Raw genomic sequence first — 144,179 nt, forward strand, 5'->3', positions numbered from 1 at the left:
TTCACGTTTATTATCTCATATGGGATGATTTTGCAATCTAGTTACTTCATACATTTATCTCCCAACCAGACAGGCCGTATTTGCCAGATGAGTCTATTGCTCTTAACAAGGACTCAAGAACTATTTGTAATTATGTGTAAAGGCTCTGAGATTTAGAGACTTGAATTGTGTCAGAGATAAGCTGATTTGAAAAACTAGATCAGTTAGTCTGCAAGTTTTGTTTAAAAACATGGGTTTGGCTGTACCTAATGTGGAAGTAGTGTGCTGGTTCAAGCCCTGCCTTCCACTCATTCAAAACATGCGAGTGAGCACCTACTGTGTGTTAAGCTATGTTACAGGTAACTAGTATAATCTTCTAAAGTTAAGAAATGCAGGGGTCTGAAGGCAAATCCCAGTGGTAAAACATGTGCTTAGCATGTGTGAGGCCCAGGATACAACCTTCTGCACTCCCCTCTCGAATCATAAACGAGTAGAGAAGGAAATTATGACATTAACTTGTCAGCATTTCTGACACGTTTATAAACTATACTTTTGCAGTTTCGTCCTCCCAGGAGACAGGCTTCTTTGTTGGACTCTAAGTACTTAAAAGGACACACAGAACACGCAGCATGACGGACAGTAGGTTCTGGAGTCAGAAAACCTAGGTCTGAATGCCAGCTCTGGCCACTATTTGCTTTGAGCCCAGGGATCGTTGCAGAGGTAACAATAAGGCTCTTACCTCAGTTTCTTCAGCTGCAAACAAAACCACTCGTACCGAGCTTTAACGCTTATTTGGAGCATGAAATTGAGCAAAGAAAACACTCAGTACTGGCACGCTTTACTTTGTTAAGCGATGGAGACTGAACCTTGGGGCCTGGTGCATGCTAAGTAGTTGCTCTATCAACATCCCTAGCCCAGGATTTTCATAGTTTGAAAACCCCAAATATGAGCTAGAGAGATGTTGCAGCTACTAAGAGCATCTCCAGAGAACTCAGGTTTGGTTCCCAGCATTCACATGGCTGCTAACAACCTTCTTTGACCCCAGTTCCAAGAGGACCCGATACCGTCTTCTGGCTTCTGCAAACAACAGGCATGCTTCTGGCTCACAGACATACATGCAGCCCAAATACCCATATACCTAAAATAAATCTTACAAAGAAGCTCAAAATGTCAGCTATCCTTCCATCACTAGCTTATGTTTATTCTACAAAGTACAAACAACAAGGATAGGAAACAAAGAAAATGCAAACAAAACTCTTCCTCTGGGCATGGAAGGAGGAAACCAACTCACACTCCAGTTACAGTTTCTGTCAGACATCAGAACAGAAGCTCTCCATAAATTGAATCATTAAATTCAATTAGTGAATTGAGTTAATTCAATTCACCCGTCAAGAGGGTATCATCTTAAGGGCAAGGGTACCAGGGCTCAGAGCGGGACAGTATCTTGGACAAGTTCCCAGAATAATAAACCCATGGCCAGATTAGTCCCTATCTGGATCCTTTTCACCTAATGGAGAAAGAGCTGAGCAGTCTCGTGGTGTGAGTTTTACTTAATCAATGTCTCCAAGATACCATACACACAGCATAGATTCTACAGGGCCACAGTGCTCAAACTGGGGTCCTATATATGCGACACTCCTCTGGGGTGATTCAGTCTACAGCCCAAAGGTTTAAAATCCTAATTCATCATATTTGAGGTAGAGCCTAGGGATCCGTGTTTTGGGAAATGCTGTGAGTGATTCAGTTGCAGGTGGTGTCTGACCCCACCCTATGCATACAGTCATGAGCTGTCCAGAGAGCTCAGAAGTTAAAGGCCCCATTTGATAAGCCTGGAGACCCGAGGTCAGTCTCTGGGATCTGCATAGTAGGAAGAGAGGAGCAACTCCTGAAAATTGTCCTCTGACACCCGCATGCATATGGCGACACGTGTGCACTCATACACAAAAGACAACCAAAGATAATGAAATAGACTGGGCTGTCAAGGCGGCTCACTATCGCAGACATATTGGAGATTAACAACTGACACATTATGACCATGTGACGAGAAGATGTCTGCACAACGGTTGTATTTTAGGTTTTACACAACAGCTGCCTCATTTGCATTCACTCGACAGCTTCTCTGTACATAAACTGATGAGTTTTTCATTTTTCTTTCTTTTTCTGAAAGAAAGGTAAGGTCTTTACATGTTTCCTAAATAAAAAGTGGCAGAGTAGGTTGTTTTAAGGACTCAGACACCAAATCTAAATCCTACCTACATCGTCATCGGATTTCTCTGTCGCTTCCTTGGCTTTAGCCTTAGCTGGGGCCTCAGCAGCAGCAGCAGAGGCAGTAATGATGCCAGTTGCTACAGTGGTGGCAGCCACAAATGCCAATGGACATCTCTTGCGCTTTTCACTAAGTAGGAAGATGGACTCAGACTTCACAGACAAAGCCAGGACCCACCTGTACTCTTTGACGATGTAGTCTGGAATGTGGCATTTAGACAAAGGTCTGCAGACAAAACATAGGCAACATCGTGAGAACACACACGCACACACACACACACACACACACACACACACACACACACATCAAAGGAACTGAGAATGCACTTTTCTCTAGGATATCAAGCCCTCTGTTGTCAAACACCTGCTGGATGATCTGCCCAGAGAAGGATGCAGGCCGTTCAACATCTTTCATGATGAGGTTGTGCTGATTCCCTTATCTGCATACCATCAGAATGTCAGATGTGCCTCTGGAGAGTTCGGTGTCGAGGCTCAAAGCCTGGGAAAAAGGGGGTTTTCTTGGGCCCCAGTCCAGTGTTCTGGCTTGGCACAGTGACTTCATGCCTTAGCCCCAGATGCACCTGATTGGCCAGTAGCAAGCTCTTGATTTGGATGAGGTCCTTCTTAGTGAAGCCCACATGCCCTGCACATATGGCAATAGTTTCTCGAGAGTCAGCTTGCATCCCAGACGCCCTGGAATGGCCTTGCACATCCCAGTGTTCTTACCCGTTAACACCACAGCCTCCCTTCCAGGGGACATGCGGGTCTATTGTATTTACTTGGGGCCTACATTGCCTGTCCTCACAAAAAAACCATTTTGGATAATCCTCAGAAGTTGGATGATCTTATGAAAGTCCTTGGGTTTCCAAATCACCCCCATCTTCCCTGGGCATCAGAGTGGTGAGTGTACCAGGGATTGCCGCACAAGATTTAAATATGATGTCCCTCTTATGAGAATGCCTGATGTCTCTTTCTTTTTAAACCTATGGTTCTCAACCTTCCTAATGCTGTGACCCTTTCATAGAGTTCATGTTGTACTGATCTCCAACCATAAAATTAACTTTGTTGCCACTCTATATCTATAATTTTCCTATGGTTATGAGCCATAATGTAAATATCTGATACGTAGGATATTTGATATGTGACCCCTGTAAAAAGGTCATTTGACCCATAGGTTTGCATCATAGGCTGAGATACTGCTTTAAACATGATGCTGTTTATTCAAAATGTTTCCTGCAAGATGTGTGTGTGTGTGTGTGTGTGTGTATAAAAATAAAAATGAAAAACTTACCAATTTATGAACAGAGAAGCTGGCAAGCATATAATTACTTTAAATATATATAAGACAATTAACAGCACTAACCCAGGCACCTTCAATTGGACCACGTCACCCTCATGTTCTCTTCACACTCCCCTCCCCTTGACGACCAGAGGACTTTAAGAGCCTGTGGGTGGCCAGAGCAGCCCCCACACACAGCTTTCCACTTTTCTCCTGCTCCAAATGCACTTTCCTGGGAGGAGGAGAGGTTGTGGCCGGGCACAGGGCTGGACCTGACGACTCTTAAACTGAGTTCGTGTGAGTTCGTGTGTGCTATCTATGAACGGGCCTCTCAGTAGGTGATTTTTACTTGTAGCAGTTGTTTGCTGGCTTACTTAGTTGCTCGTGATGATTTTAATCCACCAGACAGTAAATACAAACACTTAAAAACAATAAGAAGATCTTGAGAGTGATAGCTCACTAAACCCCAGGGATTTATCAAGCCCGATTACTTAAACACTTGTCTGTCAGATATTAGCTAAGGTAGGTCATTTGAAATCAACCATATAGGTCACGTAGTGCTAATAAAATATGCCGAGGGATCCCTGAGTATTGTGCCCTGATTATGTCTCCTTGGGGGATAGAAAACTCATTAGCATGAACTCCTTGTCAGTCTTTCCTGCCTTGCTCCTCAGTTACTCTGCAGACAGGTTTGGCATCAAGAGGTGATTGGAATGTACGCAGTATGATCAAGTTGCAAGTGAATGGTTTTTTTACCCTCTGATTGCACACACGACATCACATTGTATGGGGAGGTTGCTATGCTTCATTAAGCTTACCTTTCTGTCCGAGTACTTCTTTAAAAAAGAGTAAATTTGAACGACTAGGCTGTGGAGAGATCTCTATACATGTTTAGTGCTTCATATTCAACTGCAGATCGTATTTCCCCACCCAGGGGAACATCCCCAAAGCCGAGAAATTGTTAAATTGGAAACAGCAGGGTTGTGTGTGCGCATGCGGGCATATGTGTGCATGTGTGTATGTTTGTGTGTGTGTGCGCATGTATATTCATGCTTGCATGTGTGTGCGTGCATGCATGTGTATGCATATATGTGTGTGTATGTTCCTGTGTATGTGTGCATATGTGTAAGTTCATGTGCGTGTGTGCATGTGTGTGTGTGCATGTGTGTGTGTATGTGTGTGTGCACATGTGCGCGTGGGTGTGTTTGAGAGTGCTATTTTCTTTCTGAACTAGTAAGTAGCAGAACTGGTCATCTAGGGAAAGTCTCTTGAACTAGATAATTGATTTAAAATGCATCTTCCTATAATAACATCTTATATTTTTATAGTGCTCTGAGAAGTTCAAAGCAGTTCCATATTTATATATTTCATTTGAACTTCACAACAAGCCTGTAAAGCAGTTAGCTGAGGACTTCAAGCCACCCCCACCACTTGGCTCACCTGAGGCCCAGGATATCAAGAAACTTGTTTGAGGTCGTATAACCAGTTGGTGTCACAAAACCAGAACACCAAGATTTGGAAACTTAGGCCCACGTTTTCTTGGCAGAAAGTGTCTCTGTCACAGCTTGATCTGCCCAGAGCTCATGTGGAGATTTGTGGCTACTTTTAATTGGAGAATACAAATCAGCCATGCTTAAAGCACTCTGTAGAAAGAAAGCTGTGTCTCTTAGATCATGACTGTGGCAGGAAAGGGTAACAGAGAATAGACTCAGTTCTTTCAGACAATGCAAATTAAAACACAAACAAAAACACTCTGTGATCAGTTCCAGGGCATTTGAGGGGCAATTCATTCACTAAATTGTGCATTCATTTTTTTTTTTTTTAAAGAGTCTATTAAGTACCTTTCTACAAGATACTGTGCTCATCGCTTGGAGAAGATAGAAAGAAAAGTATTTAATTTGGGGGTTTATGTATGCTTTGAATTATGTAGATAATCACTGTTTTATTCATTGTTCATTACCAACTGATGGATGAAAAGACTTCCAGGCAGAAAAGAAGTATAAACAAAAACAGACGATGGGAGAAACTGGGAAAACGAATTTCCTTCAATTTTGTCCTGGTAAGAAGAACGTTGTTGTTGTATCAATGTGATAGAAACTCTCTTGCTAGGTACACAGAGCGCCAAAGTTGTGGTGTCATCTAACATAAACTATATTGCAACACTAATGCTTCCTTGAAACATAAGGGGCTGGGCTTGGATTGGTGCCAGATTCTCCACCAGGAATACTGGTTCAAGATTGGAAGAATCTTGAACTAGTCTTCTGCCCATGGTTTTCGGTATCCCCAGAGCTTCTCCGAAGACCAGAAATACATTTATATAATGCTTTCATTTCCATGGCTCCAAAAAAACAAAACAAAACAACAACAAAAAAAAAAACCTTTCCCTCATGGCAGGCATGTTTGAGGATGTAGACCAAAGCAAAGGCACCAGCTTGCCCAAGGAAACAATAAGTACTGGAAGGTTCTATAAGATAAACAAGAGTTTGCTAATGGGAGATTGGGGTTTTTCCCCTTGTTGACTTTTTTATTTTTTAACATTCCTCTTGACAACTTTTTTCTGTTTCTGGTACAAACATGTTCAAACCTGAAGGGAAAATTTGTGTTAGATACTATGTTATAAGTACTGGTTCATATATTTCTTTAGGGTATCCTAGATACACACAGACAGTGATCTTGAGTGTAACTACTTTATTTTTGTTGACAAGTCTCGCTGAGCCCTCAAAGTGAGTGTATGAAAAGTGTCCGATTTCACGTGTATTACTTCTTTACCTTGCTCATGTATGAAGAACGGGCACTTAGCGCTAACTCCAGCTCTGTCTATAATGGATTTCTCTGCTTCCCGCCTCTGAAAACGACAGGTGAGCTCTACAATCTGTTCTAACTCACTGGACGATGCTCCAACTTTTCAATAAAAGCCAGGTACAGTTAGTGTGTCAGCTGGGTGAAGTAGTACTCACCTGTCAGTACAGCTCCCCTGGGTGCTGAGGCAGGGGGACAATCTAGCAAGACTCAGGGCCGAGTAGAGCTTTCAGTGGGAGCATATTCACCTAAAGTCAGTGCTCAGCATGCAAAAGAAGTTACTCATAATGATTCAGATCACACAGAAACACAGAGAACAACCAGCTGTAACATGTATGATAGTGTTCCATCCAGGTTCTGTAACAGAAGGACTGTGCTTCAGAAAAATGGGTCCCAGGTGGGCATACAATTCTAGTTCAGTTGAACCTGCTTATTCACGTTACAAAATGATTATGTGACTAGCAAAAATAATTTCGGGATAGCAAATCAACTCCAATCACATTATGAATGAGAACTTACTACCCATCCCTCCAGGCCTGGGGATCAAGCCCAGGATTTTGTGCCTGCGACTCAAGCCCTGTACTGGCAGCCTTGTCCCCAGCAGTCTCACCCTGAGCTCTCAAGCTTTAGCCCAGCTCACACTTCAAGGAGACATAATTTGAAGTAGACTCAGTACACTAAACAACAAAAACACAGGTGTGCCACAAAGCCGTCTTTATTCCAAATTGGGAATGGCTCTTTTAGCGTTCTCTTCATAGAAATTTCAGCCCAAACCCCACACTGTACAAAATGGGGACCTAAGGGGCCAAATGTTGTTAGCTACTTGTTCAGTACCGTACAGGTCATTAGCTAAAACCATGGCAAGAAAAGCCAACGGCAGAATATTTTCTACGTTTTTATCTACTCTTATTTGGAGACCATGCCCCCACACTCAGTGCAATGAGAAGGGTAATTGATGCTCAGTGCTTAAATGAAGGAATATTAACAACAAAATTTGAGGCTATAATACAGACTTCTGATGGGCAGGGCACATTCTAATAATCTATTTAGAAGCACTTAAAAAATGAAACCACCTGAATTTCCTAATTTTTCTAATTTGCAAATTTTCACTCAATAGACTAGTAGTATACCCTGTTATAATTTTCTAAAATTAATTGAGATACATTTTATGATGGATATAATAGATTTTATAACATAGACACAAACATTGAAATCTATCAATAATATATTTTCTGATACAAAGTGCCAGGATAAAAAAATATGTTAGAACTGGGTGTAGCGGTGCACATCTGTTGCACTCACAGAAGTTGGGAAGCAGAAGCAGGCAGATTTCTCTGAGTTCAATGTCAGCCTGCTCTACATAGCCAATTCTAGGCCTGCCAAGGCTACATGGCAAGACCCTGTCTCATATAAATATATATATACATACATATGTGTGTATATATATGTATATATACATGTGTGTATATATACATGTGTGTATATACATATGTGTATATATACATATACGCGTATATACACACACACACACACACATATATATATGTCCTGTGTAGTGGAGACACACACACACACACACACACATATATATATATATATCAGATCATATATAATATATAGTATGTAAATATATAAATGTAAATATAAACATATGTTAGAAGTTTCAGCTATATTTATAGGCGTTAGTACTCACGTGAGGTTTATGTAATTATTGTTTTCATACTTGTAGTAAATTCTAAATAGCCTCTCTTTCTATGGTTATTTAGTACAGTGGTTGGAAATTAAAGATTAGCACACATTGTTGATCCGTTTCAAGGCACACAGCTTTATTTTGGCAATTAACTACAATATTAGTAGAGAGGGCTCTTTAAAATGAGTGCTTCTAGCATCTCTCATTGACTCGCTCCCTTCACCCAGTTAATTTTAACCTTGACCTCCCACAGCTGTACTGCTTTGCTCAGTCTAAAAAAAAAAAAAAAAAAAAAAAAAAAAAAAAAAAATCCTGATTTCCCCCGTCCTCCCCCCTTTTACATCTGATGAAGCAACAGTAGAGAGGAAAAACCAAACCCATTCCTTTAAGAAAGATTCCGCCTCCTCTGTTCTAAGCCAGCGCCTCACGGCAACCGTGGAGTCTCTAACTCACACGCTTTACAACTCAGCATTTGGGAGAAACAGCCGCCGCCGCTGCTGCTACCGCCGCTGCTCGGCGGCTGCAGTGGGTTCCCGTGCAGCACTGCAGAATCCACACCTAGCCGGGGAAGACGGACACACGTCGGCTCCCCTGCTCGCCAAGCAGCTTTGGATAGCCTGCAGGTAAGCACATCTCTTTCCCATTTTGTTCAGAACGCGTGGGAAAGGCAATGGTCCCGGAATGCACTCCTCATCAGCCATGCTTAAAACGCTATGTGAATCTGTCGTCCTTTGGGTTGGGGTCTACAGTTCTGTCTGGCGCACACAGGTCCTGTGTAGTGGAGACTATTATATATGTGCTCCCACAGTACTTTTTTTTTAAAATTTGCTATGAGTAAAAAGGCTAACCATGATGCATGCACAGCATTTTCCTTTTTCTTTTTAAATGCAGAAAACACAGCCACTCCCAATCTCGTTCTCAAACACTGCAGATATTTTTAAATGGCAAATAAAATGACGGGCTGAGCGCTTCCTAGATACCGTTTTCTCCTACGGCTTTGCAAGACTTCCCCCACGATGGTGGAAGAGTGTTTAAAAATAAGAAGTCATGGTCTCTTTTTTTTTTTTCTCTAAAGCAAATGGGCGATAGTGGCAGACTAAAATTTCTATAGCTTTAGTCCAGTGGAGGGAGGAAAGGAGGATAAATGAATTGCAGTGTGTGCCAAGAACGCTATTCATTTGCCACACTTCATATGTGGGAAGAGGAAACTACATTTTAATTAGCACATTTTTAGGAAAAGGGGATGAAGATGAGGGGGCTGGCGCGAAGTGTTTGATGGAGGAGAGAGCCTGCAGATGAGGAAGGAAATGAAGTGGCCTGTCGCCAGTGCCTCGGAAAGGACGGGAGATAAGGGTGGGGAATGAAGTTTGCAGTGTGTGTTAGGGTGGGGTTAACCCCAGGGACCATGAATCACTAGAATGGCGCTGGGAGGAGTGTGCTTGAGGGTGAATTCGTGCAGTGGAGAGGGCTTGTGTACCGGAGCGGTGTGCAAGCCGTGGGTGCCGGAGGAGAGCAGCGTGTGCCTGGAGGTCTATTTCGAGAATAGGTTGGGGTGAGAAACACGTCTGGGAGGCGGGGGTGGGCAGCCCGGTGTCACCTGTGGAGGGATCCCCGACTCTGCAAATGAGTGTTGCAAAGTTTGCCTGGCCTTAGACTGATTTTGAAGGCTCCTAGCGGAGCCTAGACTTTTCATCTCCCAAGAGGTCAGCTCTCAGAAGGTTTAAGAGGCAATTAGCCAAAGTAGGAGTGCAGAGTTTAGGTTGTTCCAAATGAATGTAAAGGCCCCTGTCCCGTCCCTCTGTGGAAGTGAGTGAAGGCGGGAGGCTCCCCCAAATGCAAATGTGCTGAGAAGAAAATCAAGGCCCCCCTCCTGTGGGGGCCGTGCCGAAGTCCAACTGTTGTGTCCTCTCCCCCCAAAAGCCCAGCAGCCTCAGTGGGCCGCAGAAGCTCAATCTGAAAGCTACGACTCAGCTGAGATTCATTGGGTGGGGGAAGCTCGTTGGGACTGGGGAGGCAGATGTTTCCGTGGCGTCACCCTTCCACTTTCAATCGGATTTCTCTCGGGGTCGTTTCCTTCTCCGGCAGCAGATCGGAGCTGCACGGAGGGAGGAAGACCTTGCGGAGGCGCCAGGCAGGCGCCCTGCAACAGGCCCTCCGCCTGCGGAGCACGTAGGCCCCCACTGCCGCAGCTGCAGAGATACTGAGCTTGCAGCTCGAAGGGGGCCTCGAGGGGCGGGGCCAGAGATCGCAAGGGGCAGCAGGGGCGGGGCCTGGACGTGAGAGAGCCTGTTGGGGGCGTGGCCTATTGGGAGCGGAGCTCCGACGCTGGCCCGGCGAAGGGCGGAGCCAGGGCACGCTCTTGAGCTACGAGGGCCCCAGCCCGTACTGGGCGGAGTGAAGGGCGCTGGGGCGTGGCCTATAAGAGGCGGGACCAGAGCTCTCGGGCCATGTGGGGCGGGGCCTTGAAGCTGGGGTGCTACAAGGGTCAAGCCTGTAGGGGGCGGAATCAAGGGCTCTGGGCGTGGCCTGTGGTAGGCGGGGCCAAGGCGCTCGGGCCAGTGGGCCGGGGCCTTCGGGATGCTAAGAGGGACTAATCCTGTAGGGGCGGAGTCACGGGCCCTGTGGAGGCGGAGCCCAAGGGGGCGGGGCAGAGGACGTTCGTGGGTAGTTCGGGTAGTCCCGCCAGAGCGCGAGGCGCCCGCCGGTAACGGTCGTCCGGGCGAGGGGCTGGAGGGAGAGGAAAGGGCTTTAAATGCTGTTTTGAAGCAGCGAGAGCTAGACGCGTCGGCGACCAGGTGTCGCCGCTTCCTGCTGCACGGGGCTCGGCGTCCAGGTCCCTCGTCTCCACGCCTCCTCCTTTCCCGGCCCTCTCCCCAGGAGCTGAGCGACGTTAAGAGGCGGCTGCGGCGGACCCGGCGGCCGCTGCAGCCCCGCGGTGGCGAAGGAGGGGGCACAAAGCCGGCTGCGCTGCGAGGTAATCCTGCGGGAGCGGAGGGTCGGGGGTCCCGCCGCGCTTCCCACGCGAGGGGGCTTCTGACTGGCTGGCCGCGCGGCCTCAGGTGGACCGTGCCTGGGGCGGGAGCACGAGCCCCACGGGGCCGAGGGGTGCAGACCTGGGGGCGAGGAGTCAGGGTTCGGCGGCGCGAGGTCGGGTCTCGGGCGCCGCAGAGTGGGCGGCGACTCACCCGGGCGTCCCCGGCTCCCCCCGCGAGGGCGTGGGTTTGCAAAATCTTGTTCTGCCGGGAGCCTTGCTGACCCCCAAGGTGCGCGAGAGGACGGTGGGAGGTTCCCGCGCTTGGAGACGGTGGAAGAAGATCGTGTTGATTTGTTGGTTCCCTCCCCCCCCACCCCCCCGCCCCAATGGCTTAAGAAACTTCAGTCACAAGTTGAAATTGTTCGACCACTTTATCTAATCAGTGTGACCCTCCCCAGCACACACACTAAAAGCGCGCGCACGCGCGGACACACACACACACACACACACACTATCCTCCTTCAAACGTTTCTGTTACTTTATTCTTTTTTGCAGGGTGACAGCCGAGTTGGCAGCAGGTTTGGTTTGCTGGTGTTTGGGTCACTTCCAACCTCTTCGGAGGTATGTAATATAGCTGAGGCAAGGCCACTATTAAACCAGGCCTCTATTAAAATGACAAGAATGGCCTCAGGTGAACTTTTTTTGTTGCAGAGATTTAATTGCAAGTCGATGCCCGTTTAAAGTGGGAGTGTAAGGAAAACCACTAAATATCCTTGGCACATGTGCTCTTGGAATTGACTTTGCTGGAGTGGTGTGGGATTTAGTTCAGCCAAGAGGCTTTGAGTGAGGATTAGGAGCAAGGCTCAGGAAGGAATTGATAAGACTCTGGGGCTTGGGATGAGCTACATAAACATGTGTGAGTTCTTTACGATGAATTATCATAAAATTATAGACTTGTAAGAGTTAACAATATGAAATGATTGCCTTTCTTAAAATGGACTCCATCCTCAGTGTGCTGAATATGTACTGAGTTAGGTTTTAGCAGAGTCCTAGTAAGAGTTCATTGTAATATGTCCTTTTAAAATGAAGTTAGCTGGCCATAAAATGACCTGTGTATTTAAAGTACAAGGCTGACTCATAGATAGGATTGTTTCTCTTCGAGCACTTCTGGAAGATGTTATAGCTAAATCTCCCTTGCGTCATACTTAACTTGCAGGGTAACTTTTTTTTTCCCCTAAAATTGATCAGATTAACTTTACCGATGGGTGATGGCAGGACATTTTTATATAGTTCTCACACTTCATTAAAGATAGAATTTAATCTCTCCTAACTTAAAATTGGTTGACCCAGAAGTGTCAGCATGTTGTTAATAATTGCTTTAAAGGAAAAGAACCCCAGCAATTTATTACCTGTTTAGAATGCTAAATGTAATTTATGGAGCTTTTTAGATACTTGGTTAAGAGATTTTAATACAGTGCAGCAGTTCTGCATATGGGATATTAAGAAGTGTTTGATAGTTTTGGCATATGACAGATGATCACATGACCCCTGAGTATTTTGCATGACTTTCAGAATATAATACGTGGTCTGTGGTTAAAGATGAGTGAGAAGTTGTGTTGTGCACTTTACTCTTGCTTACCTTTTTATCAATTATATTTTTCTGGAATGAATGTGAAGTTTTTTTTTTCAGTGATGTGCACTGGTTTTTATAACTTGCTTCACCATTATATTATATGATAGCCTACAGATTAGTTATAAATTATGAGCTCCTCAAAGCTATGCTTAGAATTATAGAAAGTGACACGCCCCTTTCTGATAACTCAATGTAAAGTTAGGGAGAACTGCTATAATAAATACATTAAGTAAAGGAAGAGGTCCGTCTGAAAGACATGTACAAGTTGCTAAGCTGTTTCTCACCTTAAACATTTTTGCTAAGTGCTAGTGAGTTCACATTCCTTTAGAAAAATTAACCATGTAGAATAAAGTAGGAAAACTTAATATGTCTAATCAACAACGCAGTCTTTCCTTTTAAACATAAGCTTTTGTGAAGTTGTTGAAGTTCAATTTGACTGTTCATTGCTGAACAATGACAGATCAAGTCAAGTAACTGAGATTCAAAATTAATGCTTAAATACTTTATTTCATGTCTCTCATGTTAATATGCTCTCCTCTGAACTTGGGGTCCATGTCAAATATTTATAGCTGCAATTGTTAGGAGATCTTTGGGGTTTTGTCATTGGTTTAATTCCCTTGGCTGAAAGCCAAGACAGTTTCAGATTTACTGTAGTGGTTGCCTGTGTTAAATCATCTCTGAAGTACACAAGTTAGAACAATCAGACTGACTGTGATGTGGAAGGAGAAGGTTTGTTAACTACTAGATGCATATAGAATAGTCCTTGGCTATTTGCATAGAGAATAGTCTGGTTTATTGCAGTCTTGCTTTTCAGAATTTTAGTTGCTGCTGGTCAAATACAGTTTAAAAAAATTAAATGGAAAAATTCCAGAAATAAGTAATTCATAAGTTTTAAGTAACTTTATAACAATATATTATATGTTTTCTTGGTTGTTGTATTCCTGTTGTGCCTAATTTATAAATAAAATATTATAAAAAATAACCATAGAATACATATACTAGTGATTTCAGATTTTTACTGGAGTCTTGAAATGTATCCCTCTGGACTAGGAAAGATCCTAGTAACTATTTCTTTTAGAGATAGTGAATTATAGGGTATGTGTGTTTGTATGTGTACGTCTACTTGGGATTCTGTTATTTTCCAGTAAAATTAATGTATTTGCCTTGTTTTCATTCATTAAATGTTTATTGAGTAGCAAAAATGAAAAAGTATTAAGCAGAAAAGTCTTGTAGTTCATTTTGTTTATTTCAGGTATGAGACTCAGAGTTTTGTTTTCTTTAACTGTTTTGGTTAAGCAATCAAACAAATTCAAAATTAATCCAATTTCTCAATGAGAAAATTTCTCTGTGAGAAAACCCTTTTCAACTTTCTAGGACATTACTTACTGCACTTATAGAAGAACATCCTAGAAGCCTTAAAGAATGATTCTGGCTTTCAGAGTTGTCTGAGAGTTCCAAATAACCATAATCAACAAAAAATATAAAATGGCCTCAAATCCACTATGTAGCTGAGGATGACATTGTTGAACATCTGATTCTCCTGCCTCCACCTCTGGAGTCACAGGTGTGTACCATCACACCCAGTTTTGTGTGGTGCTGGGGTTCGTACCCAAGGGCTGTGCTTATTAGGCAAGCACTCCCCCAAGTGAGTCACATGTCTAGCCCTAATCTTTGACTTTAAAAACAGTGTTTGAAAGTTTGCATCTTGAAAGGGTAGCATAGATTAGTCTTAACTGCGCTAAAATAAAAATGAATAGACTCAGCATATAACCTTAGATGGAGGTGAGGTCTAAATTGAGCCATTCAAAAGGGCCCACAGTATTGCCTTATACTTTTACACCTTCTTCAAGGTCAGCTTTGGTTAAAGCTTAGCTGAAGTGTGAAAACTTACTGATAGAAGATGAACTTTGAAATCTGGGTTTCAGATTCTCTGAAACTGGTAGTGAAGATACTGATGTGTAAGAAACACATCGGCTAACATTTAGGAGTGATACTTCCTCATACAAGGCAATAGCTTGGATATCAGGTTATAAATCAGGATATCATTTGTTTTGAAGGGTAGTGGACGTACCTAATATTTCCTATAAACAGCTGAATGTAAAAATATACTTGAGAGATGTAAGGTGGTAACATATCCTTAAAATCAGTGTCTCAAGTGTGTGCATATGTGTGCTGTGTGTGTATAATATATGTATATACATGTATATATCATATACAACATATGTTTATATGTGTTGACAATTCATTTGACTTTTGTGTGCATGTATGTGTCCAAGTGTGTACACATGCTCTGACTCTGAGTTTGGGTGCACATACATGCATGTGGAGATCAGAGATCAACCTTGGATACCATTTCTCAGGAGCTATTCACCTTGTTTTATTTGTTTTTTTCTTTTTTTGCTTACTTGTTTGTTTTGAGACAAGTCTCACTGTGTAGCCCTGGCTAGAACTTCCTAAGTAGATTAGGCTGACCTCAGAATCAGAGATTAGGCCGTCCTTGTCTCTTAAGTGCTGACTGTATGTGCTACCATCCCTGGCCTCAGCTTGTTCTGTGACAGTCTCTGGCTGACTTGAGGCTGCTTGCCTTTAGGTTAAGCTGGTGGCCAACAAGCCAGGCCCATCTTTCACCACCTTGCCAGTGCTGGGATTTCAGGCACATGGCACCATTTTTGGCTTTTTCTTTTTTAATTTACTTTTTAGCTTTTAAAATTACACATTGTTGTTTGTATGCACGTGTGTAGTCATGTGCACTGTGCCGTGGAGTACTGTGGAAATCAGAGGACAGCTTGCTGTCGTTAGTTTTCTCCTTCCACCATGTGGGTTCCAGGGATCAATCTCCATTTGCCAGTCTTGGAGGCAGGTACCTTTACCCGCTGAATCATCTTGCTGGTTTGTTATTTGGGTGCTAAGGATCAAACTCAGGTTCTTATACTTGATGGCAAACACTTTACTCAGTGGTCTTCTTAGCCTGTGTATAATTGTTTTAATGCTCCCACTGTGTGTTAAGGCAGATAGATATTGAGCATTGAATTACAAACAGAACTTACCTCTGAGTAATATGCATGAGCTCATTGTTTACTGTTTTAGCCATCCCCTTTAAATTTAGCTTGTGGTATTTTACTCCCCATCTCTCACCAAGAAGAACTGTCCTTAGGTAAAAATGGAAAGGCCCACACAGATCTGAGTCAGCCCACTCAGCTCAGCTTCAAGGCTGCTCTTATGGTAGCTGGTCACCTGCTATTAAGCTGGGATTCGGAAGTTTCTGAGGTCTTGGGGATTTGGGTTATGTCTTTAATTCGTCATCATCGTCATCAGTATTAGTGTGACATTCTCCCACGGTGTGTCCACTCATTCTGTGCAAGTATAGCATTTTTTCCTGTCTCTTCCACACAGCATTCTCATCTTTTGTTCCGTAGGAATGAAGGGGGAACATAGTTTACTTGGTATGCCATAGGGTTCTCCACACTATGGAACTTTGAAAGCACTACTTTTAATTCTTTGGAAATAAGCCCAACGGCTGTTTAGCTGCACGACTCTTGTATTTTCAATTTCTAAGTGGGAAAAGACTCTGTAGGGTCAGTCTTGGAACAGCTGAGGAGGTGACTGCAAACAGGCATTTGTGGAGTTGTGATTGGGTGTTAGACCTTGGTGCCTGGGACTTCATTGCACTTATGGGTCTGGGATAGATGCTGGTGGAGAGGGAGAGAGATTGGCCGTGATGTCAGCCCACTGCTTTTCCGCCACACGCTTTCCTTTCCTAAGCATTAGACTACTGTGTTGCCCCTATCTTGTCATTTGCTTATGATTTTTATCATTAGGATAATCTCTCTTGTACGGAAAGGTGACTCTTTTTCCAGGTTAATTCCTGTGTCATTGTTAAAAATTAACTTTTGGGAGAAGCTGACACTGGAAGGAGTTTCTTCCATTTCCACTGTTGACTTGCTTTTTAAAGCTCACTGAACTCTGAAAACAGAACTGTGAAAACCTCACTCATCATCTAATGGTTGGAACCATTTTGTGTGTGCATGTGTACACACACCCACATGTGTGTACACAGCATGTTCATATACTTGTGATCCCCAAGGATCTTCCTGTCTCCATCTTCTGGGTCTGGGGTTAAGAATGCACCCCAGGGATGCTTTCCCTGTGGGTACTGGGGATTGAACTCAGACCCTCATGCTCTGTAACAGCTTGCTTACTGAGCCATCATCCTAGCCTCAGGAGCCACTTTTTTTTATTATTATTTTAATGGTCCTTAGATTTATTTTTAATATATATGAGTGACACATCTGTGCACCACATCTGGTGCCCTAGGAAGTGGTGAACCCTCATGTGGGTGCTGGGAATTAAACTCAGAGCCTTTACAAGTGCTCTTAGCCACTGAGCCAACTCTCTAGCGCCAGCCAGTCTTTATTTGAGTAAATTACATATCAACAGTGAATGAGAAATCCTCATTGCTTTAAACATGTCTTTTATTTATTTATTTATTTATTTATTTAGTTTTGCTTTTCAAGACAGGGTTTCTCTGTATAGCCCTGGCTGTCTTGGAACTCACTCTGTAGACCAGGCCTTAAACTCAGAAATCCACCTGTCTGCCTTCCAAGTTCTGGGATTAAAGGTGTGTGCCACCACTGCCCGGCGCGTCTTATTTTTATAAAGCTAGATCTGCAATGGTTTTGTATCAAACTGTTTGATCTGTTTAAGTGGTTATCAAAACTTATTTTCTTTCTTTAAAAAGAATGATGCATTTCTTTTATGTGCATTGGTGTTTTGCCTGCATGTGTATCTGTGGGAGAATGTCGGATCCCCTGGAAGTGGAGTTACAGACAGTTGTGAGTTGCCATGTAGGTGCTGAGAATTGAACCCAGGCCCTCTGGAAGAGCAACCGGTGCTCTTAAGAGTCATATTTCTCCAGCTCCCAAAGTCCCTCCAGCTTATTTTCAATTAGTGTTGAAACTAGTGTGTTCTTTGTCTTAATAAATGTTGATAACAAAGAAATTATAGTTCTCTAAATATTCTGCAACCATTAGTTACCCTCATGAAAAATGCATCATAGACAAGGACATAGTCACCAGCCATGTGAATACTGTCAGGGTTATCAATACATATCATGGGGGTAGGGAGGTCATTTTATGCCTGAATAAGAAAATTATTCTTGGTTACCATAGTAAAGGCTCTGAGAAACTGATTACTTGATGGTCAGTTGAGTTACTCGTTGCATGTTGCATTTGATGTATATAATAATCTCAACTTCTCTGGGCTGTTTTATAGGCAGGGATCCAAACGCCAGGTTTTTCACACGTTAGGAGAGTACCCTTGTGCTATTTTAAGGTTTCCGGTTTGAGCCATCTGCTTTGATGAACACACTCCTGGAGGAATTTGATTATCAGTTAAGTACTTTTAAGAAGGAATCCCTGCTCTGCATCTATCACACCTACATGTCACAGCAGTGCTTCCTAGAGCTTGTTTAATTTGGCCCCAAAGAGAAGAGTGCCATCTACTGAATGGCCAGCATCAAGTTGAGCAGTGTCTTAAGGTTTTCTTGCAAGACTCAGGCAGTTTCTGGAGAAACCAGGCCTTGACTCATTTGGAGGATTTGAAAGGCTCTTAGTACCAAGTGGAACTGCTGCTTCATTTTAAGTATGTTTCCCAGCAGGAGGCCTGACTGCACAATGAAGAACTAATTCAGCGCCTGTTGGAATGCATGGGAAAGAAGAAACCTTAAGAAGTTGTTGGATTGATATTAAAAGCAGTCTAGCCACGATGAAATTAATAAACTAGGTGGTAAACAAAACAGTTTTTGAGGTATTTTTATTCCTAGGTCGGGTTGTTGATGGCTTCAGCAAACAGGAGTGAAGTTTTTCCTCCTTGTGTTTCTTTCTTTGTCTCAGTGTCTAAGGCAGTGAGTCCTATTTGAGTGGACACACTGATTCACAGTGGTTTTAGTTTTGATGTATCCTAGCTATCTTGTAGGTTTTTGGTTTTGTTTTCCTGTCTTCCGAAACTATAGTAGCAGGAGTAGACAGAGCTGGAGTTGGTAAAGACTGTTAGAGGTCAGTAGAGGCCAAAGGAACAAGCCTGTCATAGCCAGATGAGAAAAAACTTCGGCAGTAAGAACTGGAAAGAAGCTTTGCAATTGTTGCTCTAAGGCTACCCTTGACTGGTCTACATTCATTACATAACTAATTGTTACTGTAAGAATGCCCTTGATTGTTCTACATTCGTTATGTAACTAATTAGGTAGCCATTCTTACTAGCCCTTAAAAACTGCCAGAATCATGTTAAAGTATTATATTTATCTGGTTTAGTGAAACTTTAAGATGAGCATACAGTCAAGTGTTTGTTTTAATGACTCAAAGCTATTTCTAAATACTGTGCTGGGGTGTTCATAGGTTTACACATGTCCTTGTTGGTGACTGCACAGAAGGTTTGAACCAAGATTAGAATATTTCTATCTTGCCTGGCGGTGGTGGCGCACACCTTTAATCCCAGCACTTGGGAGGCAGAGGTAGGCGGATTTCTGAGTTTGAGGCCAGCCTGGTCTACAGAGTGAGTTCCAGGACAGCCAGGGCTACACAGAGAAACCCTGTCTCGAAAAACCAAACAAAAGTATTTCTATGTTGGTTGGAAATGATGTTCTTTTCGATAGCTGAGCAGATGGGTAAGCAGGATTGAAATCTCACTAGAATAAGGAAGTGCTTGTTTATGACATAGACTTTTAAGTGTTCAATATTTGTTTTTTTCTGCATTGTTTGTTTGTTTGTTCCTTTTGTTTTTTTATTAGTTTAAGCCAACAGAGTTTATTTAGCCATAAAGTGAGTTGTTTCCCATGCTACAGTCATTGTTCCTAAAATATATGACTTCCTGGAAAGGATGGGTGAGTTAACTGTACAGATCTCTGCTGGACTCAGTTATGGTAGGGAATAGAAAGTAAGAGGTCTTTATTTTTATATATCATTCATTTTAATTGTTAGAGTTTGTTTGTGTGCATGTCTGTCTGTTCATCTATCTGTCTGTGTGAATACAGATGTCTGAGGAGGCCAGAGGCAGGTATCAGATCCCCCCAGAACTGGAGCTAAAGGCAGTTGTGATACAGTTAGTTGCCTGATGGAATTGAATTGGGATCCTCTACAACAACAATATGTTCTCTTAAATGCTGAACCATATCTCCAGCTCCTTTTTTTTTTTTTTTTTTTTTTTTTTTTTTTAACTCCTAAATATTTTTAAGTGGTAGGACTTGCTGTAGGGCCATAGCACAATAAAATTCAACTACGTGCCAATCTGAGATTCTGAGGGAAACCTCAACATCATGTGCACACCACGGAATATGATAACCATCATCTATAGTAATACTTGATTGAATTCATGGAGCCATTCAATTAAGTGATTTATAATTGTGTGTGTAGTGGCTCACACCTGGAAAACCAGCACTTGGGTAATTGAGATTTTGAAACAGGAGACTTGTGACCAGTTTGAGAATACCCTGGTCTACATCTAGAGTTCCTGGCTAGGCAGGGCTACAATATAGGACCCTGTCTCAAAAAAACAAACCAAAACAAAAAACCAAAACAAAATAAATGGATAAATGACTTGCTTACTCTTGTGTGCTGTTCTTGTTTATGTGATGTAATTTACCCTTAATAGATATCCCTATTAATTTAGATAGCTAGAGGTCACTGTTTTGATATAACTAAAAGCTTTTTTTAAAAAACAAAAACAAACAAACAAAAAACCAAAACCCATTATGTGTTTGTGTGTGGATTTGCGCATGTCCATGTAGTACCTACTGATGCCAGAAGGGGGTATCAGAGCCTCTGGAGCTGGAGTTATAGGCAGTTTTGAGCTGTCCTATGTGGGTGCTTAGAACTGAACCTGGGTCCTCTGCAAGATCAGTACACACTTTTAACCACTGAGCCATTTCCTCAGCTCCTAATGGAAAGCTTCTAACATTGTAGTTCAGCAATAGTCACCATTTGAGAGCTTCTGACTTTTTGCTTTCATAATAAGGAAATGACATTGTGTCATACAGTTTCCACAAGGCCCATAGATTATGAAGAGTGAATTCCTTGGGGTTCTCACTCTGCTGTTAGAGATAGGAAAAGTCAACAGCAACTATAGAAACAGTACAGAGACATTAGTTGCCAGTATGTATTAAATGCCAGATGAAAGTCTCAGAAAACAGATTCTATAAAAAGAACTGCTTAGAGTATTTAGAAAGAGGGATAAGAGTTAGGATTTTACTAGTTAGAAAAGACAGAAAGAATGTACGGAAGAGATTCTGTTCATGATTTTTTTTTCTGTAGCATGATAAAGGTTATTTTGGGGAGTGGCTCACAGTCTTCTTTTTCTTATTCATTCTAGAATGTCTCAGTTGTCTCACCCAGACTTGGCCATGCTTACAATTTACTCCTTGTAAAAGAGCGTGACTGTTGAAGGCATATTTGGTGTCCTTGTGTGTTAAAATATGAAGAGTTTTGGTACATTCTCTTAAGATTCTCTAGATGCTTGTCAATGCAAAGAACACAAATCTCACTCATTAGTGGTTTTGGTTGCAAGGTAGCTAAGACACCTCTGACGGTAGGTATTGTGTGGAGATCATGGGAGTGGGCCTCATAGAAGGCACATCCCATGCACGTCCTTGTCTTTGTATCTGTGTCAGCTAAGAGGGCAGATCGCATCCGTCTAGGAGCTTGTTACCTCTGGAGTTTGAATTCTTCAAAGGGCTTTGGCAGCAGCAGGTCCTTTCCAGTAACAATGAGACAAGCCAGGAGGGCAGCTTTCCTAAAGCAGACTGCACAAACATTGTGGTGTATTTTTCCAGAAATGGTGATTTCAGCTCTCATCCTAATTGTATTGTGCTTAGGACTGTTATTTCCTTGTAAATGTTTCTGTGGCCTCTGTTTAGATTTCTTTTTTTATTATTTTCTTTTCTTTTTTTCTTTTTTTTTCTTTTTTTGAGTAGCTTGATGCTTTTTTCCTTCCATTTGTTCCTTTATTCATTCAGCAAATGTTTATTATGCACTAAGTAGTGTGCTGGCTCTGTTGTAAGCAAAACACACAAACCCTTCTGATCTAATGGAGTTGATGTTTGAGAGAATAATAGAAATAAATAAGTGAATATATTATATGTCATGTTATACAGGAATCTAGAATAGGAAAGAAAATAAACAACTCTGGGGGATAGATATCAGTTTAAATAGAATGCCAGGACAAGACCTCACTGAGCAGGTGGCATGTGAACAGAGAGGTGAGACGGGAAAGGATTCTGTGTGAGTATATGAGGAAAAACATTGCAGCAGAAGAAACAGATCCATAGTCCTGCATGCTCACATAGCTGAGGATGAAACAGAACTGGGAAGAGGAAACAGGGAGCCCAGGATGTTGTCAAGCAGAGATGTGGCAGTCTGACATGTATTTCTTTTCTTTCTATTAATTCTTCTTTTATATATATTTCATCTAGATTGTAGTTTCCCCTCCTTCCCCTCCCCCTGTCTCTCCTCCCACCACCTCCCATCTCCTCTGGACCCACCCTCCCTCCCCTCCCCTCAGAAAAGAACAGGCCTTCCAGGGACTTCAACCAAATGCTGCATAGCGAGCAAGCAAGCAACAGTCAGATCTGGCATATGTTCTCACACCAAGGCTGGAGGAGGCAACTCAGGAGCAGGAACAGGGTCCCAGAGGCAGGCGGAAGAGTCAGGATTGGCCCCTGCTCCCACCACCTCCGCAGTTAGGGATTCTACAGAAATCCCAAGCGACACAACCATAGCATACACTGACATGCATTTTGTAAGGATGCTTTTGGCAAATGTGACTGTAGAGAGACTGCTTAAGAGGCTGATTCAGTGACCTCAGTGAGGAATAATAAATACAACAGGTACAAGAGATGAGACTGGGTTGGATTCTGGGTCAACAGGATTTTATAACTGGTCTGTGGGGTACAAGTGAGAGAGAACTAAGCTTGATCCTAAACTTTCAGTCCCGAGCAAAAGTCTGCACGCTTGGAAAAAGGGAGATGACAGGAGCCTAATCTGAGGCACGTTCTGTTTGGAAGCTGCTGTGGGTGGAGACCAGCGCGTAGGTGTAAGCTTGGGGGTTGTCACGGTTCTCTTCTTCCGGTTTTTTTTTTTTTTTTTTAAGGAACGCATACTCAATCCCTTTAATGACCAGAAGAAAAATTTTGCTATAAGGTCTTAAAATATTATACATTTCTAATGCTTTCAAGGCTTTTAATTTATCTTACTCAAACCATACATGTGTTATAACTTCTAATGACACTTAGTACCCAAAGAAATCTCTTTTGTAGAATAATTTACTTTTAATTAAAATGTAAAAACAGAAATTAAAGTTATTGTTGTTTAATAATGTGACTGTAAATGGAGTAGCTGTTTCTCAATTAACATGGTTAAAAATAGTAGCGGTTATCAGTATCACCCAGCTATATAATTCTGACAACTATATATTCAAGAGAACACAAACATTTTTCCACAAAAAGTCTTTCAGCAGTGTTCATAGAAGCATTATGCATAATAGCCAAAAAGTGGTAACTGAGCATTTCAAAGCAAACAGACGGACCTATACAAGTGAAGAAGCAGACAGACAGACCTATGCAAGTGAAGAAGCAGACAGACAGACCTGTGCAAGTGAAGAAGCAGACAGACAGACCTGTGCAAGTGAAGAAGCAGACAGACAGACCTGTGCAAGTGAAGAAGCAGGCTCTGAAGGATGCATGCTGTCCTTTCACTTTCCGGATGATTTAGCACAGACAAGTGTGTAGAGATGGGAAGAGATGAGCAATTGCTGCAGCTGGTGTAGAGGAAGGTTTCCTTTCAGAGCCATGAGAAGGTTTGGGAAGTATGGAGTGGTGAGGGCTGCGGTGTTGTGACTATTTAAAAAGCCACTGAAATAGTTTGAAAGAATAAACTTAATGCTACAGGGATTATACCTTAGGTTATAAGAAAGTATCTGGGAAATATGTATTGTGTGCATTTACGTAGTCATAAGAAACAAGCTATGTGTGTGACTTCTCTCTGGAACAGCACTGTTGTCCCAGGAACATGCTGAATGAAGCAAGTTACCACCCCCAGCCTGGTTCAGTTTGCTCTGCTTCAAGAGGTGAAGATGCTTCTCAGTCCATCCAGACAGTAACCAAGAGGTGTTCTTGGGAAGTCATAAGTGAGTCTCTAATACTTGAATAATTTCCTAGGATGGCTTAGGTAATCAAAAGACTGTATGATTATCAGTTCTTTGGGCTTCCGGGAGCAGAGCCAGCTTATAAGTAAGTTTGTGAGGTCTTAAGTCAATAAAGGTGAGCTGGTTTCCATACCTATAATTAAAGAATGAGGAGCACTCAATTCACAATGGTTTTTGGCAAGCTCAAGATGATATTTAACTATTGAAATATATTGCCATTGAAGATTACTTGTTTAGGAAGTACATGAAAGGGTGCTTTAATTTAATTGTCATATACCATCTACCTTAATATTTAATTTTTATTATTACTACTATTACTACTGCAACCACCACTACGAGTTTTGGTTCTTTTAGCATGTCATATAGCCCAGGTTGGCCTTCAACACATTATTTAGTTGAGGATGGCCGTGAATTTATTTTCCTGCCTCTAGATTAAAGGGGTGTGCCACCACACGTAGTTCTGTGTGGTGCTGGAGACTGAGCCTAGGGATTCATCATGCTTGGCAGGTACTCTCTCTACCAATGGAGTTCATCTCAGTGCTCCCCACTATCCAGTCTTAATACTGAGATTGCAGGTGTATGCCAGCTAATGTTCTTTATTTTTTTGCCAAGATGTAGCTTGTATAGCATAAAATTAACTCCCTAAATTTATTTTAGAAAAAAAAACTTTATTAGAATGAAATTTTCTAGAAAAGAGGAATAATTTATTTAATGGTTATGACTCCAACTCCATACCAAGTGTAAAGGAAGTACATCCTGGCATGATGTCTTACATTTCAGTACTTGGGATGCTGAGGCAGGGGGACTGCTACAAGTTACAGGGTACCTGGCTACATAGTGAGTTCCACACCAGCCTGAGTTGCAGTGTCATATCCAAGTAAAGGAAAGAAGGCAGAGGGATGGCAGGCAGAGGGGATATTTATCCAGGTGAGGAGAAACCAGTCAGGCAGGATATGGTACTGGTTTTGGACCTAATAGATCCATTAGGTTTTAGCTACTAAGGAGGAAGGTGAATTATCAGCCATGGTAATGGAATCCCAAAGCCATTGGGGAAGGTGGTAGGAGAGGAGCAGTAGGAACAGTAAGGTTGAGGGCACTTTTGTATGACCCTGGGTAGTATTTCAAGACATTTAGATTTTATTCTGTGGCACCTATTTTAGTTGATGAAAGCTATAATCGGATGTGTCAGAGACTTGGCATTAAAATGCCATGGTAGTGCAGGGCGTGAGTGCTGGCAGTCAGGCTTGGGCTTTTAGAGATAAGCAGGTGAGTCTTAAGCCATGACTTGGGACAGGAAAGGGAGTGCTAAATTATCTGGCTTTACCCCAGCTCATACTGAAAGTATCTTAAATGCGGGATTGTTTTGATGGGTTTTGGGGCGAGGTCCACAAGAATAGGATTTCTGCCTTACAAAAGGGACCTCAGGGAACTCCCTTACTCCTCCTGCTGGGATGGAACAGTTAATCAGCTATGAACAAAAAATTTGGCCTTCACCAAACACCAAATCTTTCAACTTCTGGATATATATTTCTTAAAGCCTCCAGAAGTATGAGAAATAAAAATGTATGAACATCTTTTCTGTGGTATAACAGAGGCCCTCATAGATGATGACACATTGGAACAGGAGATTTGAAGGAAAAATTCATGCAATTTGCTGAAGATCCCTGTAGATGGAAAGTTAATGATTTTATTCCATTTTTACTACTACCTCTTGATACCAGCTGTCCTCCTGGAAATTCAGAAGACTTAGCAAATCTTGACAATATTCTTCCTTCTAAGACATACTTTAGAAACATGACTATTAATCTGTTTGACTATTTGTCAGCTATTCTTACTGACAGTCTTTGAGATTGTTTTCATTTGTGTGTTTAGAAACAGATAAGTCATAATTTTGGCCAAAGACTAATCTTTTTGTTTCCAAGGAAAATTGCATCCCCTCGTTATGCTCTTGTGCTTTGCTTTAAACTTTTGTGAAGTGAAATAACAAAAAGGAAATAATCAAGGGCATTGGGTGTTGCAATACCATGTTTGTCATGTCTGAACTGTAGGAAATCGTTGTGCCATTTTAAAGATTTTCTTTGATTACAGTTAGTGGTTCCTCATGGAAGCCTAAGAGTAACCAAATGTGGGTTACTTGAGCAGCTAACAAATGGTGGATTATGTAAGAAACTAAGTAGGGACATCAGTAATCACCTGCAGGGTCACTGTTGTGTAAATTGAATGGAGGCTCCAATCCTGAAAAACCTCATAATCTGCACAGTGAAATAATTAGCATAAGATTTGGTTCCCCTGGTGTTTCTGATAGTTCTGTTATAGGTGTGGTTTGGCATTGGTATGTATCTTTAATAAGACTTGTAGAAAATATGTATAGTAGGACACTGATTTTACAACTCAGAAAAAAATACTGATTTCATAAAATTAACTTGTAAATTATTTTTAAAATTTGCTTTAGTGTTTGAAAGTTTTTTGGTTTCTCAAGAAAGGTTTCTCTGTGTGTAGCCCTGGCTGTTCTGAAACTTGCTCTGTAGACCAGACTGGCATCGAATTCACAGATACCTGCCTGACTCTGCTGGGTTTAAAGATGTACACTACCACAACCCACCTAAAAGTTTTAAATATTGAATAATGTTTGGGAGATGGGTGCTCAAGAAATGGCTCAGTGGTCAAGAGCACTTGCAGAAGACCTGAGTTAATTCCTGGTACCCACATGGTCCTCAAAACCATCTGTTAGTCCAGTTTCAAGGGGTCTGATGCCTTCTTGTGGCCTCCATAGGCATACATGTGATGCATAAATTTACTTGCAGGCAAAATACTCACATATATAAAATAAATATAAAAAAATGTTTGATATAACTTGTTTATCCAAAAACATTCTTCATAAAATGTAAGATGTTGTATGAGCATAAACTATAATGAAAATAAATCAGAAGTATAAAAGGTACCCCGAGTGTTTCCAAACTAAGATTTAAGTTTATGTTAGACAGTATTTTAACCAAATTTTTTAAAAATATTATTTTGAAGTATTTAAAATTATTTTTGAGTAAAAAATAGGACAAAGTCTATATATAAGGCTTAATTAAATATGGAAAATTGTTATTTCATCATTAACTGGCTCAAATATCCCGTGTATATTTTTCTAGAAGTGTTTATTTTAGGGTTTCCGAAACAAGACTTTTCCTGCCTACACCTGCCCAGTCTATTGCTACATAAGAAGTAAAGCAAAATGTGGTCTCAGAAGTACCTGGGGAGGTCACAGTGTGGCCCTCAGCCCTCCTCTGTCTCTGGTGACAGTCCCTGTCCCTCCTGCCTTCCCTTTCTCTCAAGGAAGCAAGAGTTTCCTGAAGCTACTTTGCACTCACTCTAAATACTAACTCGTATTCACTGATTCCAAAAAATGTTTTAAGACCATGGTCTATGGGCTGGAGAGATGGCTCAGCGGTTAAGAGCACTGACTGTTCTTCCAGAGGTCCTGAGTTCAATTCCCAGCAACCACATGGTGGCTCAACCATCTGTAATAGGATCCAGTGCCCTCTTCTGGTGTGTCTGAAGATAGCTACAAAGTACTCATATAAATAAAAAAATTAAATTTAAAAAAAAAAAAAACCCAAGGTCTATGTTTTGCAACAATAATTAAGTTTAAATCTTCAAGCTTCTGGAGTTAAGACCAGGGGCACAAACCTCTGGCCATTATTTTAAAGTGGAGTCATAACTTCACAATTGGAGGGGGCCCTGCACCCAAGTTGCGCAGATGCTTTGGTAGGGTCTGGGGATTTTCAGAGGTGCTGGCCAGTTGATGTCTGCCTCAAGGGTCTTTCTGAACTGCTGATGTTTGTACCTTTTACTTGGGTTTTATAGTGACAGGAACAGAAATTCTGAAACTTTCAAAGCTGGAGAAGGAAGAAAAGGCAAGTCTAGAATCCCAGGTCTACTTTTCTGTCTCTGACAGAGGACTCAGGTTATGAAGGGACACTTGAGATGGTGTGCCCTGCAGTGTGAACTCCACTTGGCCTTCCCTGCATCAGGCTTTGTCCAGGAGAGAGACCTCGGGTGCTTGGGATTAGTTTTTTTCTTTCTTTCAGGAAATAGTACTTAGGATTCTCTTCATTTTTTAAATCTTTCATTGAATTGGAGATTTTTATTTTTTAAAAAAATCTGAAACATGTCACGAACTTTCTTGTTTTCTTAACAAAAAGCCATGCTGCTCTTCTGTGTATTGTTTCAATTTAGTATGCTGACCACGGAACCAAGTCATGTCTATGGTAAGTGTTTCTGACATGTTTAGGAACATTATATTGAAAATTCAAACTGGATGATTTGGCTGCCTTGGCTTTTTTTTTTTTTCAAGGAACATATTTAAATGAGAAACACTTGCACTTCTCCAAAGCAAAGGGAAAGGTTTACATCATTTGTTTGAGTGAAATAGATTATAGAACTTTTGACCCCAATTTTCCATTATTTTCTGCTAAATGAGCTATTACATAAGGCACAGTAAAGAAAGAAATCTGTTGTATTAGAAATGTTAGTGTTTTTAAATCTAGTTCTGTAGTTAGGTTTATTTATTAGAAATAATTTTTAGTTATAAAAATCTATTTTAAGACTAGGAGACAGCTCAGACTGTGAAGTGCTTTCTCTGTAGGCATAATCACCTAACTGTAGACCCTGGCACCATGTTTTCAGAGAGGGTTTCACTGTGCAGCTCCGGCAGGGAGGAGCCTCCTTCAGCTTCCTGGGTGTTGGGATGCAGGTGTGAGCTGTCATGTCTGCTAAAAGATTGCTGTTGACATTAGACAGCTCTGATTTCCATTGCTGCTGGCCTTTGGCAAGATATCTGTGAGCCTCCCATCATCTTCAGATGGAGAACTGGGCTAAAGAAAATGTCTCACCTTGCTTTGAAGGTGACGTGACATGACATTAAATAAAGTATGCCATAAGTATAGTGTCAATACATAGTGGATCAATAAATATGAATTGACAAAATGTTTCCTACTTGCTTTGCATAATTCCTTGTGAGAAAGGAAGAACGAGGCAGCAAGCATGAAATGAGGGTAGGGTATTTACCAAGATTGGCCCACTCCTAAAGTGATTGCATGTCAGTGACCAGAACAAAGTAAGCCTTGTGGTTGATTGAGGTGGTTTTGTTTGTTTGTCTATTTGATACAGGGTCTCAATGAGTAGCTTTGGCTGGTCTGGAATTTACCATTATGAACTCACAGAGCTTTGCCTGCCACTGTCTCTGAGTGTTGGGGTTAATGATGTGTACCACCACACCTGGCTTAATTCTAGTCAGAACTATAAAAGGGCAGGTTTAGAAATAAATTATGTAAAATTGTTCATACTCTCCTTTGCATATAGTAAGAAACTGATTTTAACTTAATTTCAGTACATTTTTCCCATTAAGCAATGACATCTGTTTGTTCCTAAATTTGTTTCAAGTGTTGAAGACAAAAGCAGTTTTCAGAACTTTTCACTTTTTTCTTAGCTAAGATACAAGTGCATTGTATTTTGTTCCTTCAAATTAGTTCATAGACTACTGTTCATAGAGCACTAGATTGTTGTGATGGTTTTAAACTTGTGCAGTAATTTGAACAGAGGAAAACTCTAAAAGGAAGAAAAGGAGCCACTTGATGACTTCAGCTGACCTTATTACAGTGTTACGTTTTTATTCAACCTTTACCATCAGCTACATTCTTAGAATGCTGACTTTTTATGACATTAGCTATATGATGTGTTCTAAATCTATTTAGGAGGGTGTTTTCAACTACCTATATTTATGATTTGCTATGTGCTTTGAGAAATCTATTTAAAAATCCAAAATATTGAAATGTGGACAAGTGTAGAGAGTTCCAAATAGCTGATTGTTGAATTAACTGTGACCTCTTCAAACCTTTACATTCAGCAGTATGTAGATAAACCTCATCTCTGGCATTGTTATTAGTGATCAGTCATGTTTGAAAATCCAGTTGTTTGCCAACACCATCTGCTTATACTTTGTACACTTTGAACATATTCTTGAAGAAAAGCAAGCCATATAGACAGAGTTGTCCTTACTGATGCAAAGCTGTTTAAGGTTTGGTTGAATGTTAACAAACTTAGCTGAAGGCAGAACATCCAACTGTGTGAGGTACCACTGTACTTCATAAGTGAAGGTGTCTTACAGTGAGTTGTCCTTCATTTTCTAAACTTTATTTCAGTGAAGTCCCTTAAGGAGGGACATGTTTCTAAAAATGTTCTTTTAGATTTGTAGAATTTAGGGTCAACCTGATTGGAATATGTTCCACCAGTGAGCATTCAAGAATGGTGTTGATCGATGTGATTGGTCAACATCCCTTTATCAGTTTCTAAGTTCCAGAATCTGTTGTCAGTGCTCTCCTCCCCTCTCCCCTCTCTCCCCTCCCCCCTCTCCTCCCCTCTCCTCTCTCCCCTCTCTCCCCTCTCCTCCCCTCTCCCCTCTCCTCCCCCCTCTCCTCTCCCCTCTCCTCCCCTCTCCTCCCCTCTCCTTCCCTCTCCCCTCTCCTCCCCTCTCCTCCCCTCTCCTTCCCTCTCCCCTCTCCTCCCCTCTCCCCTCTCCTCTCCCCTCTCCCCTCTCCTCCCCTCTCCCCTCTCCCCTCTCCCTTCTCCCCCTCTCCTCCCCTCTCTCCCCTTTCCCCTCTCCTCCCCTCTCCTCCCCTCTCCTCCCCTCTCCTCCCCTCTCCTCCCCTCTCCTCCCCTCTCTCTCCTCTCTCCCCTCTCCTCCCCTCTCTCCCTTCTCCTCTCTCTCTCTCTCTCTGTGTATGTGTGTGGTGTTTGTGTGTGTTTGTCATTGCTGACTGTCAATTTTTTATATGTTGTTCCACTGCAGTACTCAAGGTAATAGAGTCTTTTGGTAACATAAAGAAGGCTGTGAAATGATTATAAATTGCTGGAAGCTGATCTAACCAAAACTTATTAGGTAGAGAGATTCCTTGGAGTAGGCCCTTGCTTGCTGCCAACTTACAGCACTCCACTAGCCACATACATGTGACTGTTGCCACCTGAAATGTTGTTTAAGTACACAGTAGACTTTAAAGACTAATTACAGAAAAAAGGATGTAAAAATCCTGTTTTAAATATTGATTATATATAGAAGTGAACTTTCAGTGTTTCCTTAAACAAAATATATTAAAATTAGACTGTGAGCTTGTAACCCCAGACCTAGGGGAGGGAGTGCAATGGTAGAGACAGACAGACAGACAGTTCCCAGGGTCTCATCAGCTAGCCAGTCTAAGCAAAGCAGTAAGATCTGGGTTCAGTGAGAGACTCTGCCTCAAAGATAATTAAGTAAGCCATTGAGGAAAGACATCCTCATATTAACCTCTGGCCCCCACATGCCTCACCTGCACATACATCACATATTGCACCCTGAACCACATGTAAATTAAGCAATTGGTTTTGCTTTTATTTTTTTTAAATGGGACTTTATATATCACAGATTAGCCTTGAATTTAGAATACTCTTATGTCAAGAGTGCCAGGGTTATAAGCACACGTCACCTTGCATAGCAGGTCTTCCTATTTCCTTTTGATATACCTACTAGAAAACTTAGAAGTGGATAGATGCCTCTGTGGCTCACATATTTCTGTTGAACAGTGCTATCATAAAGGAAAGGGTTCGTGCTGAGCTCCTTATAGGTGGGAGCTGGCAGACATCTGGGAAAGGCCTCCTCAGTTTCTCTAGCTGCAAGGACTACAGCTGACATGTTTGGCCCACTTGGGTAACAAGGTGGTTTCTGTTTTGGAGGAGTTTAATGTGCTGTTACTGCCTCTGTTCTGTAGCTTTCTCAGGGTAAGGGTAGAAACAGGAAGTGGTTATTCCACTGTAATGGGTGCTTGCTGACTCTTGACCAGCCTTCTTGAAGACAGTGACAAAAATAAATTTATAGCTACTGTCTTAATTCCTATTGCTGCAACAAACACCATCACCAAAAACCAAGTTGAGGAGGAAAGGGTTTCTTTGGCTTACACTTCCATATCCCATTTCATCATCAAAGGAAGTCAGGACAGGAACTCAAGCAGGGTAGGAACCTGGAGACTGGAGCCGATGCAGAGGCCATGGAGGGGTGCTGCTTACTGGCTTATTCTCCATGGTTTGCTCAGGTTACTTTTTTTTAGAACCCGGGATGACCAGCCAGGGATGGCAGCACCCACCTCTGGCTGGGTCCTCTGCCATCAGTCACTATTAAGAATATGTCTTGCAGGGGCTGGAGAGATGGCTCAGTAGTTAAGAACACTGACTGTTCTGCCAGAGGTACTGAGTTCAATTCCCAGCAACCACATCGTGGCTCACAACCATGTGTAATGTGATTCGATGCACTCTTCTAGTGTGTGTCTGAAGACAGCTGCAGTGTACTCATATAAATAAAAAATAAATAAATAGAAAGAGAGAGAGAGAGAGAGAGAGAGAGAGCGAGAGAGAGAGAAAGATAGATGTCTTGCAGCCAGATCTTATGGAGGTGTGTCTTAGCTGAGGTTCCCTCCTTTCAGATGACGCTAGCTTGTGTCAGGTTGACGTAAGACTAGCCAGCACAGCTAATGTTCTTTGGGTACCTATCACATACATTCATTACATAAAACCTACCTAATGTTGTCTGAGCTAGTGTTATGTTGTACACATTATATTTTAATTTTCTATGTGCTTTGCTATGAAGCACTGTGCAGTAGATAAAGGAGTCTACTGCCCAAAGACCCTTGCCACTTAGGATCCTCGAATTGTTTTCCTCCAGGCTACCTTCTACCCCACTGGGTACCTATTGAGTTGCTCTCAAGAGTAGTGAAGTTCTCTTTTTAAAAATTTAATTGAGGAAAATTATGTTACCATGTACAGCATGTCTTAAAGTGGTATTGCAGAGCAGCCAAATTAACGTAAGTGTTTACATGTGCCTTACCTATTTTACACACTTTTTTAAAATTATTTTTTATTTTTATTTTATTTCTTGAGATGGGGTCTCACTATATAACCCTGGCTAACCTAGAACTAACTCCGTAGACCAGGCTGGCCTCAAACTCACAGAGATTCTCTTGCCTCTGTCTCCCAAGTACTAGGACTAAAGGCGTGTGCCACTACCACCACCCAGCTATGTGTTTACTTTTTGTGGTGAGAACCCTACAGTCTGCTTCCTCAGATATTTTCAAGAGAGACTTTAGGTTACCACCAGCCTTTTGACCAGTGTAGAACATCAGAAGCTTGTGAAAGAATGGCCTTCTCATGTTGGAACCCATCACTGAAAGCTCTTCAGAAGCTTTCAGGAAAGGATGCAGGAAGAGTCTCTTCTAAATGCCAGGAATATCAAATCATAAGCTTCAGAGACCACCATATAAGAAAGCCTTTTTACAGACAGTGTTGAAGTAAAACGGAGGTAAAGTAAGTCTATTGAGCTGGATAAGCCTTGCATAATCCTAGGCCTTGTCTTAATGGGGATGTCCTTGACATTGCTGCATTAAGAACCAGCAAGCAGAAATGTCAGCATGCTGGCATGTTAGCTGCTAAATTAGACTGGCTCTAATTGTAATCTGAGTGCTGTGCAGGACTGGATGCTGCCTCTGCACACCACTGCTGCCCTCACTCAGGTTCAAGTATCTGTTACTGACTTTGGAAAGACGAAAGGAAGAACAGAAATATTTAAAAAGTAAAGCAAGACTGGAGAGGGGAGCAGTGATGATGTCTGAGCATGTTTAAAGAGCAGAGCACAGCCAGGCAGAGTGCTGTGCATCTGTAGTCTCAGCACTTGAGAGCTGAGGCAGGGGGATTTAGGAGTCATGGCCTGAATGGGTTTTAGAGTGAGTCTGAAGAGAGAAATGGGGCGGAGAGCACAAAGTGTGGGAAGCACAAAGCATAAACGTGCTTTCTGACTAGACAGTTTTCCTAAGTCTCAGATTACCTACCTGGGTAACTTTAGGGAATTGTAGAGTCTGAGATGATCAGGTTCTGTAATTGTCTTGCTTCCTCTGCCTTTCCTTCATAACTGAGATCATGGCAGGTTTAAATGCGTGTTGTTCATGCTCATATGCTACATATATTGTTGTTTTTATATTGTTCCTTATTTATCTGAAGTTTTATCTACCTGAAATTTCATCCAGAGGAAAGGAATATGCACCATGGAACATCTGTATTATGATTAAGAGAAGTGAGAGTTAACTGACCAGCCAAATTAACTAGGACTAATTTGCCTCTCATAGGCTTTATAAAGAGACAGTGGCCGCCTTGTGGGTGAGGGGAATGTGAACCTAATGACTTACCTAATTCAATCAATCATCCGTTTAACCCCTGAAAAATTGATTTGTTTTTGTAGGTCAGTTACATAATGTTTGTGTGCATGATGTTGTTTTGAGTGAAATGCTCTGTTGAATGGCTATTTTGGAAGAAAAGATTGGGATATATTCATAGTAATAAGCTTGGTTTGCATTTCCGGGTGACTCATGATCTTCAGCTTCTAACCATGTTAGTGAAGGGTTGCTATAACTACCAGATGGCAGACTTTCCTAATGCAGTGTTAGGTGCCAACAGGCTAATAACAGAATAGATGTATACAGAGTTAAAGCACAATGCACAAGATTGGAGTATTATCTAAACTGCTCATCTTGTTTTAACTGCACATTTAATGGCAATACAAATGCATTTGTGTATGATACAACTGTTTGGTTTCAGGACAGTCTTGGAATGCATTTGTAGTGTGTATTCTATGTAAAGTGCTGTGTGTCTAAAGGGTATTTTACCAAGAGCCAGTCTAAGATTGACTTAGGATAAATCCATGGCAGGGCAGATGTGCTCAGTTCTGGAGAATGGGGTTCACAGTGGAAACAGTGTTCATGCAATATAAGTACTTTAAAATTGCTTGGTTTATAATTTAAAAATTCTCAAGTAGTACATTAAGAGAGACACAGTACAGACGTTAAATATCTAGCAGAAACACTTCAGCTCATATTGTGTTCTTACTGTTAGAAGCTTACAGAAGAACACGGGAATAAATTCACGAGCTACCGTCAGTTGATTTTAATTTCTACTTTGAGTTCTTAGGATAATAGTTGGTTTCTACGACTCTGTGAACAGGACAAACAGCGAAGTGCAGACAGCTTAAACCTAGTTTCCAGGTTTCAGGGTTTGTTTTTGTGATTACTCTTTTTCTTGAAAATTCACACAAAAGATGTAGTTGTTATATCAGTATTTCTAAGGCCATTTTACATACAAATATTTTTTTCTGTGAAATGCAGATTCTACAGAGACTGCCTTTGAATTACTATGTATATTGTATAATATATATATATATATATATATACATATATATCTTCATTTGGATGTATTTTCATGCCTTTTATAAATATAGTTTTCCTTTTGCTTAAAAATAACATTTACTTCTGATCATGTAATTTTCTTAACAAGCTATTACACAAAATTATGTATATCATGGGATAAAATATAACTATTTTAAATTTAATGATTACATTAAGGTATGGTAATACTGTTTAAACTAGACTGATTTTTTTTATTGGTTATTTTATTTATTTACATTTCAAATGTTATCCCCCTTCCCAGTTTCCCCTCCAGAAACTCCCCATCCCATCCTCCTTTCCCCTGCTTCTATGAGGGTGTGAGTGTTCCCCCACCCACCCACCCATTCCCACCTCCTCGCCCTGGCATTCCCCTACATTGGAGCATCGAGCCTTCACAGGATCAAGGGCCTCTCCTCCCATTGATTCCCAACAAGGCCATCTTATCCTCTGTTACAGATGTGGCTGCAGCCATGGGTCCCTCCATTGTGTACTCTTTGATTGGTGGTTTAGTCCCTGGGGGATCTAGGTGGTCTGATTAGTTGAGATTGTTCTTTCTGTAGAGTTGCAATCCCCTTCAGCTTCTTCAGTCCTTCCCCTAACTCCTCCATTGGGGGTCCCATGCTCAGTCCAATGGTTGACTACGAGCATATGCATCTGTACTGGTCAGGATCTAGCAGAGCCTCTCAAGAGACAGCCATACCAGGCTCCTGTCATCGAGCACTTCTTGGCATCAGCAATAGTGTCTGGGTTTAGTGTCTGCAGATGGAATAGATCCCTCGGTGGGGCAGTTTCTGGATGGCCTTTCCTTCAGTCTCTACTCCACTCTTTGTTCCTGTATTTCCTTTAGACAGGAACAATTTTGTGTTAAGATTGTTTTATTTTGAATTGAAAGGAAAATTAAAGATTTCAGTCAATTACATTAAATGAGGTTTTGAGGTTCTTTCTAGACAAAACATCTAGAGGATTTTCAAATTACATATACATACCAAAGTTTATTATTTAGAGTCTCTAACCTGAGTATATACATCAAAGATTTTAAGCATTTTGCTTTCCGTTAATTCCTTAAGAGTGATATATGAAGGTTTTCTTGTTGGTCGGTTGGTTTTATTTTAACAGCTAAATTTGGATCCTGAATCATTTCAGGGTTGAAACTTGTGTCATTTTGTGAGCAGTAGAAAACCCTAAGTATAGATAAGCTAAGTGTAAACCAGTGTATAAAGTAAGGAGGTTAAATAAAAAAGCCTAACTTTCTGTCAGCTTTTGAGACGGGTGGTTTATAACCAACTTCCTACCAGAAAAGATTATCCACCACACCAAATACAGAGATGGTGTCTTATTTTCATTGTATTTAGGAAATTGTGTGTGTGGCTTTGGCTTACATTTGCTGAATAACTGAAACTGGTGTTTTAATGCAAGGCAGTATTTAGGACTAAGCCCTCAGACACTGAGTGGAACGTTGAGGGCAGGAACTGTTCTTACTGGGACATGAGGACTTTCTGTAGTTATGTGGTGTTCCTTAGGTGGTCATCCGCACTCTCTCATTTGTTTAATGTGTCCATCATTCCACTCCATACCCCAAGATACTGTATCTTCACTAAGATGCCTCCATCTAAATCTCTAACCCCACCCATCAGCTATCCATGCTTTGAGGGAATTGTAGGCTATAAGCGAGTTAGCTTTTGTTGGTCGTGTGTGTGTGTGTGTGTGTGTGTGTGTGTGTGTGTGTGTGTCTTGAGAACTGTCTGTTTAGGTCTGGTACTCACTCCCCCCCTTAAAGCCAAATTATTTGTCTTTAAGGATTCTGCCTATTCAAGTCCTGTCACACAAATTTCTCACTCCCTCACCCCCATGCTGGGAAATGACTGTTTGCTTTTTGTGCTAGAGCTTTTAGTGTGCTTGTTTTTGCTTTTGCTCCTTTGTTTTTAGGTCTTCCCCTCCCCCTCCTGTTTGTCTGTCACAAAGAAAAAAGTGATTTTCTTATGTTTTCTTATAGTAGTTTCATAGTTTCCAGTCTTAGAGTCTTTACTACAATTTTAGCTGATTGTTTTGTTTTTAAGACGTTAAAATGGAGTCTAGGTTTCATTCCTTCTGCTTCTCAAAGAGTCCTTAAGATGTGGCTTCTGTCTTTCCTTGGAGCGATTGAAGGGATGCAGAGTGGATGAGATCCATAGGGATTTTCTTTAATAACTCAGTCTTGCATACTTCCATCATGTGCTGTTCTTGATGGTGATGTGTGAAAAGACTACACAGACTGTGAATATAGAGCGAGTGGAACACTGGGGCCACCTTAGAACTCCCTGACTGATGCTGTCCGTGATGGCCAATCTTCACTGTCAACCCGATTTGGCTTAGAATCACCGTAGAAACATACTCTGAGTGTGTCTGTGAAGGTGTTTCTAGAAACATTTAGCTGAGGAGGGAATTTCCATGCTGGTCAGCATCGTCTTAGGGACATGGGTCTCAGACTAAGTAAACCAGGAAAGTGATCTGAGCAGCATTTTATCTTGATGACTGTGGACACAAGTGACCGGTTGGCTCATGTTCTGTTGCCTTGCCTTTCCCACACAACACCCCTCCAGCTGAGCCTGGATCGCCCTTTCACCCTTCAGTCACTTTGTTAAGTATTTAGTCACAGAAATAGGAACATGATCAGTATACTGCCTTTAAGCAAATCATTAGGGAAGTTCATTTTTTTCCTACAGATTTCTACATTCTCTCATATTTAAAAAAAAATGCATGTTAGATATGGCTACCATGAGCAAAGTGGGTGAAAATATATCAGTATTTAGTGGGAAATGTGAAGTGGTTTTCTTCCCAACCTTGTGAAGACAGATTGTGTAAACTTTTTTGTTTGTCTTAGAGTGCATCTCTGGCTGGCTTGGAGCTTGCTGTGTAGACCAGGTTAGCCTAGAAGTCACATAAATTTGTCTGCCTCTACTTCCTGAGTTCCTGGGGTTAAAGGGGTGTACCTCCACTTCCAGCTTGATGTAAAACTTGTCATGATAAAAAGGTCATTTAATGGGTTAGTTTACTTGGAACATCAGTGAACAAATGGACAGTGTCAGGATCACACAGCATACATATAGTAGAATCTGTTAATTTATGTGTAATTGTACAGTGAATTTTTATGATTATCTACTATAAGGACTACTTAATTCCATATTTAACCATGCATTGTCCTTTTATAATATAAAACAGATAATAAATTTATAACAAAGATTATGTCACTGAAACATTTATATGCTGTGTTCTTTGGACTATATTCTATGTGAAATGGGAAGGCATTGAAAGATTTATAGGAAGTAGAGTAATGTGGTCAGGTTTGTGATTTTAATATTTTATTTTGGCAGTGGTATTGAGAGTAGCTGGAGAGGTTTAAGGGTGAAGGTAAAAAGATCACTGTAGTATTCCAGAGAGAAAGAATTAAGGCATGAAATAAATCAAGAATGGGAAAGGGAAATGTAGCTTAGGAGGAAAAATGGTCAAGTCAGAAGAACGTGGGAGGGGAAGGGGAAGAGGAGAGGGAAGGGGAAGGCCGACTTAAAGAGGGCCTGGTTCAGGCATGGAGAAAGAACACGTGGGCAGATGTTCAGACTTGTCCTCTCTCCCATCCTTATCCCACTTCCCTCCCTGTCTCCCCTCCCACCTCCAGTCTGTGGGCAGCAGTAAGAGTTTGATTGTATAGCATGAAGGACAAGATACTGGGGCAGGTGTAGGAACTAAAACAGGCAGCTAGAAGTACAGATCTGTCAAACCTTGGCAGGAGAAGTGGTGGCAGAGGTTGTGGCTGACAAATATGACTGTCCAGGTGAGTGCAGAGTGACACCAAGGATGGAACTCTGACACATGACACTGCATAAAATCATCCTTTCTTAATAGCCACAGACTAAGCCCATTTCACCTTCAGTCCCAACCGAGTTGCAGAAATGAAGTCTGTCCCTAAGCCCATGTTTTCTATAGCATGGTGGTAGGGAGTTCAAGCGGGTGGTTTTGAAGCATTTTCTGCTGGTATAAGATATTGGTATAAGATATTCATGGTGCTTGGCACATTGCCACAGATGCCCTCATTAATTGAGGGCGGTTCCCGCTGTTGTGGTATCTGTCCTATAAGAACAGCAGCAAGTAAGGGTGTTGTTCTACCAAAGATAACCTCACACCTGTTTTATATACTTCAAAAAGCAGGTACTCACAAATAAGTACTCAGTCAGCAGCAAGTTACTTAGCCCTGATCCTGCCCATCTGGAAGGCACAGACTAGTGAAATCATCAGATGAGCATTTAAAAGTTTTTTGACATTTGGACATGGTGGTGTACACCTTTGATCCCAGCACTCCAGAATCAGAGACAAGTGTCAGTTAAGGCCAGCCTGGTTTACAAAGTGAGTCCAGGACAGCCAGGGCTCTGTTACACAGAGAAACCCTGTCTTGACACCTGCCCCCACACCAAACTTCTTTAACAGTTTTATGCATGTGTATAATATATTTAGTAATTTTCACACCATGTACCTCTCTCAGCCATCCCTCCAGATAAAACCCTTCCTCCCAAGTCTCCCTCCTTTTATGTCTTCTTTCTGTGTGTGACCCACTGAATCTACTTAGAATTGTTTGCACAAGGTTAGTGGGGGTCGGGGTTACTAGAACATGGACAACTTATCAGTGGCTACACCAGGAAGAAAATGACACCTCCTACTTTAGCAACCATTAACTGCAAATTAATGCAGTCCTTTGGGGAAGGGTGGATCCTAGTGGGCCCTTGCCCCATTCATGGTATTCAGTTTTGAGCATATTATCACACTTAGAGTGAGTTTATGAATGCAGTAGCTATCTCGTGTCTTCTAGAAGACTCTTCTCCCATCTTGTGGTTTTTCCATTCTTTGTGCCCCCTCTTCTACATTGTTCCCTGGCCTTGTGGTTGTATACATTGTCTGTCAGGGGCTAGCACTCCACAGTCACCATCCTACTGTGCTCAGTGTCCCCAGCTAGCTTCTTGAACTTGTGGGACCAAGAGAACTGATGAAAGCTATGAATACTCCCCAGAACAATTTATGGATAATTTTCTTCCTCTCTTTGAGAGAATTCAAATTGAATTTTCTGAAGCTTATCTGTGGAATTTTGGGGCTCCTGTGGACCCTATATGAAGAAATTTCTTATTCCCATGAGTAGTTGCAAACACCTTTACTTCTAGCACTTGAGAGACTAAGATAGAAGGATCATGAATTCAAAGATGCCCTGGCCTATATAGCAAGACCTTGTCTCAGAACATTGAAAACACAGCACTGGAGAGATGAGGATCAGAACTCTGGCTGCTTCTCCAGACGACGAGGCCTTGATTTCCATCACTCATGTGGTGGCTCACAACCACTTGTGACTCTAGTTCCAGGGCATCTAGTTCCTGCTTCTGACCTCTAAGGATAGCAGATATGCATGTAGAACATAGTCCTACATGCCGGCAAAATACACAAAATAATAATAAAATCTTTTTTTAAAAATCTTGAATATAGATAAATCCACTTCTTTAAAACTTTATGACTTTATTTGTTGCAAAATAAATTTTTGAAATAGACTATGTGATTTGATTGTTTAAAAAGTATAGTAAATATAAACCAGATGGCTGAGAGCATTAAGATCATAGCAGAAGAGGGAGAAATAACCTCGGCAATTTACCATAGCGATTCTTCTACAGTTTTTACATTTCAGTAATAAAAAGAGTGGTCTTGATACACTTTCTGGTTTCTGCTTGTTTGCAGCATTTACATTCCTTTTTGTGACAGATGGTAATGAAGTAGCATTGCACTTTTGCATATGATTATTACTATTAGAATAGTCTATCTGGATTCTACAAGGTCATTTAGGTTTTAAGTTAATTTTATATCTGCATTTCTAGAAACACTCCAGTAGACAATAGTACATATGTTCTCATACCCTACTGTTTTTATGTATAAAGCTAAAATAGTAAAATGTGTATTATACTGTTGCCCTGGTCAGTGTCCTGCTGTTGTGAAAAGATACTGTGACCATGGCAAATTTGATAAAAGGAAGATTTAATTGGAGCTTGCTTAGAGTTTCAGAGGTTTAGTCCATTTCCATTATCATTATGGCAAGGGAGCATGGTGGCAGGCAGCTTTGGTGCTGGACAAGGAGCTGAGAGTTCTGTATCCTGCTACTCAGGTGTCAGGAGAGAGAGAGAGAGAGAGAGAGAGAGAGAGAGAGAGAGAGAGAGAGAGAGCGCCCACTGGGTCTGGCTTGGGCTTTTGAGACCTCAAATACCACCCCCAGTGACACACTTTCTTGACAGGGCCACACCTATCCCAACAAGGTTACACCTCCTAATCCTTCCCAAGCAGGACCACTCCTGACGACTAAACATCATATATATGAGCCTATGGGAGCTGTTCTTATTCAGACACAACTATGCACTGAGATGATTGTTTTAATCAGTGTACCCAAAATAAGAATGAGTGACGTGACCTAGAAAAGATGTTAAAATGAAGCTGTAATTCTAATGTATCTGTTTTTACAAGTTTGACTGCCACATAAGGCAGTTTTTCAGTATTTATCAGAGTTAGTTAAATACTCCTAAAACCTGCTTCATCAATTACATTTATAGGAATTTGCTTTACATTTTATATATATTTAAAAAAAAACTGACCAAGTTGTATGTACTAAGATGTGTGTTATAGCCAAGTTGATAATGCTGTAATTAGCCATGCACTGTAAACAATGAAAAATGAACTCATTCTGCACAGACTGACTTACGATAAAATGTCCATTGAATATTACTGATTTTGAAATTTAAGTTGTAGACTTTACAATGTACTACCTGGTTGGTTTTTTTTTTTGGGGGGGGGGGATAGGGTAGGGTATTGTTTTTGAAATATGAATAAGAATGTTTTTGTTTGTATTTACTAAAAGAATACCAAACAAATGATTAAAATTTACTTTGGGGTGATGGTATATAAATAATAAGTGTTGTGTTTATGATTTACTAATACTTTCAGAAGTCAAAAACATTGCATAAAGCTTGAATTCTTAATCACATATATCTTACTGTAATTAGGTGAGGTTGCTCTTGCTTGTGTATACTAGATGGAGCTCGGCCATGGAGTTAGAACTCGAGTCATGTTGTTGGGCTGTTCCTTAGCTGGGTTGAGGGAAGGCTGACGTTCTGCTGAGGTCCATTATAGTACTTTGCACAGTGCTTAGCTCTAGTAGGCGCCTGATAACATTAGCTATTATTATGCTTCTGAAATCTTCTTTTGACTGACATGATGTCAGACTGGAAAATATCCCAGCATGAAAACTAGGAATAAGCTGTGCTGATAAAAGATCCAGGCAGATGTTTTCACAACATTTGATTGAACTGTTGAACTTTCTGTCCAGGTGTTCTGAATCATGCTGTGTAAACATAGAATATGGTGGGAAATTAAGGCCTTCCACGAACTGCCTGGCTGCTTATCACTCTTATACCTAATTTCAGGAATGCTGTATCATTTCCTATTAGCTGGTGTCAAAATACATAGATTTTGGACTAAGGATACAGTTCTGTATTTGGTAGAGTTGATAGAAAGATGAGCTGCCAAAGTTCACAGACTAAATTGTTAGAAGGATGGTATTTTCTCAGGTTGAAAACCATTCATGACCTTTAGAGTGTTAGTAACTTGTTTTCCCTTGAGTCTTCATATTCTATAAGGTAGAAATACTCAGATTAAAAAAAAAGATTGAAAGACTAAAGGTATATCTACCAAAAAGGCGGGCCTTGAGACTTGGATTTCTGGCATAACCAATTTGCTGACTTGATGTCCCCAACCCATAGATAATCTTAGTCCATGAAATTGTGCTATACATAAGGTGAAGTAATAGATATGAAAGACACTGGAGGCTCCATGCAGATAGAATGAGCCATATAATCCTTTGCATTTAGATTTTCTTTGCATTGTATGTTTTATCTCATTGGAAGACATAGAAGCCCATTATGTCAATTTTCTTAAATGAAAGAGATAGTAATGGTAAAAATGGAATTTATTGTAAATCCATTCTAGCCACCGTTTAATGTTTTGGCTTCACTAAGGCTGTGTACTGATATATGTTTGTGCTAGCATACATGAGTTTATAACCTAAAGGTTATTTAATTGCAGACTGGTTCCAGCCTGCCTTGGTTTTTGAGACAGGATCTTTTTATTTAGACTAGGCTAGGCTTAAACTCAAGAGATACACAAATATTGGGATTGAAGGTGTTGCATGTCACCAAAGACATCAATGCAAAAATCACCTCACAGTCGCAAGTGTTATTACTAATCAGATGATTGGCTGCTTCACTGCAGCCTGTTCCTCAGATCCAAAGTTCAGGGAACCCTTCATACTCAAGCCAGCACAATCCACAAAGGTTTTGATCATCCACAAGCACATGCAAAGCTTTGGGATCAACTTGTCTAGGAGAATGGAGAAACAATACACGCGCGCGCGCACACACACACACACACACATACACGGGGGGGGGGGGGGGGGAGGAAGAAGAGGAGGAGAGAAGCTGGGGTTGTGGGGGTTGGATCAAGGACAAAGTGTGGTTTAGCTAATCTCAGTAGGGGTCTCTATAGGGGAGCAGCCTCCGACTACTTTCAAATGCAGAAGTTGTGACTGATCCTTTGTACACTGTCACCATCTGTACTAGGACCATGGGAGGTCTTACTGTTCCCATGGGGTCCTTAACATGTGCTCTTGTCAGCAATACACATGACTTGGAACTTATCTACTCCCACAGAATAGCTTGTTTTCTAATCAGTCGATTACTTTATTGAATGATTTTGGATGTGACTAGTAATACTTACAAAAAGCCGTAAAGTGTGAGGACCAGCAAAGATGGGAAATGAACAGTATGGTGGAATAATAGTAGACATTAATGCTACAGCATTGAAGGGGTAAAATGGGCGTTAACACTACATCATTACGGAGTACTATAGTCATTAGTAGCATGTAGAGATGACTGCCCAGCTAAAACAAGCACTCCCATCCCAGGTGACAATGGATATACATTTTAGAAGCAAACAAATATCTATCTTTACTTATGCTTGAGGAGGAAATAGATTTCTTCACAAAATATTCAAAGAATTTGCAGTAGAATGTGAAAAGTCAGTTTTATTAATTCACTGTGACCAAGAGTTAACAAATAGACACAGGAAACATATAAATCAGGTATTTTGGAGCAACACAAGTGATTTTTGAGAATGTGAAGTTTGAAACCATTTACAGTTTTACATCCAAGATCCCAAAGACCAGCCCCTGTCAAATACAAGACAGGGTTCTCTGTAGCCTGCCTTCCTCAATGTCTTCACCATGCACCTAGAGCAGAAAGGGAACTTGGGCTCTTTTTTCAGGGCATATTTAGACAATGATCATTCTAGTGAAGAGATGGTGCTTTAACAATCTGATTCTTTCCAGCCTTGTGTCTTTACTATGGTTATTGGATTCTGGTGGTTAGTGGTGTAAGAAAATACTAGGCTATTAACAATTCCCAATTCTTTCCCCAAGAGCTCCTTTGGTTGTGTGCATCTTCTGATACCTTTGTTGATAGAGGTGAAGTGAGGGATAGCAAGTGCATTTCCTCAGGTTATGACATAAACTCCCTTTTCTGAGTCTCAGCTCTCTCTTCAGCCCCTTCTGTAGCCCACACCACACTCTGCTAGTTGGATATTCTGTAGAAGCTAACCTGTCTGCACATGCAGTGTATTATACTGTTGGAATAATTGCCAGTAACTTCCCTCAATGATGGCTCTAGAAAATTCTCCTTTTAAAATGATGGAAAAAAGCAGTTTTACTACTGAAGAGGTACTTTTATTTTTGCTACCAGAGCTTTTATCCCTGGGTTCATAGGTTAGATAAATATATTCATTAAACTTAAAAGGACTGTCTTTGTAACATGAGTCGAATATATATATAACATGCCTTAAGACTTGGAGTGTATTGTTTGGTTAGCAGTATACTATAATGAAGACTCTTAGCAATCTTAGAATTGGAGATTTTGTAGGTTATTTTTACATATAATGTTAGCCTTTCTATTTGGTTGGTTTTTCTTAAATTAAAAAATATTCCTATATGTGTTCTATATCTGTATCAGTCTCCCTCCCTCTAACTCATGTGTCCTGCCTCCCACCTCCTTTCTAAATTCATGGCTTCTTTTCTTTATTTTTTTTACATGTATATAAATAAATATGTAAATACATCCTACGGAGTCCATTTAGTGTTTCTTGTTGTTAAAGGTTGTTTTCTACAGTTACATTCTTTTTTAATTTATTTATTTTATGTATATGAGTACACTCTCTTCATGCATACCAGAAGAGGACATTGGATCCCATTATAGATGGTTGTGAGCCACCATGTAGTTGGACACAGGTGATCAAGCCAGAGAATGAGGAACCAGAAGATTAGAACAGATTACCAGAGTTCTTTTGAGGCCAAACAGAGCAAAAAGTCGGAGGCTAAGAGAGAAGCCATATTGAATCAGTCAGGTTGGAGAAGAGATTGAGCCTAACAGCTGAGTTGAACCAGTCACCCAAAGCTCAGAAAAAAATAGAAAGGGTGAGGTTATTCAGCAGTAAGTCTCAGAGTCTGAAAACATTGTAGGTCTAAATAAGATGGTACAGAGTCTAGAAGCTTCTAGGACTAAGGCTAGGTTAGCAAATGGAGATAGTAGGCCTTGGGGACAATTACATATGGGCAGATAAAAGTTACTATTACATGAAAAAGTAATTTTAATGAGCAAAATTTTAAAAATTTGCTATGTCCTATTTTTTTTATTATAAAAGTACCCTTATGTACTTCGTGTTTTCCAACACATTCCAAAATGAGTATTCTGTCATCCCTCTGAGTACACCAGATGTTGCACGTAGAATGTAGAAAGGGCAAACTTCCTGGCCTTCCACAGAGGATGTGCTGGAGCCACAGCGGGGAAGAAGAGTTGCTGTTGTGAATAGCAAGTGACTCACTAGCACACTCAGAACACTGTCCTGTATCAATGAACCTCTTTCCTTTTGTTTGGTGAGATCAGGAGAATGGAGAGGATGTTTTAATTATGTGTTTCCTAAAATTGGGCACTGTGCTCTGGGACTCAGCATGAGTTTTCTGTGGTATAGCCAGAAGCTTAAAATACTGACTGGCACATGCATTTAGTCCCAGAACTTGGGAGGCAGAGGTGGGTGAATCTATGAGTTTGAGGCCAGCCTGTTCTACAGAGTGAGTTCCAGGACAATCGGGGCTACAGATAGAAACCTTATCTTGAAGAAACAAGAAAATAAAAATAAGTTAAGAATGAAGCTGCAATCTGTGTTCACCCCAAGATTTTGATTTTAATGGTGGCTACAGCATCGGAATGTTTGCTTTTAAGATTGTTATCTGCATTTTCATTAAAGTTTGGAAGCTGCTCTGATGAGTCAAACAATGTGATCACATGAAAGAAAACAAGCTTGTTTCTGAGCCCTGTGAAGGCAGAGGGCTTATTCCCCCAATATTCCTCCAACACAAAATGATGTTACTGGCAGTCAATAGAAAATATAAGTATACTTGCTAAAATGAATAATTTAAATAGTTTTAAAATAATCTGAACTAAGTATTGATGAAATGTATGTGTGCATGTGTAGAAAACTTGAACCTATATAATCATTTTTAACAGGTCTAGATTGGAGTTGGAAAGACACCTCATCTAAGAGCATACTGGCCTCCTCTTCCAGATGATCTGGGCTCAATATCTAGCACCCACAGGGCAGCTTCAAACTGTTTGTAGAGTCCTCGTCTGGCCTGCATGGGCACCAGGCACATACATGGGACACAGCTATAAACATTAAATAAATGTACAAAACAGAGGGTTTCATGGTTAAAAAAATAGGTGAAGAAAAAAAATAGATGAAGGGAGTAGGAGGGAGGGAGTTAAGAGTAGAGTTGTGGATGATTAAAGGTATGTTATATGCATGGATGAAATTATCAAAGACTTTTTTTTAAATACATAAAAATTCTTGCATGATTATAATGTAGAATTAATGGTGTCATTCCCTTAAAGCATATTTGTATAGACAGCCCACTGAGATGAAATGATCCTCTCACTGAGGCAAACTGCAGTAGTTCTGTTACCTCCTGAAGAGACTGTTCCTGCTTGTTTGGAGTGTGTGTGTGTGTGTGTGTGTGTGTGTGTGTGTGTTGTTTCATTTAAAGTCTGTTAAAATCTGTGTTGTCTCCTCCTTCAGGAAACTTTTTATATACAATGTTTTTTTTTTTTTTTTTTGTCATTTCCACTTTGATATGAATTAAGAAGTTACTACTTTTTTATGAAAAGGAAATGTCCCAGCAGTTCCGGCACTTGCTGCGAGAGGGGAGGCTCTTGGAACAGTCCCTTTTCCCTGCCATGCACCATTTGAGCACATGACTGTTTCCTTTGCTTGGAGCTTGTCTTGTTTGTATGTGTGTAATCACACTCCTGCCCATGCACCCAGGGTCTTTCTGCATCCAAGCAGATTGTTTCTAGTATTCTAAATTCATTCTAAAGTGGGGCTGGGAAAGTACTCTTCCATATTACTGTGAGTTATCGCTGACCCAGAGTGGCCACTCTACACATATTGTCTGTGCCTAGAACACTGTGTCAGTGTTTCTTTGCTTGACTAACTTTTCTTTTTAATGTACTGTTTGTAGGACATATGAGTTATAAAGCATTTTAATTCCATATACTCCCTTTTGACCTCCATTGCCTGGGATCTGGATTAAGTGCCTTGTCTGTGAGTCACATCATGTTCTATGAATGGCAAGAGGAAAATTCGGATTTCTAAGTTATACTTGTTGCCACGGAAAGAGGCAGACTAAGTTATACTTTTTTCAGAAGAGGCAGACTCTGTATTGTGTGTACAAGTATGCATTCAGGAGCTAAAGCTACTTGATCATGCTTGCTACAGCCTGTTTATTCTAACAACAGACCCTTGGGGTTCTGTATTTGGGAACATGGTAACTAAAGGCTACCTGTGGACTCCCCAAAATATTGTCTTTCATGGGCTTGCTGAGACTTCATCAAAGAGGCTTGCGTGGCCGTACTGCACAGGCCCAGGTCAGAGGGTGAGTGTGTGCTGGAAGTGGGAAGAGAGGGCAGGAGTGCTGGAGCTTGGGAACAGTTGTATGTTCAGATTGCTGCTTCCTGTTCAGCTGAGGAGAAAGTCCTGTAACCTCGCTGTTAGCTAAAGAGAGGCCTGTAAGCTTGGCAGATCACAGCTGTATCCTGTGCCTGGTGTGAAATTGTATTTGCTTCCCCCTGTTCATTTAAGTTTTTCTGATTTCCTAATACATTAAAGTTTATTTCAGTGTTTGATGAAGCAAGAGGTTGGATAAGTGCCCAGACAGATGTTAATATAAACAACACCTAATACTAAATTGTAGGCACACAGAAAATTACAAATGGGGTTTGGGTGTTGTTAAACTTCAATGAAAAGGAGAAGGGCCCCAGAAATTTGTATGTATGTATTGGTTTTAGTTTTCTCTGTATATTCCTGGCTGTCCTGGAACTTAATATTTAAACCAGGCTGTCCTGGATCTCAGAAATCCACCTGCGTCTGCCTCCTGAGTGCTAGAATTAAAGATTAATTCCATGGCTGGCTTTTAAAATTAATTTATATAGCATATTTTAAGGCATATGTGTGTTTTTCTACATGTATATCACCTGCATGAGCACCACATAGATAAAGTTCCAGTGGAAGCCAAAGAGGGCATCAGAATCTCTGGAACTTGGAGCGTGAATAGTTAGTTATGAGCTACCAAGTGGATGCTGGGAACTAGATCTGGGTCTTCTATAAGAAAGAGCAGCCAATGTGCTCTTAACTTCTGAACCATCTCTACTGAATTTTCTGTTTTCTTTTTCAAGAAAAGGTTTCTCTGTGTAGCCCTGGCTATCTTGGAACTTGCTCTGTAGACTAGGTTAGCCTCAAATTCAGAGAGCCACCTGCCTCTGCCTCTGAAGTTTGAATCTCTCTCTCTCTCTCTCTCTCTCTCTCTCTCTCTCTCTCTGTCTGTCTGTCTGTCTCTCAGTACAGGGTCTGACTAACCCTTGAATTGATAGAGATCTGCCTATCTCTGTCTCCTAAATTCAGGGATTAAAGGTTTGTGCCACCACTTCAGTCCTAGAATAACATTTTAAAAGTAAGTCTCAGAAGTACATGGATGCTTTAGGTTAGGCTACTACATACATGGACCTCCATGCCTAGATTATTTTTATCACTTTTGTTTGTTTTGCATGTGTGTGTGTATGGATGTTTTCCCTCCATTGTATATCTGTATCACATTTGTGCCTGGTACCCAGAGAGGACAGAAGAGGGTCTTAGATTCCCTGGAACTGAAGCTACAGACAGTTGTGAGCTGCTGTGCGTGTACTGGGAAATGAACCCAGGTCCTCTAGAAGAGCAGCCAGTGGCCTTAACTGCTGAGCCACCATCTCTCCAGCCTTTTTATGTAGTATTTTTAATATTGCATATTTATTTTTAAATAAATGTCAGTTTATTTGCTCTTGATCTCAGCTCTTTCTCACTGTTACTTTCTTCTCCATTCACCAGATTGTTTTGTTGGATATAGTTCTAAACTGACAATTCTCACAGAAGTTGGAAATTTTTGTTATACCTCTTTAATCTTATTTTGAAGTCTGCTACAAGTGTGTCAGTCTCTTGTAGGTGAGACATGCCTCTGAGCTTCTAAGTTATTCCCAACCGTGTTTTCCTTGACTCTGGCTTCTCCCTCATCTCCTCTGTTAGTTCTTTTGGAGTTAACAGTCTCTATTTCATATTCTGTTTAATTCTTCCATTGTTTGCAGTTCTTGGAGAGGAGGAGGGTGTTTTGTTGTTTCTCCTGGGTTTTGTTTGAACTTGTGTGCTTTGTCATTCTGAGTTCTGTAGTTGACAGGGTTCAAGTTGTGGTCATTCTTAAGCCATCTATCTGTTATTAATTATCAGTTGTCATTACTGAAGATGGAACCCAAGGCCATCCATCTTCTAAGTAAATGGTCTGCCACTGATGGAGTTAGGACCAGTCTGTTTTGAGCACAGCCCTCTTCTAGAAAGGAGACTGCTTCCCTTTTGCAGGATGTGTCAGATTGCCATGGGCTATCTGAGACAATATATTCTTCTCTCGGCCAAGACTTTTGGACCACCTGGTCTATAAATTCCAGATAGAACACTGAAAACGTTCTTGTGAGAGAGAGAGAGACGACCTGTTCCAGGGTCTTAGGAGAGATCCTCCATTTTCCACTCACTGTTCTGGGGAAAATAGAAAGCAGAAGGCTTTTTCATTTGGGTTTGAATATTTACTGTTTCAACAGTTTTGCTATTCCAACCCAAGGTGGCCTCAATGTCTTTCTGCCTCCGCCATCCCTATCCACAGAGCAGACAGGTAGTTACTACCATGCCTGCCTCTGTTTCAAGTGTTTGCCTGTTTTGTTTTTTTTTTTTTTTTAACATCTCCTGTATCCCTGTGTTAGTGGACACACGACATTGTTGTCTAAGTTGTCAGACATGGTCTTACTTTGTAAATCAGGCCTAACTGGGACTTGAGATGCTCCTGCCTCAGCTTTCTTGGGGCTTTGTTCATTGTTAACTAGTGATGTAACTCTTCATAATTCCAACTTCCTGTCATTTTTTTCAACCCTTAATTATTAGTGAATTTTAAAAATCGGTTTTAGTTAACATAAAAATTTATCTGAAATACACATGAAGAAAGAATTTCTGCATCCCTGTCTCCATTTGTCAGTTAGAAGGCTTCCAGTTCCTCACTGTGCCTGAGTCATTATCCTTTCCTACGTTTTAGGCAGTTTATATTGGGATGCAATTAAATGTCTAGCATTTCTGGAAATGACTCTATAGTCAGACTCATTTTCAGAGCCTGGTTGAGTTTCAGTGGAGCACTTGCCTGGTTGGTTCCATTTCCAGCACTCCCCACCAAACCAAACCAAACCAAACCAGACAAAAAGCACTTCTGCCTGACCTGACACCAGAAGAGCTCAGAGTCTGCTCTTCAGTGTCAGCTACACTTTGTTTTAATCTGAGCAGAATGTTAGTGCAGGAGGCACCTGTGTTCTACGTTAAGAATGTTAGTCTAGGTGCACCAACTGCTTTCTACTTACCAGGTTCATCTTGACTTCTGTGTCACAGGAAAAGCAAACATTGGTGAATGGATGGTGCTCTTTCTCATCTCTGTAGACAATAGAAGTTAAGCTTACAAGAATGAACAGAGTTGATTAATGTAGTAAATCATCCACAAGAAATGCCTCACTAAAAGCTTGAAGTACCTCCTCACTGGGAAGGATTGCGCAACCTTTCAGTTACACAGAACCCAAAGTGTTCACTTTCATTAACTTTACTTTCTGAGAGTGTAGCAAAGGGAATAACTACTAAAGTTGAAACCGGAAAAAAAAATAATTTGCTTCCTACAGAGTCCTTTCTAAAGTCCGTCTTGTGGCTTCTAGCCACACAATTGAAAAAGTGTAGTGATAATCACTTTCCATTTAGAGGTTGGTGTGTGTGTGTGTGTGTGTGTGTGTGTGTGTGTGTTCATTGCTCTTCTTAAGCATATGACTTCAGACATATTAAGTAGAACCCTTTACCATGGAGCTTCAAGTTTAAAAGCAACTCCAAAGGTAGCTTGGGTTTTCTCTAGCCTCGCTCCATTTTGTCACGTGCTGTATTGGAGCTATGGGAATCAGTTTAAAGGAGTCAAGAGTTGGTGCAGATTAACAGCTTGGCGGCTTGGAACCCAGCAGAGGCAAGACCTGCTTATCTTGAAATATGTTTTAAATGCCTAGCCATTGAGACTTGTTGTTTCTATAAGCTGCCAAATCTAAAATCAGAACAACAAAAAGTTGTACTTATCTAGACACCCCCAAATTATTGTCAGTATAACTTATTTGGGCCTTGTTATTTTAAGAATGTCATAGTTAGTGGGAGTAAAATGTTTTATTTTTATAAAATAATAATGTCCTGAATTAACATGGACTTTTACTTTTCTCTGAGTTCTCAGTTTTTCATTGTCCTCTATGAGATATACTTACTGCCTTTCTGAAATACTAAAAATGCAGTTATATCTGCTTTGACTCCCTTTATCATAGTTCTGTGATTTAGTCATTCATTTTTAACATATTTTTAAAAAGAGAGCCGTTTATACATAAACTTGTCCTATGTTAAAAATTCCCCTTCTCTTTCCCTCTTCTACCTGTAGGATTGTACAACCTTTCAGCTAAACAAAACCAAAACTGTTGACTTGCTCAATGCCCCACCCCTTGAAGTCAGCCGCACAGCTCCCTGTGGGTGTGACCCACCACACTTGATCTTCTTATCTCCTGCCACCACCCTGGTGCTCACAGCCCTCGTGCTTTCCTTACACCACCCAGTTTGTGGACCGCCCCAGAAGCAGTTGTTTTTGTGGCCTGCTTTTCCTTCTTCTGTATATTCTGAGGAAGTTAACTTACACGATGTCTTAAAGATACATGTATCATTGAGAAATTTCTGCTCCAGGATTAAACTTTTCTGTGTGAACATTTCAAAAGACAAGATAGTTTTTCACCTTGCTAGAACTTACATATTACAGGTACGAACTCATAAATGTAAATCATTTATGAATGGCTTTTGCTTATGTAAACTATTTGTTCCCCAAGAGTTGGCTCTCCTCTCCCCCAGGATAATGTGATTAAATGCAGGAGAGGTTGTATTTAAAAGAACCTAGCAAAGACTCTAAAGAATTTACATAATATCAATAACTCTACCTTAATTTCTCTTTTGAAGAGACATTACTTAGCTATCTTAAATCATTTTGTCTCATGATGGTGTGCTGCAAGTGATCATGCTCTTTAAATGGGGAGCATGTATATACTTTGTGTGAACATAAATATTAAATTTTCATATCAAAAGTAACTTGATCAAAATATTTAATCATCAGTAATTTGACATAATTCCTTTCACTTTTATAAAAGAGTCCTTTTCATCCTTTTAGCCCTCACCCCTTTTATTTCCAGAGCTCAGTGTCAAACTGAAGGCTTTCCTAGGGCTGTGCCTGTCACTCAACTACATTCCCAGCCCACTCCAGATGTTCTTTTTCCCAATCCACAAAAGTTAATTGCTTAGGGTTTGGTTAAACAACTGTCTTCAGCATCTTTTCCCTTCTTCTCACCCCTTCCTATAAAATGTAGCCTTTTATGCTTGATACCTGTAAGGTCTTCAGCCTGTTGACTGTATCTGCTTTCCTACATTGAGTGTGCCTTAGTCTCCTGACCTTGGGATCACCGTGCAGCCTTCCTGTGCCTCTTTCTGAAGTAACAATGTGCAGACTACAGTTTGAGCAGCTTCACTTATTAATTAACTAATAATAAGTAATTCATTGGCTGAATTATTTGTATGTCATTGTTTAGCCCAGGGTAAAACCATGGATTGTTCCCAAAAAGCATGTGAATGGCTCTTGGATTTCTTTTCTTAGCATGCAGGTCAAAGGTTAAAGTAACAGTATAAGCGTATGACACAGAATTTTGTAAGTTGCCTAATAGAGTGTAGGCTCCTTGTAAGTGAAATTATACAAACCACTGTACACTGTAAACCAGTGACGATTTCTTTAACATCAATTGCAGTAGCTCATATTTCAGTGTAAAGTAATGCTGTATGTAAAGTACAACCTTAAGAAGTGTATTGTCTGCCTATCTCCCTCCCTCTCTTATAGCAGATATGCTTTTTAAATCAAGTTCCAACAAAGGCTTCCTGGAATTTTTCCCTTTGGGTCTTTTCTCTGAATCTCTAGTACATGATCGGTACCACAATACTACACTATTACTACTGTGTAAGAAGTCATCTCCTCGTATGCACTGAGTTGATGACATTTTTGGGTCAGAAGCACTCTTTTGGTTTTTTTTTTTTTTTTTGCAGTCTCTGCCATGAGACTGGAGCATAGTAGGTGTGCAATAAATTGTTGTTAGTAAAATAAATGAATCCAAGCAGAATGTAGAAAAAATATTTTATTGGTGAATTAATTGACCAAGTTGGACTTTAAACATAAGTTTTAAACATCTAAAGTCAGAGTGACCACTTGGTAAGTACACTGTAGATTTATCATAGAGCAAGTTGATGCTTTAGTCATACCTGGGGGAAAATTCACACAGAGCTGTATTTATAAAATAGTTTTGTTTTGTTTTCCTATCATGCTGCCAGTTTTCCAAGTAGCTGACAAATCTACTAGCTATAGAAGGGAAAACACCTCAGGATACTTTTAGCTGAAAACAGAATTATGCTGCAGAATGAGGGTGGAGATGAGAGAAAAGTGTCTAAACCTCTTTCTGGTCCTCACGGGAAGAGCAGCTAAGTGCAGCATCTAAAGGATGGTACGTCCTTATTGTGTTGTCAGTCTTTGAACTTGAGCAGTGGGCCTCACAGAAGGTTGAGAGATTTATGGCTGTGTGCATTTATTTTTACGTTTTTGTCTGTTATCTCACACTGGGGAGACTTAAGCAGAAGGATAAAGAATTCATTGCTAGCCTGGGTTCCATAGAGACTTGGACATCCGCCAGGACTACAGGGTGAGACCCAGCCTCAAAAAATTAAGAGTGTTGTTGTTTGTTTTGTTGTTTTATGGTGCTGGGAATCCCACTCAGAACCTGGGAAAGCCTGGGCAAGTACTCTCTCACATCCTAGGTTCTGTATTTGTATGGTTTACTTTATTCATAAATTCACTTATTTTGTGCAGTAGGGATTAATGTAGGACTTTGTACATGCCACGCAAGTCTCTTAATACGAAGCTGCACTCCTAACACGTTTTACACTTTCTAAAGTTTGAGACTGGGTCCATTAAGTTGCCTAGGCTGGCCTTGAACTCACTCTGTAGTGCAGACCAGGAACTTAAAAATACTTCTAACTCAGCCTCCCAATAAATAAACCACTAGACCCATAATCTTGGGGTATTTTTAATAGTACATAATTTATTTGCTCTTTTACTTTTTGTCTTTGTAAAATGTGTGTGTGTGTGTGTGTGTGTGTGTGTGTGTGTGTGTGTATGTGCGCGCGCATACACAGAGGTCAAAAGAGGGCCTTGGATTCTCTGGAGCTAGGGTTATAGGTACATGTGGCATGGGTATTGGGAACTGAACTTGAGGCTGCTGCTGGAAGAGAAGCTTAATTGCTGAGCCCCCTCCAGCCCCGCCTACCTGTCACCTTTCCTCTGTAGTCTTTGTCATCATCAGTGATGCATATTGGTTTCAAAGAACCGAAGCCTGCTTTGTTGTTGCACAACCTTGGCAATATAGTACAATCTTACTAGTTTAACTTTTGTTAAATGGGGATTATGGCTAATCTCTACAATTAATAATTTGCAAAATATCAGTTGTCTACCTTGGTAGGCTTGGTTTGTTATGGTCTAGGAAAATGAAGGCCTATTTTCAACATTGATCATCTTTCATTTGTCCTTAACTTCCTCTTTTAGAATTGCTACATTTTAAAGCCTCTGAGTAGTTTGTGTTTGTTTTGTTTTGAGACAGGATTTCACTATATAGCTCTGGCTGACCTGAAACGTGCTACATAGACCAGGCTCTAACTCACAGAATCCACCTGCCTCTGCCTCCTGAGTGCCAGATTAAAGGTGTTCATCGCCATTATGTCCAGCCTACGTTTGAATCCTGGGTTCTCTCATTTAACAATTAGTAGTCTACCAAAGCGTTACAGAGGCAAAGGGTATCATTAGCATCCATAGTATTTGTGCTGAGTGGCCCTGCCTTCCTTTAAGTTGCTCAGCATCAGATGTACCAGTGAGTGGACAGGCGTGAGTGGATGTAAGGAGTGCCGTGCTGGAGGGGAGCAGAGGCCTGGGAAGCTTGAGGACTTAAACTGTAGAGCGGCTGCTTTCCTTGCAACGAGTCTTCACGGGACGAGTAAGTAAAACCTTTGTCTTCCTCAGATGAGAAATTAGAGGACAGAGCAGAGGGATTGGCAGACAGGAGGAGGTAATTTATCTTCTAAGTTACCAAGGGTTGCCTTGTTATGTATCACCCCTCTAGAGAAACAGAAACCATGAGAAAAATAAAAGCTTCTCCTGGCCCTCTCATGTTCAGAAGTCTCACTGGAGCCGTTGGACAGCAGACTGCTCTCTGAAGCTGACCCCTACCTGGAACACACCGCTATCAGCTTTGGTTACCTTTTAAATTTTACTCCCTCAGCTAAATCTCTTGCACAATTTGCTTGTCCCCCAAATTGAGCTTTTTTTAAATCAAGAGTCTAAATATAAAATAAGACTATTGTAAAAATGGCCTATGATTAAGAAGACACTTAAAGGGTTGTGTTGTTTTTTTTTTTTTTTAATTACAGCTTTTATATGTGTGTGGTGGGGGTGGTTTCAAAGATCAGAGGGTAACTTGTAGAAATTGAGTCTTTTCTTCTGCCCTGGGGTCCTAGAAATCAAACCCAAGTCATAAGGCTGGACAGCAGGCCCTCCACCCGCAGACACTTCTCACCTACCGATATCCTTATTTTTTATCTCAATTCCACTGCTTGCACAACCTTACTTGCTTAACCTCTCTGGTTTCAATCTCCTCTGTAGGGTTGTATGTAAAGTATACGACAGTCTCCCTTGTTTCAGTGGCACTTCCCTGATGACATCTGTGTGCTCATTTCTGTGCCAGGCCTGTCACTACACCCTGCTATCTTCTTACTTCTCATCTTCTGGCACTTTGCCTTCTCACTGAGTGTTCCACCTTAGTTTTTACAATGAAACAGCAAAGGTGTAATTTAAATACCAGGGACTAGAGAGATGGCTCAGCAGTTAAGAGCATGTCCTGCTCTTCCAGAAGACCTGAGTTTGGTTCCCAGCAACCAAATTGGGCTGTTCCAGCCTGGGTACAGCAACCATCTAACTCCAGTTTAGGAGAGTTAGAGACCTGTCCTCCATAGGCACCTGCACACATATGTACATACACACATACAAACACGTATACATAAAAACAACATAATAGAAATAAAATGAAAACTTATAATAAGTTAATTACTGGAAACTCATTTTTAAATTTCCTATCAAAGGCCTTCATGAGGAGTCTTGTTAATGTTAGCTCAGCCCGTAGGCTGTGGTTAGTTTAGTCTAATAAACAGCGTCCACAGAACCAGGTTTCCTTAGCCATCTTGTAGGTGGGGAAGTTCCTTCCCCTTGGGTATTTTAAGCTAGACTGAGTGTCCCACAGAGCTAGATCTTGCCAGACAAAGGTTTAGTCGCTAATGGTTATGCCATACTTCTAGAGGTAATGTCACATGAGCAGAGATAATTCTCTTTCTCCCCTGTATGTTGTCAACTAGATGACATTTACTGGGAAGGAAAAAGGCCCATTTTTGGTAATGTAGGCCTATTTTCAGTCTACCACAAATTTAAAGTGCATTCATTTAACAAATGAAGCTCCAGGCTTCAGGACTTGAGTTGAGGCAATTTCTTTATTATGCTGGATTGAATTGTGTTACCAGAGCCTGGTGGGAGTGAAGGGGCAGAATGAACGGCCCTTCATTCGAATTATGTTGGAGAATAGCCAAGGATTGGGAGCACCTGAACTCTTGTGTAGCTGTCCTTGAGGTGAACAGAACGGAAAGGTGACTGTCCTGAGGAGTGAGAATCCAGTCATTGAGAGATAGCCAGTTCCTCATTTCATTAAAAAACAAAAAGCAAAGGCAACAGTAAAACTAAAATATATTTTAGGTTTTAAATACTATCTTTTTCTTTTAACTTTCATAATAACTACTCATAGCCATTTTATCTACTGAAAATTAATTTATTTTATACATAAAATATCGTATAACAATGGTATTTTACAAGATTTACATGACAAACATTTAAGATAAGATGGGAGTTGAAAGGCAGAGAGAGCGGGCTCCTTTTCTTTTTAATTTTTGTTTTATGTATGTTGATGATTTGCCTGCTCGTATGGCTATGTGATAGCATCAGATCTTGGAGTTACAGACAGTTGTGAGTTGCCATGTGAATCCTGGGAATTGAACTCAGGTCCTCTGGAAAGACCAGTCAGTCCTCTTACACACTGAGCCATCTCTCCAACCCTGAGGGTGGGCTCCCTTTTGAGTTATTTGATCCCACACTGTGGCTGTTAAGCCCTCTGGCATTCAAGATGCTTTCACCTAAAATCTACAAAGCTGATGAGTGGAAGGAAAGAAAGTTTCACTCCTTGACCATTACCCTAGAAGATTGGATCTGTAAATATGTTAATCTTTGAAATGACAGACATTTGTGTATGTCAAATAATGTCTGAACTAACTAGAAAAACTTGCTTTACTGCGTAATTGTGGTATAAGTACCTGAGAGCTTTTACATTGAAGGTTTGGGGTGTGCGTGTGTCTGTGTGTGTGTGTGTGTCTGTGTGTGTGTGTTCAAATAAGTATTAGCCTTATTTAACTATGGGCCATGTGGGTTCCTAAGAATGTCACACCTTGTCTATGCCAATAAATCAGTGTGTCCATTCTTGTTTTAAATCTGATGTCATTGGCAGATTTTCCTCTCTGTTGGAAGGGTAACACTCAGAAATGAGAAGTTTTAAAATGTATTTCTTCTCTCTGTGATTGGGGTATTTTTGAGTTTTTAAAACTATGAAATAATAATGACAAGTCCTAAGAAAACCGAATCTGGATTTCATTTTGTCTCCGGACTGTGTGATCTTAGGCACATTCCTGACATGTCACAAGCAGCTCATGTCTCTGGATGTGCAGTGTCAGTTTTCAGTAGTTGAAAGCCCCAAAAGGAAACAGACTGATTTTCCACGCACAAACAGCTGGGCAGCTGTGGATGGAATTAATTGCTGATATATATTGGCCGTGGTTTTCTTCTCCTGCTGTTTCCTGTGCAGCTGTGAAAGTGAATTTTGACTTGAAAACAGACATTTCCAGCAGCATGAAGCCAAAAGGTATTAAGTGAAGATTCTTCTAATACGTAATAAAAGCTGGCACCTTTGGGCTGTGCAGTACTGGGTGATGTGATGAGGGACAGAGGTTGGTAGCAGGTGATTCATAATTACACAAATGGTGGGAAGCAACTAACCAGGGTACTGCACTGTGAAAGGAGGTTTGGAATGGTTACTTTTTCATTTCAGGGGTGACCTCATAATCCTAGAAAGGCTAGATTAGTGAATATCCCCTTCATAAGGTCCTTAAAGAGGGTGTTTCAGGCCACCTCTCAGAATAGTAAGATGTCCAGTATTCCATAGTGATTTGTTCTTTCAATATGAGGTTATAACAGTTGTGGAGGGTAATAAGACACTTATCATTAAACATTTTCCTGGGTTTCTCGCAAAACCTTTTCTGTTGTTTGTTTTACATTATATATAAAATATTTATGACAACATTAAAAAAATATGCTTGGATATTTTAATCAGTGAAACCTATTTAATTGTATGATTATAGAATGAAAAATTAGCTTGCACCTCTGAGTGTATATGTGCAGAAGTGGTATTTGTTCAAAACTAATTAAATAATTATTATTTAATAATAAATTTATTACTGAAAATTATTTTAAAAGATTTTTATATAGTACTTGTCTTTGTATTCTATAAAATACCTTATTTGGAAAAAAGTCATACAATAAAATTTTAAACTAAAATTCTTATGAAATTTGCTAGTAGATCATTGTGAAAATTTTTGAAGTATGATTTATTTTAATGATCATCAACAAAATTATTTTTTCTTTTATGTACACATTTAATGACATACCAAAGGAAGTCCATAAATCACATCCTTTTTCCTTTATATATAGTACATGTGCGTGTGTGTGTCTGTGTGTGTGTCTGTGTGTTTGCAAACATGGGCTCATGTATGGAGGTCTGATGATAATTTGTAGAAGTCAGTAACCTCTCTTCACCATGTATGTCTTGGGAATTAAACTAAGGTCATCAGACTTTTAGCAGCAAGTGACCCTACCCAAGGAGCCATCTACTCACCGGCATCCTTGTTTTGTTTGCTAATTGGAAATGTAATGTTTTTATTGTTTTGGTGTTGCTAAAAGTAGAGGATTGGTAAGAAGGAAAACATGGATAGTTTGTATTATGTTTAAGTCCCCTAAAGTAATATTCTAGAGCAAGGGATGTTTCCGACACCTTGAGATATGTAAAAACTGCTGTTGCTAAACTTAGAAGCTGGCATGGCTAGACTTCCTTAACAGTAGTCCACTTCCACATGCCCGTGTATGCGCTGAGTAGCATGGGCTGCCTAATGAGTCTGTCTCTTCTCAAAAAGAAATGAGCCTGGAGTTTGTGTCATGGCAGGAAAGCTATCTACAAACATGGACTTTTCCTGTGTCTCTTTGAGAAGAATTAGCCAATGAATTTTGATTCTGGGGCCCTGGAAAATGCTGTGGCAATATTAATGTGCAGTTTGCTCTGACTGAAATCTGTCTGGGTGTGTTGTTTCCCCCAGAGTGGGCTCCACCCTTGCACTAACCACACTGTGTGGATATCTTGCTGCTTAAAACAAAGATCATTTTTAGGGCAGCATTGCATCAGAATTGCCACACGAAAACAAGTTTAAGAAATGTGCCGAGGCTTCTGGGGTTTTGTAAGTAGTGGCTTGTGTATTCTATTACCAATAGCTCCTAGCTTAGGTGGGAACGACGCTGAGAAGGTTGGCTAGTCCCGTGCCTGGCACTGGCAGCATGCAGTACTTGTCTTTGGAAGTAAGCTGTGGCTCTCACTCAACTGGTTATTTTATTTTAGGTCATTTGTCTGGTTTTTCTTTTCTTATGCTATTTATCTACTTGGTCTTACTCTTCTTTGTGGTTATCATTGACTATTTAAAGGAAGGAAAATACTATAGTCTACCAAGTGTGCAAATTTTCTAACGTTAAAGTGTTAAAAGAAGGGTTTTGTACAAAATTTATTACTCACTTTTACAGCATAATTGGGCAGTACTGCATTTCGAGACATCGTGGCATGAACTTTGTGTGTAAGAGTGGGTTCATTGAATTAAAAAAAGGCAGCCTCTAAAGGGCCTTTATTTCTGTCATAATGATGCTTTGTCCTATTGCTGTTGGGTATTTGTTGGAAGAGCTGGGGCAGGCTGCAGCCCAGAGTTCTGTTCCATGCCTAGGCAGTTCTGTCGGTTCCGTGCCTCTGTGTTCTCTCTAAAGTTTGTGACGTGAATGGTAAGTTGAACTGTAGAAGAATTATTGTTCAGTGCGGTCCGTGTTGAGCAATTTTTTTTCAACCTCTCTTCTCAGAAGTCTGGGTTTTGTTTGTAGCTGGGTTTTAAATGCCTATAAAGTGTTCAATTATGTACTGACCAAAGTAGGCATGTTGAGAGAGGCCAAGATTTGTGATTTGTTCTCTGTGTTATTTGTTCATTATGTACTCTTTCAGGGGTAGACACACCCATTCAGTGCAAGCAAGTTTAACAGCCTGCCCCCACCCCCAGTCGAAATTCTACTCAAATGTTGAAACTGACAGATTTCTGTAGGGCTTTTGGGGTGACATTTTGTCATCTTTTTTGTTCTTAAACTTCCTGTCAGCACCTTACTTCAGCTTCCTCTATCACTTGTTTATAAGTTAGCTGTCTTCTAACTTGGCCAGGAGGGAAGAATAAAGTAAGTCTGCTGTCATTGAAGAAGGCAATCAAGAGACAGGCTTACTTTGGACATTATGTTCTTCACATATGAAATTAGGAATCCCAGTTAGCCCTCCTAGATACTTTCCAGGTTAGAGGGCTCTAAATCTCTTTGTAACAAAATATACTTATCCAGAAACATCAATAGAGACTGTATTAGAACTGAGCAAAGATTATTTAGCTCACAATTCAGGTTCATTCTTATAAACAGCAAGAAACCTAAAGCCCTGCATTAGATGTAGCTGTCAGGAATTTAAGACATTTGTGTTCTAGTATCTGAGATGCTATGTATTGGCTCATCCAGAAAATGGATTCCAAGTGGAAATGTGGCCAGATTGTCTGGCCTGGCTGTTTACCTTCCTTGAATACCTTCTGCACTCAGCCTGCAGTTGTTATCTGTATAGACTTGACTAAGTAGCTTTTAAACTTTCCTCCAATATATTTTGCATCGAGACCCAACCCACACATGCATCACCTTATCTTGGTAATAAATTTCTCATGTAATACAGAAAACAATCTACTGTTTTCTGTTTCATTTTGAAAAATATTGACTTTAGTCTACTGAACCATTCTGCTTTACCTGTAGGAAAAGAGAATTAGACTTAAGCTTTCACAGTTGTGCCAAAGCAAAGCTTGACAGCCAGTTTGTTGTTAATTGTGAAATTAGACCATTTTAAAATTTGTTTTTATTTGAAACTTTTATTTAAAAAATCAATAGTTAATGTCTACTAATACTCTTATTTTTCTTAAAATTACATAATATAAAAGAAGATTAGTGACTATTTTTACCAGGCATGTAGATACCTATCCCCAGACCTTCAGACCTTTCCTGTTTGCTGTGGGAATGCTGGACACATTTCTCCTCATTCATGCCATACTTGTTCAGGAAAACTGGCACACACCATGACGTGGGAAGGCTGGAAGGTCTTCTCTAGAGAAGTAGCTGTGATGGGCAAGTATGACTACGCATGGGCTGGGACAGCCCTTCATCTTCCTCAACCAAGAAGTTGCTGCCCAGGGCTTTACAGTTCCCCTCTGCTCCAGTGCACCTTGTGGCTGATGGTGGGGGTGGTGGTGGTGGTGGTGGGGGGGGTGGTGGTGGTGCTGCTGCTGCTGCTGCTGCTGCTGCTGCTGCTGCTGCTGTTCTCTTGTCATTGCTGTACACGTTGGATTTGTTTATATTGATCAAACTTGTAAAAAGATGAAGGAATATAAAAGCATATTTGACAATCTCTTTATTACCCTAGTCCCCTGAACCTTACTCCCCAAAGAGTAATTTCTTTTCTATTTCTTCAGAAATTTCCAATGAATATGTGTATATGAATATGTCTGCAATTTAAAAAGTCATCAAATACTTAGATGACTTTTTAAATTGCATGTAAAATGGGCTATATATACATACATATTATGTATTTAGCTCCTCCTTGGTGAGAGGCTGTCTAGTGAATGCTGTGTTGTACTTCCTTAGCTCAGATGGGCTCTTGACTGATCAGTCTAGTTTTGATGCTATCTGGACTATTCTAGATTGCTTCCCATGGATTCCCTCTGTTGGGTGTGCTTTTGCTTCACTGCCTCCATTTTGAGACAGATTCTATGAGCTGTAGTGAAGAATGACAGTGCTTCGTGAAAGCAGATCCCTCATCCACCTTCTTCATCTGATTAGACAGCCAAGAGTAGGCCTCGTCCCCAGCCACACATGGGAGGATAAGAACTGCTCCATGGGGGAAGAGTTTTCAGTACAATAGTGAAAGAATGTTGGATTTGAAGCCTGGTAACTTGAATGTGAGATTATGGGATTAGAGATACCAGGTCACTTCTTTTTATCCTTTTTTTTTTTATCATTTGTAAATTGAGAGACTGGATAGATTAGTTTTAATCCTGTATGTAGTCTTTTGTTGTAATGTTGGTTTAACTTAAAGGACCCAAATTATATGATTTCTGTTATTGAAATTTAACATCTTTTATATATAGCATATGGTCTGTACTTTATCCGAATATGGCCTAAGCTATCTAAAAGTGTAAGACTGTAAGAGGGAGCAATAGGATATTATTCTGTATGTCACAGAAGCATCCTTTTCGGATGGTTCTTTTTCAGTAATGTAAAACCCATTTCAGAGTAATTTTGTTTGACCACAGCTTTTGGTCAAACATTGAGAGAAAAAAAAATGTGAAATGATATTTGCTTTTAAGTAGGTCTTGATAATTTTAATGAGTCCATCCTTTAGGAGATAATCCTAGGGCTTTTAAAAAAAAATGGCTCCGAGGGCCAGTAATGTGGCTTAGCAAAGCCTGATGGCCTGAGTTCAATTTCCAGGACCCACATAATATAAGAGAAAGCACCTTGTACAAGTTACCCTCTGACCTCTTCACTTGCACAGTAGTGAGTGCACTCGAAAATGAGCAAATGGGACTTGTAACTTTAAGAGTTAGCGTCAGGCATTGTGTTGAAAATCCTTTTATGTCTTAGCTCTCTCATTCTCCCTTGTTCTCTTGAATGCTGAAATCGGCACTACTTGACACAGACAGTTTTCTACTTTAGTGCTGAGGAAGCAGGCTGGGAAGTGACCTGTACAAGGTCATCCTGCCACTGGAGTTAAAAGGTAACACGGTCTGGGAGTTCTGCTGCATCACACATAAGGTAAGCAGTGGTGTCTGTTTCACTTTTGATCCCATACTTGAGTTGGACAGTAGCTATTCCAGAAGCAAACAGCAACAAGAACTGCATCTGTAGTCACAGCAGGATGGTAAGACATTGCTAAGGCCTGGAAGTTGGAGAGTCTCTGTATTTGTGTGCTTGTTACACTGGCTTCTTGGCTGAAGGCCTGGTATACCTTAAATAAGTATAATTTTAAATTCTGAGTCTGCTGTTTATCCAAGTAATGATAAGTAACTACTGCTATTTTTACTGACCAGTGTATAAGTACAGGTGTATTACTGTCCTACATGTGAGTGCCCTGGTGACTGAGATGACCTCACTGCAATCTCCTGACTATTCCTCTTTCTTCATTCTTGTTTTGAGACCGGGCCTCACTGCAGAGACCAGGCCTGCCAGAAACTCATAATCCTCCTGTTTAAGTGTCACAGATGCTGGGATCATAGGTGTGTGGCATCATGCCTGATTCCTGTTTCTCTGTTGTTTTCTATTGTCAACTGACTTGTGGACATTAGCAAAAAAACTTGTTAAAATTTGAATTTGTGGAAATAAAATAAAAACAGTTCATTTTGAGTGTTTTAAAAGAAGGCTGTTAGAGCAGTGTCAGTTACTGTCAGCACTCGTCTGTCCATGGATCTGCTAGGGGCTGTTTCTTATTAATCAAATTCTAGATGGATTAAACCATGTTGGAGTACTTGAACTAATAAGTTACAGTTCAGTGTTTCCTATTAAGATATTTGTAAGATAGGAAGGCTTGTTGTCATTATTGTGCTTCGTACATGATTTCTTTAAACAATCTCTTATATGAAATAGAGGCTTGGAAATGATGATGCTGTGTTTTGAGAACACATTCTGATAGCTTCTTTGTCAGTTCATCTCTTGTGGCATTTTCAGTAGAGGAAGTTCTCCATGGTTGGGAATATACAGGATGCTGCTGTCTACAGGATGTTAAACAAACTTTGCTTAAACATTTGAAGCCGTTTTAGGAAAACAATTCACTGACAGCAAAATGGACAAAAAGATAACGGCTTGAGCTGAAGCAGAAATCCATTTTAAAGGAAAGGGATAAAGAAGAGGAGGAGGAAGGAAAGGAGAGAGGGGGCTGGGGGAACAGAAACGGACATCACTGCTCAGGTCTGACGCAGTCCTCCCTGGGAGCCCAGTGTTTGCCTGGAGTCCTGTGACACACAGTGGGAATTCACTTCCTGTCAGGAAATGCTGATTTTCAATGTATTATCTTGTTGAGACAACCACAGTGAACAATAGGCTATTAACATTTTAGAACAACAAGTGTCATAAGTAAGCCAATATTTGCTTTGTTTTGAGTATTCTTCTAAAAAAAGCTTTGGCTGAGCTTCAGAGTACATCAGACCATCAGTAACTGCTGAACATAAGAAGAGTCATGACAGATACCAGGAGCAAAGCAGAGAAGGCTGGAAGTATCAGGAGGGACCTGCGCAGCTCAGTCAGTTCTTGCCTGTATGGAACATCAAGAGTACATTACTTCAAATCCATCTTTGTAGTGTGAAAACTGTTCACTCCAAAGCCTGTTTTGAATTTTCACACACACCATGAAAGCAGGGGAAAGCCTCATTCATATTCAGTTCTGTTTTGAAATGGCAGACCCTCATAGGTACTGTCGCTGACAGTTTCACACATTTACAATTATTCATCCCTGTGTGTGTTTGTGTGTGTGTTTGTGTGTGTGTTTGTGTGTTTGTGTGTAAATATATATGTAAGTACCTCATATATGTATATGTACCATGTGTGTGCCTGGTCCTCACAGGATTCTCACAAGGTATCAGATACCCTGAAACTGGAGTTATGGGTGGTTGTGAGCTCCCTGATGTGGATCCTGGAGAGAACCAGGATCCTGTGCAGGAGCAGCAAATGCTCCTAACCACTGAGCCATCCAGCTCTCTACCTAAAGGAAGGCTTGTGACTTTTGAGTTAGAAAGAAGCAAACCTTGCATTTGGGTGATCCGTTCATACCTAGTCACTACTATACTTAAGTGAAAGAGTAAAAGGTCATCTGGCCAAACCTCTGTGGTTTGTGTGTGAAGAAGTTTGGACCTTTACCTTTCCTTCAGATCTTCCTGTGCTGTCTTACTCCTAAACTTCTCAGATGTCTTCGGCTACTGAGTATCTAGTGCACCTCTTTCATTTGACAACTGATACCCTGGTGTTTACTATGACTTATCTGTTCTTATGGACATCTTTTATTCTCTCCATGCTTACACTAGGAAGTCCTGGGCTGGCATGGTGGCTTAGTGCATGCAGGTGCTTTCCCTGCAAACCTGGTAACCTGAGCTCCATCCCCAGAAGGCTCAAAAAGGTGGAAGGAGAGGACTTGATTCCCCAGAGCTGTCCTCAGACCCCCTCGTTCCCCCCACACACATGCCACAGCACACCCTCCCCCATGTGCACACACAATAATAAGTAAATTTTAAACTAGAAAGTTCTTTTAAAAAGGGACTAGGCTACTACCTCTATTTATTTATGCCCTTTCCCTGACACCTGAATTGGGAAGTAATTGTTTATGAATTAATGTTTGTTCTTTGGATCAGTAGTGTTTTCAGAATTGAGTTTTTGTTGTTGTTTTGTCTTGTGTGTGTGTGGTTATGTGTGTGTGTCTGTGTGTGCCCATGTCTGTGTGTGTGTCCGTGTGTGTATCTCTGTGTGAGCCTGTGTCTCTGTGTGTGGTCTGTGTGTGCCCATGTCTGTGTGCCTGTGTCTGTGTGTGTGTATATGTATGTACTCATGTCTGTGTGTGTGTCTGTGTATCTATATGTGTGCATCTGTGTGCCTGTGTCTATATGTGTGTGAGCCTGTGTCTCTGTGTGTGTGTGCCTGTATGTGTGTCTGTGTGTGCCCATGTCTGTGTGCCTGTGTCTGTGTGTCTATGTATGTGCTCATGTCTGTGTGTGTGTGTGTGTGTGTATCTATGTGTGTGCATCTGTGTGTCTGTGTCTGTGTGTGTGTATCTGTGTGTGAGCCTGTGTTTCTGTGTGTATGCCTCTGTGTGTGTGTGTGTATCTCTGTATGTGTGTGTGTGCCTGTATCTCTCTGTGTGTGTACCAGTGTGTCTGTATGTGTGTGTGTGCCTGTATCTCTCTGTGTGTGTACCTGTGTGTCTGTATGTGTGTGTGTGCCTGTATCTCTCTGTGTGTGTACCTGTGTGTCTGTATGTGTGTGTGTGCCTGTATCTCTCTGTGTGTGTACCAGTGTGTCTGTATGTGTGTGTGCCTGTATCTCTCTGTGTGTGTACCTGTGTGTCTGTGTGTGTGTGTGTGCCTGTATCTCTCTGTGTGTGTACCTGTGTGTCTGTATGTGTGTGTGTGTGCCTGTATCTCTCTGTGTGTGTACCTGTGTGTCTGTATGTGTGTGTGTGCCTGTATCTCTCTGTGTGTGTACCTGTGTGTCTGTATGTGAATGTAGGCGAGAGTTGAGCATCAAGTATCTTCCCCTGTCACTGTCCACCTTATTTTTTTATGTTTAATATATTTGTATTTTAATTTTGAATTTATTCAGTATCAATCTGAATCAAAGAAATTTAACTGCAGAATGATTAGGACAAAACACAAATTTACAAGTTCCCTTATTATTGTTAAGCATATAAAATATTTATAAATATATTTGCACAAAGGTATACTAATGTATGCACATACACATATACACTTTCACTTTTTAAAATATCAAACTATGTTCATAGTTTGAATACTTGCACGGATTCTTGCTCTTTTATTTTTTTCTTATTGGATGTATTCTTTATTCACATTTCAAATGTTTCCAGTTCTCCCCTCCGGAAACATCCCCCTCCCCCTGCTTCTGTGAGGGTGCTTCCACTCCTGCCTTCCCACCCGGACATTTCCCTACACTGAGGCATTGGACCCCCACAGGACCAAGGGCCTCTCCTTCCAGTGATGTCCAACTAGGCCATCCTCTCCTACATACCTGGCTGGAGCTATGGGTCCCTCCATGTGTACTCTTTGGTTTATGGTCCAGTCCTCGGGAGCTCCGGGAGTTCTGGCTGGTTGACACTGTTGCTCCCCCCACAGGACTGCAAACCCCCTCAGCTCCTTCAGTCCCTTCTCCAACTCCACCTTATTTTTTGAGACAGGGTCTCACACCGAACCTAGAGCTCACTGATGGGGGAGACTAGCTGACCACTGAATACAGTAATATGCCTGTCCATATACCCTTCTCCGTTGCAGTGTTTTAGTTACAGGTGTGTGTCTAATAGCTTCTGTGTGGGTGCTGGTGGTCCAAACTCAGGTCCTTGTGCTTGTACTGAAGCACTTTACCCATTCAGCCATCTTCCTCTTTAAAAGGTGATATTTTTATAGTATTGCTTGTTTCTGGCCTCAGTGTATGTAGTAAGTATAGCTTTTTAAAATTAAAAGTTGCTCTTTTTATAACCTCACACTTCTCTCTCTCTCTCTCTCTCTCTCTCTCTCTTTTTTTTTTTTTTCTTTTTTTACTTTGTAGTCAAATTAATACATTTCAAATGTAAGTCACAGTATTTATTATCTCAGCCAACATGGGCACATGGTCAATTTAATCAACCCTAAAGTTTGCTCTAGGTCTGTCTTGGTTTATTCTTAGGCAGGTAGAGTGCAATATTATGGGTCAGTGACCCATAATAGAGTAACTTTAAAGTGCATAATAAAGAAGTTGTTGGTCCAATTTCTCCACAGACAAGACAAAGTACTTGAGGAGCAATGGAGTGGAGTGGAGGACAGCTATTTCTGATGGAGAGGAATGAGTTGGCTTTGAATAAGATCTCAAGATAGAGACTGATACCCAGATAATAGAGATGAGAGGGGAGAACACTCTAAATGTGGAAAAAATATGGCAAGCCTTTGGGAGAAAACCCACTTCCCACTAAACCTAAGAGTGACAGGCCTTTGAAGTCTCTTAAACCCATTTTTCAGAGTCTGCACGTTATTTTAGATCGCACCTGCACTGCTACCATGATTCCTAAGGTTTTGTATGTTTGGTTTGGTTTGTTTGAAACAGTTTCATGCAGTCCAGGCTGGCCTGAACGCACAATGGAAAGAATGGCCTCAGACTTCTGATTCTATCTCTATTTCCCCAGTGCTGGGCTTCCAAGCATGTGTGCTGCACTACGGGTTTCTTATGCTGATGTCTGAGCCCTGGGGCGGCGGTAGGGGTTAGGGGTGGTGCACCAGGCTTGGGCTCTATGACTGAGCTACATCCCTAGCCTTCTGAGTTTGTTGTTTTTTTATGTTATGTTTTACAGATGGAACTCCAAGATGCCTTTCTACCTTAATGGGAGGGGCTAGGAAAATAGTATTATGGTGAAAACAATGTAATAAGTGGCTTGTGCTTCTCAGTCGCAGCTACTGAGAGCTGTAGTGTTCACACTGCCTTTGAGAGCTTTGCAGCCTTTTCACAAGCATATATAACACTATTTCTTGACATCTAAAGTAGACACAACATGTTTGCCAAACTCTAGAGAACTACTTAAATTACTAAGCCATGAAGATGGCTTTTTCTTTGAAAGTAACTTACTTGATGTGGGCTGTAAGTGCAGCTAAACAGACACTATAGAAGTACGCTGTGAGTCCAATCTTTGTGAGCCACAGAAAGATAAGAGTGCTGCTTCAAGCCTGAATTTAAAGATAGCTAGCAATAGAAGTGGATCCTTCAGTCATGGGAGTGGCACAAAACTGAGACTTAGAGTTTACTCTCTAGTGAATTACCATGAAAACAGGCTCAGTTTCAAAAATATAAGTTGCTTCAAATTATTATGAAAACAAAGCCTCCAGTTTTTCCTGCTTTTAACACTGAATGCATGCTTTTTAATCCCTTTGAACTGGAATGTAAGGTATTACATAACTTTTTCATAGAGTATTTATTGCCCACTAGTTTCAAAAATTAGTGTCTTAAGCAAAACCTGTATGGAATTTTAAAAAGTGTTATTCATATTTCAGAACTTATATTGATGGAATAGACATATATGCATGTCATCTGTAGTCTGTGTATCTTTATAATATAAAAATAGAAAATTAAGTAAAATTAAGTAGATTTGGGCAAGGTAGGCTCTATCTCTCCACACTTGTTTGTTAATGGAGAAATGATAGGCTAAAACAAAAGCAGTAATGCCTCATATCCTTTTAGACTTTAACACTGGCTCTAACTAGGGAGGATCAGGAAAGACAGCATTTCTCATAGGAGTTACTAGTATTCATAAATTAGTGTTTGTTTCTCAGGGTCTTTATAGATACCTCATTTCTAAAGTCAGCATTTCTGTTGCTGTTTTTAAAACAGACTTCCATGAATTAAATGATGAGTTGACGTAATGATACCTCTTCCCCATATGTTTGATATTGGAATTCTAAAATCCTCTTGGATTTTCCTATTTTTATTAAAAAATTAAGTTCTCAGTCAGCTTGGAAATTGGGCTGTTTCTGTCCTCTCACTGTCTCTTCACTATCTGTGTGTGCCAAGGAAGACAGTCATCTGGAAGGTGAATGGCACGGGTCAGAAAGCACCAAGAGACACACTGTTCATGTTTCCCACTCTTGTCAGCTAGCCTGCTCTCCAAACTAAATTCTATTTCTGTATCAGACAGAACCTAGATCTCTTTAAAAGAATCAGCAAATCTATACAGCAGTTCATATTGGACATTATTCTATGTAAAATAATGGAGCATGTGTAATCTAGACCTTTGTAATATTTGTAAATGTGTAATCTGGACCAAGATCTAGACCTTTCTTTTTAAAGTTAAATCTTATCATTGTTGTCTAGATTCCACTTTGTGGATCATTGAATTTTAAATAACCAGAGATATTTGTTTGTTACTGAACTGATGAAAATTCCCAAGTGCCAAACCCTTCATTTCATTCTTCTGGTGTTCAGATAAACTTCATTTGAAGATAGCCAGTCCATGAAAATACATATCTTACAAAAGAGTCATATTTAAGAGTAGGAACCTTGATTTGAGTCTGGGATAGGAAAGAAATTGAAAAGGTTTGCCAAAAAATATTAACAACTTAAAGTCTAAAATGACTCAAACATTGGAAATAGGAGTGGAGGTGAAGAGAATTCTGATTCTAGAGCCAAATACAAGAGTGTGACCTAAGTAATGTTTTGTCCCTGCTTCTTTCCTGTGGTAGTTTGAATAAGAATGATCCCGGGAGGCTCATAAATCTGAATGCTTAGTCATCATAGTTCCTGCCTGTCGTGTCTCACTGTCCCACAACCTTTGGTAGAACTGTTTGAGAAGGATTAAGAGGTGTAGCCTTGTTTGAGGAGGCGTGTCACCAGGGTGGGCCACCAGTGAGGTTCAATAAGTCATCACTATTCCAGTTGGCCGACTCTCTGCCTACTACTTACTGGATCCGATGTGAGCTCTCTGCTACTGCTCCAGCACCATGCTTGCTCACCTGCTGCCATGCCCCAGGTTGGTCACAGTGTTTACACACATGGCAATAGGTAGCTAAGACACTTCCTTATCAATAAGTTGAGGTAACAGTACTTATATCTCACATTTATTATGGGATTCAATGATTAAAGCATGCTCATTTCTTAAAGCAATTAAACAGTCATAGATAGCAGCATAGGAGCTCAAGAAAAGTTGGATAGTTTGAAAACATTCCCCTCTTACCATGTTTTTATTCCAGTGTGGTTTGGTGAAAACACAAGACTAAAATAGGGCAAAGTGACTGAAAAAAAGAAAGACTTCAGGTAAACAAACCCTTAGGAAGGGCAGCTTCTCAACAAAGGGCAATAGAAAGAGCCCAGTATATGACCAGTGAGAATGAGGGGTTTACCACGCAATGCCACAGGGACAAGGTACTTTTGGCAAAGGGTGGTAATTGGTAGAAGTCCACAGAGGGAAGCAGTGAGAGGTTCTGCATTTGAGTATTTGAAATTACCCAGTAGAAAAATAAAGGGATTTAGATCACCCAGGAATGATTAGAGGTCTTCAAAATTAATAACTCAGCAAGGTTTTTTGTCTGTTTCTTAACTATTAAGTAAAGTCAAGTATCAGTGTGGAATCCAGTAGCGACATGGACTTGACACTCAGCAGCACTAAGCCAGCTTCTTACAGGTTCTCATAACCTGGAGAGTCCAATCCCAGCATACTGCTAAAGCTGTAGATTTGCTTTAAGTAGTTTCTCCTGTAGAGAAAAGGGCAGAAATGCATGCATACAAAGCAAGAATGTCAACTAAACATGTGGCATTTGAAATCACCCTCACTTAAGTGAAAAGGACTTTTCATCAAACTACTGTTTTATGATTTGGTACCTGCTTTAACATCTCAGCTATCTTAGAAGAAGTAAGACCTGCTACAGCTTGTGCTTATGATTGGAATTCTTATGGAATCATTTTCATGGGGTTTTACAAAGACATTTTTGTTCACAATCTAACATGATAACATTTTCTTGCTTCATTTTTCCTCAGAAACTTTTCAGTCTACCATATATATCAAAGGTTACAGCATGGTGAAAGCACATTGTCCTTGTATCAGATGTTTTGTTTGAAGTACTGCTTTCATGGTTTTCATTAGTTTTGCAAAGCTTTGATTCTTCAGAAGTGTGTTCTCCACTCTGTTATGATAGTAAAATGTTTCCTCAGTATTAGCATGGAAATTCCATTGGAATAGTAGTGTTTACTAGTGCTGCCATAACACAGTCCACAACTAGATAGCAGGAAGCAACAGCAGTTTATTCTCTGGGAGTTCTGGAGGCTAGAAACTCAAAATGTCTCCAACGGGTTCCTTCTAGAGGTTGCCACCGATGCATACTTGGTGTTCCTCGGCTTGTAGCCCATGTCCCTCTCATCGTCTGCCCTTTGTTCAAGTGTGTCTTCTCTGTCCAAATCTTTCATCTTCCTCTCACTAGAAATAAGGTCATGTTCAGAGGTTCTCAAGATACAACAGAGCTTGGAGCAGTTGAGAATCCAACTCATTATAGATGCTCCTTAACTTGTGATGGGGTTGCTTCCTGTAAATCCTTCATAAGTTGAAATTTTATTTCATAAACCTAACCTAGCAAACACTATATTTGTATACTATAGAGTTTATAGTATATGGGTGGAGATATATATATATATATATATATATATTATACTGTATAGCAACTTAATATACTGTAGAGTACTGAGTGTGTTTGTGGTTGAGTGGGTGACTGAGAACAATGCCTTACTGCCTACCCAGTAGCAAGAGAAAATAATCCCAGGATAGAGAGATGGCTACGTGCTTAAGAACTCTTACTACTCTTGGTTCTAGCATCCTCCTGGCAACTTACAACTATTTATAATTTTGGTCTAAGGGGACCTGATGCCCTGTGCTGGCCTCAGGCATTTCTGAATACATATGGTGCACAGACATACATGCAAGCACTCATACACATGAAAATAAAAAATAAAGGAAGAAATATTTTAAGAAGAGAGCAAGAAATATTCCATATGATGACCAAAGTACCACTATTATATGTTTAAAGAATATTGTTTTACTTTTCTGATATCAGAAGTTAGTTAATAAAGATTTTAGTTAACTCGAGAAAACCAGAAACCATCCTACTGTATTAGGCCTATAAAAAAGATCAAAATTCAGAGTATTTTTGTTGCATATATAGTATTCTCGCAGTGTCATGTAGTTTTAAAAAATTGTGAGTCAAACCATTCTAAGCTAGAAATTATCTATTTCCTAAGGAATATCCAACTTTAGCTTTAGCGCTGGCAAGATGACTCAGCAAATAAGAGCACTTGCTATACCAACCTGTCAGCCTGAGTTTAATCCTAAAGCCCACCATAGAGGAGAGAACTCCTGAGGTTGTTCTCTGACTTCTGCAGGGGTGCCTGGGCACACACATTGCACACACATATGCACATACAAATAAACAATAAGGTATAAAGAAAAACTTGACATCTAAAAAATTATAATTTTGGCAAATAAAGATTTTGAAAGAATACTTTTGTGAAACAAATTTCTGGCACTAGTCAAGAATCTCTTTTTATGGACTTCCCTTAAAAGCCATCATCAGGTTTCTATCCTGACAGGTTATAACCAAATAATTCTTGGAAGTAATTTCTAGGCACTATTCTCTGGATTTAATATGTCACACATCTATGGCTCAGCACTAAATGTCCAAGAAGAAAGCAGATCGTGTTGTGATTATGTGGGCCTTCTTACCAGCCCAATTATAAAGGCTGGAAGATCTTGTTCAAATCAGACCCCTTTGTAGTAAAAATCTGTTGACTTTTACAACTGTATTTTATCAGCTATGGTAAAGAAGCCAAAGTCTCCAGCTGAAATCCCTGAAATAGATCAAAGTCTCTGGTAAATTTTTGTGTGTATTTTACTACACTTTTTTAAAAATTATTTTTAGTATTTTTGATTGTGTGTGCACATACGTGCATGTGCGTATGTGAGTATAAGTGCCTGCAGAGCTGGAATTACTAGGCAGTTGTGAGCTGCCCAGTGGGGGGCTGAGGCTGGAAGTCAGGTCTTCTGCAAAAGTAGTATGTGCTTCTAACTGCTGAGCCATCTCTCCAGCCCCTTCCTCCACTTTGAAGTAAGGCACTTTGTCTCATCTTCCTGCCTGCAGGCCTCTTCTATCCCCACTGATCACAGTGGACCACCCTATGAAGAAACTCAGAGTGCAGTGTATGGCAACAGCTCAGTTCTCTAGACTTTGGGGTAAAAGTCTCCTTTACAAACCCAACTCATTTTTAATAATGTGACTTGCATGATGTATTTCTTCAGATTGAAGAGAATTGGAAAATTTTTTTCAGTATACCTATAATACAAGAATTTGGGAGATAAAGGCAGGAAGCCTGAAAGTTCATGGCCAAAAAAAAACAAAAACAAAACAAAAAAGCAAACACACACACACACAAAACAAGTAATCAAAATATTTTTTAGCTTAAGAAATGATGTAAAATGGGAAATTGGGGAAGTTTTCTGTGTCACTTGTATTTTTAATATTCATTTAAATTTTTTTTCTGAGTAAGGGTAGTATGCCGTAATACTTAAGAATGAACTTGACTTCAAACATAACTGAAGAAAATGTCAAAAGCAAGGAGTTTTGATTTTTGTCTCTCAGTTCTGCACAAATAATTAAGTAGACTTAAGTTCATGATGTATATGGGAGTTAATCCTTATCCCCACAAGTACCAAATGGGAATGAGTCAAGGACTTGAGGAATCACTGGAAACTAAGCTGAGCAGTAAATCTTTCTCTGAAGCCTGAATCTCTAGTGACCCCTCACCTTACAAGCCCTCATCTCATTTGTCATGAGACGTCATGTTCTGGATTGTTTTCCTGGATCTCACTTTTTAAAGTTTCACTGACAGTAGGAGACTCAGTGACAGAAACTAACCTGTGAAAGACACTCTCTTGTCATCAGTCCTCTGGTCTCGCCTTGCTCATCTCATCTTTCTCATGGAAGGAAAAGTCTTGTTTTTCCCTCAGCCATTTCAAAATATTCCATGTTGAGAATAAATTATGACTGTAGACATATAGAGAATATTTATCAGAATAAGTGATATTATCTGTGTAGAACACAATATCTGGTTATGAGAAAATGAATTACTGATTAGATTTTCTGCATGTATGAGTGTACAAATTTATATCTTGTACCCATGTTTGTGGAGAGGGGAGATATCAGAAGACAACTCTAGGGAGTCTGTTCTCTTCTGACTCCTTGTAGGATCCTGGGATTATAATCAGGTTGTTGGGCCTATGGTCAAGCACGTCTACCTTTTGAGCCATGTAATCTCTCCCTTGACTTTCCTTATTTGACAGTCAGGCACTATAGATCAGGCTAGTCTGGAACTTATTTTGACCTAAGCTGACTTTGAACTCAAGTGCTGGAAATACAGGCAAGAGTCACCACCCCAGATTCCTTAGTTATCCAGTATATGCCAGATTTCCTCCATATCTTTTTTACTTTTTTTTTTTTTTAATTTTTGCTTGTTTGTTTGATTGGTTGGTTCTTCTTCTTCTTGAGTCCCGGTCTCACTGTAAACCAGGCTGGCTTTACGCTCCCCACTCTCCTCCCTCTGTCTCCTGAGCATTAGGAATGTCATCTACCTATCTTTCTCAGTGTCTGTCACATCCTTGTGCATTTGATGTATTATACTTGTCTTAACACTTTAGATACTAAGGTAGTCTTTCCCAAGCTTGTTTCATGGTAAATTTTCAAGCTCAAGCTTTCAAGCTAATGCTTACTTAGTTTTGAAGTTAAAATGAAATTTTTCACATCTTTCTGATAGCCTATAAATGATACACTGCAGCTATCTATACAATTAACACCTACAATTTCCAAAATACTAAGCAGCGTTTGTGTGGTCTTCTACATCTTTCCACTAAAGACCCCTCACCCCAAATACCTTTTTCCTTTTTCTTAGACTTCAGAATTGTGTGGCATATAGTGCAGTCCTTTATGGGACCATTTACAGTTGCTGGCATTCAACTCCTTAGTTACCCAGCTCCTAGTAGTGTCTGCACAGAGAAAGCTTATTCACATGTTTTATTCAACAGTAACAGATTAAAAAGAGCAAGTATATAAGGTGTGTGGACATGAGGAAGTGTAGGGTGTGGTGGGAGAGCCTGCTCCAGGAAGACTGAGCATGCTGAGCTGGGTGTGTACGTGTAAGCACATCTCATTATTAATACCACTTCATTTGTTATGCAATCTGGAAAAAACAAATTTGGGCTAATTCTCTAGTTGATTTTTGCTTCTAATTTTTTTAAGATGTTAAATGAAATGGCATAATAATAAAATGTTAATGGGTGGTACTTCCATATCTTTAATAACTCAACACTTAAGAAAAACATGTTTCTTCAACCATTACATAAATGCCTCACTTCTGCATCTATGTGTACATACTAAATTGATAGACCAATAAGGCCATTTATGAACTACTCAACTTTAGCCCACCCTTTTAACACTATTCATGTGCCAATAGTATTTATTCAGTATAAGCAAGCGTGATGTGCTAGCCCTGTTCGCTTACATTTCATTGAAGAAGTAAATTTAGACCATGGAATAATATGAAAGTGACATGTGGCACTCATAAATGTCATTGCTCTGATTTTGTACCACTATATGATACCTTGAACATTGCACTTTGAAAAAAAAATTACCGCCAGGCGGTGGTGGCGCACACCTTTAATCCCAGCACTTGGGAGGCAGAGGCAGGCGGGTTTCTGAGCTCGAGGCCAGCCTGGTCTACAGAGTGAGTCCCAGGACAGCCAGGGCTACACAGAGAAACCCTGTCTCAAAAAACAAAAAAAACAAAAAAAAAACAAAAAAACAAAAACAAAAAAACAAAAAAACAAAAAGAAGGAAAAAAGAAAAAAATTACCACCTTGAAGTATGGTTTGGTGTCATCTGCAAAATGTGATGTTTAGTTCAACAGAGTCCAAGAGAACTGGCATAGTATCAACAGCCACTGTAGCAGTAAGGTGTCATGTGTTGAAGGATAATTAAATTTTCCTCTTTGGGGATGTAGCAAATGCCCTCTGCACTATTTGATGCCAGGTTTACTTGTTTCTATTTTTCTTAACTACGTGTTCTGATCATTTTCTCAAATCTACTGACTGCTGTGTCGTTTGTATATCAAATTGTGTCTAGCAGTTGAAAGCAACTCAAACTTAAAATCTTAAGAATTAAGGATATGGTTTGTCACGGTTTGTGCAGGGTCTAAGTTGTTTTCTAGAACTTCAAATATCCTCGTGTTCCATAGGAACTGTCAGAAGACCTAACACAATAAACAGCGCTTGTTTCTTCACCAAGTGCTGCTTTGAAATCTTGACGTGTTTGATTATTATTCCAAGTGTGGGACAGTAGGCTGAGACTTGAAAGCACAGCGTCTCTCCTTATTGGAAAACAGTTAAAACTACCAAGAATTTGAAGTTTGGAAAGATGTTTTATCAGTAGTCATTTTGTTTAAATTGTTTATAGGATAGGTATACTCTGGGCAGGTTAATTAGGAGTTCTAACTGCAACCAGTGCCTACTATTGTGGGGACTGTAGCCACAGGCCCCACTCCAGATTTGCAAGACGGTCAGGAACTTCTCTAGTGAGATTTTATAGGGATATAAATTAGACATCAGATACTTTTCCTATTCAACATGTATGATTTGGTAGGTTCTTTGTTGCTGTTTTGAAGCAGGCTCTCAGGTAGCCCAGCCTAACTTGGAACTTGCTAGGTATCCAAAGATAACTTCGAACTTTTGATCCTCCTGCCTTCACCTCCCAAGTCCTAGGATTATAGGCTTCTACCACCACACTTGGTTTATATGATGCTGAATATCCAGGGTTTCATGCATTCTAGGCAAACACTGCCAGGTGAGCTATATCAGCGTGGTTCTGCATGTAGTCACAGAATTGTGTGGTTCTCATCATAGTTATTTTAACATTTCATCATTCTTTATAAAAAAAAAAAAATCTTACTAGAAGCTACCTCTTATTTTCTCCCAACCTTAAACAACCAATAATCTAGATTCTGCCTCTACAGGCATGCCTGTTCTAAATATTTCATGTAAATGTATAGTCTGCGGAAACTGGCTTCTTTTACCTTTCATAGTGTTTCAAGATTTAGGCTGTTGTAGGATGTCCATACTTCATTTATATGTTTGTTTTGTGGCTGGGGATTGTGTATGTGACATCTGTGGACCTATGTACATGTATATATGCACCTGTGTTCATGCAGAAGCCAGAGAAGTTTTTTCACTGTCTTACTATTGAGGCAGGGTCTCTTACTGAACCTGGAGCTAGGCTGGCAGCCAGCAAGCCCAGTGATGGACCATAGACTACATCTCATGTTAACCTCCGACCTCCATATACACACATGTATATGCAGCAGCACACACTTGTGCACACATGAACTTAACCACACACACATATACACAGGAAAAAAATGAAGAATTTGCATCTTTCTTTTCTATCTCACATACACTTCTTAGTCTTCTTTGCAACTTAACACACCATGCTATATAGATCTTTCTTTTCAGTTTTTCAACTGACTGTAACTTTAGAATTTCTAGAGCAGCACATTAAAACCTAGGTACAACCCACTACCAGATCAGTAATCAATGTCAGTATTTCTTTAAAAGGTGGGGAGAAAGACATTAACATAGAAAATATCAGAATAACCATCAAAGTATCAGGTCATTAACTTATTATATATCCTAATGTTTTAATGTGAATACAGCAGAAAATGTTTTTCTTACTGTGAATTGCTATTTTTCAAAGGATCTGAAAGCCACAGTTATAGAATACCACTTCTGTGCCATATGCTATTCTGTTAACATTCATGCTACATTGGTACTATGTGGATGCTTGGCATGAAACTTTCTAAAGTAGAGTTTTATTTATTCTCAGTGTCCTCTTCCCAGCCCCAGTCCCAGAGCCTTGTGCTGCTAGGCAAGTGCTCTACCACTAAGCTAAGTCTCCCTCCCCATAATAATACCTTCTTAAATCTTATTACACTCATGTGTTTGTGTATATGTATGGAGGTCAGAGGTCAAATCTCAGGAGTTCTTTCTTCAAGATGAGGTATCTTTGCCCATGGACTCATTTCACTGGCCTTACTCCTAGAGTCTTTATTTCTAATCTGAACAGCCAAAGACTGTACCAGAGGAAAACCCACAGGGCTGACAAGTTTGTAATGTTAACTGCCAGAAGTCTTTACATTTTATGTTAAAAATTATACTTTTTCAGCTGACAGAGCACTGTTCAATGATACTAGTTTGTACCGGTTTACACTAGTTTATACTATTTTAAAGTTCAGGTGTACATTCCTGGTAGGTACTAAAAACATGCCTGGATGGAAGGTGTGGTCAGTAACCATGGTGCTAAAATTATCAGTTATCATCTGGATTCAGAAATATTTGTGCTTTACGTGAATTGTTTGGGAATAAGAGTGGAGACTCCACCACTAAGTATTCCTTCCCTGGGAGGCCAGAGATGCCTGATGCACAGGTTCTTTTCAACCTAGAACAATGTCTTAGTTAGGGTTTTATTGCTGTGTAGAGACACCATAACCAAGGTAACTCTTATAAAAGAAAGCATTTACTTGGAGCAGACTTACTGGTTCAGAGGTTCAGTCCATTATCACCAAGACAGAAGCATGGCAGTGTCCAGGCAGGCATGGTGCTGGAAAAGCTGAGAGTTCTACATCTTGATCCAAAGGCAGCAGCAAGGAGACTGTCTTCTGCAGGCAGCCAGGAGGAGGGTCTCTTCTCCTGGGAAGGAGAGCATAGGAGGAGCACTGGGAGGAGTCTGAGCATAGGAGCTTAAAGCCCCACCCCCCCAGTGACACACTTCCTCTAACAAGGCCACGCCTCTTCCAATAATGCCATACCTCCTAATAGTGCCACTTCTCATGGGCCAAGCATTTAAAGCACCACAGACAGTGTTTGTTCCTTTGTTTGTTTTTGGATGGAGGCTCAAGACTTTGCAATATTGATAGTGAACGGACATTGGAAAAGAACCTACTAGCTGCCCACCTCACCGATTGGGATCATGGGCTACTGGCTTCAACAGACCTAGCGAGAAATCTCCATCAATCACTTGGTAGCTTTTTTACTTCATTTCCTCATCTGTAATGTGAACCTGATGTCTACAGTTAAGATTATGATTAGTAAACGAGACAGTCTGTGCATTCCTCAGCCCTGTGGCTGGCACAAACGGGAAGGTCTCTTTGTCTGTGGTCCAGTACTGTGTAGTAGGTGGGCTGCTTTTTGATTAGGAAGAACACATAGAAACTTTCAGAATTGATTTTAAAGTTTTGTAGGCTACTCATCAGCTGAAATTCCTAGACCATGTCTTTTCACGACACTTAGCTGTGTGAAAGGTCTCCTGGAGAACTGTCATATCTAAACTGCTCTGACTGAAGGATGAGCTCCCCCAAGCTCACACCTGAGGTTAGTATTTCCCCCTGCTGCATCTTTTAGTGTGTCTCTTGGCTGGTACTAAGATCTGAACAGTAGCTACTAAATGCCTATTTTCCCAAATACTGAATTTCATTTTGTGTCCCAGAGAGCTTTGTATTAACTTTGGTTAGCTTGGGAAAGCTGCTCTTGTAACCACATATTACATCCCATAACTCTCTGAATCACCATGAGAAGTATTTGTGGTACTGTATTCCAGGTATTATAATCCATGTGTTTTTATTCAGGTGCAATTTAGTTATATTGGTTAAACTGTTTCAAAATGTTTTCTGGTACTGAAAATGTCTGAAGATAGGGATAGTATAAACTTTACTGTCTGCAGAGTTGGTCATAAACTTACATCACTGGAAATGGGAACTATTAATTTTTTCTACTCTTACAGAATATTAATTTTATTAAGATTAAACTTTAAAAATAAAAATTCAGACAATTATAGCGGCACATGAAATTATAAGAACGAACAGGGTTGTTGTGTACCCTTCATATAGTGTCCCCCATTACATGAGTAACATCTTACAAAACTTAAATGGGACGGGGGATGGAAAGACAGGGTAAAAGAGGGAGTCTACAGAGAGAACACTAAAGATCTTTGAAAACAGCATATGGAAAAAGGCATATCTACTATTGTAGAAGCTTCATAAAAACATATACATCTACATATATAATTAACTTATAATAGGAAGTGAAGTACCCTGTAACAGTGGGTGGAAGGAAGTGCCTCTCCCAGGCACTGTAGGCTGATTTTTAGCCCGGTGCTAGGAATGGGTTACATCTCTTTGAGTCATTGGTTCAATAGATTATAAAAATATTAGGGACTGTTGACATTGCCTTGGTTACCCTACAAAACTTTATGGTAAGACCCTATTACTGAAAAACATAACATATTTGAGTCATAGAATTTGGAGAAATTAGACTGGTACCAACTTGGAAATGTCATACCTACCAGCTAGCTTTCTTAGTGCTTGGAAGATGCTATGTGCATGCTACCAGAGGAGGAAAGGCATCATCAATCATACCCAGATGTGAGCCCTTAGAGGTACAGTAATGTCTTACCTGTCAGCACATCTATTATGGGAATACTGGCCGCTTTCTGAGTGCATTTAAAACCTCGTCTCATGAACTCACACCTGGCATCATAGATAGGGTTAACAAACTGTGGCTGGGTTGGTCAGGGACCTATCTCTAAAGGAGGACCTATTGCTATTCTTCTGTTAAATGGATGTAGAAATAAACTTCCTTCTACATTTGTGTCTTTATTCTCATGGAATAATACATCTCACACCCCTCATCACAGAAACTAAGTTTTGTAGTAAGTACTGAAACCCACAATTGGTCGAGGGATAAGACGCTGTAGAGTGCTCAGCCCTCAGTGGTGCACTATAGCACATAGCCCTCCTGGGCCCTAGGGATCGTTGCTCAAGAGGGGAGGAAGAATTTAAGAGCCAGAAGCAGAGGCTGACTACAGTGAAGCAGTGATTTCTGGGCACATATGAGCTCGCATGGGTTCGCTTCCACCCCCACCGTAGATGGGGAGGAGGTAGTCACTAAGTCTCAGCCCTAGCTACTGAGAGGAAGAGAGTCAGTTTTCTACAGGGATATGGTCTGTGAGAGGGAACCCTTGCTCCAATAGATGGCCCTAAACACATGCAAACACTGGCATCATGAAGTAGATTCCATGGGCTTTTAAAAAAAAAAATGAAATTGGGAGGAAGTGATGGAGAAGAAGGAGTGATAGGGAAGGGACTGGAAAGGAGGGAAGGGTGTGGACTTGGTGGAGAAAATCATCTGCATTTCAATGCCGTTCTCAGTTAAGATACTTAGCTAAAGCTGGGTCAGCACCTACTCAGTAGCAGGGTTGACACTGACCCTCTTCAAGTTTTTCTCGTTTCGCTCATGTTCGCTTAATGCATATTTTGAATCCTAACTCAGTCCTGAGCATACTGCCCTCTCTCACACATCAACCCCTGCTGTTCTCCACTTCAACAATGTTGCCATTTGAGGAATTTTATGTAAATGAATCATGCACCAGGTAACCACTGCAATTAGCTTTTTTTTGAAGTGTTATATACTCTTTGATATTATACACAAACCACAGTAAGTGCCTTTCAGTGATAAAAGGCAGCAGTATCCTTGACATGGGGAATTCTAATTCAGTCAGCATTGTCTAGAATAGACAATTGCTTCCTGATGGTTAGCCACAAGCCAGTGAGCACAAACTGAAACACAGTGAGTCTTCTTGTTTCTGACACGGTGATTGATTGTTCCTAGTGTTTAAACATAGTGATGTGCCCAGTTAAGTGTTATCCTCAGTATCAGTAACAATCAAGATCAGTGAGTCAGTTGTTCGTGTAATTTCTGAGGCAGGCGGAGTCTCCTTGACTTCTGTGGAGATGAAGTTCCCTCTGCCTGAGTGATGGAGTTAGTCTCACAACTGTCACAATTCTGACATCCTCTTGGGAAGTTATTGAATCATTCAAAAAACCTAGTCCTGTGTCTTTCATACACCAGGAAATTATTCCTGCTAAGGAATGGAAAGATCCTTGAATGGGGCAGAAGTTTAGTCTGACATAAAGCATGCGTGAGGGTGGGGGAGGCACCCATGCACCTCACTGTCAGTACGCAGTGCTTTACTCTGGGATGATTTGATCATTGCTTCCTTTAAAAACTCAGTTTGACCAAGAAAACAAGCACAACAATAACAAGAGGAAGAGGAGGAAGCTGAAGAGGAAGGCAGGACAGTCTGTTATCCCCTAAGTTTCTAAATATCGTCAGCTTAGAAGGTCCCACAGATGACACAGGACAGATAGCAACTTTTCCCATGGTTGGTGCTGTACCACACAGAGGTGTAGGTGATGGAGTAGGAAGGATGCTTAGCTGTTTCCTCCTCCTGATAGGAAGACCTGTCCACTTCCCTGCTCTTAGCCTCCAGGTGCAGCGTAAGACGGTTTCCCTAGGGAGACAGTAGAACAAATTAAGATGCACACAGATAAGCTTAAAATCAAAATAGGAGAAAAAGGATGTTTCAACTATGTGACACTGGCTTTTTTTTTTTTTTTTTTTTTTGCCTGAATTTTACCAGGGTCTTGATCAAATTATAAAAATTTATGTTTTCCTCCTCAAATCCAAATGAGTTGGCCTTAGAGTATATTTTAAGTTAAATTAGTTTTATTTTTAAATGTTTATTTTTGTTTTTAATTATGTGTATGTGTGCACGCACGCGTATATGGGCATGTATACGCCAGTACTTGTGTTTTGTGGGGCTTTGGTTCCTCTGGAGCTTTGGTTAGAGATATTTGGGAGCTGTTTGATGTGGGTACTGGGAACCAAACCTGGGTCCTCTGCAAGAGCAATACCTGTTCTTAATCACTGAGCTATTTCTCCAGTCCCTTAAATTAATTTAAAATAAGTAACATCATTAAAAAAAAAAAAATTCAGGCCGGGCAGTGGTGGCGCACGCCTTTAATCCCAGCACTTAGGAGGCAGGCAGATTTCTGAGTTCGAGGCCAGCCTGGGCTACAGAGTGAGTTCCAGGACAGCCAGGGCTACACAGAGAAACCATGTCTTGAAAAAAAAAAAAAAATCAGTATTTAGACATGAATTTTCATTAGCTCTGAAAATAGTAATTACTAATTTAGCATTAAAATCTAAGATAAGTTTTCTTTTCTTTTGTGGTTGTTAAGAAATATTTTCCCACATAAAAGCTTTTCTAGTATTTTTGGAGAAGCTGTCTTCTTATATTATTTAAGTGCTGAGAATGAAGCCCAGGGCCATGTGTGCACTAGGGTAACTCTCCTAACTAGGGTGGGCCTCTGTCAAGCAACCTTTCTCCATGAAGCTACTTTTTCATTTCTTCTTCATTTTTTAGATTTTACTTTAATTTTATGTATATGGGTGTTTTGCCTGCATGTATGCACCACATCTGTGCCTGGTGCAGAGGCCAGAAGAGGGTGCTGGATCCTCTGGGACTGTGTAACAGACAGTTGTTAGCTTCCATGTGGGTTCTAAGAACTGAACCCAGCTTCTCTAGAGAGCACACAGTATTCTTAACCAGTGAACCATCTCTCTAGCCCCTGAAGTGAAGCTGCTTTTAAAAGAAAGTTTGTTTTCAGGAGTTTAAAAGTTCTACTTGGCTCCTGTAAAGTGAATTTACCAAGGAGTTTTAGTAAATGTCCTCCTGTCTGTGTTTATTCTGTAGAGAGGAAGACTTGAAACATGAGTTCAGACACCAGCCAAGCTGTGATCACCACTCCTCCTCCTCCCACCATGCCTCACAAAGAGAGGTATTTTGACCGAATCAATGAAAGTGATCCAGAATACCTTCGAGAGAGGAACATGTCTCCTGATCTACGACAGGACTTCAATATGATGGAGCAGAGGAAGCGAGTCACTCAGATTCTGCAGAGTCCTGTGAGTTGAAGTAACTATAAGCCTTTCTTCCTCTTTGGAGCCCTTGATATGATGTAAGGAAATGGTTGAAAGTCTTCCGTAACGAAGGGCTGGGAAAACAGTGAACTTGTGCTAAAGAGTGAGTGGGCTCATCATAAATGTATGTGTGAAATGTTAATAATAGCAAACAAGCATTTCAATAATGGACATTCTCTTTGTATGTTTTCTGGGTATAATTTCATCTAAAGAAAGACAGATGGTTCTACTGAGATACCCAATTGAGAATACCTAGTTAAGACATTATCTGAGCAGAGAGGCAAGTATACTCAAGTCATGCAAACAAGCTAGGTATATTTATGTGCATAGTTTTGTGTCCCCTTGGGACATTCAACATTCATAAGAGTATAGAAAGTCTTGAGGATATTGAGAAGTTCTGTGTTTTAGTAGCCTATTGTTAAATATATATATATATATATATATATATATATATATATATGAATTCACTCCACATTAACTAGGCTAAAAGTGGATTATAAATTTAGCTTAAGTCCAGATTACCTTACATGGATAGCTGGTTTTCAAAACATCAGAAATCCTTAGAATTGACATGACAAACATGTCAGTATTAATGTTCATTTTCATTAGAGACCTGTCTGCTCCAGACAGCTTCCTATGTTAAATTCTAAGAAGAAATTGAGCATCCTTGGAGTTACTCCAGTTGCGGTGAGACAGCCACTAGGCAAGAATTGCCACTTTCCTTCTACAGACAAATTACTGTCCAGAAAAGGACACACTTGCAGAATAGTCGACTGATTATATCTGCCTAGACAGAGTAATCAACCCTTAATAATTCTGCAGCACTAAGGTCTGTCAGATGATCCTGGGCCAGAAGGCAGAAGAACAGATGCTCCAACGTTTTGAAGTAGAGCGAGTGTCCAGGTGTTCAGAGGTCTCTATAAATTGGCTAAGTTTTAGAAGCTATGCTTTGCGCTTCCCACAATTATAGTCAACTCAGTCATTCTGGATTTCTGACGGGGTTGAAAACTTATAGCTATTTACCTTGAGAGAAAAGATCTGAGTGTATGATCGTCAGCTGACATTCATCCTAAAGCCAGGTTCAGAACTAAATGTTTTAGTTAGGAGAGATGACAGAGGTGCTGGTAGGTCAACAAAAGGATGGACTGGGTATTAGGACTATCTTGTACCTCACTGGTACAAATTGGCATAATTATGCTCTAATTGTATTTTAAGAGAAAAGTTTCCTTTTAACAGGAAGGGTGATGGGTAGGAGGAGCTAAGGTGGGAGGAGTACTGAGAGGAAGAAAAGGAATAAGAAGAGGAGAAGAAGAAGGAGAGGAGAAGCTAGGTGATGAAAGAGAGATAGAGGGGGGAGACAGGGAAGCAGATGTTCATGAATCTCCACCAGTCAAAGATAGTAGATATATCTAGGTTGGGTAGTGGATTACACCTCTGATTGAACAATTCCAAACTTATAAAGCCTATGATTAACATTTTTTTAAAAAATGTATAAATGCAAAAAGGAAAAGGGGGCATGGGATAGGGGTTTTCTAAGGGGGTAATGGGGAAAGGGGATGGCATCTGAAGTGTAAATGAAAGATCTAATAAAATATATATATATAATAAAAAATAATAATAATAATAATAAAAAAAATTTAGCTTAAGCTGAAAATTTTGTCCACACAGTAGTTGACTTAAATCATATTGAAGTAATTTGTTAAGTTTCTTCCAGTGGTTTAGTGCAGTGGTACCCAACCGTCCTTAATGCTGTGACCCTTTAATATAGTTCTTTATGTTGTGGTGACCCCTAATCATAAAATTAACTTTGTTGCTATTTCATAACTGTAATTTTGCTACTGTTATGAATTATAATGTAAATATCTGTTTTCCAGTAATCTTAGGCAATCCCTGTGAACCCAAAGAGGTCACGACCTACAGATTGAGAACCATTGCTTTAGTGGGATTTCACATATCGCATGAAGTGATGGGAAATGATAGAATCAATGGATTTGAAAAGCAAAATGGATTTATAAGTTTATGCATAATGAAGATCACAGGACTCCTAAGGCAGAGTTAGCACACTTAGGCATATGGTATCTAGGTTAGGATTATATTAGGTTTCCAGTTTAGTTGCTAAAATAAGCACAGGCCATCCAGGCTGCCTAATGTGGCCTGGTAAATCATTTTGTTATGTGCCCTTGTGAATTTAATCACAGGAGTTGAGTCCAAAGCCAAAGGGGAATTCCATTCTGAGTAATTTTCCCTTCCCAGTGGCCTTGATGAAAGCACTGAAAGACACATTACAAAGAGTGCAAGCTTTGACTGAGTCTCTGAGTGCAGTGCCAGTTTAAAAGAAACCTTTCACCAGAGCAGAGACAACCAGAGATATGGAGGTGGAGTGCAAGCACTGTCTGCACCTTGCTGTACTCAAGCCTAAAGCACCCACGGCTGTGAGCTGACTTACTCGCCAAATGATCACTGTGACCTGCACTGTAAAGTGATTGAAAAGATGAAATCAAGACCATGTTATGTTCAGGATTGTATTGACTTTTTTTTTTTTTTTTAGGATAAATGCCCCAGAGAACCAGTCAGTAAAAATGGAAAAAGTGCTAACTACATTTATATGCCAGATTTTTCTGTTTTCTAGTATTCTTCCATTAAAGATATCATAGCTTTGAGAATATTTTATTTTTATTATGTGTATATATATATGTATGTACACACACACACATATATGTGTGTGTATATGTATATATATGTGTGTGTGTGTGTATGTGTATATATATATATATATATATATATATATATATATAGAGAGAGAGAGAGAGAGAGAGAGAGAGAAAGAAAGAGAGAGAGAAGATTTCTCTGTGTAGCCCTGGCTGTCCTGGAACTTACTCTGTAGACCGGGGTGACCTTGAAATCACAGAGATCCACCTACCCCTGCCTCTTAAGTGCCAGAATTAAAGGTATGCACCACCACTGCCAGGCATATTTTTTCATTTTTAACAAATTAAAATAATTAATTTTATTTATGTCCTAAAGAACCTAAATAATGGTAAAGAACAGGCATTTATCTGCTCAAAAGAGTTAATTTTTATTAGGAAAAGAATGAAGAGGCTAAAATTTAAAAACAAATAAAAGACAAAATTTTTCCCCTTAGAGCTTTGCCTAATGAATTTTAAATTTTGTTCATGAAAATTTGGAAAAGCATATGTAAAGTTTGTATTCTGCGATGACTTGTGACAGCAGTTTACACCTTTCCTTTAAGGTAGCGGTTCTCAACCTATGGTCGCAACCTCTTTGGATGTCATATATCAGATACCCTGTATATAAATATTAACATTATGATTCATAACAGTAGACAAATTATAGTTATGAAACAGCAAAAGTAATTTTGTGGCTGGGAAGTCAGCAAGATGTGAGGAACTGTGGTAAAGGTAGACAACACCAGGAAGTGAGAAGCACTGCTTTAAAGTCAGAGACTTTCCACTGAAGGAAGAGACACACTGTGGCCAGAGAGCAAATCATTCCAAACAGCTCACACAGGTAGCATTCTTATTACCTCACTGTTTCTGAAAGTCAGGGATTGAGAAGCCGTTTAACTGAATGGTCAGGGCTGAGCTTCTGACTCTGAATGGCAGCTCCGACTCCTACCCAGGATGCTGTCATCTGGGGGTTTGACCTGGGCCAAAATGAGTCACTTCTGTAGTTCCTTGCAGAAGAGCATAGTTCCCCGTCGTCACATAAAGCTTTCGTAAGGCTGCTGGAGAGGGGTGTGTGCTCTTCCTCCTGCCTCCACCTCCAGCTGCTGCTGCTAACCTGCTCCTGTAAGTGCAGTGCTGCAGTGTGCTTTCTGCCTCTATGATTCTTTTACATTTTTCATTGGTCACCTACAAATATTGAATTCTACTTTATTAGACAAATTTATGATCAATAAAAGCCTAAAGCAAAACCATTACTAATTTGTTAATAAGTAACAGATTTTTAAAATTTAAAATCATGTCATTTGAGAAGAAAGCAAATCAGAGAAACTAATCAAAGCAAAATACAGTCTTAATTAAACTCATATTTTGCACCAGATACCTGTGACAAGTATATAGCAGTCTGTGATCCCCAAACAACTCAAAGAAACACTGATATCCCTACTTTACACATGAATACATTGAAAATGAGAGACATTAAATAACTGGCTGAATTTCTTCAGCTTGGGTAAGTGGTGGGCTTGGGGTTTTCACCCAGGTGTCATTGCATTACACTGTAATTACTGAAGCATTTCCAACAGGGCAGGGTCCACTCCCAAGTCCTCTTTGTTTTACATCTTCACATTTACTGCTTAAGTTAGTGCAGCCCAGCCCAGGGAGAGTGTCATAAAATGTCCCATAGACAGTGTCTCACAGACAAGACACTATGGGAGTATATACATGTGAATACTTGATTTTTGCATATGCAAATATGGAAATATGCAAAAAATAGCACTTTATATTTTCACTTGAAATAAAAGAACAAGGAATTTGTCTAAATGTTGCCGGTATAGGAAAAAAGAGAATTTGTCTTGTTTTGACTTTCAAGAAAAATATTAGTTCTTTTTAGGAATTTCATAGGGTTTTTTTCATACTTGAAGTATAGGTAGTATAGCTCAAACACCCAACATAGATAGTATTTGAAAATAACAGGGAAATTCTTTGTGCCAGGAGTTTGTTTCTAACACATAAGAAACTTAATGGTGTGCCTTTGTGACAGTAACTGGTCAGAATCACCACATTCTTTCTGGTCACTTAGGAAGACTAAGAGACAATACTCTTTATAAACTTTATTTGTATGCCAACTTGAAGAAAAGTTATTATTCTAACCTTACCTACATATAAAGACACTGCAGGAGGAAAACCATTCAGAAGAAAGTTTGGTTCTTATGTTTATTTTCCTTAACAAGACCAGTCCTGACCTCTTTTCAGGTTAATACATTTCTTAATGGAGGAATTCTAAGGAAGTTGGTGTGCTCCTGTCTTGCTTTAGGAGAAATCTAATCACGTAATTGTGGGGTACCTTGGAGGCAAGTCTGGGATTCACACACACACACACACACACACACACACACACACTTTTCCTCTCTAGTAATTATTATAAAGTATACTATCCAGAAGTAGATACTTAGAGTTCATCTAATGTCTTTTGCATGAATCAGTATTCTGTTACCTAAGCCTCCTAAGATAGACATTACTGGTAAATCTGCCTGTGTGTGTGTTTCATTGTTTGTTTATAGCATTAACTAAAATAATTCCATCAGGTCAGATTCTTTTCAAGTTGTTCTTTTAGTATATATGTGTTTGTGTGTGTGCAGGCGCCCTTGTGTGTGTGTGTTCATGTGCACGTGTACACAGAAGCCAAAGACAGCTACAGACAGTGCTCACTCCCCACTTAGTTTTGGCGGGTAGATTGTGGGGGGGGGGGGGGGGGTGCGGGGGGGAGTGACCTAGAACCAGCCAAGTAGGCTAATGTGGCTCGCCAGCTACTCCCAAAGATCCTCCTGCCTCCACATCCTTGCAGTAGGATTACAAGCATGTGCCACCTCACCATTTTTTGTTGTTGTTTTAATATTTTATTAATTCTTTGAGAATTTCACACATACCCACAAAATATCTTTATCATAATTATCCCACACACCTTAGCCTAACTCCTTTTACTCTACTACCCTTCTTGATTTTATACCCTCTCCATATATATTATATATATATACATATATATATATATACATACATGTATGCATATATACATATATATACACACATACATGCCCATATGTAATATAATCTGTGATATATATATATATATATATATATATATATATATATATATATATATTTATATATACATACACATCAAGTCCAATTTGTGCTGACCATATACACATGAGTGTGAGGCCCATCCACTGGAGTGCAGTCAATCTACCAAGGGCCACACTCCAAAGAAAGGAGCCTCTCCCCTCCTCTAGAAGCCATCAGCTGTCAGCTGCTCCTCAGCTAGTGATGGTGGCTTGGAGGCTGAGGTGCCCACAGCTGCTGTGTGTCCAGAAGACACTGCTGTACCCCAGTCCTCTCTGACCTCTGGCTCTTAATAATCTCCCACTCTCCTCTTCCTTGATGTTCCCTGGGTCTTAGGGAAAGGGGTGTGATAAAGATGTCCTGCTTATGGCTGAGCACTGGACAGATATTTATTCTCTGCACCTTGACCAGTTGTGAGTTTCTGCATTAACAGCCATCTACTGCACATAGAAATTTCTCTGATAAGGACTGAAAACTCTATTAATCTGTAGGTAGAGAGATACATATTTATAGCACGGTTTAATATTATATTCATTTAGCAAATAATAGTAGTAGATTCGTCCCTGGGACCTATGACTTCCCTGGTCATGGAATCATGATCAGATTTATAGTACTTGACATGCGTTTCCTTCCATGGAGCAGACCTCACATACAAAGTCACCCTCCTAACAGTTCATGCTACTGTAGCACCCGTGGCATGCACTAAGCTTCTACATAAGTTATGGATTGAACTCAGGGCTTCATGCTTGCACGGCAGACACTTTACAAACCAAGCTTTCTCTCTAACCTCTTGATTTATATGTATATTTTATGAAACTCAGTTTTATAGTCTTACTCAACAATAAAAGAAAATAAAAGGATGCAAGATTCAGATAAGCTCAACTCCTTCAGCATTTTTTATGTAAACATTATTGCTATATTACTTTAGACTTGTGTTTGATTAGGGAGCTGTTTACACTGTCAACTCTGGAGACAAACTAAGTTTTCAAGTAGGACTTTAAGTTGCAACATTAATTACTTCTTTAAAATGTATAACATGCAATGAAGTTGAAATCTTATTTTTTTAAAAAAAAATAAGTTATCCTAGTGGAGGATAGACAGATTTTATACAATTATTACACAGGAGAAATCAATCCTCCGTTTAAGTAACAGACTGACAATACTGCTTTCTAAGTAATAACCCAGTTAATGAATTTTGTAATCCTTTACTTAAGTCAATTCTTTATTTTCTACCTAAGAAAATGAAAAGTTAGTATTGTGGTAAGTGAGATAAACTAGACACAGAACATCTAGAAAATGAAAGGCACACCATCCTAGTCATAATCTCTCCTGGTATGGTAGCATCAGAAGGATAGGTGAGCAGTATAGCTGTAAGACAGGCACCCTGAACAGATGGAAGGAGAGCAAGTGCTGAGATCCCCCTAACTAGGCTGTTTAGGAGGGGACTCCACAAAGAAGGTTATATAAGACAAGTATCAGATAAAGGGAGAGATTCCTTAGAAAGAGGAGCGGTGGGAGCCAGCACTTCCATCTGACAAAGTAGAATGAGCAAGCAGACAGAAATGTACATTGTGATGAGCGGATGCTTAGGTAGGATGTGGGCGAGCAGATAAAACCAGGAGAATTACAAGGCAGTCCGTTGTGTACTTCCTGAAGTCCCAAAGAGCCAACTTTTGTTCATTACTTCTATTTAAATCTTTTCTTTAAAGTACAACATGATTCATTGGTGTGCAATGCTTGTTTTCTATCGGTGTTCAAGACTCACCTCATCCATCACTTAGTAGAAAACTCACTTAGCTTGCACTTCAGTTTCCTCATTGGTAAACAAGGAAACTGCTTTACACATCTGCTGTGAAAAGACAAGTAAGCAATGGAGGTGTGGGACAAAGTGCCAGCGTACAAACTGATAAATTAAGACACAGGATGTTTTTGTGTCAATCCTTTGAAGATTATAGTTATAATTTCTTGGATTTGAAGGCCTTAAAAACTGCCTCCCTGATAGCATTCTGGCTTGATTGCACTGTTTCTAGATTGTCACAGTCCCTTCTTTGTTATGCTCATGTGTAAGGAGGAAGACACAGTTTATGCTGTGGGTTTGTACGTTGTTACTGGAGACTTGACTTGTTCTCCCCTCTAGAAGCCAGGGAGTGCTGTAAGCTTACTGCCTGCTTATAAGCTAGTGTCTCACTGTTTTTGATTATCTTGCTGCATGAGGGCAGACACTTGGCCTACTCCAGGACCACCATAATCCACTAACAACCTTGTTTGCTTTATTCCCATTCAACCAAAGACTCCAGTGCCAGGGCTCACTCAACACTTCTGGTCCCAGCATGCATGTTGCCTTATATTTAGTTTCAGAAGTACATCCCAGGTCTGATAAAGTTAGGAAGAGATCCTCTGCCCAAGTGAAAATTCTACCTTTAGATTTTTATTCCCTTTAGTTATTAGCTGTACAATCTTGAGCAAGTCACTGCATATTTTAGGAATCTTTCATGTGTTCATGTCAATCAACTACAAAGAATTACTTTATTGACATTTGATTGTTATAAGAATGTAACTAATGACTCATCTTAAAGTGCTTTTAATATTTTGTTGATTGGTTTACTGGTTTTCATATTAGAAACCAATGTATCATTGGTTATAACTATAATGTTATATATTACATATAAATTTTATACATTATACATAATTAATATATTATATAACAATATAACTATGCAATGATCATATTATTTATTATCTATTAGAGTCTTGCTATGTTACCCTGGACAGCTTGCCTGGAATTTACTACATAGCCCAGGCTATCCTCAAGTTCATCATTTTAAGTACTAGGATTATAGATATAGATATAGATATAGATATAGATATATCACCTTGCCTGGCCCTTTTAATATTTGAAAGTTGAGAACATTTACTGACAATTTTCTAAATGAACTATAGCAGTTTGTATCATAGTAATTGCTATATTTGCTTCTGTTTTATGACATAAGTAGTTATCTGAATAACCTTCCAAAAACATATGAAATAAAAATTGACAGATAAATATATGTGACAAAAAATTAAATCCTTAGATTTAAAAGAATTATCATCTTTTGATGTTTTGTCAACTGTATGAAAAGCCTGGGGGTATGGTTATTTCCATTAAAAATAGCTTTCTTCCATCCAGAGACTCCCCCACTTGGGGATCCATCCCATATGCAGCCTCCAAACCCAGACACTATTACTGATGCTAAGAAGCAATTGCTGACAGGAGCCTGATATAGCTGTCTCCTAGAGGCTCTGCCAGAGCCTGACAAATACAGATGAAGATGCTCACAGCCAACCATCGAACTGAGCACAGAGACCCCAATGGAAAAGCTAGGAAAAGGACTAAAGGAGCTGAAGGGGTTTGCAACCCCATAGGAAGACCAACAAAACCGAGCAACCAGATCCCCAGAGCTCCCAGGGACTAACCACCAACCAAGGAGTACACATAGAGGGACCTATGGCTCCAGCTGCATATGTAGCAGAGGATGGCCTGGTCAAGCATCAATGGGAGGAGAGGCCCTTGGTCTTGTGGAGGCTTGATGCTCCAGTGTAGGGGAATGCCAGGGCAGTGAGGTGGGTGGGGGAGCACCCTCATAGAAGCAGGGGGATGGCGGATAGGATAAGAGGTTTGGTGGTGGGGAGGACCAGGAAAGGGGATAACATTTGAAATGTAAATAAAAAAATATCCAATTAAAAATAGCTTTCTTTGTTACCTATAGAAGCCATTTAGACTTAAAAGGGACAATCATCCTTGATGTCAGAGAGACTTTTACACCTTCCATGACATCATTGATAACTCAAAGCTTTAGGGTAGTACTTGCTATATTGTGGGTTATATAGAAATGAGAATATTTTTACCAACAAAAAGAACCTGTGTCTGTTCTTACCCCTGAGATTTATTACCTGTGTGACTTTAAATAACCTTGTGAAGATATATTGTCTCATTTAGCAGAAATTTCTGATCACTGAAGCCATTAAATCAGTGCGCTGAGTAGGTTTTCCTGATTCATGTGTGTTCCCTTGGGAGATTAGATAAACTTTAACCCATTTCTAGCAAGTATGCACAACTTTACCGTGTGCACATAACACTTTAACCTCCTTTCTGGTTCTTACTTGCCTCCTCGGGTTTAGTTTTCACATTAGCTTGACTTTCCTTACCTATGTTTAGATTATTTTATTTTTGTTGGAAACTATCTTCAAATCTTAGAAGACACTAAGTAACAGACTATTTCCCCCTCAGAGCTGATATATGAGTGGTGTACATCATAGGTAGGACAATTTTTTAACTGAATCAAAGAATATTCTACCTGCTTTAAACTGAGCATTTTTAATGGTTTTATTTTAAAGGGAAGATATGGTTTTATAAGAAGAGAGTGAAAGGTTACTATGTGTCCAAGTTTTTTCTATAATTACATAAAAAAAAATGAGGATATCCAGAGACTGTTTTCTTTTCAGCCTTTACTATGGTAAATATAACGCTGCCTGTCTACTGTAGACGCTATATCTTAATTTCTTTGAGATTAAGAACACTTAATGTTTTTTCTCCCTTAAGAGCTTCTTGCTACCTATTATTTTGTTTCATATTTTATTGCAAGTAGCATAGTTTAAACCCTCAGAAGAGGTTTGGGAGAAAGAGTGTTTTGAGACGTCATGCTCAGGTGGTGGTTTTGTGTGTTGCAGGCCTTTCGGGAAGACCTAGAATGCCTCATTCAAGAACAGATGAAGAAAGGCCACAACCCAACCGGTTTACTAGCATTGCAACAGATTGCGGATTACATTGTGACCAACTCCTTCTCAGGCTTTTCTTCACCTCCCCTGAGTATGTCAATTGTGATTCCTTATTTTCTCTACTGAAGAACATTGCACCTCCTTAGCTACTTGTTCTTGTTCATCTGTATAACATATATCTAGGTCTGGTGGCGTACCAACTGCTCAGCAGAGAGAGCAAAGGGTCACAAAACCAAGGCCAGCCTGGGAAAATTAATAAAGGCCATCAAAAGTAAACAAGAGGTCTACAGATATTGTTCAGTGGCTGGTACTATGTACAAGGCCATAGGTTCAACCCCATGAACCTGTTTTAATCAATTACCTTTTAAAAGCTAATAGCATCTGATACTTATCATATCAGCCAGCCACTTAGTAGACTTTGTGAGCCTTATTAAAATATTATAAGACATGATCATTATCCCAGATGAATGTATTTCACGTAACCCTGGAAGACCAGGGTAGTAATGTGTGCTTTCTTTTGGCTCATAGTTTCTGAGTGGTTTCAGTCCATCATGGCAAGAAAGGCAAAACAGCTCTGACTGAGATGAGAGCCCAAGACAGAGCAGCTCCTCACAGCACAGGAAGTAGGCAGAGAGTGGACCTGTCCCTGGTGGCCTACTTCTCAGTAGTTAACCCACTTCCAAAGGTCGTACAGCCTTCACAATACGGCACAAACTGAAGACCCCGCATTCTACATATAATCCTTTAGTGAACATTTCAGAATCAAGCCATAGCAATAACTATAGAAGAAAACGTTTGAAAGCCATTCACAAGAAATTGCCCGTTTCCCTCTTCCTATGTCCTCATGCTGACAGTTGGAGTGGAGTGTTGCGTGAAGGAGACTGAAGGAAAGCTTGATGAGAGGAGAGGACCAGGTAGACAGGTTTGGAGGGTGTCCTAGTGAGAGCATCATGGAAAGGACTGGGTGCTTTACTTGTTGCATAGCTCATTGCTAAGAGCAGCAGTTTGTGTCTCTGAACTCCCTGTAAGTGCTAAGACCCATGGGCTGTAAGCTCTAGTGTTTCAGCAGTGACTGTATTCAGAATCTTTGCAGTGATGGGCAGGTACAAAGGCCACACAGGGCTGGCAGACACTGCCTCATGGAAGACTCAGAAGATAAGGGGTTTTACTTTCTTTTATTTGTCCCTTCTGTCTCTTTCTTTTGTTGATAGAGATTTCTAAGTCAGATTTTATTGAATTCAAATCTTTCCTAAACACTTGAGACCCAATAGTAGGAGAGTGCAAGGCAGGGTATTTGTAGACCTCCAAGTGCACCATTGCCTTGGGCCTGAGGGTCCTGGGTAGCAGTATAGGGAAAGGGAATGGGTCAGACTGAAAAGACTCGTCACTGTTAGAGCCACAAAGCTGACAGCATAGCCAGGGAACCCGAGTGAAGAGAGGATTCGTGGCTGATGATTTGACTGAGTGCCAGGAGAAAAAAGGAAACTAAGTCAGATCATTGAAGGAATCTCAGGGACAGGTATGAAGACACCTGCGTTAGCTGTGTGGTTGTGGGTATATGAGGGAGAAGAACACCACTGAGAACCCTAGAGAGCTTAGTGGCAGGCCTGATGTGCTGGGGGCAGGTGCATGAGCCATCTCACTTCCAGAGAAGCAGTCTACCAGCAGAAAGAAAAATTCAAAACTTAAGCTATTTTTAAGTACTCTGTAACAGTGGGCATTTGAACTAAGCACTGTTTTAGAGACAAGGACTACACAGGTGAGATTCTCTTTCCCTTGGAGATAGGAAATACACTAAAGCAGATGATCAGACAATAGGACATCACCATGCAAATAATTACAGTACAATGATATGCTGGAACTGTCTGGGCAGTACATCCTCGAGGTCATCAAAGATGACTTCTCTGAGGAGAGCCCATATCAACTCATGCTTGAAAAGCAGGGTACATATGCCTTAAGATGGAGAGAAAATATTCAAGGCCAGGAATCTGGTAAAGGTACCAAGTCGGAAAATAGTGGGGATAAGATTGGGCTCTTCAAGGAGCAGAAATAAAGATAATGGCCTGCTTGCTCTCTGAGGGGGCAGATAGAACAGAATTAGATGAGAGCACAGACAGGGCACGTGATATTTAAATGTGATAGTGATATCATCATGGCCTGGTTTGGAAGTTGGCATCCTACCTTTGTGGAAGTGATTTCTAAACCCACACTAGATTTTCTGTGCAAGAATGGACTTGAAGATTTCATAGAATTAATAAGAAAACTAGGAAGAACCAGGATTTAGGATCTAGTTTGGTTTGGGAAATGAAACTTGTGACATGTTTGCTTTGAGTTACCAAGATGTTGCAGCCATTGAAAATGCAGTTGAGCCGGGCGGTGGTGGCACACGCCTTTAATCCCAGCACTTAGAAGGCAGAGGCAGGCAGATTTCTGAGTTCGAGGCCAGCCTGGTCTACAGAGTGAGTTCCAGGATAGCCCAGGGCTACACAGAGAAACCCTGTCTCAAAAAAAAAAAAAAAGAAAAGAAAAGAAAAGAAAAGAAAAGAAAGAAAGAAAATGCAGTTGAGTGCTTAGGAGAGTGCCTTGATGGGCAGATATAGAGAAGTGACACCCAGGCCACTGCGCCACGTGGGAGAAAGAACTAATGCAGACTCTTCCCTCTGAGCATCCTAGATTCCACATCAGGAACATGTTTTTGGTTATAGGTGACAAAGCATGGTAGCAGGAAAGCCATATCCCACATCCCAGTAGTTACTAGAAGTCAGAAAGTGCAAATGGACTCATTTGGAAGATTTCTGTGGCAATGTGAAAAAGAGAAGTTATGTAAGAAGTAGAAAGAGAGTGAAGAATAAAATAATGATGTCTATATAAATTTATTTAAAATTAAAGTATTTTAGCTGAGTGTGATGGCTCATGCCTTTAATCTCAGTACTTGGGAGGCAGAGGCAGGCGAATCTTTGAGTTCAAGGCCACCCTGGTCTACAGAGTGAGTTCCAGGATGGCCAGGGCTACACAGAGAAGCCCTGTCTCAGAAAAATTGTTTGTAAGTATTTTGTTTGGCCTATACATGATTGAAACTGTTTCTTTGGAGTACTTTGCAATATTTCAAATTTGATGATCTCAAACTTTCAACCTACCATTCATTTTATTTTGGAGACAGGATCTCATGTAGTGCAAGCTGGCCTTGAACTCGTTATGTAGTCAAAGATGACCTTGAACTTGTGATCTTGCTTTCTCTACCTCCTAAGTGTACAGGCTATAGGAATGTACCACCATACACACCCAGTTGGGTTTCTCTTTAAAAGGTCTTACAATTTAAGCAGGGCCACAGGCAGGATCAAGAAGTGGAAGAGATTTACTGCAGTATCTGCAAGTGAGTTAAGGCATAGACCCAAGTTTGGAAAGTAAGGAACCATGTGAAAAAAAAAAAGGTGAAACGTGGTAAGTTACCACTGGTGACCAGGAGATGTTAAAAAGTAAAGACTGGAGCACACTTTAAATCCCAGCATTCAGGAGGCAGAGTTAGGCAGGTCTCTATGAGTTCTAGGCTTGCCTGGTCTACATAGCATGTTCAGGCCAACCTGGGATGCATAGTAAGACCCTGTCTCAAAAGAGATAGATAGATAGATAGATAGATAGATAGATAGATAGATAGATAGATATTTTTAAAAATAAAATTTAAAAAATAATGAGTAAAGATTGCTAAGAATTGAGCTTATAGAAGTTGTAATGTCAACATTACAGGAATAAAGAGAAGAAAGCAAGAAAAGTGAGAGTAGAATCACTGTGAACTTCAGTTTTGTATGTTACTCTCATGGGCCTTTATAAGTAGCAGGATGGAGGACAAGGATGAGGACAGGGAAGAAGATGCTCTCACAGAATAGTACTAGGCAGAGTGTAAGATGTGTTCATGAAGAGAAGCAAAGAAGGGAGGAGGAGCATAACAGAAGCCTGAGCTCAGGGAAGGAGCCAGGTTGGAGGAAGAAGGGAGAAGAGGACCTATGGAGTGGGTGAACAGGGAGGAAGAGCACTGCAAGGCCAGCAGTGAGGGAGAGCAGAAGCCGCAGGCTTACTCAGTAACCATTGTACTTGGTAGCTAGAACAGAGAAGATAATTATTTACATGCATTTTTTTTTTCCATTTCGGATGGTTTATTTTGGCTATGTCAAAATAGATATTAGGAAGTTACCTTTCAATTGATTTTTTTATTATTATTATTATAAGAAACATCTGTGTTTCTTAGTGGCATTTTTACCTTTGGAGTCATTCAACCATCTTTTCCAAGTGATGTAACTTACAATCACTCTCTATCAGGTCCAAGGTGAAACACCTCTCACTAAGCCATTAGTGAAGACAGCAGCCCTTATTTTTACTCTCTCTGCATTTCTCTGAAAGGAGGTTGAACTAATAAACTATAGTGTGTGCTGATAAATTTCAGGTGGTTGTTCACAAAGCTGGAATTTGCCAGGACATAGGCTACTTTCCAGCCTCTAATTGCTAGGTTAAAGGATGAAGTGAGTCAAATCTCTTACAAAAATTTTTTCCCATTTAGGTCTTGGCATGGTCACACCTATTAATGACCTTCCTGGTGCAGATACATCCTCATATGTGAAGGGAGAAAAGCTTACTCGCTGCAAACTCGCCAGCCTGTACAGACTTGCAGATTTGTTTGGGTGGGCACACCTGGCAAATACGTACATCTCAGTGAGTCCTTTACCTTTGGTTCCTTTTTCTGAAATTCTAACTAGATTCGAACACTGATCTCTCATGTTTACTGGAAAGTCCAGTTTTCAGATTTAATGATAAATTAACCCTCCTCTCCAAGGAAAAGACAGATTCCCCAGCTTCCCTCTTCACTCTCTCTTGTCTAGGATGTTCCTTCAAAGACAGGCTGTAGAACTTCCCAGAAAGTAGTCAGGAGTGATCACCCCTTCCCATGATTCATAGCTGAGCAGCCTCAGTGGCATTGAAAAGCACTGGGGGCAGGGAGAGCCGAGGACACAGGGTTCCTCTCTGGTGCTGGTTATCATTAGGAGCACTTTTCCTCATTTGCATAAGGGCAAGCATTGAAAGGTAGGAAGTGCAAATGAGAGAGCATCAGGTTCTGTCTGAGGCAAGTCCTAACTGGCAAGTAGAAGAGAGGCTACAGAAGATGAGGGGTATGAGGGAGGGGGAGAGGCTGAGGAAGGAAGACAAGAAAAGAAAAAGAACAAAAGCAGTTTTGTGTGAAAAGTACCACAATGCTTCCTTCCTAAGCTAGAAAACCCATGCATAGTAAATACACTTCCTCTGGTCACTGTCGTCTGTGTTCACTTTGCCACTCTTGGAATGGTGACGCCATTTGGAATAAAAACCAAAAAGGCACTGAGTGGAAATGGTATGCACAGTGCTGCAGGTTTCCAAGGTAGCCCTTCCTCAGTTTCTCCACTTCGTTGATACCTTAATTCCCTCACAGATGGTTTTTTCCTCCAGACCCCTGTCCATTGGAAACATAATCCTAGCCGCATCTATGCTGTAAATACTAGTGCCTTCTTCTAAGCCCTTGGTTTTTCTTTCTTCCAGGTACGCATAAGTAAGGAGCAAGACCACATTATAATAATTCCCAGAGGCCTCTCTTTTTCTGAAGCTACAGCCTCCACTTTGGTATTGTTCTCATCCCTGTGTTACTTTTTCTGGGTACTCTTGGATTTAAGAACAGTTTTAGAGTTGAAGAAAAATAGGGTGACTGATGACATTAATAGACTTGGAAATATCTGACTTTTTTTCTTTCTTTTTTTTGAGACAGGGGTCTCATTGGGTAGTTCTAGCTGGTCTCAAACTCACAGAATCCTACCTGCCTCTGCCTGCCACGTGTGTGTGCTACCACACCTGGCCCTGCTTATATTTTAAAGAAAAACTTGACTATTGTCCAATTTACATACTTACCAAAAATTTTTTCCAAACAAGGTCAAAATACAGTCCACAGTTGCATGTAAACAGTCTGGTTGGTGTAAGGATGACCAAGCCCTGTGTCTTCTCTTCTCCATGATTCCATGCCCAGTGGCTGCCATGGGCATGGAATACAACTGGAATCACAGGAGTCCTGGGTGTCACAGTGTTAGCAAGTGGCACATCTCCAACCAGTTGCAGCAAATGCTAGCCTTGGTCCAAACCTCTGATGAAGAGCTTGAGTTAGTCAGTCCCCTGCAATCTGGGTTTCTTATTCTTTAAGTGCTAACTTTTTTTTATAGTACTTGTTTTAGAAATAAAGTATGGGAACAGAGCTGCACCTTTTCTTTTACAAAGTGTTTCTGGCTGCCTTTTTTCTGTGTGATAAGTTCAGTTGTTGCAACAGAGAACTATAACATCCAAAACAATATCTGGGCAGATTTGCCAGTCCCTGGGTTAGCTTGTGGGGTGTAGATGAAGTTTGGTACGTATGTACCAATGAAATACATCTTTCTGATTTTTCCAGGTGAAAGTCAACATAATAGGAGAAGTGGTGGACCAGGGGAGTACTAATTTGAAAATTGACCAAACAGGATTCAGTCCCCATGCTGCCATCTATTCAACACGTCCCGATGTGAAGTGTGTGATACACATCCACACCCTTGCTACTGCAGCTGTAAGTCAGCCATGTGCCAAAACCAGAATGGTTACACAAAGTCCTGTTCATGCTTCCCAACACAGTGTTTCATGGTTCACATTCCGCCACACCCTGCTAACCCCTCTGCATACACAGAAAGCAAAAGGTTCTTGGAATCAAACTCTAGGGAACACCTGCAAATATAAGTGTATTTTTAAAAACTAAGCACTTTAATAATTGGGTCACTAAGGATTTGAGATTACATCTTTCATAATATTTCATGTGCATTTGAATTGTGTTGTATCCCTTTAACTCACCCCTCACTACACTTCTTTCCAGAAGAAGTAAATGGGGTGGGAGGTGGGCCGAAGTGGTGAGTACTCTGTATCACCAGTGCTTCCTGGGCTGCCTGAAGAGCCAGGTTCCAATGACTGTGTGCAAAAACTAAATGTGGAATCTTGGACCCAATCAAATAGGTGTCCTCCATGAAGTGTGGGATCCTTCCAATTTCCCAAGAGTCTCTCATCCTGGGAGATGTGGCCTATTATGACTACCAGGGGTCACTTGATGAAGAGGAGGAAAGAATTGAACTTCAGAAAGTGCTGGGTCCAAGCTGTAAGGTATGTAGTGTGGTCTGTATTGTAGGGCTTTCTTTGTTGCTGCTGCTTTTGGTAAAGCATTGTGAGCTGTGTGGTCACTTAAAGGCTCACTTGGGCCTCTGTTCTAGGTGCTCGTTCTCAGGAACCATGGTGTGGTGGCTCTTGGAGAAACCCTTGAGGAGGCTTTCCACTACATTTTTAATGTACAGATGGCCTGTGAGATTCAGGTAGGAGCCGGCATGCCCTCTTTTCTATTGCTCTACGTTTGCCAGTAGTTGGGTGTTGTTTATTTTAAAAGTCCTGTTGACCAATAGCTTACTTACTGTTTTATCTTTTAGTAGAAATTCTACTCTATTTCATTGACAAAGCTTGTGAGCTCAGTTATCCCTGAAGAAAAGAAAGAAGTTAAATCCACATACCCACAGTCTAAGAGTTGATGATTTTGCCTACAGTCTCATTTTGTTTTCTCTCTAGTTATGGCCCTGACTGAGAGAAACAGGGACCCTACAAATCAAGAGCTGGTGTGCTGTGGAAAGAGCTAAGACCAAGGCTGGAAGCTTATGAGCTCATGCAGTTAGCATTCCCACTCTGTTAAAACACATTGGACACTGTTTCCTCAGATGCTGAGTACATCCAAAGGCGCTAATATCCATCTTAAAATCAAGATTTTACCGTTGATCATATGAAGTAAATAACAATAATTTTAATAAAATAAATAATTTTATTAAATAAAATCATTTTATTTCAAGGCCAGAAACAAAGGAAGAGAATACCTGTTTCTAACTTGAGGAGACAGTCTCTCTGTATAGCCACTGCTGGCCTCAGACTTGACATCCTCCTGCTGTGGCCATAGTTAGAGCCTCAGGAATGTGCTTCCAGGCTGTCTGTCTACTGACTCGTCTTGACCAACTTCTCTTTTGCAGCTAAGGTCCTTTTCTAGTGGGACTGTGAGCAGCTTAACAAAGACAAAGAGCATCTCCTCCTTAGATGTCCTTAAATGTAAACTTAGCTCCGTATTCCTTCTGAAGAACACCTTTCAACAAAAAGATTAACTAGAGAGCCACTTATCAGCGCCTGGCGAGTCTTGTGAGCTGTTGCCAGATTGAAACTGCTGGAAAGTAAGGTCTTTGTTACTGTCCTTAACACCTGCATATTTGTCGTTTCCCACTGCTTACAGGTGCAGGCAGTAGCAGGGGCAGGGGGAGTAGACAATCTGCTCATACTGGATCTTCAGAAATACAAAGCTTTCACCCACGGTGTCGCCATGTCTGGAGGAGGCGGTGTAAATATGGGCTCCCATCAGAAGTGGAAGATTGGGGAGATTGAGTTTGAAGGGCTGATGAGGACCCTGGACAACTTGGTAGGTGAAATGTGAACCTAGACTTGGGCTTCATGTCTGTGGATTCATGAACAGTAAGTCTCATCTCCCTTTGGTTTTAAATTTCTAACTTCCAGGACCGAGTTTGAACCTACAAAGGCACTGCCATGTAATTCTGTCACAGTTTTAGGAATCAGGCAATGAGATACTGAATTGTCTTCCTGCCCCCCATGAACACTCTATGATTAATTATGGTCACTGCATTATACAGTATAATCCTTTCTCACAATTTCTTTATGTGTATGGGTATTTTGCTTGCTTGCATGTATGCTTTGCATGCATGTGTGTGATGTGTGTGCTTGGTGCCTGTGGAAGCCAGAAGAGAACACTGGATTCCTTGGTATTGGAGTTTCGAGCTGTCATGTGGGTGCTAAGAACTGAACCCATGTCCTCTTGAAGAGCAGCCAGTGCTCTTAACCACTGAGCCATCTCTCCAGCCCCTGCAGTGTGTTCTTGAATTGAATCCTCCTGCATACTTGAAGGATGTATGCTTGGACCAATTTCTTCCTTTCTCTATCCTCTGTTACCACCACTTTAATCATTCAGCTTTTTTAGACTACACATGTAGGTATGCCCATGTGGTGTTTGATGTTTGAAACCTGGCTTACTTCAGTTACCATAGTGTCCTCCAAGTTCATCCAGATTGCCACTAATGCCAGTTCTTTTAGAAGCTGTATAGTATCCCATTGTGGATATGCCACATTTTCCTTTCTTTTTCTTCTACATTTTCGTGGGTTTTATTGAGATATAATGCATAAAGCTTAAAAGTTTTTAAGTCTGCACAACAGAAAAATATATCTTTTTCCAAAGCTAGCCACGTTTTCTTTATCCATTTCTCTATTGATAGATACATAGGTTGATTCCCTATCTTAGTTATTGTGGCTAATTCTGCAATATAAATGGAGGTATGAGTATCTCTCAGCCTACTGATTTTACTTCCTTCAGATCAATATCCAGTAAGTAGTAAGATTACTAGATTATGTAGTAGTTATATTTATTTAATCTATTTTAATGGGATGAGGAACCTCCATACTGCTTTTGATTATGGGTGTATTAATTTATAATCCCACCAAGCAGTACACAGGCACATTTGTCTCTTTTCCCTTTTCCCTCATCTCTGGTCTGCCTGATTATAATAGACACCCTGGCAGATGTGGCTTTGTTTGCATTTTTCATAGATCTGAGCATTTGAGTGTGGTCTTTTGCAGAACACTCAGTTCGTTTGCTTGTGTTTCTTTAATAGGCAGTTTTTGCTTGTAGTTTTTATTTAGCTTCTTATATATAGGATATTGACCACTTAGACACGTGCATGGAAGATGTCATCTTAGATTGTTTACCGTCTTCAGTGGAGGGTTAGGAGACAGGTCCTCTTTAGGAAGAAAGACTCCCAGCTCCGTTTTCCCAAACCCAATCTCATGCGTGGGAGTCAGCTTCACCAGGGCACTGGGGAGAACGTGGAGCGCCAGCTGCAGCCACTTTCAGTTATCCTCTTAATTGGCTCAGTTTCACCTCCAGTGTTATATGGGGGCGATGTGCAGTTTGTTTCCCCCTTTGTTTTTCAACAGGGGGCTCTCTTTGAATCATTTGCTTAATGATATAGCACCAAATGATTTGTTGGTACAGGCTTGGGTGCTTCAGTGTGGCCTTTACCTTCCACAGGGCTACAGAACAGGCTACGCATACAGGCATCCTCTAGTTCGAGAGAAGCCTAGGCACAAGAGTGACGTGGAGATCCCAGCAACCGTGACTGCATTCTCCTTTGAAGATGATAGTGCACCACTCTCTCCCCTCAAGTACATGGCCCAGAGACAGCAGCGTGAAAAAACAAGATGGCTGAATTCACCAAACACTTACATGAAAGTGAATGTGCCAGAGGAGTCTCGGAACGGGGAAACTAGTCCCAGGACCAAAATCACGGTATGCCTCCATTCTGCATAGCATTGCCTTCTCAGAATGTTTTACCTAAGTACTCGTAAGTTGAACATTCTACATCTGAGTTATTAGGAAAGTAGGAGGTACTGGAAACATAACACTGCTGTCGTTTATCAGGTGCTAACTCTAAGCCCCGTTCATGGATAATCTCACTTTCTTCTAATACAAAGTGCATCCTTTTTTTCTTCCCTTTTTAAATGAGAAAACCAAAAGAGGCTGACTGGTTTTTAGGGTAAAATCATAGTTTGAGTGACAGAACTGTCTTGAACCTTCTTGGTACCCACTGCATTACACTTCTGTATAGCTGATGTAGCTCAGTACATTGAAATGTGAATGTTTCCAATGCCAAATTGTACCTTAGTTGGCGTAAGTTAGTATAGGATAGATAGTTATTTTTAGGGATGACTCTGTAGATAGAAATTTGGTTACTTCATCTGTTTTAAATTTTTTGGTTCATATTTGGTTTGGTTTCAGAGTACATACCACCAAACTTACTTAGGGTTGGGAGAAATGAGAAGGTCTCACTCACTATGTAACCCTGGCTGTCCTGGAGCTTACAGAGACCTGCCCATCTTTGCCTTCTGAATGCCCAGCTCCACCAAACAGTCCTTAGCTACTTAAAATTAGTTCAAACTATCATATAAATAAATACATTCAATATGGAAATGTTTAGACATTTATTTTATCTGTCTATAAGGTTTCTTCAGGAAAAGGTACATAATTAAATTCATAAGTTTCCTAGAATTTATTTAATAATCAGAGATTGCCAGTCAGACACCATTGGTCTTCCATTAGCCTTCTCTAAGGGTGAGAGTGGAGTGACAGGTCCTCAAACCCTGTAGTTCCATTAGACCACATGCTTCAAGCCCTGTCCTAATGTCAACCACAACTAAAGGCGTGTGCATTCCTTAAAGACATTTCTTGAATCTTTCAGTGACTTGGCTGTTGTTACCCTGTGAGATTCAGTGCAGGAGACAGAACTCCAAATGCCAGTCAGTGCCTATGTACGTCTGAGGTAGTTTCCACATCCTGCTTTCAGCTGTCCAGAGGAGAGAGCTTCAATTAGAAGTGTAATTAATTACTCATGTGCACTAGGATGGTATTCGCTTCATCTTAAGTGTTTTTGTGAGACTTCTCTAACTACCATGAGATATGAGTTAACAACCAAGAAACTGCTTAGTAAATTATGATTGACAGGAATATGCCCCCATGAGACTCTACACAGCTACTCAATGTCTAGTAGTTCTTTAATGCAAACGCTTCACTCTAGAAATGATTCTGTTCTTTATTCTTTAGTGGATGAAAGCAGAGGACTCCTCTAAAGTTAGCAGTGGAACACCTATCAAAATTGAGGATCCCAATCAGTTTGTTCCTTTAAACACAAATCCGACTGAGGTGCTAGAAAAGAGAAACAAGGTAAGACACAGCTCTGTGTCATAGGAGATACTTCTTGTAGGGACTTTTTGAGCTACTTGATTGGGATCTATTAGATACTACCCTTCCAACCCTTATCCCACCCCAATCCCTTCCAAGCCCCCAACTCTAGGTAGGAGAGAAAGAAGGTTACAGGGGAGATGGGGCATAGATCTCTTTAGACTACTTCCTGCTGACTAGGGACATCGAGGACCTCGGGGCCAGTCCAGTCTCCATCATCAGGATATCTCCAGCCAGCAATCCAGCAATAGCAAACACAGCAGCAGGTACCAGCAGCAGGGGAGGGTGGAGGACCTAGAGCAGCCACTCCAGGCCCTCTCGGGGCTCTCGAATTCATACCCTCCCCAGAGTTCCCAGAACTCTAAACCATCTGCAACTGGCAAAAATCACACCCCTCCTAGAGCACGAGACAGTCACACCCGGTGGGTGGCTGTGAACAGTCAGAAGTAGCCCCGTAGCCCTCACCTGGTGTTAAAACAAAATCATATTCACATAATATAACTGGGTTTTTCTTAAGAAACCAAAATTCTCACTATAGTTTTTGCCCTGTTCAGTGGTTAAATCACCAGGGGTGGCATCTGGGCATAAGCTTACAAATTTGAATGCCTAAGCATTAAATGCATTAATCTTAGCTTGATTGGATACCTCCAGCTCTGCGCTAGTCGTTAGTGAACAGGCTCTATGAGAAGAAAATTCTCAACACCTTTGTGCTTTAAAGTCCTTGTGTTGATGAGAAGTACAGTTCTCTCACAGGTAAGACCGTAGGACACTGCACTCCAAGGGATGGAGATTAGTGCCAGCTAGCGTTCACGTGGTGGAAAGGGCTTCATGGAGATGAAAATTAAAGACTCATGCTCGAGAATTTAAGACAATAAGCTTTCAGGAAAAGAGAAGGCAGAGGCTGTCTTCGTGGTCACCCAAGAACTTGTTCTTTCCATTCAGATTCGGGAACAGAATCGCTATGACCTGAAGACAGCAGGGCCACAGTCTCAGCTGCTGGCGGGGATCATTGTGGACAAGCCACCTTCTGTAAGTCTGAAGCACTGTCTCAGGGCTCCACCCTTCACAAAAAAATGCTTTGCTTTTTAATTTTCTTCTTTTCTTACTGAAGTTGCTGAAAGTAACTTTTTAAAAAAATGAAAACAACCCATAAAACTGAAATGCTACATTTCATCCCCATTTTCAGAGGCAAAGGTGAACTGTCCTTGTCGGACAAGGAAGGAGGACTGCAGGTTCGAAGACAACCCAGACAGCAGAGCATGACACCCATCTAAAAAATGTGTCTGCTTTCTCTCGGCTTATTAGTTTTAAACCTTGATTCATTTATCAGCTGTCAAATATTATTTGTTTCTCACTTAAAGAGGAAAGGCACTGCCGATTCCCAATTTCAGAGTCTGTAAAATATGGAGTAAAGTTTATCTTAAACATAAGAGCAGTGACCCTTTTATGGATGAACATTTAGTTCAGCCTGTTCACAGAGTGCTTCCAGTCCTCCACACTGCCTCGTGGGAGCTGTGTTGTATTTGATTTTTGTTTGCTTGTTAATAAATCAGCTTTCGGGGTTTATGTTATTATGTGTTTACTATTGAGCCAGGTGGGTCTCCCATGGTTACATTTCTTTCCTTTCTTACACAAACTCCCAGGCTTGAGTTGGCAGTTACTTTTCTTTTGCCTTAGCATAGTGTTCAGGGGTTGTTGGTCCTCAAACTACTAGCTCATAAAATAGCAGAGGAACACTTACTCATTCTGCATGGACAGTAATGCCTTAGTCATACCACCAGATAAAGATACCATGGGGAAAACTATAGGCCAGTTTTCTTGATGAAAATAGATGCATAAATCATCAACACAGTGTTTGCAGATTAAACTAAGATCACACTGTGATCTAGTTGGTTTCATGGTAGGAATGTAAAGCTGGCTGGACATCTGCAAATCAGTAGACATATGTCACATAAACAGACATACAGCACATAAACATGAAACAGTGAAAGTCACATGTTCATCTCAATAGATGCAAAAAACAGCCTTTGACAAAATTCAGCATACCTTTACGATAAAAGTCCTGAAGAAGCCAAACATGGTGGTACATACCTTTAATTCCAGTACTAGAGAGGCAGAAGTAGGTGGATCTCTGAGTTTGAGGCCAGCCTGGTCTACAGAATGAGTTCCAGGACAGCCAGTCAACACGGAAAATCCTATCTCTAAAACCAAAAAACAAACAAAAAATCCTGAAAAAAAATTAGGAATAGACATTTTGTACGTCAACATAATAAGGACAGTGTACAGTAGAGCTGAAGCTAACATTGTACTGAGTGCACAAAGACTAAAGGCGGAGATAAGACATTCTTGATCAGTGAGCAAGAGAAGAAGAAAAGAACGTAGGAGAAAAAGAAATTAAATTATCCTTATTAAGAAAATAGCTTTGTTACTGAAAGCAGTCTTTAGATTCAGTAGTCACACACACAGACACACACAGACACACAGACACACAGACACACAGACACACACACGGGAGGGGGAGAGAAAAGGAGAAGGGAAGAGTTGGAAGTGTTATATAATACCTAACTCCAAATTACACTACAGAGCCAGGTAAAGCCGTTTCCTGTGATAGTCTGACTTTGTTGTTCTTTGTGGCTGAGTAACGCTCGTTTGTGTACATGTACATTTTCTTTCATCACTCATCTTTCTCCATGGAACTCGGTTATATATTGACTTTGACTGCTTCAGATAGATAGACCAGGAGTTGTATACTTGGGTCGTATGGTAGCTCTGTTTATAATCTGATAAGAGTATTTTAAAAGTTAAAAAGCATGTTGCTTTGTCATGTCTACAGTGGCTATGAGGTAGGTAATCACAAACATTTATATGAGTATATAATCTGTGTGTGTGTGGAGGAGATGGTGTAAATAGGCCACAGGTAGGTGAAGGTATGTAAAGCACTTGGTAACGAATGTAACCTGTGGGTTTTCCTCTGTAAGACCATGCAGTTTGAAGATGACGATCAGGGCCCACCAGCCCCTCCTAACCCGTTCAGTCATCTCATGGAAGGAGAACTTGAAGAGTACACGAAGACAATCGAGAGGAAGCAGCAAGGCCTGGACGGTCAGTTCCTGCTTAGGTCAGGTCTGGGGTCAGCGCACTGACAACATAGAGCACCCAAGCTAGAGGACAGAGGCAGGGCTTCCGCACTCCCTTCTAGCCCCTCTGTTCTAGGCCTTTCCAAGTACAGAACGACTCTGCAGCTCAGACAGAGGAACCTGTTCATCTCAGAACATGATCAGAACTTGGGCTGTATTATCATACAGTTTATAACACCAAGGCCATAGGAATAAAGAATTTCCAGACACAGTAAATACAGGTCTTGCTTTGAACATTGCAGGGTATGTGGATTTTTAGTCATGGATTCTCTAGTACATGATTTTAATGCTTTGTGAAATCTCTGTTCCTGGTGTCTCAAGTTGCCAATATAGTCATTTCAAAATCAACATTTAATGTAAACTGCTAGGAATTTGAAGTGACTTTCTTGGACACATGGCTGCTCTAATGCAGTGGAGTTTTTCTAACTTTGCAAGTCTTTGTAAGTTTCTAAGTGGGATAGTTGCGGACTGCTGATCGAGCGCCAGCGGTAGAGGTGTATGCCTGTGACCCCAGCACCCAGGACTGAGCCAGGAGGATTTTTTGAAGAGTAGCCTAAGCTAAGTGGGAGATTGTGTCAATAATAATGATAATAATAATGATAAAATTGTTAGTAAGAAGCACTAGTGCTTGAGTCCTAGCTCTGCTTTGCTCCAGAATTAAGGATTGACCTTAGCAGGGGGTTGGGGCTGGGGCGTTAAGCCACCGGAAACACGGAGAATTGTGTATAATGATGTCTGGGCAAGAAGGATTCAAGGAGGATTAGAAGTCTCTGACCCAGTAGGAGTCTCTGTGCTGGTCATCTGCATTTAGCTACAGCTAGCATTTCTACCCAAGGAAAGCGGTCAATAATAAAAGAATTGTTATCTGTGTTAGATGACACCTGGACCATCCAAGAAACCATTTTTATTAGTATATGTGTGCCTTTAGCACAAAAGCAAGTTACCCTACTCACTAATGTACTTACAGAAAGTAGTTCTAAGTGGCATATATACCTTGTTTGTTCTAACATAAGATGGAAACATCTTTTATGTTTTATAAAATGTCCTTATTTAATCTCTTATTTTTGAAAGCCTAACGATGCCAGGTAACAAATGCCACACTCTGGATGTCACCTTTTACATATAGTTTTGTAACTAGTTCCTTTTACATCCCTGCATAAGCTCACTAATACTGCTCTAACCAGAATCACTAACCAGAAACTGCTAGGGACTCAGTGGAGCCTCTGCCTCATTCATGTAGCAAGCCTGCTAGGCTTCGTCAGCCTTTTTATCTGACTGTATTTTGGTTTCCTGTACGAGCAAAAGCTAATGCATACATAGTCTTCATCTGGGCTGCCAATATCCATGCTTCTTTAACTCCGTATGCAAATGCTGTTCGTGGCCAGAAGTTTAACACGTCAGCCTCCTCAGAATCCCTAGTGACTGACTGACATGTGGGATGATGGTTAGCATGCTCAATTCGCAACTGATGAGCTTGCCGTCTCTGCAGCAGGCATTGGATGCGCACAGGAACTTCTCTGAAACCGTAAACTTCCTTGTTTTGTCTGCATGGCTTTTAACTGAACATCTTATTCAACAGACGCTGAGCAGGAGTCACTCTCAGATGACGCTGCATCTGTTTCACAAATTCAGTCTCAAACTCAGTCACCGCAAAGTGTCCCTGAGAGATTAGAAGGTATTCAATGTAACTCCCCACAGTCATCACCTCGTAAGTCCTGTCATTTGTCCCGTGGAAGGGATTGGACACTTGCTCACAGTCCCTCTGTCCAAGTGCCCCACACGTATAAGATAGACAGGTGCTACTTTTACTCACTGTGGTTTTCAGTGACTCACTTTGGCCTGGTTTGGGCCAACCCATAGTTTGTATGAATTTGTGGAATTAAAAATGACTTACCATGTCATGCACCTTCTAATCAATAGCATGAAGTTCTGTACAGTTTTAAATGTCAAATGATCCTCAAACTGAAGAAAAGTGTACCTGTCGTCATCTTTGCTTATAATGATTTGATTTACAATGGGAAGGCAGGTCATCAGACTACAGTTCTGACTGTTTAACACTTGTCTTCTCTTCCTGTTGTGTCTCTTAAGAAGGTTAGCTTCATGCTAATAGATACGTGTTACTAAAATAATAATCCATCCTCATTAAAACTAAAGCAATGAATGGCTCAGGACATTGCTAAAACTTCTCAGTTTTGCAAACAAAACAGAAATGTTGACTAAGTAAATAATGTAATCCACCCAAACTCTCTCCTTTTGTAGAAACCCAGGAGTTCTTTTCCAAGAGCTTCACCTCCATGGACGTGCCTGTCATGATTGTGAACGGCAAGGACGAGATGCACGACGTTGAAGACGAGCTTGCTCAGCGAGTCAGGAGACTAACAACAAGCACGCCCATAGAGAACTTCGAGATCACAATTAAGTCCCCAGAAAGAACTGAAGAGGTCCTGTCACCTGATGGCTCACCTTCAAAGTCACCATCCAAGAAAAAGAAGAAATTCCGTACACCTTCTTTTCTCAAAAAGAACAAAAAAAAGGAGAAAGTTGAGGCCTAAGTAGTCTTTTTGTAATTTGTATATTACATTGTGGCATTGCACAGTTAAATACCATATTTTAGTTAATTGTTAATATACGGTGGTAGGTCAGATCGGAAGTATATAGCAAGCTAGACTTTAAAAAACTGGAAAGAGGTTTTACTAAAAGAAAAATATTATTGAAAACTTTCAAATCCATCTCTTTTTATATGTCCAAAAATGACTGAACTGTTGAGCAGTCACTGGTTTGACCCAGCTCTGCCCTCATGGAGCGCACTGTCATCACTGCTCACCAACAGGCGCTGCCTGCCTGTCGCTCCAGGCTTTCTACATCATATCTGGGGGAAGGAATTGCCAGTGAACAAGAGAGCTTACTTCTCAACACGCTTCACTTGAAATCAGACTATAATTTTATCATAGTTATTGACTGTATCTTTTGGGTCCCCATTGTTTCCATGGGCATTAATGGAATGCTTTAAAAGCTTCTACAAGACTCTACAACATTAGTATACATTGGCACATAATTTTTTAAAAATATCTTAAGAAAAGATTTGTTTGGAATTTTACTCATAGTATGAAATTCCCTTACCTGAAGTAACTATTTGCCAAAAAAAGTCATTTTAATAAACTATAATTTTTGAAGAACTTCCTTTTTTATTAGTTTAGAAAGCCCCTTATTTTTCATAGAGGGGATATTTTGTACACATAATATGAGTTATTTAGTTTAACTCTTGCAAAAAACAATTTTTGTATGTTAAAACATTTGTATACCTTCAGTATAAGGTGTCATGTGCATTTTAGCCAATCAGTTAAGAGTAAAGCATGCCTGAGGCTTCTTGGTCCTAAGTGTAATTCAAGAGTCCAGGGGCATGGCATCCAAAGGGCATATAACGGTCTGGAGTCATACTGGAGCGTATAATGTATTTTTCTCTTAGTATTGCTGACAGATGAAGAGCATCTCATGAGGTAACAAGAGGAAGAGGCTGAAGGGAAAGGGAGAGGCAGGGACGGGATGGGATGAGACGGAAGTGAGGAGCAGCCTGACAGTGATGTGGCCACAGGAGAACATGGAGAGCGACCTACTGAAAATAAGGCCCAAATTTCTAAAATCTTGTTTCCTGCCAAAATCAATGTCTTGGTCGACATTTGAGTTTTAAAAGAAGTTAAAGTATACATTCTTTTAGAAGATGGACGGCACTAGAATAAATCGGCAGGTCTAATCTCACCAGCGAGAAAACTACCACGTCTTGATTTTTGCAAACTTAATCTTGATTTTTACAAACTTAAATTTTCTTTAACTTCCTTTCTACTGTAAATACAAAATTTAATCCTAGATTTAATATAGTTTTCTCCATTTTCCCAAGTAATGTCACAGATTAATGTAAATGGATGATCCAAAATAGTCAGTGAGTGAAAACAAAGCACCCTGTCAGGTGAGCAGGCTTGCAGACGTGACGTTGACCGCAGTGCTCTCCGGGCTGGTTCTGTCTGACTGTGTGATGCTGCAGACGTCCTCTTAGATCTCACTAACTACTGGAACCTGTTAGTCTCCTAGTGGAACTTTGAGTTGCTGAACTGTGTATCTGAGGATTGTTTTATGTTCTACATCATCTTTGTTGTATCGCAACGTGTGTAGACACAGTAACCTGTGAACTATCCTTTTCCATAACTTTTAAAGAATATATATATATATCTAAATGAATGCAATGTGCATAAATATTTTTTAAACACAACAGTAAACTATTGCACCTTTTTGCTAATGCTTCTCTTTCCTTGCTTTGACATAATGAATGAGCCAGTGAACTCAGTGTCCTGTGGAAAATGTGTAAAAGTTATCTGATACTGCTCTTAGATGTTATGCTAATTAATGTTAAATCACAATAAACAGTATTTTAAATATACGCATTTGGTATAATGAAGTTCCCATTCAGGAGGGGTTTCTTAGTTTAGCCTTCGGGATCTGCCAAACTTTATGTGAAGCAGTGAAGTGATAAAACTGTCCTCTGAGTTAAGGGGTCTTGATAAGCTTGTTTTTAATTTAGTAAAAAGTTCATACATAGATCTGGGCTTGGTGGCACATGTCTTTAATCCCAGTACCCAGGAAGCAGAGGCAGATGGATATCTGTGAGTTCCAGAACAGCCAAAGCTACAATAGTAAACTGTGTCTTAAAATGTTTTTATATACTTATATGCATCATGTATTACATGTATTTGCATATATGTGTGTGTGTGTGTCAGACGTCTTTGTCTTGGTTAGGTATGTGGCCTAAGGCTGCCGCTGGGGTAGAGATATAAGCTGTGTACTAAGCTCAGGCATTAAAAGCACACGACAGCAGTGTGGGGGAGGAGCAGAAGAGAGAAAGCTCACACTGATACCTCTGTTAAGGTTTGATTTGTTTTCCTTCCTCTAGTTTCTGCCCAGTATTTCCTATATGTCAGCCATCATAACATGAATATCATTTGTGTCCCGGTTTTTCCTACTTAAAACAACCCACCCTAGAGACACCCGCAATCTCAGCACTTGGAGGTGGAGGCCTGGAGGCTCGGGCTCAGGCCTCAGCTCTCAGAGGCCCTATCTTCAGAGAGAGCCACACCCTCAGAGGTTTGCAAGCAGATCCCTCACAGGAATAATTGATTTTGATTTTTTTCTACTTTGTCCTAGAAATGGAGTGCAAGAGGAGACAGGATAATAACTGGAGCTAATCAAACCTTGTACTGTGATTACCTATTACAAAAACAAAGGGCTTCAGAGAAGACTATGTGGATAATCTTGGGCATGATGACGAGTTTCCTCAGCTTGTAAATAGCCCCATGGTGACAGACAGTGTTTCAGACCAAAAGCCTGCTTTCACAAAGCAGCACGGACTCACCATGTTCTCATCCAAGTGTGGCTTAGCTTAACTATTTTCTAAACTCCTATGCTTATATGCAAATGATCTTGGCCAGACTGATATTTTAAAAAGCAGTTTTCTTTGTAGCCACTAGGGGGTGTGACGAACCTAACAATCCAGTGTCCAGTTCTTGTAAGCTACTTCTTTCTTAGACTGTAAGTACCATGTTCGCTTTGAGGAACTTGGATGACGTTTCTTTTGTTGCTTATTCTCACGCGTGTTCCTCAGCTGTGTTGTTTTAGCAGTTCTTAGTTCACCAGGACAGTATCCCCCGCGGCAGCTGTGATGTCCATGGAGAGTTACCTAGACAATAACAAGAACCAGAGACAGCCCACAGGCTCGTGTCACAGGCTGTGACAATGTAATGCTTCCTTATTTTCACTAAGGAAGTGCTTGATAATGCCTGTCCCTTTTATGTCTCTTTACACCAAAGATTATGGCATATATAATCTTTGTATCCCAATAAAGTAGAAGTAATACCCCCATTTTGTAGATGATAAAACTCAGGCTTGTAGAAGAGAGACCAGAAGTCCTGGTGTGTGTTTAGCCATAGATTCAAAACCCCAAAATTTGCAGTGCTTTGTGCTTCTCTCCATGTGGCTCGAGTTAGTTGTTTTGTTTTGTTCTGTTCTGTTTTGTTTTTAGGAAAGAGACAAGTCCAGCCATGGTGAACTAATGGCTAAGTCAGATACAACACTAGCTTTTGATTTGAAAGAAGTTTTCTTCCTCAAAGTCACTTCAGAATGAAGAACCTGTGGAAGGAGAGGCACGCGTGGTGGTTTCTGCCCAGCTCTTAGGTCTTCATGCCACCAAAGCGAGAGGCCTGTATCTTCTTCAGAGGTGGTCTTGGCCCAGGAGCACCCTTGTCCTTCTGTGGGGAGTCAGAGGAGACATTCAAAGACGGTTTTAAAGCCTACAGAGTTGGCTTTGTCTAGACATAAATGTGGATTTCACAGTGAAGGAAGATACTTATTAAAGTTAATATTGAGATGGCCTTTCCTAGGGAGAATATCTAATCACATGCTTCCGTGGGGAATGGTTAAGTTTGGAGGGGCTGTTAGTAGGAGAAAGTGGTAAACTTGGTTTTCAAAGGGGATTCGTTGCCAGGAAACAGGTGGAAGGAGGCAGTCCTGAGTCCACAGTTAGTGGAGGGAACTGACTTTAATTTAATTGTTATTTTAATCTTGACTTGGACCTGGATGAGTGTATATCCATAGGTACAGTCTAAAGTTGAGGAAAGTTTATAGATATCAGATTATGTCTGTGGTCCTTAGAGCTAGTTATCAGTTCTTCAGAGGGATTGATTATATTGCTTATACACCACAAAGGGCACCAAGTCAAAAGCCAGGCAGGGTCTTCTACATCTGTGCCTCTTGCTTTCCCACCATGATATGGGCTCTCTGAGAACCCACGGCACAGAGCCTGGGATTGGGTAAATGCTAACATTTCTGCAAACGTTCCAAATAGGAATGGGTGGGTAAAGGACATGAATTCCAAGGCCAAGCCTGAATATTATTTATCACTCACTGTTTTCTTAGCATTTAAGCTTCCTAGGGTCTGGAGAGGTGGCTCTGTGGTTTGGAGCACCAGAGGTCTGGGTTCCATGGCTTCATCTACAACTCTAGGAAATTAGTGCCCTCTTAGGCCCTCCAAGGCACCAGGCACGTGTGGTGCATGGACATACATTCAGGCAAACATACATATACATAAAAACAAAATTTTAAAATCTAATAAAAAATGAAACTTTAATGTGTTTTTAAGCATTAGATTCTCGTTAAATTGTTTAAATATTCAGTATTCTCTCCAGTTAATTATAGTGCTGTTTTCTTTCCACGTGGAACTTAAAGTCACTTCTGATTTAAATTACAAATGCACATTTTGATATTTCTAGTACCTCTCAGGAAGAGACAGACAGACAAGACAGACAAATGGACAGACAGATGGAGGTCTATCCTGCAATTGTTTTTGATACCTGTAGAGTTTCTCTTGAGAAAGGCTTGACCCAGAACCTATGCTGAAGGCTATTGAAATAAGCCAGTTTGTGCTTCTAGGTTTTATTGTTACACACTTTAGGGTTTTGCCCTTCTCTGCAGCCAACCTTGATTCTGGGGGCATGGAAATCCCTGAAAGTCTCATATTACTGTCATTAGGCAAGTTTCTTGCTGAGTGTCTTGCCTGAAAAGAACTAGCATGGGTTTGCTCATTGAATGTGGGGTTAATGTGTGTTTCTTTTTGCTTGTTTTTGTTTTGTTTTTTTAAGAGAGAAAGAAGAAAGTTGGGTTGGTAGGAAGGTCGGGAGGGTCCTGAAGAAATTGGAAGAGAAGAAAAACATAGTCTAAATATATTGTGTGACAAAATTTTATTTCAATTAAAAAAAATAAAAGACTAGCAGCCCGGCCCAGCCTAGAGTCTGGGTAGTGCTAGGGCCTCTCCAGTGATTGCTGGCCAGGCCGCTGCCCTTGGAGGGAGGGACCTTTTCTTCACAAACAGGATCCAAACAAACCTCCTCCTTCAAGCTGTCGCCTGTGAAGGTCCCCAGCAAACTCAGGTCAGGGAAGTACTGTGCTGTCACTGGCCTGTTCCGGTTGGGTAATGCTGAGGGGTGGAGTGCACTGGCGACTGGCGTGACAGATGTTGACTCCAGAGTCGATGGCCCCAGTTTTATGACAGAGCATGTAGATACAGCCAACTTGTTGCAAGCACAGGCAAAGCTTCCAAAGTCATTTCCCGGACTAACAAGGTCAGACATTGCTTTTTACCTGCTTGCTCCTGGAAATGTTGGTTTCAATTGTTTCAACTGAAAGAAAGGTCATTTGAGGAGAAGAAACCCAAAAATGTATCCCAAATATAAATTACTAATCCACAGAGGCTAGGGAGGAGTAAGGCTCCTTTCCTTCTGAGTTTCTTTGGTTTGTAGGCTTCTCTACTTAGTTTTAAAAATATATACATTGTGAGACCGTATCCCATTTTTTAATTAAAACAATGCATATTTGTGTTTGTGCACACACCCATATGTACACACATGCACACACAAAGTATGATAGGGGCTTTGTTTAAAATATTTCTTAAATAGCTTTGACTCTTAGGATTATGTGCATGAAAGTCTTTTGGCTCCATCGGACCTTTAGGTTAATATTGAGCAAGAGAGAATATGTACATATACTTGCTAAAGAGTAACCATGGCTCAGTTAACTGCAGTGCTGGGCAGACTGGGTGGGGCGATTCTGGAACTGTTCCCACTCACTGAGCAGGTCAGGTACGAGGCTATCTTGAGGTGAAAGAGCCACTCGCAAGTTCAAGCCAACAAGTGAGACCTGGAACCTCAAGAGGGCAACCCCAGCAGCATCTGGTTAAGTGCTCTGTGTTGGGATGCCCCAGTCCCTGTCATTAGCTTAGCAAGAGCACAGGGCTGCAGCAGCAGGAGCCTCAGCCAGCCAAAGCTTCGAGGACAGCACTCCCTTGCTTTTCTATGGGCTAATGTCAGAATCAAGGCAGGACCTCGGGTCTAAGGGACCAGGGTGCACCCAGCAGTTAAGACAGGAACTCAGACTTAAGGAAAATGGCCCATGAGAATCCTGTTACCACTGAAAAGCCAGAGACCAGGCACTGTTCAGAGCCAAGGCAAATCTGGCCTGGCTGGGTGCAAACTTGACTTTGTGTGAGTACTATAAAGAGAAGTTAAGTGCCTCAGTTTCTCCATCCACGAGCTAGTCCTGGAAACCACAGCCAGATGAACAGGTAGGTGGCCAAGTACTTCAGAGGCAGAGAAGGCCTGACTGGGTTTTCACAGGAAGTGGTCTGAGTGATAAGGAGGCGCTGGGTTTCGGGAGGGTGTTTCGCCAGAACCTGCCTAGAGCAAGAGGAAAGACATTGAGCAAAGGCCAAGTGCTACCCAGGGCCCTGGAGATGCTCTTCAGATGCTCTTCTGCTTAGAGCGCCTGGAGGTCATTTCCCATAGAGCACTAAGGTTGTACCTCGGGAGCACTGCTGGGCAGAAGAGGATCAGAGTGTGGTCAGGGCTTCCGGGTGTGCCCATGAAGGAGCCTGACTTGCCCTTCATAACCTGCCTGCGCTCACAGCTACCACTGAGTCAGAGACTTCTAGCTTGTGTTGCCACACTTGCCCAAGCAGTAACCTCTCATTCACTCCCCCAGCCTGCTGTGAGAGGCTACCCTGCAAGGGCAGAGCTGCACCTGCAGGTGTCCATACAGTGGCTGAGCCACCACTGGCAAGTAGGACCCCTGTCACCGACACAGGCTTGCATCTTCCCCAGCCTTCCAGGTACCATCTCCACCTGGCCCCACTGAAGGAAGATGTTTGCATTCACCAAAGTAACATTCCCTGCTGAGTGCATACTACAATTCTATCATTGGCTAACACTCTGATACTGAATCAAGAGGATCTCAAGTTCAAGTCCACCCTGAGCAAGTGAAACCTTGGCTCAAAAGCAAAGACATAAGTAAAGTCTAACAAGATAGAAGTTCATTGGTGCGTATGAACTTTGGGTCTGGTTAATTTCACTGCATGATGGCTTTTATTTGTAAGTTCCTTATAATAAAGTTGTAATAAAGTAGCCACCCAAAAACTAAGAATTTAAAATAAGACTTTGCCAAACGTGAGCAGTACTTGAGGCCATAGTTACAAGCCTGTCCTCAGTCCGCACCATCGATTTCAGCTCCAGAAAAACAGGGACTCAACTGTGCTTGGCGAAAAATAGGCTGTCTTTTTATCACTTGTGATTGGTCACACGATTCACCTTGGTTATACGTAATAACATGTACGTAAGCCAAAGACATTTTCACAATTATAATTAAAATAGTATTTCTTTAAAAGAAGGCTCATGAACAGGCTCACAGGCCTCTGTTTGGTTTTCATCTTGAAGATACTCTGGTGACCAGCTAATGCAGACCAATAACAGTCTGGAGAAGGGCACGACGACAGATCCACATGAGTCCCGGGCTGACTCCTGATGCAGCTACCTCTTCATCGTCCTGCTGCTCCTCCTCTCCCTCCTCCACCTGCTCCTCATCCTCCTGTTTTGGTTTTTGGTTTTGACTGCTGTAGCGCTCAGACTAGTCTAAGATCCACAGTTGGGAACAGTCTTGAACTCCAGACCTTCCTCCATTTCCAAAGCGTTGTGATCACAGGCCTGCATCACCAGGCAGCTACGTATACCGCTGCCTTTGTTTTAATTTTGTTTTCTTCTATTGGGTTTTGTTGGGGGAAGGGTTGGGTTTTGGTTTCTTTGCTTTTCTGTTTTTGATACAGAGTCTCTATGTAGACTAGCTGTCTTGGGGCTCACTATCTAGACCATTCTGGCCTCAAACTCACAGATCTGCCTGCCTCTGCCTCCAGAGTACTGGGATCAAAGGTGTACACACTATGCCCAGTCCCCTACCTGTGCTTTTTAAACACAGCACCTATGTGTATATGACAATCTAATGGTTGTGTATGGGGGGGGGGGGTTGGAAAAGTCTTTTTTACCATCTGGTGCCAAATTTGTCTTGAAATTTAATATATATTAAAAAAAAAAGAAATTTAATATATTACACACATTAGTATGTATAAGGCCGAAGAAATAAAGAAAAACCCCACCCAAACAGTATGTCTTTAACTAAGTGCTGCCATGCCTTTAATCTTAGCACTCACAGGTGGATCTCTGAGAGCTCAAGGCCATCTCAGAGATGTTTAGTGTGACCTGAGTAGGTAGACAGTTTCAAGGTATCAGCCATCCTACTGTGCAGTGCTATTTATCCAGAGGCCATGTGTGCCGTGGCCGTCCTTAAGAGAGTGACTTGTGTATCCTCCTTGTCCCAGCTTCCAGGAGCTTACAGCTGTGTTTCATCTTCATTTTCTGACACAGTAGACCCACATCCACATCCATTTTTATATTCATGGTGCTCCTGTGTCCGCCCCTTGTGTCTCTTAGGGATACCCTAGTACACCTGGGCTGACCACACCGTTTATGCTGTCAGTCATCTTTCAGATCCTCCCCCAGTTTTCCATCCTGTTACACTTTTGCCTACATGCAGTTTCAGAACCTTTCTGGAAGGCAGGGGGTGCCTAATACTAGATAATAAATCACTCCAAAATGTACATGCTTAAAATAATGCACGCCGAAGGAGGCAGAGAGATGGCTCTGTAGTTAAGAGTACTTGCCACTCCTTGAGATCTACGTTCTGGTTCCACCCTGGAACGCCAGGTCCTTCGTTCCTCAGTGACACACTCACATGTGTGCTCCATCCCCACTGCCACACTTCAGGACACATAAAGTAAGACGATGCACATTCGTTTACTGGATCTCGATTTCCATGAGGTTGAAAGTCAAGAGCATTACTTGGAGTCTCGGAAGAAGTTGCAACTAGGATGTCTGCCAGAGCCATCCGAGAATCTGGCCAGGTGTGAGCATTGTTGGTACTAGCTGATGGTGGACATTAGTTGCCCCTATGTGGACTTTTCCTGATCTTCCTAGTATCCTTCTGGTTGTCCCCAGAATAACTCAAGAACAAAATAGAAACCGTAGCACCTGGGCAGCTGTCATGTGCCTGCCCTTCAGCCAGGTTTTATTCACCAAAACTGAGCCACTAGCTAAGTAATACACACCTGTAATCCCAGCATTCAGGAGGCTAGCCTGGGCTTCCATGACAAGACCTCGAACTGGCTGTGGCACTGCACACTTACAGTCCCTGCTACCCAAAAGACACAGGTGAGAGAATAAGTTGAGCCTAGAAGCTGGAAACCAATCTGGTCAAAATAACAAGGGTTCCACCTCAAATCGGGAAGGACAGAAAAAGGAGGGGAAAGATAAACAAGCCACCTAGTCCCCCTAGACATGTTAGTTTCTTACCTTGGGAGAGAAGAATGTCAAAGGATTAGGATCTGTCTCAGTCGGTGTTCTATTGCCGTGAAAGGGTACCATGACCAAGGCAATTCTTATAAAAGAAAGTATTTAACTGGGGCTTGCCTATAGTTGCAGAGTTTAGTCCATTATCATCATGGTGGAGAGCCTGGCAGCGTACAAGCAGTGCTGGAGTGGGGGCTGAGAGCCACACCCTGATCTGTAGGCAGGAGACATGAAATTTAAGCCCACCCCTAGTGACACGCTTCCTCCAAGACCACACCTCCTAATCCTTTCAAATAGAGCCACTCTGTCATGACTAAGGGCCCACATGTATGAGCCTGTGGGGCCATTCTCACTCAGACCACCGATTAGTGACGTTAGGTGACAGCAGAGCGGAGGGAAGACACTCTAGGCAGGGTCTCTCCTGAGACGTGGGTGTTTGCTGTGTACTTGGTATCCATGGTGGGGCTGGATTCATAGAAGGGGGAAAGCGGAGCTCTGGAGAAGAGGAAGAGCTTGCTCTAGGTCATAGCCACTGACAGAGGAGCACATTGTCCGTGTCAACCCAAGTTCCCCTCCCCATCCTCAGTGGAAAACAGAGCATCTTCTAGAACTTACTGCTTTGAGTCTCTAAGCCAAGGCCATTCTGCCACCAGAGAGAATGAGATTAGCGTATGAAGGTGATTGAGTTCTGACTGCGCTGTTTGATGTGCTGCTAACACAGAGATCGCGGGTGTGGGGCCTCCTCCAGCTGTACCTCCAGCTGTACCTCCGTGGCTTCTTTACCCGTATTTGCCTCCTTTGACCCCTGGCTTTGAGAAGCATCCAGCTCCGCATTATGGCTGCTGGTAGCAGGGAAGCCTATCGGTCAACAGAGCAGACTGATGCTGAGCACAGAGGTGTAAGAGGACAAGGCCCTCATATGGGGACAGAGCCAAGTCCAGCAGAGGGGAGATAGGACACCCCATCAGCCCTGGTGCCTTGCTGTACTGTGGGCACCTGATAAGACCAGGGAACCACCCACTCAACTCATGTGTTTCCAAATATAGATTTCTCCCCCACTCTGCACGTGTCCATAGTCACCGCAGTGTTTCTTCAAAAGGTAGCTGCATGTCTTCTCAACTGGGAAATGGAGCTGATCCAGGGTAGAGCTAGCTCTCATCCGTGTCAGCTCCGTGTCCGGGGTGCCAGGAAGCAAGGCTCACTACCCATTTCCCACTTCCACTTCCTCTCAGCAATGGTAGTCCTTCCTGGAAACAAATGTTTCTATCAGACACTCTCTAGTTTGCCAAGGCTCACACCTGGAGAATCACTGGTATTCTCCACTGGTAGACATTGAAGGCACATGTATTTGCACAAAGACTTTCCCCTAAATTAAAAGCTGAAGGGCCTAGACCCTTATTGTTGGATACTGACCTATTAATCTGGCTCTGGAGACAGGTAGGCAAAATGGAAAAGGCAGGTCTACCAAAGCGGCCAGTAGAAAGAAGACTACCTGTGAGGAGATGAACAGTGCAATGTGATACCTAGGGGAAACCTAAGACTTCTGACATCCATTGGTTGCCAAAGATCTGGCTACCAGCCAGAGTTGTCTCTGGGTGTGGCTCAAGCTCCTCTCTGGGTAGAAGAATAAAGGGGAGTTATCAGCAGACAGAGGCTCCTGGCTTTACCCCTGTAATCAGGTCTTGGTTGGCCTGGATATGAGGCGTAAGTGTTTGGTCAAGTTGCCTATCCCAGCAGGGACTTTATGGGATGGGCCAGAGACACCCTTCACAGAGTAAAGGGAGCCTGGGAGTGACCAGGTCTGTAAACCGAGTGGCTGACCGCACCAGACCTGGCTTTAAAGCCAGCAATTTAGAACTGACCTTCCAGTTTCCTCGGAGCTGAGTTGGTCGCTTCCGAGGAAGCTCCAGGACATGACACACCGATGAGCGGAGCAAGGTGAGTCAGTCAGTGCCAGTCTATGCCATGAGCCCCTAATCCAACCCCTGCACAATGGCCTGTTACCATGTCAGCCTGGACCCTTGACAGCATGCGGTGTGAGCTCTGGGAGGTCACCTAATGATCGAGTGGACAGAAATGATAAGCAGTCTCAGGAGGATGCATGTTGCACCTGGCATGACAAAGGCAGGACCGCAATGCCATCTGGACCACTACACTCCTTGGACTATGACGGTGTCGGGCTATGCCCTCCTACCCTGCTCATGAGTGATGACGTGCAGGCCCATGGAGATTGAACACTGTGCCCAAGCCATGGTTTGGTGGGGTAGGAATTCCAAGTCTGCTGTCCTTGATTCCTAAGTCCCATGAGTCACTGCGTCTCTAAGAAGAGTCATGGCTTTTGCACCCATCGTCCCCTCTTCTTGCCCTTCTGTATCTCTGCCCTGCCTCTCCCCACCCCTCACCTCAAATACAGGGGCAGCGCAGTGCCCTCTCACCCTGGAAGCTGCCCAGGTACCCATGTGATTCCCTGAAGCAAGACAGGCTTTTCCAGAACAAATCAGGCATGCGTCCTTTAGGAAGCAGAGCCCAGCCTAGAAAAAGGGGTGCTGGGTGCCAGGCACCCTGGGCTGTGATCAGGCCTGACAGACTCTGCCCCAGAGGATAGCAAGGCAGAGGCTGTGGCTTCGAAGTAGGTGAACTTTGGAACCATAAGCCCTGCTTGGAGACAGCCTCGTGGCCTCAGGTAAATGTCCTCTGGGCTCAGTTTTCTGGGCTGTGAAGTGGGGATGGGCTATCTTCCTCATGGTATCGACACTGGGACAGAAGGAAACGTGAGGCAAATTCCTGGCCCTCATGTTGTCAGTTAAAGGCCCCTGTGAGGCAAGATCCTTCCTGGAGTCTACCTGCTGTCCCCGCCCCCCATGCGTCTTCCTGTCTCCTTCCTCTTCCACTTTTTTTTTCTTTCTTCATAGGTGGCTGGAAGCTTCCAACAGGGCAGGGAGAGACCGGGCTGAGCCCTTGCCCTCACTCAGTAGGAGCCACTGACACACCTGTAACACTTTGCCCAGAAAGGCAACTAAGCCAGGTCCTGAGTCACCCAATGAACTATGTCTGTGACAGCCAGGCCCACGGCCCTGATCTTGGCAGCACCCTCACGACAGGCCTCTACCACGTGTCCCCTCGTTCTCAGCTTGACCTCCACCTAAGGGCTCCAGCTCGGGCTGAGGAAGAAACCAAGATGACTACAGAGACCACAGCCATGGCCATTTAAGGAAAGGACACTGCAGGCTTCTGTTCTTGCTCTTTCCCTCTTCCCACACCCAGAGGAAAGAGACACAGGATGGGAGCCACCACACGTGGATGGCTACCTTTCTGGGTGCAGGATATTGAGGCTTCCTAACTGACAGATAGCAATGACTCTGGGTCTGAGATAAAGAGGAGGGAGTTCACTGGGACAAGGCATTGGGAGGGGTAGAGGGCTGAGGTCTTGGGAGAAGACCAGATGGCTCCTACCACAGCTCCATCTGGGTCTCTGCTAACTTAAGCCAAGTAAGCAGGGCCTGGCAGACAAAGGTTAATGAGGAGGTGTGGCCTGAGGAGAATGGCGGAGAAAAGCTTGGTACTCTACTCTGGATGTCACCATCCCCAGGCACGAAGAGAGAAATCCCAAGCTCCTACCTCAGGTGAATCTTGTATCCTGCCCATGCTAACCCTCAACTCATCCCCTCCTCTGAAGGAGGCCTGGATAGCAACAGGTAGCCTCTGTTAATTCTTTTGACCAAGGGCCTGAGGTCCCTACAGTCCCGTTGATGTCAGAGCTTAAAAGATCTCAGGGCTGCTTGTGGGTGTCTAGCCTCAACCATCTGCCCTGGGACCCATACTCCTGAGTCTGGTCCCCAGCAGAAGGCAGAGCTTGAAGTGAGGAGGAAAGATCTGTCTGCTCTGGAACTGGAACTGGTCCCACTTCTCCTCCTGGGCCTGTCTCCACGGCTTTTTACCATTCTTCGTAGCCAGAGCAAGAGACGGGATCAGAGACACGCCCACTCTCTCTGGAAAAATTGTTCCTCTGTTGCTTCTCCTCAGATGTCTGGAGAGGGCCTTCCAGCCTCTGCCTGGCCCACCAAAGCCCACACCTCCTCAACCACCCAAAGCCTCTCCTCTCTTTCCAGACCTGTCCTGGGCAACGTGTAGCTAAGTCCCACCCAGGGAGAGCAAATTCCTTTCAGCCCAGACTCCCTCATCTGTAACTGGGAAAGTGAAGGATGGGTGGAGGCAGACGTGCCATCCCTCCCTCTGATCTTGGCAGGTGCTCTGGGACTGTAACTCAGAGATCATTTGAACCCCGTAATGATATTTCTGATATCTCCCTTTCGGTGCCTTTGTCTGGCCATTGTGAAGGCCTAGTCTACGCTCCTTGTTACCCGCCTTAATCATGTAAACAATTATTTCATTGGCACCCCCTCCTCATGCCCACTCCAGACCCCCACCCCCATCCCTTACTGCTCCCAGTCTGGGCCCTGCCACCCAGCCTCAGCTGAAGAAAAAACTCTTGAAAACACAACTCCCAATCCTCTCTGTAGCCTCATGGCCCTGAGACTTAGCAGAGAAATGAAATCTAACCTCCTTTCCATGCAAGGTAGTCATCGGTGATCTGGTCCTGCCTGCCTCCTGGCTTTATTTCCATATTGTCACCTAGTCCCCTCACTGAAGCTCCTTGCTCTGTCTCCTAGGCCTTCACACAGGCTCTTTTCTTGGCATGACTTCACCAAGCTCATGTGGACAGAGGGCATCTGCCAAACATGTGCTATGAGCATCCCGCCTTGATAGGACCAAGGGTGAGCAGGTAACATCCAGATCCATACTGCCCTCGATCCTGTGACTTCTTTCTCTTTCTGCCGTCATCCGTTCCAATGCCCCGTTGTTTCCACAATCTTCCATGGCTCCAGGCATGGCGGCTAGATCTCGCTCCATGTTTTGTGGGGGACTGGGTGTTGTGTGTAGGTGAATTTCTGAGAGGAAAACCCTTCTGTTGGGGTCCATGCAGGAGTGCTCCAACAGGCTCACTAGCTCCTGTATCCAGGGACTAGTCTCTGTGTGGTTCAAAACTGGCTGGGGAGCAACCTGAGTGTCAGTGTACGAGTTATATCTCAAGAAAGTGGGTTTGAAAGAGAGGTAACCTAAGTAAGTGCCCGTGATTGGAGAGAAAACAACAGGAGTTGCCAGTGGTACAAAAGGTTGATGTGAAGACATTTTATTTTATTTTTGTTGTTTTTATTGTTGTTGTTGTTGTTTTTGTTTTGTTTTTTGTTTTTTTGTTGTTGTTGTTTTTAGTTTTTTGTTGTTTTTTGAGACAGGGTTTCTCTGTATTGCCCTGGCTGTCCTGGAACTCACTCTGTAGACCAGGCTGGCCTCGAACTCAGAAATCCACCTGCCTCTGCCTCCCAAGTGCTGGGATTAAAGGCGTGCGCCACCACTGCCCGGTTCATGAAGACATTTTAAAGTTGATGAATAGCAGTTCAGAGAGATGGCTCAGTGGTTAAGAGCACTGCCTGCTCTTCCAGAGGTCCCGAGTTCAATTCCCAGCGACCACATGGTGACTCACAACCATCTGTGATGGGATCTGATGCCCTCTTCTGTGTGTCTGAAAACAGGTGCAATGTACTCATATATACATAAAGTAAATAAATAAATCTTTTTAAAAAAAAATGATGAATAGCAACAAAGAAGTTATGGAACTCAAAACAAAGCATTTGATCCCATGCTAGGGGTGTGAGTGTGTGTGCTTGAGCATGCGCATGTGTGGATTTGTATGAGTGTGTTCAAGCATTGTGTGAGTGTGTTCAAGCATTGTGTGAGCATGCGCATGTGTTCATGTGCAAGTGCACGTGTAAGCATGTGTGCATATGTGCTCGTGTGTGTGTGTGTGTGTGTGTATGTGTGTGTGTGTGTGTGTGTGAGAGAGAGAGAGGGGGGGGGAATTGCCAGATATCACAAGTCTTTTCTGTGGTATCATGGATACATTTATCCTTTTGTGGGCGAGGGGATGGCGGGGTTGGGGGTAGGGGTCTATCTGAACATTCTAACATCTTCATACAGTAAACAAATATCAGCTGTGTGATTTCTAAGCTGAGAGAAAAAGAAGTCACGCTGTCTGCTTCCCACCTGGTTCACAATGTAGCCAAGAACCCACAAACATAGCAAGGAAAGGCTGAGGAGGGAGGGGCACTGTAGTTTTCAATCTCAGCGAGGGGCTCCAAAGACATCAGAATTTACTTTATTCTTGTCCAGTCTCTATTTGAATGTTGAGACTGAGATCCAGCACTCCCTCTTCAAGCCCTAGTAAACTGTTTTCCTTTGGGGTATTGAACACCCAGAGCTCTGAGATCAGAGCTAATACGGGCTGAAGAGACTCAGAGAACAGCCAGGTAACCCCTGGAGGTTAATAGCTATTATCAACATGATTAGATTTAGAACCAGCATAGAATTATATCTGTGAGGATGTTTCTAGAAAATCTTAAGTCAAGTGGGAAGCCCCACCCCGAACGTGAGCAGTGCCATCGGTGAGGTTGGGTCCCAAACTGAATAAAAAGTGAGCTGTGTACCAGCGTTCATCTGTTTCCTGACTGTGACTTTGATGTGACTACCTCAGTTCTGCTTCCATGCCTCTCCCACCAGGATACAAAGCACCCTCAAACTGCGGGCCAAGATGAACCCCATCTTTCTTAGGTTGCCACTCACCGAGCATTTGATCACAAGAAACAGAAAAGCAACGCATTCCTTAAGCTCACCCAAGACCCAGAGGATGGAAATCCTCCCAAGAGAGCTCTACAACTCCAGGAAGTCACCTGTCCTTTTGATCAGAAAGGTCACAGAGACGCTGGAGGCTGACTCTTAACAAGTGCACATTGTGTATAGGAAGGAGTCAGTGGAGAGGAAATGTTTCCTGTGCTTCTGAGGGATGCTACGAAGTCCAGGAGACCCTGGGCAGCCCCAGCAGATGCAGTAATGGGTGAAGGAAAAGTTAAGCCCAGGGCTCGGCTGAGTCCCTGTGGAGCCTGGCCTGACCTTGACAGAAAAAGGAAAACATTCACTTTTGACAATCTATCTGTTTTGAAACACTCAGTCCACCAACCAAGAACCTCAGCCTCCTCCAGTTCTGCCGGGGGACCTGGTTCGGTTAAAAACTTCCAGAGGTACCTAGGGTGGTAGGTGGTAGCACACCCCCTTTAATTCCAGTTCTTTAGAGGAAGAAGCAAGAGGATCTCTGAGTTTGGGGCCAGCCTGGTCTATGTAACAAGTCCGAGGCCACTAAGGCTGCATAATGAGACCTAAGAAGCAAACAACAACATAACACAACAAAAGCCTCCCAAACACCTCCTGATAACCAGCTTCTGTGAAGTTTAAAGGGACTTTTCCAGATCTTACTATTCCAACAGTAATCAGTCTCCAGGGAATTAATTACTAACTAGGGTACTTTCCAGAAAGTGAAATGCAAAAGAACCCAGTTGGAACTGTACAACCAACAATCATTCCAAGCAGGCCAGCTTCCGAAAAGTCAACCCATGGACCCACACTCTGCAGCTCATGCACGTACGTAGGTGCTGGGGACCAGACAGCGCATGCTCTCTAGCTCGCTCACCTTCCCGATCACACAGCAAGAGCTTCACCCACCCACTCGTCTCATCGGAGTTTAACGTGTTCTGTTCTTCTATCAAAACTAATTTGTCTCGGTTATGAGTAAATAGAAATCTACTAAAACAACAAAAACGGCATTTCTCATCAATCTCCCCAAAGATCCTGGGTCCTGTGGACTGTCCCCCCAGAGCTGCAACCATCAGTAGGAAAGTGTGTGCGTTCGTCCAGAGCATGACCAGGCTGACAGTCTGGACCATAGCTCCCTGGGGCAGCTGCATCGGTGGGCAAAGGGGATGGGGAGAAGACAAAGGTGGCCTTGCTGTCCCCTGTGGCTCCCTGTCTTCACTCTCTCTTTGCTTTCTTTTTTAGATGCTCTTTCCTCCTAAGCTGGGCAAGCACCCAGTGGGCTATGAACAGAACTTACGGGCTGTGAAATGAAAACAGCCTTCAGGATCAACAGGAAGCCCAGAGACAAATCAGGAGAAGAGCAGCTCTGGGGGGCAGGGCTAGCATGTGCCGAGCTTGCTCTTATTTTAAGTGGTCATGGTGGTGGTGGTGGGGAATTGAGGCCAGACACAGGAAGCTGGGTTTCCCAGCCTCCACTTTTGATGGTTTTCTGGTCCCCTTGGGCCTACTGAAAAGAGGCCCACTGAGGTGATAAACCAACCCTTTTAAGTTGTGGCCTTTGTCTCTGAAAGATCTATTATGATTATGCAAAGCTGCCCTGAGAGACGTTCCTCAGGAATAAGGCCCGGATGTGTTAACCAGGGACTTGGCATTGCTGGGAGTGGGCTTGGGGCAGACACTCTGGAGCATGCTCACTCCAGACAAGGATGGTTAGCTTCCATCAGGAGCTCTCGCAGATCGACCCCCTGCCTCCAGTTAGTAATCCCGAGCAGCAGAAAGCACTGAGCTACAAGCACCTTGGTCTGCTCCAGGCACTAATGACTAAACACTCAAAGCAGAGTGGCTTATAAACAGAAGCCTCTTTTCTAAAGTACACAGCTTTGTAATTATTTCTTTTTTGGGGGTGCTGGGAAATGAACCCAGGGTCCCGCAAGTTATGTAGAACATGTTTTCCTCCTCTGAGCCACATCCTCGGCCCCAGAAATTTTTCTCATAGAACTAGAGGCTGAAGAGGGAGGGCCTTTTTCTCACTCAGAGAGGCTTTTCATCCATGGTCTTCTGTGATAGTGTACACTCATGTGCTCGCTCTCTCTCTCTCTCTCTCTCTCTCTCTCTCTCTCTCTCTCTCTCTCTCCCCACCCCTCCCCTTTCTAGCAGGCCCGAGAGTTCTGCTCTCATGACCTAATCACATTTGAAAGGCTTCACCTTCTAACACCATCTCAGTGGGTGTTAGATATCAGCATATGAGTTTGAGAAATACAGAAACAAGATTCTTCGAGTCTCAGCCTTGTAACTTACTCGCTGTGTGATTTCAGGCAAGCTATTTGATGTCTCCAAGTCTCGGTTTCATCACTGAAACGTTATCTCAATGAGGTGCTGCGTGCAAAATCAATTCCTTCTGATTTGAAAGAACGGTTGCTGATTCTGACTCCCCTGGGAGCATGGGAGAGCATTTTGGGGGCAAGTATGCAAACAGCACCAAGTGCTGGTTGGGGTGCCTGTGATAAATAAAGGAGTGTGGTCGACAGCAGGGTCTGTGTGGGCCTTAGGAGCTGTCCAAAGGCCCTGCCACAGGGACCCCCTACCCCAATTTGACTCTTCTTCCCTGAGTGCATCTACTCCACACACCCACCAAGTGTCCGTCTACACCTTTCTTGTTAGTCCTTCTAGCTACCATGTGACTTACAGGAGAGCTTCAAGGCTGGAAAAGATAGGAAGGCGGGAAGCAGAGCCTGACCTGGCTTGCAGCCAGCCAGGAGCTTCGAGACCCCATACAACCTTCTCCCTGCAGACTCTGTTTATTCAACTGTACAGAGGACTCATTAAGAGAACCTTTGTCTTCGGCTGGGCGTGACGGTGCATGCCTGTAATCCCAGCACCCTGGAGGATTGTGAGTTCAAGGCCAGCCGAGCTACACAGTCAGACCCTGTCTACAAACAACAAACAAATAAACACCTTCCTCTGGATGATGATGTTTTGAAGATCAAGTGAAGTGGCGCATGTGTCGGTTTACACAAAACACAGCGTGTTTGCACTGAGTCTTGTTTACTTCTCTTTTTTCTGCTAGCATGTGACATTTAGTCCCCAGCAGGGTTGTGGCTCCTCAACCAGGTCTCATTGTCACTGATAAGTTCACCTCCTTGGAAGGCACTGACTGTGTGGCAAAGTAAATACAGACTCCTAAGCTGTGCGTGGTAGTATATCCCTTCATTGCCAGCACTGAGGAGCAGAGTTCAAGGCCAGCCTGGTCTACATAAGTTCCAGGCCAACCAGGGCTATATAGTGAGACCCTGTCAAATAAATAAATAAGTTATAAATAAATAAATATAGGTTCTTAGAGACCATCTTTCCTGCATAGTCAAGCAGGGGCTTGGGCATCTCCACTTGATCCTCAGGTGTCTCAGGCAGCAAGGAGGCCACAGTCCTTGGGAAAACACAGTGGTCTCCACTGAACTCTTTGCAGACAGCTATGGCTACTTTGCTTCATTACCCACTGGCCATGAGGAGACGGGCTGGCTGTTTTCTTCCTTCAGCAATACATAATAAGGACCCAAATAGAGCAGGTAAGAGCACGCTCTGTGAAAACAGCAGGACCTGAGTTCAAATCCCCAAGACCCACATAGAAGCTGGGCAGTGCCTGGAACCCTAGTGTTGGAATGTAGAGACAGGCAGGTCCTCAGAGCTCAGTGGCCAGCAGTGTAGCCCAAAGGGTGATCTGAACCTGCAGTTCAGGGAGAAAGCTTGTATCAGAAAGAAGGTAGAGACTCCAACTGGACCAGTGAGCAGGCACTGCCTCAGCATGTAGACCGATGCCAGCAAGTTCCTGGGCTTGTGCGCACCTCAGAAGTATTCCTCAAGCAACTACATCACTGGTGCCACGGACCACAAGTCCATCCAGACGAATGTGGCCAGGGTTGACAAGGTCAGAGGCTGGTTTAATGGCCATTTTAAAACCTGTGCCATCTGTGGGACCATTCACAGGCTAGACGAGTTAGAGGATTCTAGTTCTCCGTTTGGCTAAGGCTGATGGAATAGTCGCAAAGAACTTTTGATCAGAAGAAATCAGGAATATTTGTCATAAACAAAAGTGAGAAAGTAAAATAAATAACTACATAAGTAGTTATAAGGTAGAATAAGGTAGAAAAAGACAGAGGGAGACACCTGACATCATCCCCTGGCCTCCATATGTGTTCTTATAAGTATGCCCATCTGTCCCTGTCTGTCTGTCACCCCAACATACACACACAAACAAGATCCACTCAGTGCCTCTTGTAAATCCCAGCACTTGGGAGAAGGAATGAGGCAGTAGGACTGAGTTCCAAGACAGCCTGGGCAAGGCAGTGAGACCATGTCTCCAAAAAAGCAAAACAAAAGACCCAAATAAGAACCTTTTTCAAAATGAAAGCAGGAGAAACGGCCGAGCGGCTAAAAGTGAATACTCTCCCAGATGGTAGAGTTCGGTTCCCAGCACCATGTTAGCAGCTCACGGTCTCCTCTAACTCCAGCTCCAAGGGATCCCACCCCCTCTTCCAGCCTTCATGGCCACATGTGCACGCATGGAGCATAGACACACATATAAATAAAAATAAAACAAATCTTATTTAAAAAGGAAAATAAAGCAATGTTTATCACAGAATGACTGAACAATCCAAAGGCGGACCATCTGCAGGATGCAGTGCCGCCAGCAGAGACGAGGTCTGGATACGTACTGAGAACAGATGAACCTTGGAATCATCTAAGTGAAGCAAACAGGTCCCAAGGGATCATATCTCACCTGGCTTCACCTCCATGGAATGCCACAATCAGCAATCACACAGAAACAGGAAGTAGGTAGGTGCTTATGAAGGTCTGGGAAATGGGATGACCTCCTACTCCCTGAGATGATGAAACCCTATACGGTTGAGAAGTGAGACTCTGAAAACTGGCTCAGTGCATACTTCAGACAGGTGAAATCATGGAATGCAAACTAGACCTCAGTAATTCTGCTATTAAAACCAAAGAATTAATTATATCATGTATTACCCGGGTGTGATGGCACACACCTTTAGCCCTGGCACAGGGGAGGCAGAAGGATGACCTCTGAGTTCAAGGCCAGCTTGGTCTACAGATCGAGTTCCAGGACACTGAGAAACTCCGACTTGGAAAAGAAAGAAAAGAAGAGAAGAGAAGAGAAAAGAAAAAGAAAAGAAAAAAAAGAAAAGAAATTTTATCATATATCAAAAGAGTTAAGATTGTGGTAAGGAGTCTGATTTTTTTGTTTTCTTTAGTAGGTTTTTAAGTTTTGTAGTTTTAAATTTTACTTACTCTGTAGTCTTTGACAGTTTCATCTGCGTTTATGATGAACTTTCATCCCTATCGGTCCCTGTTCTGTCTTTTTCCCACTCCATCTCCTGCTGAAACCCTTCTCCTTCCCAGCAAGTCCTTCCTACTTTCCTGTGTGAGTGTGTGAATATGTGAGTGTGTGTATGTATATGAGTGTGTGTGAGTAGCTGTGTGTGTCCAAATATGTGAGTGTAAATGTGAGTGTGTGATTGTATGTGTGTGAGAGTGTGTGAGTGTGTGACAGTGTATGTGAGCGTGTGACTGTATGTGTGTAAGTATGTATGGGTATGTGAGTATGTGTGAATGTGTGAGTGTGTATCTGAGTATACATAAGTATGCGTGTGCCTCTGTGTGTATGTGTGTTAGTGTGAGTGTATGTGGGAGTGAGTATGTGAGTGTATATAAGTATGTGTGTGCCTCTGTGTGTGAATGTGTGAGTGTATATGAGTGTGTATGTGAGTGTGTGATTGTATGTGTATAAGTGTGTATGAGTATGTGAATGTGTGTGAATGTGTGTGAGTGTGTGAGTGTGTGAGTATATATAAGCATGCATGTGCCTCTGTGTGTTAGTGTGTGTATGTATGTGAGAGTAAGTATGTGAATAAGTATGTGTGTGCCTCTGTGTGTGTGAGAGAGTGAGTGTGTGAGCATATATAAGTGTGTGTGCAACTGTGTGTTAGTGTGTGTGAATGTGTATGTGACAGTGAGTGTATGAGTGTATGTAAGTGTGTATGCAGCTATGTGTGTTAGTATGTGTTACTGTGTGTGTATGTGAGAGTGAGTGTGTGAGTGTATATAAGTGCGTGTGCTTCTGTGTGTGTTAGTGTGAGTGTGTCAGTATGTGAGTGTGTACCTGTGTGTGTGTGTCCCACTGAGCTTAGTTACGGTTGCCTGCAGGAATGTCGGTGGGAAGTTATTTACTGGAGTAAGGACAACCTATCAGTGGTTACACTGATGAACGTGACCTCCGGTCTCTCTGCCATTATTAAGTCACAACAGTCGCTCAGGGAAGAGTGGGGCCTGGTGAACCCTTCCCGTGATGGGCTGGAGCACAGTCTGGCGGACGTGTGCTGGCTAATCAGTTACTGTAACCAGGTGAGTGTTTTACAGAAGTTATTCCCTCCTCAATAAAACCTTAAAATGAAGATGGGAGGAGGAAGGAAGAGAAGGAAGAGAATGAACAATGTAGGGGAAGATAGAAACATTTTCCACATTGTTAATTTATCTCTTAAAAAATGTTTTTTTATCAGAGTACCAGAATAATCTACTTAAACTTTATTTAATAAACCCTATAATGAAATTCTTCTGTTTGTGTGTGTGTGTGTGTGTGTGTGTGTGTGTGTGTGTGTGTTTTCACAGATCTCACTATGTGGTTCTGGCTGTCCTGGAACTGGCTCTGAAGACCAGGCTGGCCTGGAACTCACAGAGATCTTCCTGCCTCTGCCTCCTGGGTGCTAGGAGTAAAGGTGTGCACCACCATGTCTGATTGAAATTCTTGAAAAACAGGATGCATCCTAGCTCTGACATCTGGCTTTCCAGGCTAGAATCCCAGCTGTACTCACCACTAGCTAGACGATTTGGGCAAAATTTTCACTCTTGATGCTTCATCTCCTTATATGGTCACCACTGAGATTTCATAAGTAGAGTCTTAGTATCTGGGCCGTGTTAAGTGTTTAGTAAACACTGGCTGTTACTGTCTTGAGCTAGACATATTCTAGACACGTGCTGTCAGATGTGGAAGAAGCCAGTGTTTAAAGTGTAGTCTCTGAATGGAGACACGCTGAGAGTCTAATGCGTGGCCATGTTTCAAAGACTTGGTGTACAAACAAAGTAGTGACAACTTAATACTAGCGTTATAGGAATGATATCTTTCTTGAATGAACTATAGTGGCACCGTTTGTTGGTATTTGTCCTTTTTAAATGTGATTCCTAGAAATTTTAAAACAACACAGTACACAACGGAAGTCACAAACAATGGTGAAGTATGCAAAGCTTGCCCCTAAGCTCAGAAACAAGTGCCTGCCATCTGCTGTGACGCCTTTGATGAGTGTTGCACCAGGGGGTCAAGGCAGGGACATTAAGAGAACATATTAAGTGACAGGCACTCAGCTTGAAAGAGAAAAAGTGAAAGTATTTCTATTTATGTTTGTATGTCTGTCTACACAGGCACATGATCTTTTACACTGAATGTTCCAAGAAGCCTCCATCACTCAATCCCCACCCCCACCCCCAGAAAAAAAAAAGAATACCAGAGCTAATGGATATGCCTAGCAAGCTTTCAGGATACAAGAGCTAACAGAATGTAGTCTATTTCCCATACAATACCAACAGAAAGTCCAAAAATGAACGCGGAAAAACAGTTTTACTTAAATAGTACCAAAAGGAATAGAACGTTTAGGAATGCATATAATCGTAGCATATGCTTTGGGTGGGAAAAATGTTGTTAAAAGAAATTAAAGACCCAAATGAAAGGAAAGCCATCCCAGGGCTACAAAGACTCAGTGTAGACGCCCACAGGAAGGAGCTGGAAGATCGCAACACTTACTTATAGCTTGTTGTTATAACTTACCGGTTCAATGCAAAATCTCCACCTGACTTCTTTGCAGTTGTCCATAAGCTGATCCTGAAATTAATGTGGAAATTTGAGGAACTCAGATTAGCCAAACAAACAAACAAACAAACAACAAAAACAGAAAAGAAATACAGAGGGACACACATTTCCCAAATGTAAAACTTACTAGACGAGACCGTCCTTAGCACTGTGCAAACCGACCTAAGGATAGTCATACAGGTCCACAGAGGATTGGCCTGGGTAGCCAGACATCAGCCTCACAGTTGGGGTAACTAACAACAGGGTGCCAGGGCTGTTCATCAGGGATCTTTCAGCAAATGATCTGGGGCAAACAGAGAACCACAGCGCTGAAGACTGAAACCAGACCTACCCTATGAAAAATTAACACAGGTGATCAAAGCTCTAAGCTTAAGAGCTACCTCAAGAAAACCCTGGAAGACAGGGTTTAGGACCAGGTGGTGGCTGTACAGCCTTCTGAGTGTCCTAAAATCCACTAAAAGGTACACTTTTAAGAAGTAAGTCACATACAATTTGAGTTATATCTCAAACTTTGCTTTCAAAAAATTACATGTGTGACTCACCATTTATTAAAACCCTTATTAAAAATTTTAATTTAAAACATTTTTAAATTACTTTGGGTTTTTGAGACAAGATACTGTCAGATAGCCCCAGCTGACCTGGAGCTCACCATGTAGACCACGTTGGCCTTGAATTTGCTATGATTCTGCTACCTCTACTGAGAGTATTGGTGCACACCACCACACCCAGTCCAAGGTCCATGAAACTGAGTAGAAGGCACCAAGATTTCCCACATGGCTCCTGCACAACTTGCCACTGTCAATGTCCCAACCAGAGCAGGCCATTTCTTACACTTGATGGGACACACTAACACCCTCCGAAGTCTGGGGGCTACGTTGGGGCTCATGGTTGCTGTTATAAAGTCTTTGGTCTTTGGTGGTGATCAGGTGTCCACCATTGGAACATCAGACACAACAGTTTCATAGCCCAAAGAATCCCCTGTGCTTCATGTATCCCTCTGCCTCCCCAATCCCTGGCAACCACAATGATTCTTCTAGTGATTCCATAACCCTGCCTTTCCCAGGAGGCTGCAGGGCTGGCGTCACTGTACAGAACCTTTTCAGATTGGCATCTTCCATTCAGCACTGTGAATGCAGGTTTCCTCCATGTCTTTTCGTGGACAAATAGCTGGCTTCTTCCAGAGCTGGTCCTAGTCCACTCTCTGGATACACAACAGTTTCTTCTACAGCTCATTTACCGACACTTAGTTTTCTTCCAGGTTTGTACAATAAGGACTATAGCTACTATACACACATATGTGCAAGCTCTGGTGTGGACGGAAACGTTCAGTTCGTTTGAGAAAATACCAAGAGATGGGATTGCTGGTCTTTCAATAAAAGAATACTTCATTATTTTTGCGAGGAAGTACCAAGTTGGGTGTGGTGGCCAAGTTGGTGTGGTGGTAGTACATACCTGTTATACCTGTCATCTCAGCAGTAGGGAGGCTGAGGCAGGAGGATCATGAGTTCAAAGCCAACTTGGACTACATAGACAGTCTTTGTTTTGTTTTGTTTTAAATACTAATAACACTCACTCTCAGTGTCACCTCTGAGCAAGCCAGTGACAACGTGTCAGAACTGTGGGGCTCAGAAGCTCCAATTTACAAAAAGGAGGGGAAAGACTTGACTCAGGCACATGAATTAGCTGAGTCAAACAGTTGTTGGGGAGAGGGTAAAGATTTGCTTGCATTTAGCACGTTTGGTTTTTTGTTGTTGTTGGTTTTTTTTTTTTTTTTTTTTTTTTGAGAGCTTCATAAACCCTGCATGTATATCAATCAATCCCAACCCACCCCTCTCCTCCCTCTAACTCTTCCCATGCCAGTCTAAGTTTGTAACCTTTTCTTATTTGACTGCTTACATGTGCGTGCGCGCGCGCACACACACACACATACGTATATATACACATATGTATATAGAACTTGCCGAGGAGGCCATTTATACATCACTCACAGGCTTGTGTGTCCGGGGCTGACCACTTGGGATTGGACAGTTATAGGGGAGCCTGTCCCTGGAGGAAACTATTTCTGTCAGCAGCCACTGATGACGTCAAACAGCTGTTTGAAGACAGACCAGCAATGCATTCCATGCTTCCTGAGTTTTGGGCCAATGTGTATAGTTGGTTGGAATTAAACATCAAACAAGAAAGAGGGCCACCAGACAGTGCCCTTCGAGCCCTAAGGAAGTGTTGAGCTTTGAGCGAGCAGCTCCACTTGTAAGGATTTACGTTGCATGCACACTCACACGTTCGGTCGCTTAGCTGCATGGTTACTCACTGCAACCTCATCTCTAGCAGAACCCCTGGAAACAGCCGGTGTCATCACTAGATGGCTGCCCACACGTTATGACGCATCCATGACACACACAGAGACCGCAGGAGTAAGGAAGCTTTGTGTACAAACAGGAAGTGACGTCTAAGATCCATCATCTAGTGAGAAAGTAAGGTGCAGCCAGGCCTGCTGACACGGCTATTTGGGAGGCCGAGGCAGGAGAATTGTACATTTAAGGTCTGATAGTACTATGGACCAAATTGAAAACCAGTCCGGGCAATTTGGTGAGACCCTGACTCAAACAAAAAAGGGTGTGGTGGAACTGAGGATGTAACCTGCCTGGCATGCAAGAGGACCCGGGGGTTCAATTACTGGTCCTAAAGACCTCAGGACTTTCGCTGGGACTTGATATGGGACGTAGGAAAACTGGGTCACTGTGTGTTCCCACTGCCCTCCCTCCCGATTTCACTCGGACTTTCCGGGACTCTCAGTGGCAGGGTTGGGCAGGACGGTGGAGGAAGTGAAACAGCGGGGGGCCTAACTGATGGTTTTTCTCATACACGAGGTTTCTCTCGAGGAAGGGAACAAGGGCTCGCCCAAATAGAAAGTGGCTCTGTGGCTGAAATGTGTAAAGAAAGTCAACTCCATCGACGCAGACCTCGAACGCTGGCAAAGCTGAGTGCACTGTGCAGCGTCAGACACCATGTGCTGTGTCATTGCCCAAGTGTGCTTGCCCACAGAACCGCTGTGGAGAGCAATCTGTGTGGAGGAATGATGGTAATGCATGGAGTGCACTTTGAGAAACGCTGCGTATTAAACATAAGTGAGCAAAAGGAAATTCAAAAGTGGGCTGTACCATGAATCTGCCACTCAACAAAAGTGGGCTGTACCATGAATCTGCCACTCAAACAGTTTTTGTTGTTAATTTGGTTGTGTGTGTGTTTGGTGTTTGTTTTACCGTGAATCATAAACCATTAGCAAGCAGTAAAATCAATTTAGTGGGTTAGAACCGCCTAAAACAAATGATTTGGATAGAACAGAAGGTAACAGGATAGGCTATGTTTACCACGCACAAGTGCACACACACACACACACACACACACACACACACACACACACGGCTTCCATCCCTAACAGTGCTTAGTCAGCCTCATTCCCTGGTTTCAAATATCTCAGGTTCAGTGACATCTCTCTCCTAACTATCCATCTTCTTCTCAACTAGACTACAAGTCCCTCGCATCCAGGGACTGTGTCTTGTTATGCCCTGTCTAGTCTTGTCTCCCTGCACACAAGTCAAAGCTCAGCAAAGGCCAGTGAGCAGACACAGAACAGGGAGGAAGTTTCAGCTGACTGAACACTGGGAGCGTCTCAGGACAGGGGGTGGGAGGGGGGCCACAGCCAGCAAGCTGTCCCAAGGACTGTCTCCATGACTACTCACTGTCTAGGTCCACAGCTCTGGGATTCTACCCTCACACAGTGTCCCAAACTCGAGGGATTAACCAAGCGGCTCTTTGACTCTAACCATGAACAGGGAGACCTGTAGCCTTTGTCAGTGGGTCCTGCTATAAAGAACCCTTGTGACCTTTTTAAAAACAGTACCGGCTGCCTCTCTACTACGCGCAGTGAGGCCCAGGAATCTGCTTTTGAACAGGCGACTGATGTAAACTAGAAGTTCTGAACATAATGACCTGGTGGTAAAACCTTTACCAGCCCCGCCTGTGGGATTCTTCCCTAGACTCAAACTCGCAGTTTAGCAAAAGGGCAAATGTTGGACAAGAGGAACAGGCATACCTGACCCTTACCTCAGCCTGTGGCAGCTAGAGTCTGGAACATGGAAGCGTCGATGGTGTGGTGACTTACAAAAACAACAAAGCAAGCCCTGAGTGGTGTTCACCAGGAACTGGACCTCTAAAAAGGGCCTGAGCAGAACCCACATCTATTGAACTAGAGTAACACATGCACCTCTGTGTTCCTCTGTTGTGAGTCAAGGTGACCACGATGAACAGCCAGATTGCAGTTTAGAACCATGACAGCTGTCGTCACTTAGCCTCCCCAAGGCTGTAATCTCAGCTATAGATCCAGCTAATAATCACGTGTACCCTATATGGTTGTCCATAGGATTAACCCAATCAGTCCATGGAGAGGACCTAGTACATTTCTTGGCCATGACAAATATTCCTAGTCAATAGCTTCAAGCATTTATAAAAAAAAAAAAAAAAAAAAGGCAGATGATCTGGAACACCGGTGAGTGCACTCACATGCACGAGGCCGATGCAGGAGGAGCCTGAGTTCAAGCCAGCCTGGTCTTCGTGGTGAAAACAAAACAAACACCACCCCCACTCAAAAAAAAAAAAAAAAAAAAAAAAAAAAAAAAAAAAAAAACCAACTCTTAGTGATTCAAATGGTGGTTATGAAATGACATTTTCTGCAGGTCTGAGGAACTGCATGGTGGTTTGTTACATCCAGCCTCCTCATCAAGATCTGATGCCTCTGTCAGTTATGTCAGTATGGTGCTGAGGGTGGGGAATTTCTCCTCTCTGGGCCTCATCTGTAAAATGAGCGAAATCGTGGTGCTCACTTTAGGAAACTTAGATGAGGATTAATGGAGAGCCTGTAGTAGCGAGGGTGAGGTATAGCTGTTGACACAGCAAGCCTCAGTGAGGGTTCAGAAACTGCCACTGTCAACGGGTCACTTGAGAGGAGTCCGGGATCGTGGGGGCACTTCAGAGAAGACGGGACCACAGTGTCTTCACTTCTTTCCACAAACCGTCTCCTAAGCAAAACTGCCACCAAAGTAGCTTTTCACCCACATGCTTCACTAAGGACAGCGGAGGTTACAAGCAAGCAAGCACGGGCTCCATCGGGACTGTGGGCCTCAGGGTGTCAGAATCTCTGAAAGTCCTCAGAAGTAGAACCGAAAGCACACGTGTCTGTCCTCCCCCACCCTTACATGGCTCCTCCCTGCTCTGCTCAAGGCATCTCTGGGGCATCAGGGCGGCTCCTAAGACAGCCCAGGTGCCTTGGAGCCTGTCAGAAGGTGCCAGAAAGTCTGACACAGTGTCTCAGGAAGGACTTGCCTAAAAATAGAATCTCAAAATCTCAGGCCACCCAGGAGTTAGGAACCCTGATAGGGCATCGGGCACAGCGTCTCGGGCTTCTCAGGCTCCCGCGGTACTAGGTAACCGCAGATGGCCCTCCCTGGAGGCTCAGCTCCGGCTCAGAAGGGAGGGCCTGGGGACCAGAATGCTGAGGAGCACCTCAGGTAATTCTTATAGCCAGGCAAGTTACAGCATCTCTTGACTGCCCGGGGAGACTGGGACGTCACCATTGTTTCTGAAAGGGAAGATGGAGTTCACCGTTAAGAATGCAGACTCTGGAGCCAGATGTGGGCAGGGGCCTTGGCGCTCCCAGCTGCTTGCTCAGCCTCATTCATCCAGTAACTTAATCGTTTCTCCTCTGTGATGTGGGGACAGTAATTAATTGCAGGCATCTACTTCCCAGATGGTCAGTAGGTTTAGTGATGGCAGCGTAGATAAGTGTGCAGTGTGGAGCTTGACACTGTCCTCAGTAAAAGGCTCTGCTGTCAGAATCGCTGCAAGAAGGGGAGAGTTGTTCCACGTTCTTTCTCTGGTTGACTGGCATGTGCAGCCCCGGGATGTGTGTATCCCA

General features: G+C 41.7%; 1 protein-coding gene and 1 pseudogene across 9 annotated transcripts; both read left to right on the plus strand.

Moving 5' to 3' along the window:
- The first annotated feature begins 8,372 nt into the window (after nucleotides 1-8,372).
- On the plus strand, nucleotides 8,373-115,736 carry Add3 (adducin 3). 9 transcript variants are annotated; one of them, XM_076924209.1, is made up of 17 exons: nucleotides 8,428-8,635; nucleotides 10,890-10,986; nucleotides 11,542-11,607; nucleotides 85,477-85,688; nucleotides 96,212-96,350; nucleotides 100,812-100,963; nucleotides 101,822-101,902; nucleotides 102,714-102,863; nucleotides 103,301-103,444; nucleotides 103,552-103,650; nucleotides 104,601-104,783; nucleotides 106,461-106,718; nucleotides 108,030-108,149; nucleotides 109,110-109,196; nucleotides 111,146-111,269; nucleotides 112,884-113,012; nucleotides 113,564-115,736. In XM_076924209.1, the coding sequence occupies exons 4-17, from the start codon at nucleotides 85,494-85,496 to the stop codon at nucleotides 113,854-113,856; spliced, it is 2,154 nt and encodes a 717-aa protein (XP_076780324.1). In that variant the 5' UTR covers nucleotides 8,428-8,635; nucleotides 10,890-10,986; nucleotides 11,542-11,607; nucleotides 85,477-85,493; the 3' UTR covers nucleotides 113,857-115,736. The 9 variants fall into 9 exon arrangements, with proteins under 9 accessions (XP_034360053.1, XP_076780324.1, XP_076780293.1 ...); XM_076924178.1 differs by lacking the exon at nucleotides 11,542-11,607; XM_034504158.3 differs by lacking the exon at nucleotides 8,428-8,635 and having other exon boundaries at nucleotides 10,682-10,986.
- Nucleotides 115,737-134,071: 18,335 nt separating this feature from the next.
- LOC117709795 (small ribosomal subunit protein eS21 pseudogene) lies at nucleotides 134,072-134,324 on the plus strand (annotated as a pseudogene).
- Nucleotides 134,325-144,179: the final 9,855 nt, after the last annotated feature.

This window comes from Arvicanthis niloticus, chromosome 1, assembly GCF_011762505.2.
Source record: "Arvicanthis niloticus isolate mArvNil1 chromosome 1, mArvNil1.pat.X, whole genome shotgun sequence".
Classification (NCBI taxonomy): Eukaryota; Metazoa; Chordata; class Mammalia; order Rodentia; family Muridae; genus Arvicanthis; species Arvicanthis niloticus.

Coding starts and splice junctions, on each gene's coding strand:
- Add3 (XM_076924209.1), top strand. CDS start 85,494: ATGAGTTCAGACACCAGCCAAGCTGTGATCACCACTCCTCCTCCTCCC. Junction 96,351..100,811: donor CTTTTCTTCACCTCCCCTGA/GTATGTCAATTG, acceptor TTTCCCATTTAG/GTCTTGGCATGGTCACACCT. Junction 103,651..104,600: donor AGATGGCCTGTGAGATTCAG/GTAGGAGCCGGC, acceptor CACTGCTTACAG/GTGCAGGCAGTAGCAGGGGC.